Source organism: Microtus pennsylvanicus (assembly GCF_037038515.1).
Source record: "Microtus pennsylvanicus isolate mMicPen1 chromosome Y unlocalized genomic scaffold, mMicPen1.hap1 SUPER_Y_unloc_4, whole genome shotgun sequence".
Taxonomy (NCBI): Eukaryota; Metazoa; Chordata; class Mammalia; order Rodentia; family Cricetidae; genus Microtus; species Microtus pennsylvanicus.
In genome coordinates, this window is record NW_027460882.1 from 634,604 (window position 1) to 778,782 (window position 144,179).

Consider the following 144,179-nt stretch of genomic DNA (forward strand, 5'->3'; position numbering starts at 1 on the left):
CTTCAAGGACAGACAGGTATACAGAGTTATTCCAGGTCAAAGATACAGAGAACCTGTCTCAAAAGGCAAAAAATAAAAAGGAAAAATAAACAAAATAGAGGTTAAATTGAAGCGCACAAAGATGGAAAATTCACAGCGAATTTTGATATTGTATGCTATTATGCTCTTTTTGAATCATTTGAATTTTGAGGCAGTAGCAATAGCTGCTAAAAGATGTTTCTTTATAAAAGCTGCTGAAATAATCCAACAGAGATATTTTGAAAATGCCTTGACTTTGAAATTTGGATCTAAGGACATGATGCTTTGGAAAGGAGTTTCTATTTTGTTTTCACAGAGGGTGATAGTCTGTGGATGCCTCTATCCTAATATGGTAGGATGGACCACGCCCTACTTAAAGGTTGCTGTGAACACCTTTAAAAAATTGCTTCGCTCAACTGCCAACTGAGATAAATCAATAATGATGCCACCATTCAGCAGGAAGCATTTTGGAGAGAAGAAACTGCACCCACGTTCCCAAATATGGCTTATAAACGTTCTTTTACATTTAAAGTGGGATGTGATATAGATATGAATATTTGCATTAGTATAGATTTTGCTTTACTGATAGAGATTTTAGGTCAATTTTGTTATATGTATATGCATTTTTGATCTTCATTAAGGTATTTTGATTGTGTAGTTCATTTAAAAATATAATGTATATAGGTTATTAATGGATAATCATTAATAATAGTCAAGTTTGTAGTCATGTTAGTTAGATTTTCTAGCTACATAGATATATATATTTCAGTCAGATAGGCATTATTCATAACTCTCTAGTGATGTGGGAGTGATTTCTTATTAATAAAGAAACTGCCTAGACCCATTTGATAGGCCAACCCTTAGGTAGGCGGAGTAAACAGAATGGAATGCTGGGAGAAAGAAGCTGAGTCAAGGAGTCGCCATGGTTCTCCCACTCCAGACAGACGCAGGTTAAGATCATTCCTGGTAAGCCAGCTTGTGGGCTACACAGATTAATAGAAATGGGTTAGATCAATATGTAAAAGCTAGCCAATAAGAAACTGAAACTAATGGGTCAGGCAGTGTTTAAAAGAATACAGTTTCCGTGTAATTATTTCGGGTAAAGCTAGCCGTTCAGGCGGCCGGGTGTGGGGACTCAGCCCGCCGCTCTTACTACTACAGAGTGGCACCCAACGTGCTAATGAACTCCACGTAAAACCTGAGAGGGCTTAAAAAGGAGAGAGAGAGAGAGAGAGAGAGAGAGAGAGAGAGAGAGAGAGAATTTTAGACAGCTTTTTGCTGTTTGTGGGTTGCGCGCCACAAAGAAATTGTCCTGACTCAGCAGCAGGAAAAAACTGGCTGTTTTAAAATGCCGGCTTTCTGGGCTGTGCCGCCATTGTGATCTCTGTCTGGCCTCTGTGGGAGACAGAGCTTTTGAATGGAGCATTTGGAGTAAAGCTCTACGGCTTGGTTGATGGCAATGTGGACTGCTGTGTGCCTGGAACTGTGTGTGGCTCAGGGGCACCAAATGGCTCTAAGGCAGGAGCTGAGCAGCTCCGCCATGCTGAACTGTGCTGGTCTCAGGTAGGAACTACCGTAATTACCATAAAAACAGTGCAGTTAAGGTTTAGATTGGGCAGGAAACAGGCTGTACCTTATTACCGTATTACCTGTACATGGTGCAACTTAAGTTTTTAAGAACTGCTTAACATTTTAAGAAATGCTCCTGGATAGTAAAAAAAATGTTACAGATTCACAATAAAACAGATTCAGACATAAAAGACCATACTGTTGGATGAATGTACGTAGGCTTGAGAGAGAGAAGAAAAAGAATATAGAGAATAAAGTTAATGGTTTAAAAAAAAAAAAGGTAAAGTCTTTAAAGAGACAGAGTACAGATAGTTAAGAGATTAAAAGAAATAAAGAAAAATAAGCCACGTAAAAATGGAAAATTCACAGAAAGTCTGGATTATGTACATTGTGTTTTCTTTAAAATTTTTGACTGTGAAGGAGCTAAGTACAGAGAGACATTTCATTACATGGGCTGCCAAGCTAAACCAGAATGGATATAAGGGTATTACGATTTCAAAATTTGTGTCTAAGGATATGATGCTTCGGAAAGGGTCTTCTTTTGCTTTCACAGAGGACCAGACCCTGTGGATTTCTTCTATTCCAATTTGGTATGATAGACCACGCCCTCCTGAAAGGTTGCTGTAACACCCTCAAAAAATTACTTCACTCAACTGCCAACTGAGATGACCCTGGCACACAGGTTATACCATGAAAGACTTAATTAACGACGCCCCCATTCAGCAGGAAGCAGTTTGGAGAGAAAAAACTGCGCCCATATTCCCAAAAATTGTTTATAAATGTTCTTTTACATTTAAAGGGGGGTATGATATAGGTATGAATAATTTGCATTGGTATGGATTTTACAGTCAATTTTGTTATATGTATATGTATTTCTGATCTTGATTAAGGTATTGTGATTGTGTAGTTCATTAAAAAATGTAATGTATAATTAAGAAATATAGGTTAATGGATAATCATCAGTAATAGTCAAGCTTGTAGTCATATTAGTTAGATTTTCTAGATATATAGAGATACATTTCAGTTAGATAGACATTCTTCATATCTTTCAAAGACTGCAGAATATGGCATTTAATGTTTTAATAACTTAGGACTTTTCATGACAATGAGACACTCTGCTCCTGGTAGCACCAATCTACTTCAAGAAGAAGATGGGCATCGAAGAGGATCCTTATGGAGTTTGATAGCCATTTGGGCAAGAAACTGCTCTTGCCTGGACTGTTGCATAAAATGGACACAGAGAACCCGCAGAGAGAGGACTGCTGAACTTGCCTAAAGGTGAGACGGTCTTTTGGGGTTCATGACTCATGAAAGAGTCTGCGAGACATTCTGCAGGACACAGCAGATAGTGACTGAACTGTCTTTGAAATTGCCTGCTTCATGGAAATGTCTGCTGGATACTATGGGCCTGAAGGCTGAAGATGGATGCCCCAATGGTACAGAGGAACTTTGGGTGACTGTACAGGCAGCGAGATGTCTCTGTCATTTTCTTGTTTACTTAGGTAATATTATATCCTTCTGGAGTCTTTGATGGAGTTGAAGAATGTATAGGTAGTTATAGTTTTCCATTGTTATGATAAAAGATAAAATAGATATAAATATTGTAACTGTGATTCTTGCTTAATAACTGTTTTGCTATATGTAATTTTATTATGTTAAAGTTAAAGCCTTTCTTTTTTGTTTAAACAGAAAAAGGGGAAATGATGTGGGAGTGATTTCTTATTAATAAAGAAACTGCCTAGACCCATTTGATAGGCCAACCCTTAGGTAGGCGGAGTAAACAGAATGGAATGCTGGGAGAAAGAAGCTGAGTCAAGGAGTCGCCATGGTTCTCCCACTCCAGACAGACGCAGGTTAAGATCATTCCTGGTAAGCCAGCTTGTGGGCTACACAGATTAATAGAAATGGGTTAGATCAATATGTAAAAGCTAGCCAATAAGAAACTGAAACTAATGGGTCAGGCAGTGTTTAAAAGAATACAGTTTCCGTGTAATTATTTCGGGTAAAGCTAGCCGTTCAGGCGGCCGGGTGTGGGGACTCAGCCCGCCGCTCTTACTACTACACTCTAGACTACAAAATAGGCTATTTAATGTTTTAGTACCTTAGGGTTTTTCATGACAGTGAGACACTCTACTCTTGGCAGCACATATCTACTTCAGGAAGAAGATGGGCATCACAGAGGATCCTTATGGAGTTTGATAGCCATTTGGGGAAGAAACTGCTCTTGCCTGGATTGTTGCATAAACTGTACACAGAAAACACTCAGAGAGAGGACTACTGAACTTGCCTAAAGGTGAGATGATCTTTTCATGTTCCTGATTCAGGAAAGGGTCAGCAAAACATTCTTCCAGACAAGCAGATAGTGACTGCCTTTGAAATTTCCTGCTTCATGGAAATGTCTGCTGGAAACTATGGGCCTGTAGGCTGAGGATGGAAACAGCAACGGTACAGAGGAACTTTGGGTGACTGTCCAGGCAGCGAGATGTCTCTGTCATTTCTAGAGTTTGAAAATGGCTTACTTTTTGTTTGCTTAGGTAATACTGTATTATTCTGGAGTCTCTGATGGAGTTGAAGAATAGATAGATAGTTATAGTTTTCCATTGTTATGATAAAAGATAAAATAGATATAAATATTGTAACTGTAATTCTTGCTTGATAACTGTTTTGTTATATGTAATTTTGCTATGTTAAAGTTAAAGATTCCGTTCTTGTTTAAACAGAAATAGGAGTAATGATGGAGTATAGGTCATTGGTTAATTAAATAAAGAAACTGTTTGGCCTGAAAGGTTAGAACATAGGTGGGTGGAATAAACATAAGAGAATGCTGGGAGGAATAGGAATTGAGCTTAGAGATGCCATGCACCTCTGCCATGGGCAGAAATGGTAGCTCTGCACTCTGAGGCAGATGGCGATACAGCCAGCCACCAGGTCAGACATGCTAAATCTTTCCTTCTAAGCGCACCTCGTGCTGCAACATACATTATTAGACATGGGTTAAGAGGCTGAAAATAATGGGGCAGGCAGTGTTGAAATGAATAGTTTTGTGTTGTTATTTCGGAGCATAACCTTACAAGGCGGCCCCATGGGGATGCAGCCCTGCTGCTCAAATTTCTACAATCAAGGGGGAAATGGAAGAAGGGAAGAAAGAAGAGAGAGAGACAAGGAAGAATGGATGAATTCAATCATTCCTTGGAAAAATGAGTGAACCAATGAATGAGAAGACCTAGTAGGAAAAAATGTGCTGCATTCCCTCAGAGAGTCAGGTCAAATTAAGGATTGACAAGGTTTTCCACTAAGGAGGAGGCTTATTCCATTTTACCTTCTTTGTGCTCCAGGTCCACCCACACGAGTGATGATGAGGACAGGGAGAAGAAGAGGAGAGGGTGTACCAGAATTCCCTGGTACAATTTCTCACCCAAATTGTAGCCAAATCACCTGACCTGGGACAGCTGATCTACATGCTGGACCCTAACTCCCAGTTTGACAACTCTAACATTTTAACCAAGTTTGTGAAGATGAAGGAACCAAAAATAGCCCAGTTACAGGATGGCAGGTTCCTTACAGGATGGGAGTCAGACATCAGTACCATACTGGTATTTGGCGGTTTGATGGGTGTGTGGGGTCTTTGCCAGACTCCACCTAGCATCATGGATTCCCTACTTTACTGATATTATGGAGTTCGGTGCATTCATCATATGTGTGCATGTCACACAATTTTGGGCATCATATGTACATGTTTATCCTGTGTGTGGGTGAGTGTGTTCATGAGTTTTATAGCCCAAGTACTACAGAACATGATCAATGAAAGGGAACACTGTTTTCCAGATATGGCAGGGCAATTATTTAAATGAACTGACAAGGGTTGGATGGCATGGATAAGACCTATGAGAGTTCAAGGCATACCGAATCCAGGCATGACAAAGTAGGTGGCAGACAGAATTCTGGCAAAACTAAGTAGGTAGCTTGATGTCCAACTTACTGGAGAAGAGCAACTGAGCGGAGACACTTTTCACTAAGCAACATGCTCTAGTGGAGATCAAACATCCTTTGACTTACAGCCAGTACGAATTAAACCATTCATCAAATGAAACCTAATTTTCTCTGATTTTGAGTATACATTTGTGTCCCTTCCTGATTAATCTACTCTTTATCCTCTTAAGTCCCAATACCTCACGCTGATATCGGTCACATCTTTCCATTTGACATGGTTTTCCCTCAAGCTTCATACCGCCCCGAGATCATACAACTTTTTGTCCCCTCTCCACTGCTTCCTTGACAGCCATCTTGTCCTCTACCGCACCACGCATCCCCAGTCCTTTACTGTCCAAAAGGAAAAGACCATAAATCCTGCTTTGTTTTGAGGCATGTATTTCTGTGATGCCCCATCCACCAAACACAATCCATCATTGACCAAATAACACAACATGTTAACAAATTTTTATTCTTTGAGAAAGAATAATCCATTGGAAAAGATACCAGGATTCATAGAAGACCTGAGGTATCTCTGAAAAAACACATTCCCAAAGAGAGAATTAAGTCTGCCCCTCAAAATTTGAGAATTTCACTTTAACAGATCTTCACCAAATCATAGACATAGATATGGAAGTCATTATCAAACTTGATGAAATACACAGAAGGTTTGTTGGGAACTTGGCAAATAATTTTACCTATCTCTTGGGTTCCATCTTTTTTGTTGTACTGCACTCTTTTGCCCTCCAAGGAATCCCTGCCTAATTCCAAAGTCACCTCTACTGGAGGACATTCAGGCGTGATGTGGAGGTTGCCTTCAATGGAATCATCATGATGGTGGTAAAGGTACAGGACCGGATCATTCTCGTTGACAATGTAGAAACAGGTCGTTATGGTCTGCACCTCATCTGGGACCATGCCACTCCACTCTTCCTTAGAGCCTGGCATGATGTGGAGGTTGCCTTCCAGGTAGTCATCCAGGAGGTGGTAAATGTACAAGACCGGATCTTTCTTGTAGGTAATATAAAACCAGGTCTTCATGATTGGCACCTCTTCTAGGACCATCCCGTTCCAGTCATTCTTAGAGCCATTTGTGCCCATGAATGTATGTTTCACTGCTCTGCCAACTATGGTGTTTGAGAGATGAGTGTCTGTCACCTGAGGAAATGGCACATTATTAGGCAGGATCTTCAGGTTTAAAATCCTTTCGTCACTATGAAGCTCCAAGCCATAGACACAATCAATCCCATCATATTTCAACAAATAGAGAGAGGGATATGTTGGCAGTTGATCTAGAATGATGGCTTTCCAATGGGTGACTGGTTCATTGGCTTCCTTCCAGCCATGAGAAATTCTGCGGCCAACAATATTCTCCAGGGCCTCAAAAGGCTTACTAAGTTTTTGCTTCTGGAGCGATGGCCCATTCTTCTTCTGGAGATGTGGCATGCCACTCATACTAAGAGGCATCTTCATCATGGCGGGAGACTTTCTGAGATAGGCCACAGCACTCCTGTTCCACTGTCTCTTGGCTCTGTTTCTGTGCTTGGGCTTCATAGCTGCCAATCTCTGCATAGGAAGAACTCTTCAGTTTAAATCAGACACAAAGTGGTTTCCTCCACCATAAGTGCCTGCAAGGATAAGAAGGTGAGGATGTGAGGTCAAGGCTCTTTTTAGGAATAACTTTGGAGCAGGTGAAAAAGGCAGGGCTGAATAGATTTGGATACCTAAATGGAATATGTTCTTAAGAAATTAATAGGAAAATTATCAAACTCTTGTCTACAGCTCAGTATATGTGTATCAGAGACATATTCCTGCTGCAAAATGCAATTGACCTCTACTGAGAAACCTACTTCCTGACTTACTATATCAATGAGAGAGGAATCTATGCCTATACTTATAGCGAGAAAGAAATATCTGAACAGATGTCAAAGAATTCAAAGAACAGCCACTCCTCTCCTTACCACTCAAGCTACTGGTTAGTTGGCTGATCTATAACCACCTGCCCAAGGTCATGGCACTCCAGTCCACTGGCTCTCTCTGTTGTGTCTCCTGATCCAGATCCAGGTTGATTACATAAAGATATTCTGTATCTTCAATAGAGAAGTGAGTACTGTGTGTCAAACTGCCAAAAGTAAAAAACATTAATCTGTGCAACAGCACCTATTAGAAATAATTATCTTTTAAAACACATATGGACAAAGAGGATCTTTGCCATTTAAGTGGACAGAGGAATTGGACATTTTTAGCAAAGATAGAGTGGGGAGAATACCTGACATTAACCGTCCCCCAGCTATCAAATATAGGAGCTGTTAACGACATAAATTTTGGACCCAGAGCAGATTTGAAAGAAACCTTTCTTTGACTACAGAGGTCCTAGTTGCTTCCTAAACATATTTACCAAAAGAAAATATCTTGGCTCTCTAGATTCCAACTTCTGGAAATTCGGTTGAACAGTTGTGGATCCCAAGAGCTGAACTGACCTCCTCAGCCACCGTGAAGATAGTAAGCCCACCTTCACAGAAGACCAGTGCTTCATGTGGAACAGAGTTGCCACCCCCAACCAAAGCTTTGTGACATCATCAAGGCTCTACTTATGTCATAAAACTCCTCCTAGCCAGGTTTCTTCCCTACTAACCCCCAGAAATATCCAGCATACAGGTCCTAAAATGCTGCTCATACAGCCCCATGAAGACCCAAAATAAAAACCCCAATCTTCTTCCCAATTACTAGAGTCATATTTTCCAAGTAACTCAACCCCTTTATGTGTTTTTTATTTTTCTGTAAAATAATTTTTTGTCTGAATCAACAACTCACATGAATGTTTTTTTTTCCTAGCTCCAATGTCCTCATTGGTTATTTTCTATTGATTTTTCCATTACTTCATAATAATAATTATCAAACTTTCCACTTCTCTTCCTCCTCCCACATTCTTCTTGCTCCGCAAATAAACCTCTCCACTCAAACACCAGTCCAAATAGAGGGCAGGGTACTTTGAGCTGTGGGAAGTCCAAGCCCACCCTTCATCCATCCAGATTTAGCAAGGTATGCATCCACAAAAAATATGATCACAAAAAGCCAGTGTATGATATGCAGACAATTGCAAGTGCCATTATCTTTGGCTTCTCTGTCTGCCCCAATTGTCAGCCACATTCAGAGCTTCCAGTTTGATCCCATGTTCTTTCATTCCCAGGTCACTGGATTAGTTGAAATCCCCTTAGTTCAGGCACAGTGTCTCATAGTGTGGACCAAGCCCTTATATTCCTGACATCCTTGCTCTTTTTCTCCATCCATCTGCTCTTCCACTGGAGCTTGGAAGCTCCATCTAGTTTTCTGATTTGACCCTGACTTTATCTCCATCATTTGCCAAACAAAAGTTCCATGGTGGTTTTCAAGATAGTCAGTCATCAGTCTGACTATGGGACAAGGCACACATAGTTCCTAGGGACATGTCACAGTGTGGTCAACTTCTCCTCCCTGCTTAAGTACCTAGAGAGGGTCACCCTATGGCCTTCTGAGAACCACTCGAGAGATATCGATCTTGACATCCCCAGAATGGCCCCATAAATTGAGATATCATCAGTGTATGTGAATTAACTTGTGTGTGTTTGTGTGTGTGTATTTAAATCACAATAACAAATGGATTGTAATATTGAAGTTTCTTCTCATCTTGAGAAGAATATTTGCTACAGAAACACTCTCACAGTAATAGTGAGAGTATAAACTATCTAAGAAAGGAGAAATAACTGGAGGAATCCCCCAGGAGTTAGGCTCAGTGTCCCAGGAATTACGCCCAAGGAAAGTCAATGAACTCAGTGATGGAAGATGAAACCCAGCCTAAATAAAACGCTAAATCATTTAGGTGGAACATGAGATACTCTTACAACAGTTACAAGAGGTCTAAAATGCCTGGACTGGAACATAAGAAGAACACAATGACGTGGAGCTGAGAGTGCATGTCAAAACTGATTGGATCTGGAAAAAATTATGTAAGCATACCAAGGAAACCACCAGTGGGACAAAACCCTAAGAAATCTCTATGACAACATATCATGTTGAACATAATGAGATTTATAGACAAAGGAAAGATCTCAATTATGTCACTGTCACACAGGTGATGATGAACCAGTTCCATCGTAGAGTGACTCCCTGCTGTGTTTAAGATAACTTGTCAATTCTGTCTAGTCAGTTACAAGGAAATTTGCATTAATTGCACAGATTAACTATCAGCATCATTTACTGCACAATCAAAGGCAAGGCAAAGAAATCATAGACATGTTGTTGAATGCTGATGATGTTATTTGGAGTTTTGATGGGTTTTTTTCTTAAAGGGAAATCATCGGTGACTCTCATGCATGAAGCAGATCCTTTCTCTGTGATGTTTCCTGAATAGCCACTGAGATACCAGCCCATTGAGTTGTGGTCTCTCTCTCTTTTACAAAGCAACTTCTACCTTCAGCTTGATCTCTTGCTTGAGCTTCCCTTCCGGCTACTAGGCTTTTTTTCTGATCCTGCAGAGGGCTTTTGTAAGGGATTGTGATCTCTAAGTTTTTCCCCTTTCAAGAACTAATCATTCTATTAATCACAATTCTAAACTGCTGTGGGAGTTTGTTTGTGACTTATGCCTTCACATGTGATACAAGCGACCTGTGTGTATAGGGTCTTCTCTCTGTTCATGTGGGGAAGGCATGGCAGCAGGAGTAGATGGCTGCTCATTCTCTGTAAGGAAATCAGTAAACAGTGGGCACCAAGTACAAGGATGTCCTGAAATATTAAGTCTTGTCCTTTCAAGGCCCCAAAGCCTCCAGCTAGGTTCAGGGTCACGACAATCTCCAAAACCCAACGAGCATGAAGTATTCAGAACCAGAAGCCTGTGTGTGCCATATCACATAAATTCATCGTGAGTACACCAATCTGTTTTTTTTTCAATTCTAAATTATTTTGTCCCATCAGAACGATCTATATTACCAATTAACCAAATTTGCTGCATCTTTGGTGTCCTAGAATTGCTTTAAATTGTTGCTGGGACAGTCTTACAAACCTTCCTGTGCTGTTATGAGACCTTAAGGGGACAGCACTTATTTCAGAAATCAAAGGCAGTTGGGTTCAATCCTATGGTTAGCTGTTAGCTAGACACTGGAAGGATGGATTTGACTAAGAAAGGGAGACAGTATACATGGAGGCAGGTAACCTTTCCTTTGCAAAATGACCCATTTTGAGGCCTTACTTCAGGCTCTTCTCTTCTCCTAATCTTGTTTTTTTTTATTAGTTTAGGAGAAGAATTAAAACTCCTTTTACAGTATCTGTGAACCTGAATGAGTTAAGTATATGTGACCAACTTGATGTCTGCCTGTCTGTCAACAGGGCCAGAGTTCAGGGGCATCTGATGCATAGCACAGGAATGTCAGCCATCAATCTCTGGTCCACCTAACTCTACAGCATTAGAGTTGTCATGGTTGCTCATCTGATCTTCCTCATATGATCTCCATCCACAGAGATGTCAGAAAAATCCTCCACTGAGAGTGCAAGTTCTTTACAAATGAAAGATTATACAACAGAAGACACATGGAGGATTTATATGGGCAAGCTGTTGAAAGGATAAAGTGACAGAAGAAGTTTATTGATTAATTAAAGAAAGAATCTGCTTCAGCTGATAGGTTAGAACATAGGTAGGTGGAGTAAACAAAATAGAATGCCGGGAGGAAGAGGTAGTGAGCTCAGAGAAGCCATGCTCCCCTCTCCCCGGCAGATGCCATAGCTCTGCTCTCTGAGGCAGATGTCGATGCAGCCAGCCACTATGTCAGACATGCTGAATTTTTCCTGGTAAGTGCACCTCATTATACTACACTGATTATTAGAAATGGGTTAAAATGCTGAGTCTAGTGGGCCAGCAGTGTTTAAAAGAATACAGTTTTTGTGTATTTATTTCAGGCATAACCTTCATGCGGTCGTGGTGCTGGGGACACAGCCTCGCTGCTCAAATAACTACAGAATGGCTTGCAGCCTTGTGGACAACTGAATCCACTGAAAGCCTGAGAATGCTTGGGAAAGTGTAAAGCATGTTTTCTTGGTAGCAGCGATTTCTCGGTCTGCTCTGCTTGCTAGAAGAAAGCAAGGGCTCTCATCTAAAAGAGGCTTGCTGACTCAGCTTCAGCTGCAAAACCCTGCAGCCCTTAAGGGGTCCTGCCACAAAACATTTAAATGGTGTTGATAAAAGCCAACTGAATGCTTGTATGTTTTCAGCAGTAGCAGGAAAAAAAACTGTGTTGTTTTAAAATGCCGGCTTTCTGGGCCATCCTGCCTGGGCAAAATCTGACTGTTTGAGGAAGGAGGGCCAGCTACAGAAAGAGGGCTTGAGTGTTGTCTGTTGCAGCCTCTTTGATGGCAAGGACCTTGAAACACTGTAGACTTGTGGCACTGAATGCGGCTCTGTTCGGTACCTCAGCCACAACGTTGGAATGGCAGAAAGCTAAGGAATGGGCTACATCTGGCCAGCAAAGCCACGGCTTTAGTCCTACTGAGATTGCTTTGTAAATGAAAGATTCATGTGGTCAGAAAAACAGAGAGAGAAATAGAGTAAAGAGAGATTCAAAGACAAAGAAAATTTTTAAATGATTTACAGTGTGTTAAAAATATGTGCAGGCTAAAATTTGAAGTTCTTAAAGTTAAAAAAAGGAAGAGAGTTGTTTGGTGTGGTAGTACACACCTGTAAACCCAACACATGGGAGCCAGAGGGAGATTGACCTCTGTACCTTCAGGGTGTGGTAGCACACGCCTTTAATCCCAGTGCCTTGAAGGCAGAGACAAACAGATCTTTGTGAGTTCAATGTGTAGTAGCATACACCTTTAATCCCAATGCCTGAAAGGCAGAGAGAGGCAGATCTCTGAGACTTCAAGGACAGACAGGTATACAGAGTTATTCCAGGTCAAAGATACAGAGAACCTGTCTGAAAAGGCAAAAAATAAAAAGGAAAAACAAACAAAATAGAGGTTAAATTGAAGCACACAAAGATGGAAAATTCACAGCGAATTTTGATATTGTATGCTATTATGCTCTTTTTGAATCATTTGAATTTTGAGGCAGTAGCAATAGCTGCTAAAAGATGTTTCTTTATAAAAGCTGCTGAAATAATCCAACATAGATATTTTGAAAATGCCTTGTCATTGAAATTTGGATCTAAGGACATGATGCTTTGGAAAGGAGTTTCTATTTTGTTTTCACAGAGGGTGATAGTCTGTGGATGCCTCTATCCTAATATGGTAGGATGGACCACGCCCTACTTAAAGGTTGCTGTGAACACCTTTAAAAAATTGCTTCGCTCAACTGCCAACTGAGATAAATCAATAATGATGCCACCATTCAGCAGGAAGCATTTTGGAGAGAAGAAACTGCACCCACGTTCCCAAATATGGCTTATAAACGTTCTTTTACATTTAAAGTGGGATGTGATATAGATATGAATATTTGCATTAGTATAGATTTTGCTTTACTGATAGAGATTTTAGGTCAATTTTGTTATATGTATATGCATTTTTGATCTTCATTAAGGTATTTTGATTGTGTAGTTCATTTAAAAATATAATGTATATAGGTTATTAATGGATAATCATTAATAATAGTCAAGTTTGTAGTCATGTTAGTTAGATTTTCTAGCTACATAGATATATATATTTCAGTCAGATAGGCATTATTCATAACTCTCTAGTGATGTGGGAGTGATTTCTTATTAATAAAGAAACTGCCTAGACCCATTTGATAGGCCAACCCTTAGGTAGGCGGAGTAAACAGAATGGAATGCTGGGAGAAAGAAGCTGAGTCAAGGAGTCGCCATGGTTCTCCCACTCCAGACAGACGCAGGTTAAGATCATTCCTGGTAAGCCAGCTTGTGGGCTACACAGATTAATAGAAATGGGTTAGATCAATATGTAAAAGCTAGCCAATAAGAAACTGAAACTAATGGGTCAGGCAGTGTTTAAAAGAATACAGTTTCCGTGTAATTATTTCGGGTAAAGCTAGCCGTTCAGGCGGCCGGGTGTGGGGACTCAGCCCGCCGCTCTTACTACTACAGAGTGGCACCCAACGTGCTAATGAACTCCACGTAAAACCTGAGAGGGCTTAAAAAGGAGAGAGAGAGAGAGAGAGAGAGAGAGAGAGAGAGAGAGAGAGAGAGAGAATTTTAGACAGCTTTTTGCTGTTTGTGGGTTGCGCGCCACAAAGAAATTGTCCTGACTCAGCAGCAGGAAAAAACTGGCTGTTTTAAAATGCCGGCTTTCTGGGCTGTGCCGCCATTGTGATCTCTGTCTGGCCTCTGTGGGAGACAGAGCTTTTGAATGGAGCATTTGGAGTAAAGCTCTACGGCTTGGTTGATGGCAATGTGGACTGCTGTGTGCCTGGAACTGTGTGTGGCTCAGGGGCACCAAATGGCTCTAAGGCAGGAGCTGAGCAGCTCCGCCATGCTGAACTGTGCTGGTCTCAGGTAGGAACTACCGTAATTACCATAAAAACAGTGCAGTTAAGGTTTAGATTGGGCAGGAAACAGGCTGTACCTTATTACCGTATTACCTGTACATGGTGCAACTTAAGTTTTTAAGAACTGCTTAACATTTTAAGAAATGCTCCTGGATAGTAAAAAAAATGTTACAGATTCACAATAAAACAGATTCAGACATAAAAGACCATACTGTTGGATGAATGTACGTAGGCTTGTGAGAGAGAAGAAAAAGAATATAGAGAATAAAGTTAATGGTTTAAAAAAAAAAAAGGTAAAGTCTTTAAAGAGACAGAGTACAGATAGTTAAGAGATTAAAAGAAATAAAGAAAAATAAGCCACGTAAAAATGGAAAATTCACAGAAAGTCTGGATTATGTACATTGTGTTTTCTTTAAAATTTTTGACTGTGAAGGAGCTAAGTACAGAGAGACATTTCATTACATGGGCTGCCAAGCTAAACCAGAATGGATATAAGGGTATTACGATTTCAAAATTTGGGTCTAAGGATATGATGCTTCGGAAAGGGTCTTCTTTTGCTTTCACAGAGGACCAGACCCTGTGGATTTCTTCTATTCCAATTTGGTATGATAGACCACGCCCTCCTGAAAGGTTGCTGTAACACCCTCAAAAAATTACTTCACTCAACTGCCAACTGAGATGACCCTGGCACACAGGTTATACCATGAAAGACTTAATTAACGACGCCCCCATTCAGCAGGAAGCAGTTTGGAGAGAAAAAACTGCGCCCATATTCCCAAAAATTGTTTATAAATGTTCTTTTACATTTAAAGGGGGGTATGATATAGGTATGAATAATTTGCATTGGTATGGATTTTACAGTCAATTTTGTTATATGTATATGTATTTCTGATCTTGATTAAGGTATTGTGATTGTGTAGTTCATTAAAAAATGTAATGTATAATTAAGAAATATAGGTTAATGGATAATCATCAGTAATAGTCAAGCTTGTAGTCATATTAGTTAGATTTTCTAGATATATAGAGATACATTTCAGTTAGATAGACATTCTTCATATCTTTCAAAGACTGCAGAATATGGCATTTAATGTTTTAATAACTTAGGACTTTTCATGACAATGAGACACTCTGCTCCTGGTAGCACCAATCTACTTCAAGAAGAAGATGGGCATCGAAGAGGATCCTTATGGAGTTTGATAGCCATTTGGGCAAGAAACTGCTCTTGCCTGGACTGTTGCATAAAATGGACACAGAGAACCCGCAGAGAGAGGACTGCTGAACTTGCCTAAAGGTGAGACGGTCTTTTGGGGTTAATGACTCATGAAAGAGTCTGCGAGACATTCTGCAGGACACAGCAGATAGTGACTGAACTGTCTTTGAAATTGCCTGCTTCATGGAAATGTCTGCTGGATACTATGGGCCTGAAGGCTGAAGATGGATGCCCCAATGGTACAGAGGAACTTTGGGTGACTGTACAGGCAGCGAGATGTCTCTGTCATTTTCTTGTTTACTTAGGTAATATTATATCCTTCTGGAGTCTTTGATGGAGTTGAAGAATGTATAGGTAGTTATAGTTTTCCATTGTTATGATAAAAGATAAAATAGATATAAATATTGTAACTGTGATTCTTGCTTAATAACTGTTTTGCTATATGTAATTTTATTATGTTAAAGTTAAAGCCTTTCTTTTTTGTTTAAACAGAAAAAGGGGAAATGATGTGGGAGTGATTTCTTATTAATAAAGAAACTGCCTAGACCCATTTGATAGGCCAACCCTTAGGTAGGCGGAGTAAACAGAATGGAATGCTGGGAGAAAGAAGCTGAGTCAAGGAGTCGCCATGGTTCTCCCACTCCAGACAGACGCAGGTTAAGATCATTCCTGGTAAGCCAGCTTGTGGGCTACACAGATTAATAGAAATGGGTTAGATCAATATGTAAAAGCTAGCCAATAAGAAACTGAAACTAATGGGTCAGGCAGTGTTTAAAAGAATACAGTTTCCGTGTAATTATTTCGGGTAAAGCTAGCCGTTCAGGCGGCCGGGTGTGGGGACTCAGCCCGCCGCTCTTACTACTACACTCTAGACTACAAAATAGGCTATTTAATGTTTTAGTACCTTAGGGTTTTTCATGACAGTGAGACACTCTACTCTTGGCAGCACATATCTACTTCAGGAAGAAGATGGGCATCACAGAGGATCCTTATGGAGTTTGATAGCCATTTGGGGAAGAAACTGCTCTTGCCTGGATTGTTGCATAAACTGTACACAGAAAACACTCAGAGAGAGGACTACTGAACTTGCCTAAAGGTGAGATGATCTTTTCATGTTCCTGATTCAGGAAAGGGTCAGCAAAACATTCTTCCAGACAAGCAGATAGTGACTGCCTTTGAAATTTCCTGCTTCATGGAAATGTCTGCTGGAAACTATGGGCCTGTAGGCTGAGGATGGAAACAGCAACGGTACAGAGGAACTTTGGGTGACTGTCCAGGCAGCGAGATGTCTCTGTCATTTCTAGAGTTTGAAAATGGCTTACTTTTTGTTTGCTTAGGTAATACTGTATTATTCTGGAGTCTCTGATGGAGTTGAAGAATAGATAGATAGTTATAGTTTTCCATTGTTATGATAAAAGATAAAATAGATATAAATATTGTAACTGTAATTCTTGCTTGATAACTGTTTTGTTATATGTAATTTTGCTATGTTAAAGTTAAAGATTCCGTTCTTGTTTAAACAGAAATAGGAGTATTGATGGAGTATAGGTCATTGGTTAATTAAATAAAGAAACTGTTTGGCCTGCAAGGTTAGAACATAGGTGGGTGGAATAAACATAAGAGAATGCTGGGAGGAATAGGAATTGAGCTTAGAGATGCCATGCACCTCTGCCATGGGCAGAAATGGTAGCTCTGCACTCTGAGGCAGATGGCGATACAGCCAGCCACCAGGTCAGACATGCTAAATCTTTCCTTCTAAGCGCACCTCGTGCTGCAACATACATTATTAGACATGGGTTAAGAGGCTGAAAATAATGGGGCAGGCAGTGTTGAAATGAATAGTTTTGTGTTGTTATTTCGGAGCATAACCTTACAAGGCGGCCCCATGGGGATGCAGCCCTGCTGCTCAAATTTCTACAATCAAGGGGGAAATGGAAGAAGGGAAGAAAGAAGAGAGAGAGACAAGGAAGAATGGATGAATTCAATCATTCCTTGGAAAAATGAGTGAACCAATGAATGAGGAGACCTAGTAGGAAAAAATGTGCTGCATTCCCTCAGAGAGTCAGGTCAAATTAAGGATTGACAAGGTTTTCCACTAAGGAGGAGGCTTATTCCATTTTACCTTCTTTGTGCTCCAGGCCCACCCACAAGAGTGATGATGAGGACAGGGAGAAGAAGAGGAGAGGGTGTACCAGAATTCCCTGGTACAATTTCTCACCCAAATTGTAGCCAAATCACCTGACCTGGGACAGCTGATCTACATGCTGGACCCTAACTCCCAGTTTGACAACTCTAACATTTTAACCAAGTTTGTGAAGATGAAGGAACCAAAAATAGCCCAGTTACAGGATGGCAGGTTCCTTCCAGGATGGGAGTCAGACATCAGTACCATACTGGTATTTGGCGGTTTGATGGGTGTGTGGGGTCTTTGCCGGACTCCTCCTAGCATCATGGATTCCCTACTTTACTGATATTATGGAGTTCGGTGCATTCATCATATGTGTGCATGTCACACACTAGTGGGCATCATATGTACATGCTTATCCTGTGTGTGGGTGAGTGTGTTCATGTGTTTTATAGCCCAAGTACTACAGAACATGATCAATGAAAGGGAACACTGTTTTCCAGGTATGGCAGGGCAATTATTTAAATGAACTGACAAGGGTTGGATGGCATGGATAAGACCTATGAGAGTTCAAGGCATACCGAATCCAGGCATGACAAAGTAGGTGGCAGACAGAATTCTGGCAAAACTAAGTAGGTAGCTTGATGTCCAACTTACTGGAGAAGAGCAACTGAGCGGAGACACTTTTCACTAAGCAACATGCTCTAGTGGAGATCAAACATCCTTTGACTTACAGCCAGTACGAATTAAACCATTCATCAAATGAAACCTAATTTTCTCTGATTTTGAGTATATATTTGTGTCCCTTCCTGATTAATCTACTCTTTATCCTCTTAAGTCCCAATACCTCACGCTGATATCGGTCACATCTTTCCATTTGACATGGTTTTCCCTCAAGGTTCGTACCGCCCCGAGATCATACAAATTTTTGTCCCCTCTCCACTGCTTCCTTGACAGCCATCTTGTCCTTTACCACACCACGCATCCCCAGTCCTTTACTCTCCAAGGGGAAAAGACCATAAATCCTGCTTTGTTTGGAGGCATGTATTTCTGTGATGCCCCATCCACCAAACACAATCCATCATTGACCAAATAACACAACATGTTAACAAATTTTTATTCTTTGAGAAAGAATAATCCATTGGAAAAGATACCAGGATTCATAGAAGACCTGAGGTATCTCTGAAAAAAACACATTCCCAAAGAGAGAATTAAGTCTGCCCCTCAAAATTTGAGAATTTCACTTTAACAGATCTTCACCAAATCATAGACATAGATATGGAAGTCATTATCAAATTTGATGAAATACACAGAAGGTTTGTTGGGAACTTGGCAAATAATTTTACCTATCTCTTGGGTTCCATCTTTTTTGTTGTACTGCACTCTTTTGCCCTCCAAGGAATCCCTGCCTAATTCCAAAGTCACCTCTACTGGAGGACATTCAGGCGTGATGTGGAGGTTGCCTTCAATGGAATCATCATGATGGTGGTAAAGGTACAGGACCGGATCATTCTCGTTGACAATGTAGAAACAGGTCGTTATTGTCTGCACCTCACCTGGGACCACGCCACTCCACTCTTCCTTAGAGCCTGGCATGATGTGGAGGTTGCCTTCCAGGTAGTCATCCAGGAGGTGGTAAATGTTCAAGACCGGATCTTTCTTGTAGGTAATATAAAACCAGGTCTTCATGATTGGCACCTCTTCTAGGACCATCCCGTTCCAGTCTTTCTTAGAGCCATTTGTGCCCATGAATGTATGTTTCACTGCTCTGCCAACTATGGTGTTTGAGAGATGAGTGTCTGTCACCTGAGGAAATGGCACATTATTAGGCAGGATCTTCAGGTTTAAAATCCTTTCATCACTATGAAGCTCCAAGCCATAGACACAATCAATCCCATCATATTTCAACAAATAGAGAGAGGGATATGTTGGCAGTTGATCTAGAATGATGGCTTTCCAATGGGTGACTGGTTCATTGGCTTCCTTCCAGCCATGAGAAATTCTGCGGCCAACAATATTCTCCAGGGCCTCAAAAGGCTTACTAAGTTTTTGCTTCTGGAGCGATGGCCCATTCTTCTTCTGGAGATGTGGCATGCAACTCATACTAAGAGGCATCTTCATCATGGCGGGAGACTTTCTGAGATAGGCCACAGCACTCCTGTTCCACTGTCTCTTGGCTCTGTTTCTGTGCTTGGGCTTCATAGCTGCCAATCTCTGCATAGGAAGAACTCTTCAGTTTAAATCAGACACAAAGTGGTTTCCTCCACCATAAGTGCCTGCAAGGATAAGAAGGTGAGCATGTGAGGTCAAGGCTCTTTTTAGGAATAACTTTGGAGCAGGTGAAAATGGCAGGGCTGAATAGATTTGGATACCTAAATGGAATATGTTCTTAAGAAATTAATAGGAAAAGTATCAAACTCTTGTCTACAGCTCAGTATATGTGTATCAGAGACATATTCCTGCTGCAAAATGCAATTGACCTCTACTGAGAAACCTACTTCCTGACTTACTATATCAATGAGAGAGGAAGCTATGCCTATACCTAAAGTGAGAAAGAAATATCTGAACAGATGTCAAAGAATTCAAAGAACAGCCACTCCTCTCCTTACCACTCAAGCTACTGGTTAGTTGGCTGATCTATAACCACCTGCCCAAGGTCATGGCACTCCAGTCCACTGGCTCTCTCTATTGTGTCTCCTGATCCAGATCCAGGTTGATTACATAAAGATATTCTGTATCTTCATTAGAGAAGTGAGTACTGTGAGTCAAACTGCCAAAAGAAAGAAACATTAATCTGTGCAACAGCACCTATTAGAAATAATTATCTTTTAAAACACATATGGACAAAGAGGATCTTTGCCATTTAAGTGGACAGAGGAATTGGACATTTTTTAGCAAAGATAGACTGGGGAGAATAACTGACATTAACTGTCCCCCAGCTATCAAATATAGGAGCTGTTAACGACATAAATTTTGGACCCAGAGCAGATTTGAAAGAAACCTTTCTTTGACTACAGAGGTCCTAGTTGCTTCCTAAACATATTTACCAAAAGAAAATATCTTGGCTCTCTAGATTCCAACTTCTGGAAATTCGGTTGAACAGTTGTGGAGCCCAAGAGCTGAACTGACCTCCTCAGCAACCGTGAAGATAGTAAGCCCACCTTCATAGACGACTAGTGCTTCATGTGGAACAGAGTTGCCACCCCCAACCAAAGCTTTGTGACATCATCAAGGCTCTACTTATGTCATAAAACTCCTCCTAGCCAGGTTTCTTCCCTACTAACCCCCAGAAATATCCAGCATACAGGTCCTAAAATGCTGCTCATACAGCCCCATGAAGACCCAAAATAAAAACCCCAATCTTCTTCCCAATTACTTGAGTCATATTTTCCAAGTAACTCAACCCCTTTATGTGTTTTGTTTTTTTTTTCTGTAAAATAATTTTTGGTCTGAGTCAACAACTCACATGAATGTTTTTTTTCCTAGCTCCAATGTCCTCATTGGTTATTTTCTATTGATTTTTCCATTACTTCATAATAATAATTATCAAACTTTCCACTTCTCTTCCTCCTCCCACATTCTTCTTGCTCCTTAAATAAACCTCTCCACTCAAACACCAGTCCAAATAGAGGGCAGGGTACTTTGAGCTGTGGGAAGTCCAAGCCCACCCTTCATCCATCCAGATTTAGCAAGGTATGCATCCACAAAAATTATGATCACAAAAAGCCAGTGTATGATATGCAGACAATTGCAAGTGCCATTATCTTTGGCTTCTCCGTCTGCCCCAATTGTCAGCCACATTCAGAGCTTCCAGTTTGATCCCATGTTCTTTCATTCCCAGGTCACTGGATTAGTTGAAATCCCCTTAGTTCAGGCACAGTGTCTCATAGTGTGGACCAAGCCCTTATATTCCTGACATCCTTGCTCTTTTTCTCCATCCATCTGCTCTTCCACTGGAGCTTGGAAGCTCCATCTAGGTTTCTGATTTTGACCCTGACTTGATCTCCATCATTTGCAAAACAAAAGTTCCATGGTGGTTTTCAAGATAGTCAGTCATCAGTCTGACTATGGGACAAGGCACACATAGTTCCTAGGGACATGTCACAGTGCGGTCAACTTCTCCTCCCTGCTTAAGTACCTAGAGAGGGTCACCCTATGGCCTTCTGAGAACCACTCGAGAGATATCGCTCATGACATCCCCAGAATGGCCCCATAAATTGAGATATCATCAGTGTATGTGCATTAACTTGTGTGTGTTTGTGTGTGTGTATTTAAATCACAATAACAAATGGATTGTAATATTGAAGTTTCTTCTCATCTTGAGAAGAATATTTGCTACAGAAACACTCTCACAGTAATAGTGTGCGTGTAAACTATCTAAGAAAGGAGAAATAACTGGAGGAATCCCCCAGGAGTTAGGCTCAGTGTCCCAGGAATTACGCCCAAGGAATGTCAATGAACACAGTGATGGAAGATAAAACCCAGCCTAAATAAAACCCTAAATCATTTAGGTGGAACATGAGATACTCTTACAACAGTTACAAGAGGTCTAAAATGCCTGGACTGGAACATAAGGGGAACACAATGACGTGGAGCTGAGAGTGCATGGCAAAACTGATTGGATCTGGCAAAAATTATGTAAACATACCAAGGAAACCACCAGTGGGACAAAACCCTAAGAAATCTGTATGACAACATATCATGTTGAACATAATGAGATTTATAGACAAAGGAAAGATCTTAATTATGTCACTGTCACACAGGTGATGATGAACCAGTTCCATCGTAGAGTGACTCCCTGCTGTGTTTAAGATAACCTGTCAATTCTGTCTAGTCAGTTACAAGGAAATTTGCATTAATTGCAAAGATTAACTATCAGCATCATTTACTGCACAATCAAAGGCAAGGCAAAGAAATCATAGACATGTTGTTGAATGCTGATGATGTTATTGGGAGTTTTGATGGGTGTTTTTCTTAAAGGGAAATCATCGGTGACTCTCATGCATGAAGCAGATCCTTTCCCTGTGATGTTTCCTGAATAGCCACTGAGATACCAGCCCATTGAGTTGTGGTCTCTCTCTCTTTTAAAAAGCAACTTCTACCTTCAGCTTGATCTCTTGCTTGAGCTTCCCTTCCGGCTACTAGGCTCCTTTTCTGATCCTCAGAGGGCTTTTGTAAGGGATTGTGATCTCTAAGTTTTTTCCCATTTCAAGAACTAATCATTCTATTAACCACAATTCTAAACTGCTGTGGGAGTTTGTTTGTGACTTATGCCTTCACATGTGATACAAGCGACCTGTGTGTATAGGGTCTTCTCTCTGTTCATGTGGGGAAGTCATGGCAGCAGGAGTAGATGGCTGCTCATTCTCTAATAGGAAATCAGTAAACAGTGGGCACCAAGTAAAAGGATGTCCTGAAATATTAAGTCTTGTCCTTTCAAGGCCCCAAACCTCCAGCTAGTTTCAGGGTCATGACATTCTCCAAAACCCACCGAGCATGAAGTATTCAGAACCAGAAGCCTTTGTGTGCCATATCACATAAATTCATCGTGAGTACACCAATCTGTTTTTTTTTTTAATTCTAAATTATTTTGTCCGATCAGAACAATCTATATTACCAATTAACCAAATTTGTTGCATCTTTGGTGTCCTAGAATTGCTTTAAATTGTTGCTGGGACAGTCTTACAAACCTTCCTGTGCTGTTATGAAACCTTAAGTGGACAGCACTTATTTCAGAAATCAGAGGCAGTTGGGTTCAATCCTATGGTTAGCTGTTAGCTAGACACTGGAAGGATGGATTTGACTAAGAAAGGGAGACAGCATACATGGAGGCAGGTAACTTTTCCTTTGCAAAATGACCCATTTTGAGGCCTTACTTCAGGCTCTTCTCTTCTCCTAATCTTGGTTTTTTTATTAGTTTAGGAGAAGAATTAAAACTCCATTTACAGTATCTGTGAACCTGAATGAGTTAAGTATGTGTAATCAACTTGATGTCTGCCTGTCTGTCAACAGGGCCAGAGTTCAGGGGCATCTGATGCATAGCACAGGAATGTCAGCCATCAATCTCTGGTCCAACTAACTCTACAGCATTAGAGTTGTCATGGTTGCTCATCTGATCTTCCTCATATGATCTCCATCCACAGAGATGTCAGAAAAATCCTCCCCTGAGAGTGCAAGCTCTTTACAAATGAAAGATTATACAACAGAAGACACATGGGAGATTTATATGTGCAAGCTGTTGAAAGGATAAAGTGACAGAAGAAGTTTATTGATTAATTAAAGAAAGAATCCACTTCAGCTGATAGGTTTGAACATAGGTAGGTGGAGTAAACAAAATAGAATGCCGGGAGGAAGAGGTAGTGAGCTCAGAGAAGCCATGCTCCCCTCTCCCCGGCAGATGCCAAGGCTCTGCTCTCTGAGGCAGATGTCGATGCAGCCAGCCACAATGTCAGACATGCTGAATTTTTCCTGGTAAGTGCACCTCGTTATACTACACTGATTATTAGAAATGGGTTAAAATGCTGAATCTAATGGGCCAGCAGTGTTTAAAAGAATACAGTTTTTGTGTATTTATTTCAGGCATAACCTTCATGCGGCCGTGGTGCTGGGGACACAGCCTCGCTGCTCAAATAACTACAGAATGGCTTGCAGCCTTGTGGACAACTGAATCCACTGAAAGCCTCAGAAAGCTTGGGAAAGTGTAAAGCATGTTTTCTTGGTAGCGGCGATTTCTCGGTCTTCTCTGCTTGCTAGAAGAAAGCAAGGGCTCTCATCTAAAAGAGGCTTGCTGACTCAGCTTCAGCTGCAAAACCCTGCAGCACTTAAGAGGTCCTGCCACAAAACATTTAAATGGTGTTGATTAAAGCCAAATGAATGCTTGTATGTTTTCAGCAGTAGCAGGAAAAAAAACTGTGTTGTTTTAAAATGCCGGCTTTCTGGGCCATCCTGCCTGGGCAAACTCTGACTGTTTGAGGAAGGAGGGCCAGCTACAGAAAGATTGCTTGAGTGTTGTCTGTTGCAGCCTCTTGATGGCAAGGACCTTGAAACACTGTAGACTTGTGGCACTGAATGCGGCTCTGTTCGGTACCTCAGCCACAAGGTTGGAATGGCAGAAAGCTAAGGAATGGGCTACATCTGGCCAGCAAAGCCACGGCTTTAGTCCTACTGAGATTGCTTGGTAAATGAAAGACTCATGTGGTCAGAAAAACAGAGAGAGAAATAGAGTAAAGAGAGTTTCAAAGGCAAAGAATATTTTTAAATGATTTACAGTGTGTTAAAAATATGTGCAGGCTAAAATTTGAAGTTCTTAAAGTTAAAAAAAAGGAAGAGAGTTGTTGTGTGTGGTAGTACACACCTGTAAACCCAACACATGGGAGGCAGAGGGAGATTGACCTCTGTACCTTCAAGGTGAGGTAGCACACGCCTTTAATCCCAGTGCCTTGAAGGCAGAGACAAACAGATCTCTGTGAGTTCAATGTGTAGTAGCATACACCTTTAATCCCAATGCCTGAAAGGCAGAGAGACGCAGATCTCTGAGACTTCAAGGACAGACAGGTATACAGAGTTATTCCAGGTCAAAGATACAGAGAACCTGTCTCAAAAGGCAAAAAATAAAAAGGAAAAATAAAAAAATAGAGGTTAAATTGAAGCGCACAAAGATGGAAAATTCACAGCGAATTTTGATATTGTATGCTATTATGCTCTTTTTGAATCATTTGAATTTTGAGGCAGTAGCAATAGCTACTAAAAGATGTTTCTTTATTAAAGCTGCTGAAATAATCCAACATAGATATTTTGAAAATGCCTTGACTTTGAAATTTGGATCTAAGGACATGATGCTTTGGAAAGGAGTTTCTATTTTGTTTTCACAGAGGGTGATAGTCTGTGGATGCCTCTATCCTAATATGGTAGGATGGACCACGCCCTACTTAAAGGTTGCTGTGAACACCTTTAAAAAATTGCTTCGCTCAACTGCCAATTGAGATAAATCAATAATGATGCCACCATTCAGCAGGAAGCATTTTGGAGAGAAAAAAACTGCAATCACATTCCCAAATATGGCTTATAAACGTTCTTTTACATTTAAAGTGGGATGTGATATAGATATGAATATTTGCATTAGTATAGATTTTGCTTTACTGATAGAGATTTTAGGTCAATTTTGTTATATGTATATGCATTTTTGATCTTAATTAAGGTATTGTGATTGTGTAGTTCATTTAAAAATATAATGTATATAGGTTATTAATGGATAATCATTAATAATAGTCAAGTTTGTAGTCATGTTAGTTAGAGTTTCTAGCTACATAGATATATATATTCAGTTAGATAGGCATTATTCATATCTCTCTAGACTACAAAATAGGCTATTTAATGTTTTAGTACCTTATGGTTTTTCATGACAGTGAGACACTCTACTCTTGGCAGCACATATCTACTTCAGGAAGAAGATGGGCATCAAAGAGGATCCTTATGGAGTTTGATAGCCATTTGGGGAAGAAACTGCTCTTGCCTGGATTGTTGCATAAACGGTACACAGAAAACACTCAGAGAGAGGACTACTGAACTTGCCTAAAGGTGAGATGATCTTTTCGTGTTCCTGATTCAGGAAAGAGTCAGCAAAACATTCTTCAAGACAAGCAGATAGTGACTGCCTTTGAAATTTCCTGCTTCATGGAAATGTCTGCTGGAAACTATGGGCCTGTAGGCTGAGGATGGAAACACCAATGGTACAGAGGAACTTTGGGTGACTGTCCAGGCAGCGAGATGTCTCTGTCATTTCTAGAGTTTGAAAATGGCTTACATTTCGTTTGCTTAGGTAATACTGTATTATTCTGGAGTCTCTGATGGAGTTGAAGAATAGATAGATAGTTATAGTTTTCCATTGTTATGATAAAAGATAAAATAGATATAAATATTGTAACTGTAATTCTTGCTTGATAACTGTTTTGTTATATGTAATTTTGCTATGTTAAAGTTAAAGATTCCGTTCTTGTTTAAACAGAAATAGGAGTAATGATGGAGTATAGGTCATTGGTTAATTAAATAAAGAAACTGTTTGGCCCGAAAGGTTAGAACATAGGTGGGTGGAATAAACATAAGAGAATGCTGGGAGGAATAGGAATTGAGCTTAGAGATGCCATGCACCTCTCTCATGGGCAGAAATGGTAGCTCTGCACTCTGAGGCAGATGGCGATACAGCCAGCCACCAGGTCAGACATGCTAAATCTTTCCTTCTAAGCGCACCTCGTGCTGCAACATACATTATTAGACATGGGTTAAGAGGCTGAAAATAATGGGGCAGGCAGTGTTGAAATGAATAGTTTTGTGTTGTTATTTCGGAGCATAACCTTACAAGGCGGCCCCTTGGGGATGCAGCCCTGCTGCTCAAATTTCTACAATCAAGGGGGAAATGGAAGAAGGGAAGAAAGAAGAGAGAGAGACAAGGAAGAATGGATGAATTCAATCATTCATTGGAAAAATGTGTGAACCAATGATTGAGGAGACCTAGTAGGAAAAAATGTGCTGCATTCCCTCAGAGAGTCAGGTCAAATTAAGGATTGACAAGGTTTTCCACTAAGGAGGAGGCTTATTCCATTTTACCTTCTTTGTGCTCCAGGCCCACCCACAAGAGTGATGATGAGGACAGGGAGAAGAAGAGGAGAGGGTGTCCCAGAATTTCCTGGTACAAAACTCACCCAAATTGTAGCCAAATCACCTGACCTGGGACAGCTGATCTACATGCTGGACCCTAACTCCCAGTTGGACAACTCTAACATTTTAACCCAGTTTGTGAAGATGAAGGAACCAAAAATAGCCCAGTTACAGGATTTTAGGTTCCTTACAGGATGGGAGTCAGACATCAGTACCATACTGGTATTTGGCGGTTTGATGGGTTTGTGGGGTCTTTGCCAGACTCCACCTAGCATCATGGATTCCCTACTTTACTGATATTATGGAGTTCTGTGCATTCATCATATGTGTGCATGTCACACACTAGTGGGCATCATATGTACATGTTTATCCTGTGTGTGGGTGAGTGTGTTCATGAGTTTTATTGCGCAAGTACTACAGAACATGATCAATGAAAGGGAACACTGTTTTCCAGATATGGCAGGGCAATTATTTAAATGAACTGACAAGGGTTGGATGGCATGGATAAGACCTATGAGAGTTCAAGGCATACCGAATCCAGGCATGACAAAGTAGGTGGCAGACAGAATTCTGGCAAAACTAAGTAGGTAGCTTGATTTCCAACTTGCTGGAGAAGAGCAACTGAGCGGAGACACTTTTCACTAAGCAACATGCTCTCGTGGAGATCAAACATCCTTTGACTTACAGCCAGTACGAATTAAACCATTCATCAAATGAAACCTAATTTTCTCTGATTTTGAGTATACATTTGTGTCCCTTCCTGATTAATCTACTCTTTATCCTCTTAAGTCCCAATACCTCACGCTGATATCGGTCACATCTTTCCATTTGACATGGTTTTCCCTCAAGCTTCATACCGCCCCGAGATCATACAACTTTTTGTCTCCTCTCCACTGCTTCCTTGACAGCCATCTTGTCCTTTACCACACCACGCATCCCCAGTCCTGTACTCTCCAAGGGGAAAAGACCATAAATCCTGCTTTGTTTTGAGGCATGTATTTCTGTGATGCCCCATCCACCAAACACAATCCATCATTGACCAAATAACACAACATGTTAACAAATTTTTATTCTTTGAGAAAGAATAATCCATTGGAAAAGATACCAGGATTCATAGAAGACCTGAGGTATCTCTGAAAAAACACATTCCCAAAGAGAGCATTAAGTCTGCCCCTCAAAATTTGAGAATTTCACTTTAACAGATCTTCACCAAATCATAGACATAGATATGGAAATCATTATCAAACTTGATGAAATACACAGAAGGTTTGTTGGGAACTTGGCAAATAATTTTACCTATCTCTTGGGTTCCATCTTTTTTGTTGTACTGCACTCTTTTGTCCTCCAAGGAATCCCTGCCTAATTCCAAAGTCACCTCTACTGGAGGACATTCAGGCGTGAGGTGGAGGTTGCCTTCAATGGAATCATCATGATGGTGGTAAAGGTACAGGACCGGATCATTCTCGTTGACAATGTAGAAACAGGTCGTTATGGTCTGCACCTCATCTGGGACCACGCCACTCCACTCTTCCTTAGAGCCTGGCATGATGTGGAGGTTGCCTTCCAAGTAGTCATCCAGGAGGTGGTAAATGTACAAGACTGGATCTTTCTTGTAGGTAATATACAACCAGGTCTTCATGATTGGTACCTCTTCTAAAACCATCCCGTTCCAGTCATTCTTAGAGCCATTTGTGTCGATGAATGTATGTTTCACTGCTCTGCCAACTATGGTGTTTGAGAGATGAGTGTCTGTCACCTGAGGAAATGGCACATTATTAGGCAGGATCTTCAAGTTTAAAATCCTTTCATCACTATGAAGCTCCAAGCCATAGACACAATCAATCCCATCATATTTCAACAAATAGAGAGAGGGATATGTTGGCAGTTGATCTAGAATGATGGCTTTCCAATGGGTGACTGGTTCATTGGCTTCCTTCCAGCCATGAGAAATTCGGCGGCCAACAATATTCTCCAGGGCCTCAAAAGGCTTACTAAGTTTTTGCTTCTGGAGCGATGGCCCATTCTTCTTCTGGAGATGTGGCATGCAACTCATACTAAGAGGCATCTTCTTCATGGCGGGAGACTTTCTGAGATAGGCCACAGCACTCTTGTTCCACTGTCTCTTGGCTCTGTTTCTGTGCTTGGGCTTCATAGCTGCCAATCTCTGCATAGGAAGAACTCTTCAGTTTAAATCAGACACAAAGTGGTTTCCTCCACCATAAGTGCCTGCAAGGATAAGAAGGTGAGCATGTGAGGTCAAGGCTGTTTTTAGGAATAACTTTGGAGCAGGTGAAAAAGGCAGGGCTGAATAGATTTGGATACCTAAATGGAATATGTTCTTAAGAAATTAATAGGAAAATTATCAAACTCTTGTCTACAGCTCAGTATATGTGTATCAGAGACATATTCCTGCTGCAAAATGCAATTGACCTCTACTGAGAAACCTACTTCCTGACTTACTATATCAATGAGAGAGGAAGCTATGCCTATACCTAAAGTGAGAAAGAAATATCTGAACAGATGGCAAAGAATTCAAAGAGCAGCCACTCCTCTCCTTACCACTCAAGCTACTGGTTAGTTGGCTGATCTATAACCACCTGCCCAAGGTCATGGCACTCCAGTCCACTGGCTCCTCTATTGTGTCTCCTGATCCAGATCCAGGTTGATTACATAAAGATATTCTGTATCTTCATTAGAGAAGTGAGTACTGTGAGTCAAACTGCCAAAAGAAAGAAACATTAATCTGTGCAACAGCACCTATTAGAAATAATTATCTTTTAAAACACATATGGACAAAGAGGATTTTTGCCATTTAAGTGGACTGAGAAATTGGACATTTTTAACAAAGATAGAGTGACGAGAATACCTGACATTAACCGTCCCCCAGCTATCAAATATAGGAGCTGTTAACGACATAAATTTTGGACCCAGAGCAGATTTGAAAGAAACCTTTCTTTGACTACAGAGGTCCTAGTTGCTTCCTAAACATATTTACCAAAAGAAAATATCTTGGCTCTCTAGATTCCAACTTCTGGAAATTCGGTTGAACAGTTGAGGAGCCCAAGAGCTGAACTGACCTCCTCAGCCAGCGTGAAGATAGTAAGCCCACCTTCACAGAAGACTAGTGCTTCATGTGTAACAGAGTTGCCACCCCCAACCAAAGCTTTGTGACATCATCAAGGCTCTACTTATGTCATAAAACTCCTCCTAGCCAGGTTTCTTCCCTACTAACCCCCAGAAATATCCAGCATACAGGTCCTAAAATGCTGCTCATACAGCCCCATGAAGACCCAAAATAAAAACTCCAATCTTCTTCCCAATTACTTGAGTCATATTTTCCAAGTAACTCAACCCCTTTATGTGTTTTTTTTTCTGTAAAATAATTTTTGGTCTGAGTCAACAACTCACATGAATGTTTATTTTTTCCTAGCTCCAATGTCCTCATTGGTTATTTTCTATTGATTTTTCCATTACTTCATAATAATAATTATCAAACTCTCCACTTCTCTTCCTCCTCCCACATTCTTCTTGCTCCTTAAATAAACCTCTCCACTCAAACACCAGTCCAAATAGAGGGCAGGGTACTTTGAGCTGTGGGAAGTCCAAGCCCACCCTTCATCCATCCAGATTTAGCAAGGTATGCATCCACAAAAAATATGATCACAAAAAGCCAGTGTATGATATGCAGACAATTGCAAGTGCCATTATCTTTGGCTTCTCCGTCTGCCCCAATTGTCAGCCACATTCAGAGCTTCCAGTTTGATCCCATGTTCTTTCATTCCCAGGTCACTGGATTAGTTGAAATCCTCTTAGTTCAGGCACAGTGTCTCATAGTGTGGACCAAGCCCTTATATTCCTGACATCCTTGCTCTTTTTCTCCATCCATCTGCTCTTCCACTGGAGCTTGGAAGTTCCAACTAGGTTTCTGATTTTGACCCTGACTTGATCTCCATCATTTGCCAAACAAAAGTTCCATGGTGGTTTTCAAGATAGTCAGTCATCAGTCTGACTATGGGACAAGGCACACATAGTTCCTAGCGACATGTCACACTGCGGTCAACTTCTCCTCCATGCTTAAGGACCTAGAGAGGGTCACCCTATGGCCTTCTGAGAACCACTCGAGAGATATCGATCTTGACATCCAGAGAATGGCCCCATAAATTGAGATATCATCAGAGTATGTGCATTAACTTGTGTGTGTTTGTGTGTGTGTATTTAAATCACAATAACAAATGGATTGTAACATTGAAGTTTCTTCTCATCTTGAGAAGAATATTTGCTACAGAAACACTCTCACAGTAATAGTGAGAGTGTGAACTATCTAAGAAAAGAGAAATAACTGGAGGAATCCCCCAGAAGTTAGGCTCAGTGTCCCAGGAATTACGCCCAAGGAAAGTCAATGAACTCAGTGATGGAAGATAAAACCCAGCCTAAATAAAACCCTAAATCATTTAGGTGGAACATGAGATACTCTTACAACAGTTACAAGAGGTCTAAAATGCCTGGACTGGAACATAAGTGGAACACAATGATGTGGAGCTGAGAGTGCATGGCAAAACTGATTGGATCTGGCAAAAATTATGTAAGCATACCAAGGAAACCACCAGTGGGACAAAACCCTAAGAAATCTGTATGACAACATATCATGTTGAACATAATGAGATTTATAGACAAAGGAAAGATCTCAATTATGTCACTGTCACACAGGTGATGATGAACCAGGTCCATCGTAGAGTGACTCCCTGTTGTCTTTAAGATAACCTGTCAATTCTGTCTAGTCAGTTACAAGGAAATTTGCATTAATTGCACGGATTAACTATCAGCATCATTTACTGCACAATCAAAGGCAAGGCAAAGAAATCATAGACATGTTGTTGAATGCTGATGATGTTATTGGGAGTTTTGATGGTTTTTTTTTTCTTAAAGGGAAATCATCGGTGACTCTCATGCATGAAGCAGATCCTTTCTCTGTGATGTTTCCTGAATAGCCACTGAGATACCAGCCGATTGAGTTGTGGTCTCTCTCTCTTTTACAAAGCAACTTCTACCTTCAGCTTGATCTCTTGCTTGAGCTTCCCTTCCGGCTACTAGGCTCCTTTTCTGATCCTGCAGAGGGCTTTTGTAAGGGATTGTGATCTCTAAGTTTTTCCCCTTTCAAGAACTAATCATTCTATTAATCACAATTCTAAACTGCTGTGGGAGTTTGTTTGTGACTTATGCCTTCACATGTGATACAAGCGACCTGTGTGTATAGGGTCTTCTCTCTGTTCATGTGGGGAAGGCATGGCAGCAGGAGTAGATGGCTGCTCATTCTCTGTAAGGAAATCAGTAAACAGTGGGGACCAAGTACAAGGATGTCCTGAAATATTAAGTCTTGTCCTTTCAAGGCCCCAAAGCCTCCAGCTAGGTTGAGGGTCACGACAATCTCCAAAACACACCGAGCATGAAGTATTCAGAACCAGAAGCCTGTGTGTGCCATATCACATAAATTCATCGTGAGTACACCAATCTGTTTTTTTTTAATTCTAAATTATTTTGTCCCATCGGAACGATCTATATTACCAATTAACCAAATTTGCTGCATCTTTGGTGTCCTAGAATTGCTTTCAATTGTTGCTGGGACAGTCTTACAAACCTTCCTGTGCTGTTATGAGACCTTAAGGGGACAGCACTTATTTCAGAAATCAAAGGCAGTTGGGTTCAATCCTATGGTTAGCTGTTAGCTAGACACTGGAAGGATGGATTTGACTAAGAAAGGGAGACAGCATACATGGAGGCAGGTAACCTTTCCTCTGCAAAATGACCCATTTTGAGGCCTTACTTCAGGCTCTTCTCTTCTCTTAATCTTGGTTTTTTTATTAGTTTAAGAGAAGAATTAAAACTCCATTTACAGTATCTGTGAACCTGAATGAGTTAAGTATGTGTGACCAACTTGATGTCTGCCTGTCTGTCAACAGGGCCAGAGTTCAGGGGCATCTGATGTATAGCACAGGAATGTCAGCCATCAATCTCTGGTCCACCTAACTCTACAGCATTAGAGTTGTCATGGTTGCTCATCTGATCTTCCTCATATGATCTCCATCCACAGAGATGTCAGAAAAATCCTCCCCTGAGAGTGCAAGTTCTTTACAAATGAAAGATTATACAACAGAAGACACATGGGAGATTTATATGGGCAAGCTGTTGAAAGGATAAAGTGACAGAAGAATTTTATTGATTAATTAAAGAAAGAATCCGCTTCAGCTGATAGGTTAGAACATAGGTAGGTGGAGTAAACAAAATAGAATGCCGGGAGGAAGAGGTAGTGAGCTCAGAGAAGCCATGCTCCCCTCTCCCCGGCAGATGCCATAGCTCTGCTCTCTGAGGCAGATGTCGATGCAGCCAGCCCCCATGTCAGACATGCTGAATTTTTCCTGGTAAGCGCACCTCATAATACTACACTGATTATTAGAAATGGGTTAAAATGCTGAATCTAATGGGCCAGCAGTGTTTAAAAGAATACAGTTTTTGTGTATTTTCAGGCATAACCTTCATGCGGCCGTGGTGCTGGGGACACAGCCTCGCTGCTCAAATAACTACAGAATGGCTTGCAGCCTTGTGGACAACTGAATCCACTGAAACCCTGAGAAAGCTTGGGAAAGAGTAAAGCATGTTTTCTTGGTAGCAGCGATTTCTCGGTCTGCTCTGCTTGCTAGAAGAAAGCAAGGGCTCTCATCTAAAAGAGGCTTGCTGACTCAGCTTCAGCTGCAAAACCCTGCAGCACTTAAGAGGTCCTGCCACAAAACAGTTAAATGGTGTTGATAAAAGCCAACTGAATGCTTGTAGGTTTTCAGCAGTAGCAGGAAAAAAAAACTGTGTTGTTTTAAAATGCCGGCTTTCTGGGCCATCCTGCCTGGGCAAACTCCGACTGTTTGAGGAAGGACGGCCAGCTACAGAAAGAGGGCTTGAGTGTTGTCTGTTGCAGCCTCTTTGATGGCAAGGACCTTGAAACACTGTAGACTTGTGGCACTGAATGCGGCTCTGTTCGGTACCTCAGCCACAAGGTTGGAATGGCAGAAAGCTAAGGAATGGGCTACATCTGGCCAGCAAAGCCACGGCTTTAGTCATACTGAGATTGCTTGGTAAATGAAAGACTCATGTGGTCAGAAAAACAGAGAGAGAAATAGAGTAAAGAGGGATTCAAAGACAAAGGAAATTTTTAAATGATTTACAGTGTGTTAAAAATATGTGCAGGCTAAAATTTGAAGTTCTTAAAGTTAAAAAAAGGAAGAGGTTTGTTGGGTGTGGTAGTACACACCTGTAAACCCAACACATGGGAGGCAGAGGGAGATTGACCTCTGTACCTTCAGGGTAAGGTAGCACACGCCTTTAATCCCAGTGCCTTGAAGGCAGAGACAAACAGATCTTTGTGAGTTCAATGTGTAGTAGCATACACCTTTAATCCCAATGCCTGAAAGGCAGAGAGACGCAGATCTCTGAGACTTCAAGGACAGACAGGTATACAGAGTTATTCCAGGTCAAAGATACAGAGAACCTGTCTCAAAAGGCAAAAAATACAAAGGAAAAATAAACAAAATAGAGGTTAAATTGAAGCGCACAAAGATGGAAAAATCACAGCGAATTTTGATATTGTATGCTATTATGCTCTTTTGAATCATTTGAATTTTGAGGCAGTAGCAATAGCTGCTAAAAGATGTTTCTTTATAAAAGCTGCTGAAATAATCCAACATAGATATTTTGAAAATGCCTTGACTTTGAAATTTGGATCTAAGGACATGATGCTTTGGAAAGGATTTTCTATTTTGTTTTCACAGAGGGTGATAGTCTGTGGATGCCTCTATCCTAATATGGTAGGATGGACCACGCCCTACTTAAAGGTTGCTGTGAACACCTTTAAAAAATTGCTTCGCTCAACTGCCAACTGAGATAAATCAATAATGATGCCACCATTCAGCAGGAAGCATTTTGGAGAGAAAAAACTGCACCCACGTTCCCAAATATGGCTTATAAACGTTCTTTTACATTTAAAGTGGGATGTGATATAGATATGAATATTTGCATTAGTATAGATTTTGCTTTACTGATAGAGATTTTAGGTCAATTTTGTTATATGTACATGCATTTTTGATCTAATTAAGGTATTGTGATTGTGTAGTTCATTTAAAAATAAAATGTATATAGGTTAATAATGGATAATCATTAATAATAGTCAAGTTTGTAGTCATGTTAGTTAGAGTTTCTAGCTACATAGATATATATATTTCTGTTAGATAGGCATTATTCATATCTCTCTAGACTACAAAATAGGGTATTTAATATTTTAGTACCTTAGGGTTTTTCATGACAGTGAGACACTCTACTCTTGGCAGCACATATCTACTTCAGGAAGAAGATGGGCATCACAGAGGATCCTTATGGAGTTTGATAGCCATTTGGGGAAGAAACTGCTCTTGCCTGGATTGTTGCATAAACTGTACACAGAAAACACTCAGAGAGAGGTCTACTGAACTTGCCTAAAGGTGAGATGATCTTTTCGTGTTCCTGATTCAGGAAAGGGTCAGCAAAACATTCTTCAAGACAAGCAGATAGTGACTGCCTTTGAAATTTCCTGCTTCATGGAAATGTCTGCTGGAAACTATGGGCCTGTAGGCTGAGGATGGAAACACAAACGGTACAGAGGAACTTTGGGTGACTGTCCAGGCAGCGAGATGTCTCTGTCATTTCTAGAGTTTGAAAATGGCTTACTTTTTGTTTGCTTAGGTAATACTGTATTATTCTGGAGTCTCTGATGGAGTTGAAGAATTGATAGATAGTTATAGTTTTCCATTGTTATGATAAAAGATAAAATAGATATAAATACTGTAACTGTAATTCTTGCTTGATAACTGTTTTGTTATATGTAATTTTGCTATGTTAAAGTTAAAGATTCCATTCTTGTTTAAACAGAAATAGGAGTAATGATGGAGTATAGGTCATTGGTTAATTAAAAAAGAAACTGTTTGGCCTGAAAGGTTATAACATAGGTGGGTGGAATAAACATAAGAGAATGCTGGGAGGAATAGGAATTGAGCTTAGAGATGCCATGCACCTCTCCCATGGGCAGAAATGGTAGCTCTGCACTCTGAGGCAGATGGCGATACAGCCAGCCACCAGGTCAGACATGCTAAATCTTTCCTTATAAGCGCACCTCGTGCTGCATCATACATTATTAGACATGGGTTAAGAGGCTGAAAATAATGGGGCAGGCAGTGTTGAAATGAATAATTTTGTGTTGTTATTTCGGAGCATAACCTTACAAGGCGGCCCCATGGGGATGCAGCCCTGCTGCTCAAATTTCTACAATCAAGGTGGAAATGGAAGAAGGGAAGAAAGAAGAGAGAGAGACAAGGAAGAATGGAAGAATTCAATCATTCCTTGGAAAAATGAGTGAACCAATGAATGAGGAGACCTAGTAGGAAAAAATGTGCTGCATTCCCTCAGAGAGTCAGGTCAAATTAAGGATTGACAAGGTTTTCCACTAAGGAGGAGGCTTATTCCATTTTACCTTCTTTGTGCTCCAGGCCCACCTACAAGAGTGATGATGAGGACAGGGAGAAGAAGAGGAGAGGGTGTACCAGAATTCCCTGGTACAATTTCTCACCCAAATTGTAGCCAAATCACCTGACCTGGGACAGCTGATCTACATGCTGGACCCTAACTCCCAGTTTGACAACTCTAACATTTTAACCAAGTTTGTGAAGATGAAGGAACCAAAAATAGCCCAGTTACAGGATGGCAGGTTCCTTCCAGGATGGGAGTCAGACATCAGTACCATACTGGTGTTTGGCAGTTTGATGGGTGTGTGGGGTCTTTGCCAGACTCCACCTAGCATCATGGATTCCCTACTTTACTGATATTATGGAGTTCGGTGCATTCATCATATGTGTGCATGTCACACACTAGTGGGCATCATATGTACATGTTTATCCTGTGTGTGGGTGTGTGTGTTCATGTGTTTTATAGCCCAAGTACTACAGAACATGATCAATGAAAGAGAACACTGTTTTCCAGATATGGCAGGGCAATTATTTAAATGAACTGACAAGGGTTGGATGGCATGGATAAGACCTATGTGAGTTCAAGGCATAACAAATCCAGGCATGACAAAGTAGGTGGCAGACAGAATTCTGGCAAAACTAAGTAGGTAGCTTGATGTCCAACTTACTGGAGAAGAGCAACTGAGCGGAGACACTTTTCACTAAGCAACATGCTCTAGTGGAGATCAAACATCCTTTGACTTACAGCCAGTACGAATTAAACCATTCATCAAATGAAACCTAATTTTCTCTGATTTTGAGTAGACATTTGTGTCCCTTCCTGATTAATCTACTCTTTATCCTCTTAAGTCCCAATACCTCACGCTGATATCGGTCACATCTTTCTATTTGACATGGTTTTCCCTCAAGCTTCATACCGCCCCGAGGTCATACAAATTTTTGTCCCCTCTCCACTGCTTCCTTGACAGCCATCTTGTCCTTTACCACACCACGCATCCCCAGTCCTTTACTCTCCAAGGGGAAAAGACCATAAATCCTGCTTTGTTTGGAGGCATGTATTTCTGTGATGCCCCATCCACCAAACACAATCCATCATTGACCAAATAACACAACATGTTAACAAATTTTTATTCTTTGAGAAAGAATAATCCATTGGAAAAGATACCAGGATTCATAGAAGACCTGAGGTATCTCTGAAAAAACACATTCCCAAAGAGAGCATTAAGTCTGCCCCTCAAAATTTGAGAATTTCACTTTAACAGATCTTCACCAAATCATAGACATAGATATGGAAGTCATTATCAAACTTGATGAAATACACAGAAGGTTTGTTGGGAACTTGGCAAATAATTTTACCTATCTCTTGGGTTCCATCTTTTTTGTTGTACTGCACTCTTTTGCCCTCCAAGGAATCCCTGCCTAATTCCAAAGTCACCTCTACTGGAGGACATTCAGGCGTGATGTGGAGGTTGCCTTCAATGGAATCATCATGATGGTGGTAAAGGTACAGGACCGGATCATTCTCGTTGACAATGTAGAAACAGGTCGTTATGGTCTGCACCTCATCTGGGACCACGCCACTCCACTCTTCCTTAGAGCCTGGCATGATGTGGAGGTTGCCTTCCAGGTAGTCATCCAGGAGGTGGTAAATGTACAAGACCGGATCTTTCTTGTAGGTAATATAAAACCAGGTCTTCATGATTGGCACCTCTTCTAGGACCATCCCGTTCCAGTCATTCTTAGAGCCATTTGTGCCCATGAATGTATGTTTCACTGCTCTGCCAACTATGGTGTTTGAGAGATGAGTGTCTGTCACCTGAGGAAATGGCACATTATTAGGCAGGATCTTCAGGTTTACAATCCTTTCATCATTATGAAGCTCCAAGCCATAGACACAATCAATCCCATCATATTTCAACAAATAGAGAGAGGGATATGTTGGCAGTTGATCTAGAATGATGGCTTTCCAATGGGTGACTGGTTCATTGGCTTCCTTCCAGCCATGAGAAATTCTGCGGCCAACAATATTCTCCAGGGCCTCAAAAGGCTTACTAAGTTTTTGCTTCTGGAGCGATGGCCCATTCTTCTTCTGGAGAGGTGGCATGCAACTCATACTAAGAGGCATCTTCATCATGGCGGGAGACTTTCTGAGATAGGCCACAGCACTCCTGTTCCACTGTCTCTTGGCTCTGTTTCTGTGCTTGGGCTTCATAGCAGCCTATCTCTGCATAGGAAGAACTCTTCAGTTTAAATCAAACACAAAGTGGTTTCCTCCACCATAAGTGCCTGCAAGGATAAGAAGGTGAGGATGTGAGGTCAAGGCTGTTTTTAGGAATAAGTTTGGAGCAGGTGAAAAAGGCAGGGCTGAATAGATTTGGATACCTAAATGGAATATGTTCTTAAGAAATTAATAGGAAAATTATCAAACTCTTGTCTACAGCTCAGTATATGTGTATCAGAGACATATTCCTGCTGCAAAATGCAATTGACCTCTACTGAGAAACCTACTTCCTGACTTACTATATCAATGAGAGAGGAAGCTATGCCTATACCTAAAGTGAGAAAGAAATATCTGAACAGATGGCAAAGAATTCAAAGAGCAGCCACTCCTCTCCTTACCACTCAAGCTACTGGTTAGTTGGCTGATCTATAACCACCTGCCCAAGGTCATGGCACTCCAGTCCACTGGCTCTCTCTATTGTGTCTCCTGATCCAGATCCAGGTTGATTACATAAAGATATTCTGTATCTTCATTAGAGAAGTGAGTACTGTGAGTCAAACTGCCAAAAGAAAGAAACATTAATCTGTGCAACAGCACCTATTAGAAATAATTATCTTTTAAAACACATATGGACAAAGAGGATTTTTGCCATTTAAGTGGACTGAGAAATTGGACATTTTTAACAAAGATAGAGTGACGAGAATACCTGACATTAACCGTCCCACAGCTATCAAATATAGGAGCTGTTAACGACATAAATTTTGGACCCAGAGCAGATTTGAAAGAAACCTTTCTTTGACTACAGAGGTCCTAGTTGCTTCCTAAACATATTTACCAAAAGAAAATATCTTGGCTCTCTAGATTCCAACTTCTGGAAATTCGGTTGAACAGTTGAGGAGCCCAAGAGCTGAACTGACCTCCTCAGCCAGCGTGAAGATAGTAAGCCCACCATCACAGAAGACTAGTGCTTCATGTGTAACAGAGTTGCCACCCCCAACCAAAGCTTTGTGACATCATCAAGGCTCTACTTATGTCATAAAACTCCTCCTAGCCAGGTTTCTTCCCTACTAACCCCCAGAAATATCCAGCATACAGGTCCTAAAATGCTGCTCATACAGCCCCATGAAGACCCAAAATAAAAACTCCAATCTTCTTCCCAATTACTTGAGTCATATTTTCCAAGTAACTCAACCCCTTTATGTGTTTTTTTTTCTGTAAAATAATTTTTGGTCTGAGTCAACAACTCACATGAATGTTTATTTTTTCCTAGCTCCAATGTCCTCATTGGTTATTTTCTATTGATTTTTCCATTACTTCATAATAATAATTATCAAACTTTCCACTTCTCTTCCTCCTCCCACATTCTTCTTGCTCCTTAAATAAACCTCTCCACTCAAACACCAGTCCAAATAGAGGGCAGGGTACTTTGAGCTGTGGGAAGTCCAAGCCCACCCTTCATCCATCCAGATTTAGCAAGGTATGCATCCACAAAAAATATGATCACAAAAAGCCAGTGTATGATATGCAGACAATTGCAAGTGCCATTATCTTTGGCTTCTCCGTCTGCCCCAATTGTCAGCCACATTCAGAGCTTCCAGTTTGATCCCATGTTCTTTCATTCCCAGGTCACTGGATTAGTTGAAATCCCCTTAGTTCAGGCACAGTGTCTCATAGTGTGGACCAAGCCCTTATATTCCTGACATCCTTGCTCTTTTTCTCCATCCATCTGCTCTTCCACTGGAGCTTGGAAGTTCCATCTAGGTTTCTGATTTTGACCCTGACTTGATCTCCATCATTTGCCAAACAAAAGTTCCATGGTGGTTTTCAAGATAGTCAGTCATCAGTCTGACTATGGGACAAGGCACACATAGTTCCTAGCGACATGTCACAGTGCGGTCAACTTCTCCTCCATGCTTAAGGACCTAGAGAGGGTCACCCTATGGCCTTCTGAGAACCACTCGAGAGATATCGATCTTGACATCCAGAGAATGGCCCCATAAATTGAGATATCATCAGAGTATGTGCATTAACTTGTGTGTGTTTGTGTGTGTGTATTTAAATCACAATAACAAATGGATTGTAACATTGAAGTTTCTTCTCATCTTGAGAAGAATATTTGCTACAGAAACACTCTCACAGTAATAGTGAGAGTGTGAACTATCTAAGAAAAGAGAAATAACTGGAGGAATCCCCCAGAAGTTAGGCTCAGTGTCCCAGGAATTACGCCCAAGGAAAGTCAATGAACTCAGTGATGGAAGATAAAACCCAGCCTAAATAAAACCCTAAATCATTTAGGTGGAACATGAGATACTCTTACAACAGTTACAAGAGGTCTAAAATGCCTGGACTGGAACATAAGTGGAACACAATGATGTGGAGCTGAGAGTGCATGGCAAAACTGATTGGATCTGGCAAAAATTATGTAAGCATACCAAGGAAACCACCAGTGGGACAAAACCCTAAGAAATCTGTATGACAACATATCATGTTGAACATAATGAGATTTATAGACAAAGGAAAGATCTCAATTATGTCACTGTCACACAGGTGATGATGAACCAGTTCCATCGTAGAGTGACTCCCTGCTGTCTTTAAGATAACCTGTCAATTCTGTCTAGTCAGTTACAAGGAAATTTGCATTAATTGCACGGATTAACTATCAGCATCATTTACTGCACAATCAAAGGCAAGGCAAAGAAATCATAGACATGTTGTTGAATGCTGATGATGTTATTGGGAGTTTTGATGGTTTTTTTTTTCTTAAAGGGAAATCATCGGTGACTCTCATGCATGAAGCAGATCCTTTCTCTGTGATGTTTCCTGAATAGCCACTGAGATACCAGCCCATTGAGTTGTGGTCTCTCTCTCTTTTACAAAGCAACTTCTACCTTCAGCTTGATCTCTTGCTTGAGCTTCCCTTCCGGCTACTAGGCTCCTTTTCTGATCCTGCAGAGGGCTTTTGTAAGGGATTGTGATCTCTAAGTTTTTCCCCTTTCAAGAACTAATCATTCTATTAATCACAATTCTAAACTGCTGTGGGAGTTTCTTTGTGACTTATGCCTTCACATGTGATACAAGCGACCTGTGTGTATAGGGTCTTCTCTCTGTTCATGTGGGGAAGGCATGGCAGCAGGAGTAGATGGCTGCTCATTCTCTGTAAGGAAATCAGTAAACAGTGGGGACCAAGTACAAGGATGTCCTGAAATATTAAGTCTTGTCCTTTCAAGGCCCCAAAGCCTCCAGCTAGGTTGAGGGTCACGACAATCTCCAAAACACACCGAGCATGAAGTATTCAGAACCAGAAGCCTGTGTGTGCCATATCACATAAATTCATCGTGAGTACACCAATCTGTTTTTTTTTTAATTCTAAATTATTTTGTCCCATCGGAACGATCTATATTACCAATTAACCAAATTTGCTGCATCTTTGGTGTCCTAGAATTGCTTTCAATTGTTGCTGGGACAGTCTTACAAACCTTCCTGTGCTGTTATGAGACCTTAAGGGGACAGCACTTATTTCAGAAATCAAAGGCAGTTGGGTTCAATCCTATGGTTAGCTGTTAGCTAGACACTGGAAGGATGGATTTGACTAAGAAAGGGAGACAGCATACATGGAGGCAGGTAACCTTTCCTCTGCAAAATGACCCATTTTGAGGCCTTACTTCAGGCTCTTCTCTTCTCTTAATCTTGGTTTTTTTATTAGTTTAAGAGAAGAATTAAAACTCCATTTACAGTATCTGTGAACCTGAATGAGTTAAGTATGTGTGACCAACTTGATGTCTGCCTGTCTGTCAACAGGGCCAGAGTTCAGGGGCATCTGATGTATAGCACAGGAATGTCAGCCATCAATCTCTGGTCCACCTAACTCTACAGCATTAGAGTTGTCATGGTTGCTCATCTGATCTTCCTCATATGATCTCCATCCACAGAGATGTCAGAAAAATCCTCCCCTGAGAGTGCAAGTTCTTTACAAATGAAAGATTATACAACAGAAGACACATGGGAGATTTATATGGGCAAGCTGTTGAAAGGATAAAGTGACAGAAGAAGTTTATTGATTAATTAAAGAAAGAATCCGCTTCAGCTGATAGGTTAGAACATAGGTAGGTGGAGTAAACAAAATAGAATGCCGGGAGGAAGAGGTAGTGAGCTCAGAGAAGCCATGCTCCCCACTCCCCGGCAGATGCCATAGCTCTGCTCTCTGAGGCAGATGTCGATGCAGCCAGCCCCCATGTCAGACATGCTGAATTTTTCCTGGTAAGCGCACCTCATAATACTACACTGATTATTAGAAATGGGTTAAAATGCTGAATCTAATGGGCCAGCAGTGTTTAAAAGAATACAGTTTTTGTGTATTTTCAGGCATAACCTTCATGCGGCCGTGGTGCTGGGGACACAGCCTCGCTGCTCAAATAACTACAGAATGGCTTGCAGCCTTGTGGACAACTGAATCCACTGAAACCCTGAGAAAGCTTGGGAAAGAGTAAAGCATGTTTTCTTGGTAGCAGCGATTTCTCGGTCTGCTCTGCTTGCTAGAAGAAAGCAAGGGCTCTCATCTAAAAGAGGCTTGCTGACTCAGCTTCAGCTGCAAAACCCTGCAGCACTTAAGAGGTCCTGCCACAAAACAGTTAAATGGTGTTGATAAAAGCCAACTGAATGCTTGTAGGTTTTCAGCAGTAGCAGGAAAAAAAAACTGTGTTGTTTTAAAATGCCGGCTTTCTGGGCCATCCTGCCTGGGCAAACTCCGACTGTTTGAGGAAGGACGGCCAGCTACAGAAAGAGGGCTTGAGTGTTGTCTGTTGCAGCCTCTTTGATGGCAAGGACCTTGAAACACTGTAGACTTGTGGCACTGAATGCGGCTCTGTTCGGTACCTCAGCCACAAGGTTGGAATGGCAGAAAGCTAAGGAATGGGCTACATCTGGCCAGCAAAGCCACGGCTTTAGTCATACTGAGATTGCTTGGTAAATGAAAGACTCATGTGGTCAGAAAAACAGAGAGAGAAATAGAGTAAAGAGGGATTCAAAGACAAAGGAAATTTTTAAATGATTTACAGTGTGTTAAAAATATGTGCAGGCTAAAATTTGAAGTTCTTAAAGTTAAAAAAAGGAAGAGGTTTGTTGGGTGTGGTAGTACACACCTGTAAACCCAACACATGGGAGGCAGAGGGAGATTGACCTCTGTACCTTCAGGGTAAGGTAGCACACGCCTTTAATCCCAGTGCCTTGAAGGCAGAGACAAACAGATCTTTGTGAGTTCAATGTGTAGTAGCATACACCTTTAATCCCAATGCCTGAAAGGCAGAGAGACGCAGATCTCTGAGACTTCAAGGACAGACAGGTATACAGAGTTATTCCAGGTCAAAGATACAGAGAACCTGTCTCAAAAGGCAAAAAATACAAAGGAAAAATAAACAAAATAGAGGTTAAATTGAAGCGCACAAAGATGGAAAAATCACAGCGAATTTTGATATTGTATGCTATTATGCTCTTTTGAATCATTTGAATTTTGAGGCAGTAGCAATAGCTGCTAAAAGATGTTTCTTTATAAAAGCTGCTGAAATAATCCAACATAGATATTTTGAAAATGCCTTGACTTTGAAATTTGGATCTAAGGACATGATGCTTTGGAAAGGATTTTCTATTTTGTTTTCACAGAGGGTGATAGTCTGTGGATGCCTCTATCCTAATATGGTAGGATGGACCACGCCCTACTTAAAGGTTGCTGTGAACACCTTTAAAAAATTGCTTCGCTCAACTGCCAACTGAGATAAATCAATAATGATGCCACCATTCAGCAGGAAGCATTTTGGAGAGAAAAAACTGCACCCACGTTCCCAAATATGGCTTATAAACGTTCTTTTACATTTAAAGTGGGATGTGATATAGATATGAATATTTGCATTAGTATAGATTTTGCTTTACTGATAGAGATTTTAGGTCAATTTTGTTATATGTACATGCATTTTTGATCTAATTAAGGTATTGTGATTGTGTAGTTCATTTAAAAATAAAATGTATATAGGTTAATAATGGATAATCATTAATAATAGTCAAGTTTGTAGTCATGTTAGTTAGAGTTTCTAGCTACATAGATATATATATTTCTGTTAGATAGGCATTATTCATATCTCTCTAGACTACAAAATAGGCTATTTAATGTTTTAGTACCTTAGGGTTTTTCATGACAGTGAGACACTCTACTCTTGGCAGCACATATCTACTTCAGGAAGAAGATGGGCATCACAGAGGATCCTTATGGAGTTTGATAGCCATTTGGGGAAGAAACTGCTCTTGCCTGGATTGTTGCATAAACTGTACACAGAAAACACTCAGAGAGAGGTCTACTGAACTTGCCTAAAGGTGAGATGATCTTTTCGTGTTCCTGATTCAGGAAAGGGTCAGCAAAACATTCTTCAAGACAAGCAGATAGTGACTGCCTTTGAAATTTCCTGCTTCATGGAAATGTCTGCTGGAAACTATGGGCCTGTAGGCTGAGGATGGAAACACAAACGGTACAGAGGAACTTTGGGTGACTGTCCAGGCAGCGAGATGTCTCTGTCATTTCTAGAGTTTGAAAATGGCTTACTTTTTGTTTGCTTAGGTAATACTGTATTATTCTGGAGTCTCTGATGGAGTTGAAGAATTGATAGATAGTTATAGTTTTCCATTGTTATGATAAAAGATAAAATAGATATAAATACTGTAACTGTAATTCTTGCTTGATAACTGTTTTGTTATATGTAATTTTGCTATGTTAAAGTTAAAGATTCCATTCTTGTTTAAACAGAAATAGGAGTAATGATGGAGTATAGGTCATTGGTTAATTAAAAAAGAAACTGTTTGGCCTGAAAGGTTATAACATAGGTGGGTGGAATAAACATAAGAGAATGCTGGGAGGAATAGGAATTGAGCTTAGAGATGCCATGCACCTCTCCCATGGGCAGAAATGGTAGCTCTGCACTCTGAGGCAGATGGCGATACAGCCAGCCACCAGGTCAGACATGCTAAATCTTTCCTTCTAAGCGCACCTCGTGCTGCATCATACATTATTAGACATGGGTTAAGAGGCTGAAAATAATGGGGCAGGCAGTGTTGAAATGAATAATTTTGTGTTGTTATTTCGGAGCATAACCTTACAAGGCGGCCCCATGGGGATGCAGCCCTGCTGCTCAAATTTCTACAATCAAGGTGGAAATGGAAGAAGGGAAGAAAGAAGAGAGAGAGACAAGGAAGAATGGAAGAATTCAATCATTCCTTGGAAAAATGAGTGAACCAATGAATGAGGAGACCTAGTAGGAAAAAATGTGCTGCATTCCCTCAGAGAGTCAGGTCAAATTAAGGATTGACAAGGTTTTCCACTAAGGAGGAGGCTTATTCCATTTTACCTTCTTTGTGCTCCAGGCCCACCTACAAGAGTGATGATGAGGACAGGGAGAAGAAGAGGAGAGGGTGTACCAGAATTCCCTGGTACAATTTCTCACCCAAATTGTAGCCAAATCACCTGACCTGGGACAGCTGATCTACATGCTGGACCCTAACTCCCAGTTTGACAACTCTAACATTTTAACCAAGTTTGTGAAGATGAAGGAACCAAAAATAGCCCAGTTACAGGATGGCAGGTTCCTTCCAGGATGGGAGTCAGACATCAGTACCATACTGGTGTTTGGCAGTTTGATGGGTGTGTGGGGTCTTTGCCAGACTCCACCTAGCATCATGGATTCCCTACTTTACTGATATTATGGAGTTCGGTGCATTCATCATATGTGTGCATGTCACACACTAGTGGGCATCATATGTACATGTTTATCCTGTGTGTGGGTGTGTGTGTTCATGTGTTTTATAGCCCAAGTACTACAGAACATGATCAATGAAAGAGAACACTGTTTTCCAGATATGGCAGGGCAATTATTTAAATGAACTGACAAGGGTTGGATGGCATGGATAAGACCTATGTGAGTTCAAGGCATAACAAATCCAGGCATGACAAAGTAGGTGGCAGACAGAATTCTGGCAAAACTAAGTAGGTAGCTTGATGTCCAACTTACTGGAGAAGAGCAACTGAGCGGAGACACTTTTCACTAAGCAACATGCTCTAGTGGAGATCAAACATCCTTTGACTTACAGCCAGTACGAATTAAACCATTCATCAAATGAAACCTAATTTTCTCTGATTTTGAGTAGACATTTGTGTCCCTTCCTGATTAATCTACTCTTTATCCTCTTAAGTCCCAATACCTCACGCTGATATCGGTCACATCTTTCTATTTGACATGGTTTTCCCTCAAGCTTCATACCGCCCCGAGGTCATACAAATTTTTGTCCCCTCTCCACTGCTTCCTTGACAGCCATCTTGTCCTTTACCACACCACGCATCCCCAGTCCTTTACTCTCCAAGGGGAAAAGACCATAAATCCTGCTTTGTTTGGAGGCATGTATTTCTGTGATGCCCCATCCACCAAACACAATCCATCATTGACCAAATAACACAACATGTTAACAAATTTTTATTCTTTGAGAAAGAATAATCCATTGGAAAAGATACCAGGATTCATAGAAGACCTGAGGTATCTCTGAAAAAACACATTCCCAAAGAGAGCATTAAGTCTGCCCCTCAAAATTTGAGAATTTCACTTTAACAGATCTTCACCAAATCATAGACATAGATATGGAAGTCATTATCAAACTTGATGAAATACACAGAAGGTTTGTTGGGAACTTGGCAAATAATTTTACCTATCTCTTGGGTTCCATCTTTTTTGTTGTACTGCACTCTTTTGCCCTCCAAGGAATCCCTGCCTAATTCCAAAGTCACCTCTACTGGAGGACATTCAGGCGTGATGTGGAGGTTGCCTTCAATGGAATCATCATGATGGTGGTAAAGGTACAGGACCGGATCATTCTCGTTGACAATGTAGAAACAGGTCGTTATGGTCTGCACCTCATCTGGGACCACGCCACTCCACTCTTCCTTAGAGCCTGGCATGATGTGGAGGTTGCCTTCCAGGTAGTCATCCAGGAGGTGGTAAATGTACAAGACCGGATCTTTCTTGTAGGTAATATAAAACCAGGTCTTCATGATTGGCACCTCTTCTAGGACCATCCCGTTCCAGTCATTCTTAGAGCCATTTGTGCCCATGAATGTATGTTTCACTGCTCTGCCAACTATGGTGTTTGAGAGATGAGTGTCTGTCACCTGAGGAAATGGCACATTATTAGGCAGGATCTTCAGGTTTACAATCCTTTCATCATTATGAAGCTCCAAGCCATAGACACAATCAATCCCATCATATTTCAACAAATAGAGAGAGGGATATGTTGGCAGTTGATCTAGAATGATGGCTTTCCAATGGGTGACTGGTTCATTGGCTTCCTTCCAGCCATGAGAAATTCTGCGGCCAACAATATTCTCCAGGGCCTCAAAAGGCTTACTAAGTTTTTGCTTCTGGAGCGATGGCCCATTCTTCTTCTGGAGAGGTGGCATGCAACTCATACTAAGAGGCATCTTCATCATGGCGGGAGACTTTCTGAGATAGGCCACAGCACTCCTGTTCCACTGTCTCTTGGCTCTGTTTCTGTGCTTGGGCTTCATAGCAGCCTATCTCTGCATAGGAAGAACTCTTCAGTTTAAATCAAACACAAAGTGGTTTCCTCCACCATAAGTGCCTGCAAGGATAAGAAGGTGAGGATGTGAGGTCAAGGCTGTTTTTAGGAATAAGTTTGGAGCAGGTGAAAAAGGCAGGGCTGAATAGATTTGGATACCTAAATGGAATATGTTCTTAAGAAATTAATAGGAAAATTATCAAACTCTTGTCTACAGCTCAGTATATGTGTATCAGAGACATATTCCTGCTGCAAAATGCAATTGACCTCTACTGAGAAACCTACTTCCTGACTTACTATATCAATGAGAGAGGAAGCTATGCCTATACCTAAAGTGAGAAAGAAATATCTGAACAGATGGCAAAGAATTCAAAGAGCAGCCACTCCTCTCCTTACCACTCAAGCTACTGGTTAGTTGGCTGATCTATAACCACCTGCCCAAGGTCATGGCACTCCAGTCCACTGGCTCTCTCTATTGTGTCTCCTGATCCAGATCCAGGTTGATTACATAAAGATATTCTGTATCTTCATTAGAGAAGTGAGTACTGTGAGTCAAACTGCCAAAAGAAAGAAACATTAATCTGTGCAACAGCACCTATTAGAAATAATTATCTTTTAAAACACATATGGACAAAGAGGATTTTTGCCATTTAAGTGGACTGAGAAATTGGACATTTTTAACAAAGATAGAGTGACGAGAATACCTGACATTAACCGTCCCACAGCTATCAAATATAGGAGCTGTTAACGACATAAATTTTGGACCCAGAGCAGATTTGAAAGAAACCTTTCTTTGACTACAGAGGTCCTAGTTGCTTCCTAAACATATTTACCAAAAGAAAATATCTTGGCTCTCTAGATTCCAACTTCTGGAAATTCGGTTGAACAGTTGAGGAGCCCAAGAGCTGAACTGACCTCCTCAGCCAGCGTGAAGATAGTAAGCCCACCTTCACAGAAGACTAGTGCTTCATGTGTAACAGAGTTGCCACCCCCAACCAAAGCTTTGTGACATCATCAAGGCTCTACTTATGTCATAAAACTCCTCCTAGCCAGGTTTCTTCCCTACTAACCCCCAGAAATATCCAGCATACAGGTCCTAAAATGCTGCTCATACAGCCCCATGAAGACCCAAAATAAAAACTCCAATCTTCTTCCCAATTACTTGAGTCATATTTTCCAAGTAACTCAACCCCTTTATGTGTTTTTTTTTCTGTAAAATAATTTTTGGTCTGAGTCAACAACTCACATGAATGTTTATTTTTTCCTAGCTCCAATGTCCTCATTGGTTATTTTCTATTGATTTTTCCATTACTTCATAATAATAATTATCAAACTTTCCACTTCTCTTCCTCCTCCCACATTCTTCTTGCTCCTTAAATAAACCTCTCCACTCAAACACCAGTCCAAATAGAGGGCAGGGTACTTTGAGCTGTGGGAAGTCCAAGCCCACCCTTCATCCATCCAGATTTAGCAAGGTATGCATCCACAAAAAATATGATCACAAAAAGCCAGTGTATGATATGCAGACAATTGCAAGTGCCATTATCTTTGGCTTCTCCGTCTGCCCCAATTGTCAGCCACATTCAGAGCTTCCAGTTTGATCCCATGTTCTTTCATTCCCAGGTCACTGGATTAGTTGAAATCCCCTTAGTTCAGGCACAGTGTCTCATAGTGTGGACCAAGCCCTTATATTCCTGACATCCTTGCTCTTTTTCTCCATCCATCTGCTCTTCCACTGGAGCTTGGAAGTTCCATCTAGGTTTCTGATTTTGACCCTGACTTGATCTCCATCATTTGCCAAACAAAAGTTCCATGGTGGTTTTCAAGATAGTCAGTCATCAGTCTGACTATGGGACAAGGCACACATAGTTCCTAGCGACATGTCACAGTGCGGTCAACTTCTCCTCCATGCTTAAGGACCTAGAGAGGGTCACCCTATGGCCTTCTGAGAACCACTCGAGAGATATCGATCTTGACATCCAGAGAATGGCCCCATAAATTGAGATATCATCAGAGTATGTGCATTAACTTGTGTGTGTTTGTGTGTGTGTATTTAAATCACAATAACAAATGGATTGTAACATTGAAGTTTCTTCTCATCTTGAGAAGAATATTTGCTACAGAAACACTCTCACAGTAATAGTGAGAGTGTGAACTATCTAAGAAAAGAGAAATAACTGGAGGAATCCCCCAGAAGTTAGGCTCAGTGTCCCAGGAATTACGCCCAAGGAAAGTCAATGAACTCAGTGATGGAAGATAAAACCCAGCCTAAATAAAACCCTAAATCATTTAGGTGGAACATGAGATACTCTTACAACAGTTACAAGAGGTCTAAAATGCCTGGACTGGAACATAAGTGGAACACAATGATGTGGAGCTGAGAGTGCATGGCAAAACTGATTGGATCTGGCAAAAATTATGTAAGCATACCAAGGAAACCACCAGTGGGACAAAACCCTAAGAAATCTGTATGACAACATATCATGTTGAACATAATGAGATTTATAGACAAAGGAAAGATCTCAATTATGTCACTGTCACACAGGTGATGATGAACCAGTTCCATCGTAGAGTGACTCCCTGCTGTCTTTAAGATAACCTGTCAATTCTGTCTAGTCAGTTACAAGGAAATTTGCATTAATTGCACGGATTAACTATCAGCATCATTTACTGCACAATCAAAGGCAAGGCAAAGAAATCATAGACATGTTGTTGAATGCTGATGATGTTATTGGGAGTTTTGATGGTTTTTTTTTTCTTAAAGGGAAATCATCGGTGACTCTCATGCATGAAGCAGATCCTTTCTCTGTGATGTTTCCTGAATAGCCACTGAGATACCAGCCCATTGAGTTGTGGTCTCTCTCTCTTTTACAAAGCAACTTCTACCTTCAGCTTGATCTCTTGCTTGAGCTTCCCTTCCGGCTACTAGGCTCCTTTTCTGATCCTGCAGAGGGCTTTTGTAAGGGATTGTGATCTCTAAGTTTTTCCCCTTTCAAGAACTAATCATTCTATTAATCACAATTCTAAACTGCTGTGGGAGTTTCTTTGTGACTTATGCCTTCACATGTGATACAAGCGACCTGTGTGTATAGGGTCTTCTCTCTGTTCATGTGGGGAAGGCATGGCAGCAGGAGTAGATGGCTGCTCATTCTCTGTAAGGAAATCAGTAAACAGTGGGGACCAAGTACAAGGATGTCCTGAAATATTAAGTCTTGTCCTTTCAAGGCCCCAAAGCCTCCAGCTAGGTTGAGGGTCACGACAATCTCCAAAACACACCGAGCATGAAGTATTCAGAACCAGAAGCCTGTGTGTGCCATATCACATAAATTCATCGTGAGTACACCAATCTGTTTTTTTTTTAATTCTAAATTATTTTGTCCCATCGGAACGATCTATATTACCAATTAACCAAATTTGCTGCATCTTTGGTGTCCTAGAATTGCTTTCAATTGTTGCTGGGACAGTCTTACAAACCTTCCTGTGCTGTTATGAGACCTTAAGGGGACAGCACTTATTTCAGAAATCAAAGGCAGTTGGGTTCAATCCTATGGTTAGCTGTTAGCTAGACACTGGAAGGATGGATTTGACTAAGAAAGGGAGACAGCATACATGGAGGCAGGTAACCTTTCCTCTGCAAAATGACCCATTTTGAGGCCTTACTTCAGGCTCTTCTCTTCTCTTAATCTTGGTTTTTTTATTAGTTTAAGAGAAGAATTAAAACTCCATTTACAGTATCTGTGAAGCTGAATGAGTTAAGTATGTGTGACCAACTTGATGTCTGCCTGTCTGTCAACAGGGCCAGAGTTCAGGGGCATCTGATGTATAGCACAGGAATGTCAGCCATCAATCTCTGGTCCACCTAACTCTACAGCATTAGAGTTGTCATGGTTGCTCATCTGATCTTCCTCATATGATCTCCATCCACAGAGATGTCAGAAAAATCCTCCCCTGAGAGTGCAAGTTCTTTACAAATGAAAGATTATACAACAGAAGACACATGGGAGATTTATATGGGCAAGCTGTTGAAAGGATAAAGTGACAGAAGAAGTTTATTGATTAATTAAAGAAAGAATCCGCTTCAGCTGATAGGTTAGAACATAGGTAGGTGGAGTAAACAAAATAGAATGCCGGGAGGAAGAGGTAGTGAGCTCAGAGAAGCCATGCTCCCCTCTCCCCGGCAGATGCCATAGCTCTGCTCTCTGAGGCAGATGTCGATGCAGCCAGCCCCCATGTCAGACATGCTGAATTTTTCCTGGTAAGCGCACCTCATAATACTACACTGATTATTAGAAATGGGTTAAAATGCTGAATCTAATGGGCCAGCAGTGTTTAAAAGAATACAGTTTTTGTGTATTTTCAGGCATAACCTTCATGCGGCCGTGGTGCTGGGGACACAGCCTCGCTGCTCAAATAACTACAGAATGGCTTGCAGCCTTGTGGACAACTGAATCCACTGAAACCCTGAGAAAGCTTGGGAAAGAGTAAAGCATGTTTTCTTGGTAGCAGCGATTTCTCGGTCTGCTCTGCTTGCTAGAAGAAAGCAAGGGCTCTCATCTAAAAGAGGCTTGCTGACTCAGCTTCAGCTGCAAAACCCTGCAGCACTTAAGAGGTCCTGCCACAAAACAGTTAAATGGTGTTGATAAAAGCCAACTGAATGCTTGTAGGTTTTCAGCAGTAGCAGGAAAAAAAAACTGTGTTGTTTTAAAATGCCGGCTTTCTGGGCCATCCTGCCTGGGCAAACTCCGACTGTTTGAGGAAGGACGGCCAGCTACAGAAAGAGGGCTTGAGTGTTGTCTGTTGCAGCCTCTTTGATGGCAAGGACCTTGAAACACTGTAGACTTGTGGCACTGAATGCGGCTCTGTTCGGTACCTCAGCCACAAGGTTGGAATGGCAGAAAGCTAAGGAATGGGCTACATCTGGCCAGCAAAGCCACGGCTTTAGTCATACTGAGATTGCTTGGTAAATGAAAGACTCATGTGGTCAGAAAAACAGAGAGAGAAATAGAGTAAAGAGGGATTCAAAGACAAAGGAAATTTTTAAATGATTTACAGTGTGTTAAAAATATGTGCAGGCTAAAATTTGAAGTTCTTAAAGTTAAAAAAAGGAAGAGGTTTGTTGGGTGTGGTAGTACACACCTGTAAACCCAACACATGGGAGGCAGAGGGAGATTGACCTCTGTACCTTCAGGGTAAGGTAGCACACGCCTTTAATCCCAGTGCCTTGAAGGCAGAGACAAACAGATCTTTGTGAGTTCAATGTGTAGTAGCATACACCTTTAATCCCAATGCCTGAAAGGCAGAGAGACGCAGATCTCTGAGACTTCAAGGACAGACAGGTATACAGAGTTATTCCAGGTCAAAGATACAGAGAACCTGTCTCAAAAGGCAAAAAATACAAAGGAAAAATAAACAAAATAGAGGTTAAATTGAAGCGCACAAAGATGGAAAAATCACAGCGAATTTTGATATTGTATGCTATTATGCTCTTTTGAATCATTTGAATTTTGAGGCAGTAGCAATAGCTGCTAAAAGATGTTTCTTTATAAAAGCTGCTGAAATAATCCAACATAGATATTTTGAAAATGCCTTGACTTTGAAATTTGGATCTAAGGACATGATGCTTTGGAAAGGATTTTCTATTTTGTTTTCACAGAGGGTGATAGTCTGTGGATGCCTCTATCCTAATATGGTAGGATGGACCACGCCCTACTTAAAGGTTGCTGTGAACACCTTTAAAAAATTGCTTCGCTCAACTGCCAACTGAGATAAATCAATAATGATGCCACCATTCAGCAGGAAGCATTTTGGAGAGAAAAAACTGCACCCACGTTCCCAAATATGGCTTATAAACGTTCTTTTACATTTAAAGTGGGATGTGATATAGATATGAATATTTGCATTAGTATAGATTTTGCTTTACTGATAGAGATTTTAGGTCAATTTTGTTATATGTACATGCATTTTTGATCTAATTAAGGTATTGTGATTGTGTAGTTCATTTAAAAATAAAATGTATATAGGTTAATAATGGATAATCATTAATAATAGTCAAGTTTGTAGTCATGTTAGTTAGAGTTTCTAGCTACATAGATATATATATTTCTGTTAGATAGGCATTATTCATATCTCTCTAGACTACAAAATAGGGTATTTAATATTTTAGTACCTTAGGGTTTTTCATGACAGTGAGACACTCTACTCTTGGCAGCACATATCTACTTCAGGAAGAAGATGGGCATCACAGAGGATCCTTATGGAGTTTGATAGCCATTTGGGGAAGAAACTGCTCTTGCCTGGATTGTTGCATAAACTGTACACAGAAAACACTCAGAGAGAGGTCTACTGAACTTGCCTAAAGGTGAGATGATCTTTTCGTGTTCCTGATTCAGGAAAGGGTCAGCAAAACATTCTTCAAGACAAGCAGATAGTGACTGCCTTTGAAATTTCCTGCTTCATGGAAATGTCTGCTGGAAACTATGGGCCTGTAGGCTGAGGATGGAAACACAAACGGTACAGAGGAACTTTGGGTGACTGTCCAGGCAGCGAGATGTCTCTGTCATTTCTAGAGTTTGAAAATGGCTTACTTTTTGTTTGCTTAGGTAATACTGTATTATTCTGGAGTCTCTGATGGAGTTGAAGAATTGATAGATAGTTATAGTTTTCCATTGTTATGATAAAAGATAAAATAGATATAAATACTGTAACTGTAATTCTTGCTTGATAACTGTTTTGTTATATGTAATTTTGCTATGTTAAAGTTAAAGATTCCATTCTTGTTTAAACAGAAATAGGAGTAATGATGGAGTATAGGTCATTGGTTAATTAAAAAAGAAACTGTTTGGCCTGAAAGGTTATAACATAGGTGGGTGGAATAAACATAAGAGAATGCTGGGAGGAATAGGAATTGAGCTTAGAGATGCCATGCACCTCTCCCATGGGCAGAAATGGTAGCTCTGCACTCTGAGGCAGATGGCGATACAGCCAGCCACCAGGTCAGACATGCTAAATCTTTCCTTCTAAGCGCAGCTCGTGCTGCATCATACATTATTAGACATGGGTTAAGAGGCTGAAAATAATGGGGCAGGCAGTGTTGAAATGAATAATTTTGTGTTGTTATTTCGGAGCATAACCTTACAAGGCGGCCCCATGGGGATGCAGCCCTGCTGCTCAAATTTCTACAATCAAGGTGGAAATGGAAGAAGGGAAGAAAGAAGAGAGAGAGACAAGGAAGAATGGAAGAATTCAATCATTCCTTGGAAAAATGAGTGAACCAATGAATGAGGAGACCTAGTAGGAAAAAATGTGCTGCATTCCCTCAGAGAGTCAGGTCAAATTAAGGATTGACAAGGTTTTCCACTAAGGAGGAGGCTTATTCCATTTTACCTTCTTTGTGCTCCAGGCCCACCTACAAGAGTGATGATGAGGACAGGGAGAAGAAGAGGAGAGGGTGTACCAGAATTCCCTGGTACAATTTCTCACCCAAATTGTAGCCAAATCACCTGACCTGGGACAGCTGATCTACATGCTGGACCCTAACTCCCAGTTTGACAACTCTAACATTTTAACCAAGTTTGTGAAGATGAAGGAACCAAAAATAGCCCAGTTACAGGATGGCAGGTTCCTTCCAGGATGGGAGTCAGACATCAGTACCATACTGGTGTTTGGCAGTTTGATGGGTGTGTGGGGTCTTTGCCAGACTCCACCTAGCATCATGGATTCCCTACTTTACTGATATTATGGAGTTCGGTGCATTCATCATATGTGTGCATGTCACACACTAGTGGGCATCATATGTACATGTTTATCCTGTGTGTGGGTGTGTGTGTTCATGTGTTTTATAGCCCAAGTACTACAGAACATGATCAATGAAAGAGAACACTGTTTTCCAGATATGGCAGGGCAATTATTTAAATGAACTGACAAGGGTTGGATGGCATGGATAAGACCTATGTGAGTTCAAGGCATAACAAATCCAGGCATGACAAAGTAGGTGGCAGACAGAATTCTGGCAAAACTAAGTAGGTAGCTTGATGTCCAACTTACTGGAGAAGAGCAACTGAGCGGAGACACTTTTCACTAAGCAACATGCTCTAGTGGAGATCAAACATCCTTTGACTTACAGCCAGTACGAATTAAACCATTCATCAAATGAAACCTAATTTTCTCTGATTTTGAGTAGACATTTGTGTCCCTTCCTGATTAATCTACTCTTTATCCTCTTAAGTCCCAATACCTCACGCTGATATCGGTCACATCTTTCTATTTGACATGGTTTTCCCTCAAGCTTCATACCGCCCCGAGGTCATACAAATTTTTGTCCCCTCTCCACTGCTTCCTTGACAGCCATCTTGTCCTTTACCACACCACGCATCCCCAGTCCTTTACTCTCCAAGGGGAAAAGACCATAAATCCTGCTTTGTTTGGAGGCATGTATTTCTGTGATGCCCCATCCACCAAACACAATCCATCATTGACCAAATAACACAACATGTTAACAAATTTTTATTCTTTGAGAAAGAATAATCCATTGGAAAAGATACCAGGATTCATAGAAGACCTGAGGTATCTCTGAAAAAACACATTCCCAAAGAGAGCATTAAGTCTGCCCCTCAAAATTTGAGAATTTCACTTTAACAGATCTTCACCAAATCATAGACATAGATATGGAAGTCATTATCAAACTTGATGAAATACACAGAAGGTTTGTTGGGAACTTGGCAAATAATTTTACCTATCTCTTGGGTTCCATCTTTTTTGTTGTACTGCACTCTTTTGCCCTCCAAGGAATCCCTGCCTAATTCCAAAGTCACCTCTACTGGAGGACATTCAGGCGTGATGTGGAGGTTGCCTTCAATGGAATCATCATGATGGTGGTAAAGGTACAGGACCGGATCATTCTCGTTGACAATGTAGAAACAGGTCGTTATGGTCTGCACCTCATCTGGGACCACGCCACTCCACTCTTCCTTAGAGCCTGGCATGATGTGGAGGTTGCCTTCCAGGTAGTCATCCAGGAGGTGGTAAATGTACAAGACCGGATCTTTCTTGTAGGTAATATAAAACCAGGTCTTCATGATTGGCACCTCTTCTAGGACCATCCCGTTCCAGTCATTCTTAGAGCCATTTGTGCCCATGAATGTATGTTTCACTGCTCTGCCAACTATGGTGTTTGAGAGATGAGTGTCTGTCACCTGAGGAAATGGCACATTATTAGGCAGGATCTTCAGGTTTACAATCCTTTCATCATTATGAAGCTCCAAGCCATAGACACAATCAATCCCATCATATTTCAACAAATAGAGAGAGGGATATGTTGGCAGTTGATCTAGAATGATGGCTTTCCAATGGGTGACTGGTTCATTGGCTTCCTTCCAGCCATGAGAAATTCTGCGGCCAACAATATTCTCCAGGGCCTCAAAAGGCTTACTAAGTTTTTGCTTCTGGAGCGATGGCCCATTCTTCTTCTGGAGAGGTGGCATGCAACTCATACTAAGAGGCATCTTCATCATGGCGGGAGACTTTCTGAGATAGGCCACAGCACTCCTGTTCCACTGTCTCTTGGCTCTGTTTCTGTGCTTGGGCTTCATAGCAGCCTATCTCTGCATAGGAAGAACTCTTCAGTTTAAATCAAACACAAAGTGGTTTCCTCCACCATAAGTGCCTGCAAGGATAAGAAGGTGAGGATGTGAGGTCAAGGCTGTTTTTAGGAATAAGTTTGGAGCAGGTGAAAAAGGCAGGGCTGAATAGATTTGGATACCTAAATGGAATATGTTCTTAAGAAATTAATAGGAAAATTATCAAACTCTTGTCTACAGCTCAGTATATGTGTATCAGAGACATATTCCTGCTGCAAAATGCAATTGACCTCTACTGAGAAACCTACTTCCTGACTTACTATATCAATGAGAGACGAAGCTATGCCTATACCTAAAGTGAGAAAGAAATATCTGAACAGATGGCAAAGAATTCAAAGAACAGCCACTCCTCTCCTTACCACTCAAGCTACTGGTTAGTTGGCTGATCTATAACCACCTGCCCAAGGTCATGGCACTCTAGTCCACTGGCTCTCTCTATTGTGTCTCCTGATCCAGATCCAGGTTGCTTACATAAAGATATTCTGTATCTTCATTAGAGAAGTGAGTACTGTGAGTCAAACTGCCAAAAGAAAGAAACATTAATCTGTGCAACAGCACCTCTTAGAAATAATTATCTTTTAAAACACATATGGACAAAGAGGATCTTTGCCATTTAAGTGGACTGAGGAATTGGACATTTTTAGCAAAGATAGAGTGGGTAGAAGACATGACATTAACCAACCCCCAGCTATCAAATATAGGAGCTGTTAACGACATAAATTTTGGACCCAGAGCAGATTTGAAAGAAACCTTTCTTTGCCTACAGAGGTCCTAGTTGCTTCCTAAAGATATTTACCAAAAGAAAATATCTTGGCTCTCTAGATTCCAACTTCTGGAAATACAGTTGAACAGTTGTGGAGCCCAAGAGCTGAACTGACCTCCTCAGCCACCGTGAAGATAGTAAGCCCACCTTCACAGAAGACCAGTGCTTCATGTGGAAGAGAGTTGCCACCCCCAACCAAAGCTTTGTGACATCATCAAGGCTCTACTTATGTCATAAAACTCCTCCTAGCCAGGTTTCTTCCCTACTAACCCCCAGAAATATCCAGCATACAGGTCCTAAAATGCTGCTCATACAGCCCCATGAAGACCCAAAATAAAAACCCCAATCTTCTTCCCAATTACTTGAGTCATATTTTCCAAGTAACTCAACCCCTTTATGTGTTTTTTTTTTTTTTCTGTAAAATAATTTTTGGTCTGAGTCAACAACTCACATGAATGTTTTTTTTCCCTAGCTCCAATGTCCTCATTGGTTATTTTCTATTGATTTTTCCATTACTTCATAATAATAATTATCAAACTTTCCACTTCTCTTCCTCCTCCCACATTCTTCTTGCTCCGCAAATAAACCTCTCCACTCAAACACCAGTCCAAATAGAGGGCAGGGTACTTTGAGCTGTGGGAAGTCCAAGCCCACCCTTCATCCATCCAGATTTAGCAAGGTATGCATCCACAAAATATATGATCACAAAAAGGCAGTGTATGATATGCAGACAATGCAAGTGCCATTATCTATGGCTTCTTCGTCTGCCCCAATTGTCAGCCACATTCAGAGCTTCCAGTTTGATCCCATGTTCTTTCATTCCCAGGTCACTGGATTAGTTGAAATCCCCTTAGTTCAGGCACAGTGTCTCATAGTGTGGACCAAGCCCTTATATTCCTGACATCCTTGCTCTTTTTCTCCATCCATCTGCTTTTCCTCTGGAGCTTGGAAGCTCCATCTAGGTTTCTGATTTTGACCCTGACTTGATCTCCATCATTTGCCAAACAAAAGTTCCATGGTGGTTTTCAAGATAGTCAGTCATCAGTCTGACTATGGGACAAGGCACACATAGTTCCTAGGGACATGTCACAGTGCGGTCAACTTCTCCTCCCTGCTTAAGTACCTAGAGACGTCACCCTATGGCCTTCTGAGAACCACTCGAGAGATATCGATCTCGACATCAACAGAATGGCCCCATAAATTGAGATATCATCAGTGTAAGTTCATTAACTTGTGTGTGTTTGTGTGTGTGTATTTAAATCACAATAACAAATGGATTGTAATATTGAAGTTTCTTCTCATCTTGAGAAGAATATTTGCTACAGAAACACTCTCACAGTAATAGTGAGAGTGTAAACTATCTAAGAAAGGAGAAACAACTGGAGGAATCCCCCAGGAGTTAGGCTCAGTGTCCCAGGAATTACGCCCAAGGAAAGTCAATGAACTCAGTGATGGAAGATAAAACACAGCCTAAATAAAACCCTAAATCATTTAGGTGGAACATGAGATACTCTTACAACAGTTACAAGAGGTCTAAAATGCCTGGACTGGAACATAAGGGGAACACAATGACGTGGAGCTGAGAGTGCATGGCAAAACTGATTGGATCTGGCAAAAATTATGTAAGCATACCAAGGAAACCACCAGTGGGACAAAACCCTAAGAAATCTGTATGACAACATATCATGTTGAACATAATGAGATTTATAGACAAAGGAAATATCTTAATTATGTCACTGTCACACAGGTGATGATGAACCAGTTCCATCGTAGAGTGACTCCCTGCTGTGTTTAAGATAACCTGTCAATTCTGTCTAGTCGGTTACAAGGAAATTTGCATTAATTGCACAGATTAACTATCAGCATCATTTACTGCACAATCAAAGGCAAGGCAAAGAAATCATAGACATGTTGTTGAATGCTGATGATGTTATTGGGAGTTTTGATGGGTTTTTTTCTTAAAGGGAAATCATCGGTGTCTCTCATGCATGAAGCAGATCCTTTCACTGTGATGTTTCCTGAATAGCCACTGAGATACCAGCCCATTGAGTTGTGGTCTCTCTCTCTTTTAAAAAGCAACTTCTACCTTCAGCTTGATCTCTTGCTTGAGCTTCCCTTCCGGCTACTAGGCTCCTTTTCTGATCCTGCAGAGGGCTTTTGTAAGGGATTGTGATCTCTAAGTTTTTCCCCTTTCAAGAACTAATCATTCTATTAATCACAATTCTAAACTGCTGTGGGAGTTTGTTTGTGACTTATGCCTTCACATGTGATACAAGCGACCTGTGTGTATAGGGTCTTCTCTCTGTTCATGTGGGGAAGGCATGGCAGCAGGAGTAGATGGCTGCTCATTCTCTGTAAGGAAATCAGTAAACAGTGGGGACCAAGTACAAGGATGTCCTGAAATATTAAGTCTTGTCCTTTCAAGGCCCCAAAGTCTGCAGCTAGGTTCAAGGTCACGACAATCTCCAAAACCCACCGAGCATGAAGTATTCAGAACCAGAAGCCTGTGTGTGCCATATCACATAAATTCATCGTGAGTACACCAATCTGTTTTTTTTTAATTCTAAATTATTTTGTCCCATCAGAACGATCTATATTACCAATTAACCAAATTTGCTGCATCTTTGGTGTCCTAGAATTGCTTTAAATTGTTGCTGGGACAGTCTTACAAACCTTCCTGTGCTGTTATGAGACCTTAAGGGGACAACACTTATTTCAGAAATCAAAGGCAGTTGGGTTCAATCCTATGGTTAGCTGTTAGCTAGACACTGGAAGGATGGATTTGACTAAGAAAGGGAGACAGCATACATGGAGGCAGGTAACCTTTCCTTTGCAAAATGACCCATTTTGAGGCCTTACTTCAGGCTCTTCTCTTCTCTTAATCTTGGTTTTTTTATTAGTTTAGGAGAAGAATTAAAACTCCATTTACAGTATCTGTGAACCTGAATGAGTTACGTATGTGTGACCAACTTGATGTCTGCCTGTCTGTCAACAGGGCCAGAGTTCAGGGGCATCTGATGCATAGCACAGGAATGTCAGCCATCAATCTCTGGTCCACCTAACTCTACAGCATTAGAGTTGTCATGTTTGCTCATCTGATCTTCCTCATATGATCTCCATCCACAGAGATGTCAGAAAAATCCTCCCCTGAGAGTGCAAGTTCTTTACAAATGAAAGATTATACAACAGAAGACACATGGGAGATTTATATGGGCAAGCTGTTGAAAGGATAAAGTGACAGAAGAAGTTTATTGATTAATTAAAGAAAGAATCCGCTTCAGCTGATAGGTTAGAACATAGGTAGGTGGAGTAAACAAAATAGAATGCCGGGAGGAAGAGGTAGTGAGCTCAGAGAAGCCATGCTCCCCTCTCCCCGGCAGATGCCATAGCTCTGCTCTCTGAGGCAGATGTCGATGCAGCCAGCCACCATGTCAGACATGCTGAATTTTTCCTGGTAAGTGCACCTCATTATACTACACTGATTATTAGAAATGGGTTAAAATGCTGAATCTAATGGGCCAGCAGTGTTTAAAAGAATACAGTTTTTGTGTATTTATTTCAGGCATAAACTTCATGCGGCCGTGGTGCTGGGGACACAGCCTCACTGCTCAAATAACTACAGAATGGCTTCCAGCCTTGTGGACAACTGAATCCACTGAAAGCCTCAGAAAGCTTGGGAAAGAGTAAAGCATGTTTTCTTGGTAGCAGCGATTTCTCGGTCTGCTCTGCTTGCTAGAAGAAAGCAAGGGCTCTCATCTAAAAGAGGCTTGCTGACTCAGCTTCAGCTGCAAAACCCTGCAGCCCTTAAGAGGTCCTGCCACAAAACAATTAAATGGTGTTGATAAAAGCCAACTGAATGCTTGTATGTTTTCAGCAGTAGCAGGGAAAAAAACTGTGTTGTTTTAAAATGCCAGATTTCTGGGCCATCCTGCCTGGGCAAACTCTGACAGTTTGATGAAGGAGGGCCAGCTACAGAAAGAGGGCTTGAGTGTTGTCTGTTGCAGCCTCTTTGATGGCAAGGAACCAGAAACACTGTAAACTTGTGGCAATGAATGCGGCTCTGTTCGGTACCTCAGCCACAAGGTTGGAATGGCAGAAAGCTAAGGAAAGGGCTACATCTGGCCAGCAAAGCCACGGCTTTAGTCCTACTGAGATTGCTTGGTAAATGAAAGACTCATGTGGTCAGAAAAACAGAGAGAGAAATAGAGTAAAGAGAGATTCAAAGACAAAGAAAATTTTTAAATGATTTACAGTGTGTTAAAAATATGTGCAGGCTAAAATTTGAAGTTCTTAAAGTTAAAAAAGGAAGAGGGTTGTTGGGTGTGGTAGTACACACCTGTAAACCCAACACATGGGAGGCAGAGGGAGATTGACCTCTGTACCTTCAGGGTGAGGTAGCACATGCCTTTAATCCCAATGCCTTGAAGGCAGAGACAAACAGATTTTTGTGAGTTCAATGTGTAGTAGCATACACCTTTATTCCCAATGCCTGAAAGGCAGAGAGAGGCAAATCTCTGAGACTTCAAGGACAGACAGGTATACAGAGTTATTCCAGGTCAAAGATACAGAGAACCTGTCTCAAAAGGCAAAAAATAAAAAGGAAAAATAAACAAAATAGAGGTTAAATTGAAGCGCACAAAGATGGAAAATTCACAGCGAATTTTGATATTGTATGCTATTATGCTCTTTTTGAATCATTTGAATTTTGAGGCAGTAGCAATAGCTGCTAAAAGATGTTTCTTTATAAAAGCTGCTGAAATAATCCAACATAGATATTTTGAAAATGCCTTGACTTTGAAATTTGGATCTAAGGACATGATGCTTTGGAAAGGAGTTTCTATTTTGTTTTCACAGAGGGTGATAGTCTGTGGATGCCTCTATCCTAATATGGTAGGATGGACCACGCCCTACTTAAAGGTTGCTGTGAACACCTTTAAAAAATTGCTTCACTCAACAGCCAACTAAGATAAATCAATAATGATGCCACCATTCAGCAGGAAGCATTTTGGAGAGAAAAAACTGCACCCACGTTCCCAAATATGGCTTATAAACGTTCTTTTACAATTAAAGTGGGATGTGATATAGACATGAATATTTGCATTAGTATAGATTTTGCTTTACTGATAGAGATTTTAGGTCAATTGTGTTATATGTTTATGCACTTTTGATCTTATTTAAGGTATTGTGATTGTGTAGTTCATTTAAAAATATAATGTATATAGGTTATTAATGTCTAATTATTAGTAATAGTCAAGTTTGTAGTCATGTTAGTTAGATTTTCTATCTACATAGATATATATATTTCAGTTAGATAGGCATTATTCATATCTCTCTAGACTACAAAATAGGCTATTTAATGTTTTAGTACCTTAGGGTTTTTCATGACAGTGAGACACTCTACACTTGGCAGCACATATCTACTTCAGGAGGAAGATGGGCATCACAGAGGATCCTTATGGAGTTTGATAGCCATTTGAGGAAGAAACTGCTCTTGCCTGGATTGTTGCATAAACTGTACACAGAAATCACTCAGAGAGAGGACTACTGAACTTGCTTAAAGGTGAGATGATCTTTTCGTGTTCCTGATTCAGGAAAGGGTCAGCAAAACATTCTTCAAGACAAGCAGATAGTGACTGCCTTTGAAATTTCCTGCTTCATGGAAATGTCTGCTGGAAACTATGGGCCTGTAGGCTGAGGATGGTAACACCAACGGTACAGAGGAACTTTGGGTGACTGTCCAGGCAGCGAGATGTCTCTGTCATTTCTAGAGTTTGAAAATGGCTTACTTTTTGTTTGCTTAGGTAACACTGTATTATTCTGGAGTCTCTGATGGAGTTGAAGAATAGATAGACAGTTATAGTTTTACATTGTTATGATAGAAGATAAAGTAGATATAAATATTGTAACTGTAATTCTTGCTTGTAAACTGTTTTGTTATATGAAATTTTGCTATGTTAAAGTTAAAGATTCCGTTCTTGTTTAAACAGAAATAGGAGTAATGATGGAGTATAGGTCATTGGTTAATTGAATAAAGAAACTGTTTGGCCTGCAAGGTTAGAACATAGGTGGGTGGAATAAACATAAGAGAATGCTGGGAGGAATAGGATTTGAGCTTAGAGATGCCATGCACCTCTCCCATGGGCAGAAATGGTAGCTCTGCACTCTGAGGCAGATGGCGATACACCCAGCCACCAGGTCAGACATGCTAAATCTTTCCTTCTAAGCGCACCTCGTGCTGCAACATACATTATTAGACATGGGTTAAGAGGCTGAAAATAATGGGGCAGGCAGTGTTTAAATGAATAGTTTTGTGTTGTTATTTCAGAGCATAACCTTACAAGGCGGCCCCATGGGGATGCAGCCCTGCTGCTCAAATTTCTACAATCAAGGGAGAAATGGAAGAAGGGAAGAAAGAAGAGAGAGAGACAGGGAAGAATGGATGAATTCAATCATTCCTTGGAAAAATAGTGAACCAATGATTGAGGAGACCTAGTAGGAAAAAATGTGCTGCATTCCCTCAGAGAGTCAGGTCAAATTAAGGATTGACAAGGTTTTCCACTAAGGAGGAGGCTTATTCCATTTTACCTTCTTTGTGCTCCAGGCCCACCCACAAGAGTGATGATGAGGACAGGGTGAAGAAGAGGAGAGGGTGTACCAGAATTCCCTGGTACAACTTCTCACCCAAATTGTAGCCAAATCACCTGACCTGGGAATGCTGATCTACATGCTGGACCCTACCTCCCAGTTTGACCACTCTAACATTTTAACCAAGTTTGTGAAGATGAAGGAACCAAAAATAGCCCAGTTACAGGATGGCAGGTTCCTTACAGGATGGGAGTCAGACATCAGTACCATACTGGTATTTGGCAGTTTGAGGGGTGTGTGGGGTCTTTGCCAGACTCCACCTAGCATCATGGATTCCCTACTTTACTGATATTATGGAGTTGGGTGCATTCATCATATGTGTGCATGTCACACACTAGTGGGCATCATATGTACATGTTTATCCTGTGTGAGGGTGAGTGTGTCCATGAGTTTTATAGCCCAAGTACTACAGAACATGATCAATGAAAGGGAACACTGTTTTCCAGATATGGCAGGGCAATTATTTAAATGAACTGACAAGGGTTGGATGGCATGGATAAGACCTATGAGAGTTCAAGGCATACCGAATCCAGGCATGACAAAGTAGGTGGCAGACGGAATTCTGGCAAAACTAAGTAGGTAGCTTGATGTCCATCTTACTGGAGAAGAGCAACTGAGCGGAGACACTTTTCACTAAGCAACATGCTCTAGTGGAGATCAAACATCCTTTGACTTACAGCCAGTACGAATTAAACCATTCATCAAATGAAACCTAATTTTCTCTGATTTTGAGTATACATTTGTGTCCCTTCCTGATTAATCTACTCTTTATCCTCTTAAGTCCCAATACCTCACGCTGATATCGGTCACATCTTTCCATTTGACATGGTTTACCCTCAAGCTTCATACCACCCCGAGATCATACAACTTTTTGTCCCCTCTCCACTGCTTCCTTGACAGCCATCTTGTCCTTTACCACACCACGCATCCCCAGTCCTTTACTCTCCAAGGGGAAAAGACCATAAATCCTGCTTTGTTTGGAGGCATGTATTTCTGTGATGCCCCATCCACCAAACACAATCCATCATTGACCAAATAACACAACATGTTAACAAATTTTTATTCTTTGAGAAAGAATAATCCATTGGAAAAGATACCAGGATTCATAGAAGACCTGAGGTATCTCTGAAAATAACACGTTCCCAAAGAGAGAATTAAGTCTGCCCCTCAAAATTTGAGAATTTCACTTTAACAGATCTTCACCAAATCATAGACATAGATATGGAAGTCATTATCAAACTTGATGAAATACACAGAAGGTTTGTTGGGAACTTGGCAAATAATTTTACCTATCTCTTGGGTTCCATCTTTTTTGTTGTACTGCACTCTTTTGCCCTCCAAGGAATCCCTGCCTAATTCCAAAGTCACCTCTACTGGAGGACATTCAGGCGTGATGTGGAGGTTGCCTTCAATGGAATCATCATGATGGTGGTAAAGGTACAGGACCGGATCATTCTCGTTGACAATGTAGAAACACGTCGTTATGGCCTGCACCTCACCTGGGACAACGCCACTCCACTCTTCCATAGAGCCTGGCATGATGTGGAGGTTGCCTTCCAGGTAGTCATCCAGGAGGTGGTAAATGTACAAGACCGGATCTTTCTTGTAGGTAATATAAAACCAGGTCTTCATGATTGGCCCCACTTCTAGGACCATCCCGTTCCAGTCTTTCTTAGAGCCATTTGTGCCCATGAATGTATGTTTCACTGCTCTGCCAACTATGGTGTTTGAGAGATGAGTGTCTGTCACCTGAGGAAATGGCACATTATTAGGCAGGATCTTCAGGTTTAAAATCCTTTCATCACTATGAAGCTCCAAGCCATAGACACAATCAATCCCATCATATTTCAACAAATAGAGAGAGGGATATGTTGGCAGTTGATCTAGAATGATGGCTTTCCAATGGGTGACTGGTTCATTGGCTTCCTTCCAGCCATGAAAAATTCTGCGGCCAACAATATTCTCCAGGGCCTCAAAAGGCTTACTAAGTTTTTGCTTCTGGAGCGATGGCCCATTCTTCTTCTGGAGATGTGGCATGCAACTCATACTAAGAGGCATCTTCATCATGGCGGGAGACTTTCTGAGATAGGCCACAGCACTCCTGTTCCACTGTCTCTTGGCTCTGTTTCTGTGCTTGGGCTTCATGCTGCCAATCTCTGCATAGGAAGAACTCTTCAGTTTAAATCAGACACAAAGTGGTTTCCTCCACCATAAGTGCCTGCAAGGATAAGAAGGTGAGGATGTGAGGTCAAGGCTCTTTTTAGGAATAACTTTGGAGCAAAGTGAAAAAGGCAGGGCTGAATAGATTTGGATACCTAAATGGAATATGTTCTTAAGAAATTAATAGGAAAATTATCAAACTCTTGTCTACATCTCAGTATTTGTGTATCAGTGACATATTCCTGCTGCAAAATGCAATTGACCTCTACTGAGAAACCTACTTCCTGACTTACTATATCAATGAGAGACGAAGCTATGCCTATACCTAAAGTGAGAAAGAAATATCTGAACAGATGGCAAACAATTCAAAGAACAGCCACCCCTCTCCTTACCACTCAAGCTACTGGTTAGTTGGCTGATCTATAAGCACCTGCCCAAGATCATGGCACTCCAGTCCACTGGCTCTCTCTATTGTGTCTCCTGATCCAGATCCAGGTTGATTACATAAAGATATTCTGTATCTTCATTAGAGAAGTGAGTACTGTGAGTCAAACTGCCAAAAGAAAGAAACATTAATCTGTGCAACAGCACCTCTTAGAAATAATTATCTTTTAAAACACATATGGACAAATAGGATCTTTGCCATTTAAGTGGACTGAGGAATTGGACATTTTTAGCAAAGATAGACTGGGGAGAATACCTGACATTAACCGTCCCCCAGCTATCAAATATAGGAGCTGTTAACGACATAAATTTTGGACCCAGAGCAGATTTGAAAGAAACCTTTCTTTGCCTACAGAGGTCCTAGTTGCTTCCTAAACATATTTACCAAAAGAAAATATCTTGGCTCTCTAGATTCCAACTTCTGGAAATTCGGTTGAACAGTTGTGGAGCCCAAGAGCTGAACTGACCTCCTCAGCCACCGTGAAGATAGTAAGCCCACCTTCACAGAAGACTAGTGCTTCATGTGGGACAGAGTTGCCACCCCAACCAAAGCTTTGTGACATCATCAAGGCTCTACTTATGTTATAAAACTCCTCCTAGCCAGGTTTCTTCCCTACTAACCCCCAGAAATATCCAGCATACAGGTCCTAAAATGCTGCTCATACAGCCCCATGAAGACCCAAAATAAAAACCCCAATCTTCTTCCCAATTACTTGAGTTATATTTTCCAAGTAACTCAACCTTTTTATGTGTGTTTTTTTTCTTCGGTATAATAATTTTTGGTCTGAGTCAACAACTCACATGAATGTTTTTTTTTCCTAGCTCCAATGTCCTCAGTGATTATTTTCTATTGATTTTTCCATTACTTCATAATAATAATTATCAAACTTTCCACTTCTCTTCCTCCTCCCACATTCTTCTTGCTCCGCAAATAAACCTCTCCACTCAAACACCAGTCCAAATAGAGGGCAGGGTACTTTGAGCTGTGGGAAGTCCAAGCCCACCCTTCATCCATCCAGATTTAGCAAGGTATGCATCCACAAAAAATATGATCACAAAAAGCCAGTGTATGATATGCAGACAATTGCAAGTGCCATTATCTTTGGCTTCTCCGTCTGCCCCAATTGTCAGCCACATTCAGAGCTTCCAGTTTGATCCCATGTTCTTTCATTCCCAGGTCACTGGATTAGTTGAAATCCCCTTAGTTCAGGCACAGTGTCTCATAGTGTGGACCAAGCCCTTATATTCCTGACATCCTTGCTCTTTTTCTCCATCCATCTGCTCTTCCACTGGAGCTTGGAAGCTCCATCTAGTTTTCTGATTTTGACCCTGACTTGATCTCATTCATTTGCCAAACAAAAGTTCCATGGTGGTTTTCAAGATAGTCAGTAATCAGTCTGACTATGGGACAAGGCACACATAGTTCCTAGGGACATGTCACAGTGCGGTCAACTTCTCCTCCCTGCTTAAGTACCTAGAGAGGGTCACCCTATGGCCTTCTGAGAACCACTCGAGAGATATCGATCTTGACATCCCCAGAATGGCCCCATAAATTGAGATATCATCAGTGTAAGTGCATTAACTTGTGTGTGTTTGTGTGTGTGTATTTAAATCACAATAACAAATGGATTGTAATATTGAAGTTTCTTCTCATCTTGAGAAGAATATTTGCTACAGAAACACTCTCACAGTAATAGTGAGAGTGTAAACTATCTAAGAAAGGAGAAATAACTGGAGGAATCCCCCAGGAGTTAGGCTCAGTGTCCCAGGAATTACACCCAAGGAAAGTCAATGAACTCAGTGATGGAAGATAAAACACAGCCTAAATAAAACCCTAAATCATTTAGGTGGAACATGAGATACTCTTACAACAGTTACAAGAGGTCTAAAATGCCTGGACTGGAACATAAGGGGAACACAATGACGTGGAGCTGAGAGTGCATGGCAAAACTGATTGGATCTGGCAAAAATTATGTAAGCATACCAAGGAAACCACCAGTGGGACAAAACCCTAAGAAATCTGTATGACAACATATCATGTTGAACAAAATGAGATTTAAAGACAAAGGAAAGATCTTAATTATGTCACTGTCACACAGTTGATGATGAACCAGTTCCATCGTAGAGTGACTCCCTGCTGTGTTTAAGATAACCTGTCAATTCTGTCTAGTCAGTTACAAGGAAATTTGCATTAATTGCACAGATTAACTATCATCATCATTTACTGCACCATCAAAGGCAAGGCAAAGAAATCATAGACATGTTGTTGAATGCTGATGATGTTATTGGGAGTTTTGATGGGTTTTTTTCTTAAAGGGAAATCATCGGAGACTCTCATGCATGAAGCAGATCCTTTCTCTGTGATGTTTCCTGAATAGCCACTGAGATACTAGCCCAATGAGTTGTGGTCTCTCTCTCTTTTAAAAAGCAACTTCTACCTTCAGCTTGATCCCTTGCTTGAGCTTCCCTTCCGGCTACTAGGCTCCTTTTCTGATCCTGCAGAGGGCTTTTGTAAGGGATTGTGATCTCTAAGTTTTTCCCCTTTCAAGAACTAATCATTCTATTAATCACAATTCTAAACTGCTGTGGGAGTTTGTTTGTGACTTATGCCTTCACATGTGATACAAGCGACCTGTGTGTATAGGGTCTTCTCTCTGTTCATGTGGGGAAGGCATGGCAGCAGGAGTAGATGGCTGCTCATTCTCTGTAAGGAAATCTATAAACAGTGGGGACCAAGTACAAGGATGTCCTGATATATTAAGTCTTGTCCTTTCAAGGCCCCAAAGCCTCAAGCTAGGTTCAAGGTCACGACAATCTCCAAAACACACCGAGCATGAAGTATTCAGAACCAGAAGCCTGTGTGTGCCATATCACATAAATTCATCGTGAGTACACCAATCTGTTTTTTTTTTAATTCTAAATTATTTTGTCCCATCAGAACGATCTATATTACCAATTAACCAAATTTGCTGCATCTTTGGTGTCCTAGAATTGCTTTAAATTGTTGCTGGGACAGTCTTACAAACCTTCCTGTGCTGTTATGAGACCTTAAGGGGACAGCACTTATTTCAGAAATCAAAGGCAGTTGGGTTCAATCCTATGGTTAGCTGTTAGCTAGACACTGGAAGGATGGATTTGACTAAGAAAGGGAGACAGCATACATGGAGGCAGGTAACCTTTCCTTTGCAAAATGACCCATTTTGAGGCCTTACTTCAGGCTCTTCTCTTCTCCTAATGTTGGTTTTTTTATTAGTTTAGGAGAAGAATTAAAACTCCATTTACAGTATCTGTGAACCTGAATGAGTTAAGTATGTGTGACCAACTTGATGTCTGCCTGTCTGTCAACAGGGCCAGAGTTCAGGGGCATCTGATGCATAGCACAGGAATGTCAGCCATCAATCTCTGGTCCACCTAACTCTACAGCATTAGAGTTGTCATGGTTGCTCATCTGACCTTCCTCATATGATCTCCATCCACAGAGATGTCAGAAAAATCCTCCCCTGAGAGTGCAAGTTCTTTACAAATGAAAGAGTATACAACAGAAGACACATGGGAGATTTATATGGGCAAGCTTTTGAAAAGATAAAGTGACAGAAGAAGTTTATTGATTAATAAAAGAAAGAATCCACTTCAGCTGATAGGTTAGAACATAGGTAGGTGGAGTAAACAAAATAGAATGCCGGGAGGAAGAGGTAGTGAGCTCAGAGAAGCCATGCTGCCCTCTCCCCGGCAGATGCCATAGCTCTGCTCTCTGAGGCAGATGTCGATGCAGCCAGCCACCATTTAGACATGCTGAATTTTTCCTGGTAAGTGCACCTCGTTATACTACACTGATTATTAGAAATGGGTTAAAATGCTGAATCTAATGGGCCAGCAGTGTTTAAAAGAATACAGTTTTTGTGTATTTATTTCAGGCATAACCTTCATGCGGCCGTGGTGCTGGGGACACAGTCTCGCTGCTCAAATAACTACAGAATGGCTTGCAGCCTTTTGGACAATTGAATCCACTGAAAGCCTGAGAAAGCCTGAGTAAAGCATGTTTTCTTGGTAGCAGCGATTTCTCGGTCTGTTCTGCTTGCTAGAAGAAAGCAAGGGCTCTCATCTAAAAGAGGCTTGCTGACTCAGCTTCAGCTGCAAAACCCTGCAGCCCTTAAGAGTTCCTGCCTCAAAACATTTAAATGGTGTTGATAAAAGCCAACTGAATGCTTGTATGTTTTCAGCAGTAGCAGGAAAAAAAAAACTGTGTTGTTTTAAAATGCCGGCTTTCTGGGCCATTCTGCCTGGGCAAACTCTGACTGTTTGAGGAAGGAGGGCCAGCTACAGAAAGAGGGCTTGAGTGTTGTCTGTTGCAGCCTCTTTGATGGCAAGGACCTTGAAACACTGTAGACTTGTGGCACTGGATGCGGCTCTGTTCGGTACCTCAGCCACAAGGTTGGAATGGCAGAAAGCTAAGGAATGGGCTACATCTGGCCAGCAAAGCCACGGCTTTAGTCCTACTGAGATTGCTTGGTAAATGAAAGACTCATGTGGTCAGAAAAACAGAGAGAGAAATAGAGTAAAGAGAGATTCAAGAAAAAGAAAATTTTTAAATGATTTACAGTGTGTTAAAAATATGTGCAGGCTAAAATTTGAAGTTCTTAAAGTTAAAAAAAGGAAGAGAGTTGTTGGGTGTGGTAGTACACACCTGTAAACCCAACACATGGGAGGCAGAGGGAGATTGACCTCTGTACCTTCAAGGTGAGGTAGCACACACCTTTAATCCCAGTGCCTTGAAGGCAGAGACAAACAGATCTTTGTGAGTTCAATGTGTAGTCCATACACCTTTAATACCAATGCCTGAAAGGCAGAGAAAGGCAGATCTCTGAGACTTCAAGGACAGACAGGTATACAGAGTAATTCCAGGTCAAAGATACAGAGAACCTGTCTCAAAAAGCAAAAAATAAAAAGGAAAAATAAACAAAATAGAGGTTAAATTGAAGCGCACAAAGATGGAAAATTCACAGCGAATTTTGATATTGTATGCTATTATGCTCTTTTTGAATCATTTGAATTTTGAGGCAGTAGCAATAGCTGCTAAAAGATGTTTCTTTATAAAAGCTGCTGAAATAATCCAACATAGATATTTTGAAAATGCCTTGACTTTGAAATTTGGATCTGAGGACATGATGCTTTGGAAAGGAGTTTCTGTTTTGTTTTCACGGAGGGTGATAGTCTGTGGATGCCTCTATCCTAATATGGTAGGATGGACCACGGCCTACTTAAAGGTTGCTGTGAACACCTTTAAAAAATTGCTTCGCTCAACTGCCAACTGAGATAAATCAATAATGATGCCACCATACAGCAGGAAGCATTTTGGAGAGAAAAAACTGCACCCACGTTCCCAAATATGGCTTATAAACGTTCTTTTACATGTAAAGACGGATGTGATATAGATATGAATATTTGCATTAGTATAGATTTTGCTTTACTGATAGAGATTTTAGGTCAATTTTGTTATACGTATATGCATTTTTGATCTAATTAAGGTATTGTGATTGTGTAGTTCATTTAAAAATATAATGTATATAGGTTATTAATGGATAATCATTAATAATCGTCAAGTTTGTAGTCATGTTAGTTAGATTTTCTAGCTACATAGATATATATATTTCAGTCAGATAGGCATTATTCATATCTCTCTAGACTACAATATAGGCTATTTAATGTTTTAAACCTTAGGGTTTTTCATGACAGTGAGACACTCTTCTCTTGGCAGCACATATCTACTTCCGGAAGAAGATGGGCATCAAAGAGGATCCTTATGGAGTTTGATAGCCATTTGGGGAAGAAACTACTCTTGCCTGGATTGTTGCATAAATTGTAAACAGAAAACACTCAGAGAGAGGACTACTGAACTTGCTTAAAGGTGAGATGATCTTTTCGTGTTCCCGATTCAGGAAAGGGTCAGCAAAACATTCTTCAAGACAAGCAGATAGTGACTGCCTTTGAAATTTCCTGCTTCATGGAAATGTCTGCTGGAAAATATGGGCCTGTAGGCTGAGGATGGAAACACCAATGGTACAGAGGAACTTTGGGTGACTGTCCAGGCAGCGAGATGTCTCTGTCATTTCTAGAGTTTGAAAATGGCTTACTTTTTGTTTGCTTAGGTAATACTGTATTATTCTGGAGTCTCTGATGGAGTTGAAGAATAGATAGACAGTTATAGTTTTCCATTGTTATGATAAAAGATAAAATAGATATAAATATTGTAACTGTAATTCTTGCTTGATAACTGTTTTGTTATATGTAATTTTGCTATGTTAAAGTTAAAGATTCCGTTCTTGTTTAAACAGAAATAGGAGTAATGATGGAGTATAGGTCATTGGTTAATTAAAGAAAGAAACTGTTTGGCCTGAAAGGTTAGAACATAGGTGGGTGGAATAAACATAAGAGAATGCTGGGAGGAATAGGAATTGAGCTTAGAGATGCCATGCACCTCTCCCATGGGCAGAAATGGTAGCTCTGCACTCTGAGGCAGATGGTGATACAGCCAGCCACCAGGTCAGACATGCTTAATCTTTCCTTCTAAGTGCACCTCTTGCTGCAACATACATTATTAGACATGGGTTAAGAGGCTGAAAATAATGGGGCAGGCAGTGTTGAAATGAATAGTTTTGTGTTGTTATTTCGGAGCATAACCTTACAAGGCGGCCCCATGGGGATGCAGCCCTGCTGCTCAAATTTCTACAATCAAGGGGGAAATGGAAGAAGGGAAGAAAGAAGAGAGAGAGACAAGAAAGAATGGATGGATTCAATCATTCCTTGGAAAAATGAGTGAACCAATGAATGAGGAGACCTAGTAGGAAAAAATGTGCTGCATTCCCTCAGAGAGTCAGGTCAAATTAAGGATTGACAAGGTTTTCCACTATGGAGGAGGCTTATTCCATTTTACCTTCTTTGTGCTCCAGGCCCACCCACAAGAGTGATGATGAGGACAGGGAGAAGAAGAGGAGAGGGTGTACCAGAATTCCCTGGTACAATTTCTCACCCAAATTGTAGCCAAATCACCTGACCTGGGACAGCTGGTCTACATGCTGGACCCTAACTCCCAGTTTGACAACTCTAACATTTTAACCAAGTTTGTGAAGATGAAGGAACCAAAAATAGCCCAGTTACAGGATGGCAGGTTCCTTCCAGGATGGGAGTCAGACATCAGTACCATACTGGTATTTGGCGGTTTGATGGGTGTGTGGAGTTTTGCCAGACTCCACCTAGCATCATGGATTCCCTACTTTACTGATATTATGGAGTTCGGTGCATTCATCATATGTGTGCATGTCACACACTAGTGGGCATCATATGTACATGTTTATCCTGTGTGTGGGTGAGTGTGTTCATGAGTTTTATAGCCCAAGTACTATAGAACATGATCAATGAAAGGGAACACTGTTTTCCAGATATGGCAGGGCAATTATTTAAATGAACTGACAAGGGTTGGATGGCATGGATAAGACCTATGAGAGTTCAAGGCATACCGAATCCAGGCATGACAAAGTAGGAGGCAGACAGAATTCTGGCAAAACTAAGTAGGTAAATTGATGTCCAACTTACTGGAGAAGAGCAACTGAGCGGAGACACTTTTCACTAAGCAACATGTTCTAGTGGAGATCAAACATCCTTTGACTTACAGCCAGTACGAATTAAACCATTCATCAAATGAAACCTAATTTTCTCTGATTTTGAGTATATATTTGTGTCCCTTCCTGATTAATCTACTCTTTATCCTCTTAAGTCCCAATACCTCACGCTGATATCGGTCACATCTTTCTATTTGACATGGTTTTCCCTCAAGCTTCATACCGCCCCGAGATCATACAACTTTTTGTCCCCTCTCCACTGCTTCCTTGACAGCCATCTTGTCCTTTACCACACCACGCATCCCCAGTCCTTTACTCTCCAAGGGGAAAAGACCATAAATCCTGCTTTGTTTGGAGGCATGTATTTCTGTGATGCCCCATCCACCAAACACAATCCATCATTGACCAAATAACACAACATGTTAACAAATTTTTATTCTTTGAGAAAGAATAATCCATTGGAAAAGATACCAGCATTCATAGAAGATCTGAGCTATCTCTGAAAAAACACATTCCCACAGAGAGAATTAAGTCTGCCCCTCAAAATTTGAGAATTTCACTTTAACAGATCTTCACCAAATCATAGACATAGATATGGAAGTCATTATCAAACTTGATGAAATACACAGAAGGTTTGTTGGGAACTTGGCAAATAATTTTACCTATCTCTTGGGTTCCATCTTTTTTGTTGTACTGCACTCTTTTGCCCTCCAAGGAATCCCTGCCTAATTCCAAAGTCACCTCTATTGGAGGACATTCAGGCGTGATGTGGAGGTTGCCTTCAATGGAATCATCATGATGGTGGTAAAGGTACAGGACCGGATCATTCTCGTTGACAATGTTGAAACAGGTCGTTATGGTCTGCACCTCATCTGGGACCACGCCACTCCACTCTTCCTTAGAGCCTGGCATGATGTGGAGGTTGCCTTCCAGGTAGTCATCCAGGAGGTGGTAAATATACAAGACCGGATCTTTCTTGTAGGTAATATAAAACCAGGTCTTCATGATTGGCACCTCTTCTAGGACCATCCCGTTCCAGTCATTCTTAGAGCCATTTGTGCCCATGAATGTATGTTTCACTGCTCTGCCAACTATGGTGTTTGAGAGATGAGTGTCTGTCACCTGAGGAAATGGCACATTATTAGGCAGGATCTTCAGGTTTAAAATCCTTTCATCATTATGAAGATCCAAGCCATAGACACAATCAATCCCATCATATTTCAACAAATAGAGAGAGGGATATGTTGGCAGTTGATCTAGAATGATGGCTTTCCAATGGGTGACTGGTTCATTGGCTTCCTTCCAGCCATGAGAAATTCGGCGGCCAACAATATTCTCCAGGGCCTCAAAAGGCTTACTAAGTTTTTGCTTCTGGAGCGATGGCCCATTCTTCTTCTGGAGATGTGGCATGCAACTCATACTAAGAGGCATCTTCATCATGGCGGGAGACTTTCTGAGATAGGCCACAGCACTCCTGTTCCACTGTCTCTTGGCTCTGTTTCTGTGCTTGGGCTTCATAGCTGCCAATCTCTGCATAGGAAGAACTCTTCAGTTTAAATCAGACACAAAGTGGTTTCCTCCACCATAAGTGCCTGCAAGGATAAGAAGGTGAGCATGTGAGGTCAAGGCTCTTTTTAGGAATAACTTTGGAGCAGGTGAAAAAGGCAGGGCTGAATAGATTTGGATACCTAAATGTAATATGTTCTTAAGAAATTAATAGGAAAATTATCAAACTCTTGTCTACAGCTCAGTATATGTGTATCAGAGACATATTCCTGCTGCAAAACGCAATTGACCTCTACAGAGAAACCTACTTCCTGACTTACTATATCAATGAGAGAGGAAGCTATGCCTATACCTAAAGTGAGAAAGAAATATCTGAACAGATGGCAAAGAATTCAAAGAACAGCCACTCCTCTCCTTACCACTCAAGCTACTGGTTAGTTGGCTGATCTATAACCACCTGCCCAAGGTCATGGCACTCCAGTCCACTGGCTCTCTCTATTGTGTCTCCTGATCCAGATCCAGGTTGATTACATAAAGATATTCTGTATCTTCATTAGAGAAGTGAGTACTGTGAGTCAAACTGCCAAAAGAAAGAAACATTAATCTGTGCAACAGCACCTATTAGAAATAATTATCTTTTAAAACACATATGGACAAAGAGGATCTTTGCCATTTAAGTGGACTGAGGAATTGGACATTTTTAGCAAAGATAGAGTGGGGAGAAGACCTGACATTAACAGTCCCCCAGCTATCAAATATAGGAGCTGTTAACGACATAAATTTTGGACCCAGAGCAGATTTGAAAGAAACCTTTCTTTGACTACAGAGGTCCTAGTTGCTTCCTAAACATATTTACCAAAAGAAAATATCTTGGCTCTCTAGATTCCAACTTCTGGAAATTCGGATGAACAGTTGTGGAGCCCAAGATCTGAACTGACCTCCTCAGCCACCGTGAAGATAGTAAGCCCACCTTCACAGAAGACTAGTGCTTCATGTGGAACAGAGTTGCCACCCCAAACCAAAGCTTTGTGACATCATCAAGGCTCTACTTATGTCATAAAACTCCTCCTAGCCAGGTTTCTTCCCTACTAACCCCCAGAAATATGTAGCATTCAGGTCCTAAAATGCTGCTCATACAGCCCCATGAAGACCCAAAATAAAAACCCCAATCTTCTTCCCAATTACTTGAGTCATATTTTCCAAGTAACTCTACCCCTTTATGTGTTTTTTTTTCCGTAAAATAATTTTTGGTCTGAGTCAACAACTCACATGAATGTTTTTTTTTCCTAGCTCCAATGTCCTCATTTGTAATTTTCTATTGATTTTTCCATTACTTCATAATAATAATTATCAAACTTTCCACTTCTCTTCCTCCTCCCACATTCTTCTTGCTGCGCAAGTAAACCTCTCCACTAAACAACAGTCCAAATAGAGGGCAGGGTACTTTGAGCTGTGGGAAGTCCAAGCCCACCCTTCATCCATCCAGATTTAGCAAGGTATGCATCCACAAAATTTATGATCACAAAAAGCCAGTGTATGATATGCAGACAATTGCAAGTGCCATTATCTTTGGCTTCTCCGTCTGCCCCAATTGTCAGCCACATTCAGAGCTTCCAGTTTGATCCCATGTTCTTTCATTCCCAGGTCACTGGATTAGTTGAAATCCCCTTAGTTCAGGCACAGTGTCTCATAGTGTGGACCAAGCCCTTATATTCCTGACATCCTTGCTCTTTTTCTCCATCCATCTGCTCTTCCACTGGAGCTTGGAAGCTCCATCTAGTTTTCTGATTTTGACCCTGACTTGATCTCCATCATTTGACAAACAAAAGTTCCATGGTGGTTTTCAAGATAGTCAGTCATCAGTCTGACTATGGGACAAGGCACACATAGTTCCTAGGGACATGTCACAGGGCGGTCAACTTCTCCCCCCTGCTTAAGTACCTAGAGAGAGTCACCCTATGGCCTTCTGAGAACCACTCGAGAGATATCGATCTTGACATCCCCAGAATGGCCCCATTAATTGGGATATCATCAGTGTATTGCATTAACTTGTGTGTGTTTGTGTGTGTGTATTTAAATCACCATAACAAATGGATTGTAATATTGAAGTTTCTTCTCATCTTGAGAAGAATATTTGCTACAGAAACACTCTCACAGTAATAGTGAGAGTGTAAACTATCTAAGAAAGGAGAAATAACTGGAGGAATCCCCCAGGAGTTAGGCTCAGTGTCCCAGGAATTACGCCCAAGGAAAGTCAATGAACTCAGTGATGGAAGATAAAACCCAGCCTAAATAAAACCCTAAATCATTTAGGTGGAACATGAGATACTCTTACAACAGTTACAAGAGGTCTAAAATGCCTGGACTGGAACATAAGGGGAACACAATGACGTGGAGCTGAGAGTGCATGGCAAAACTGATTGGATCTGGCAAAAATTATGTAAGCATACCAAGGAAACCACCAGTGGGACAAAACCCTAAGAAATCTGTATGACAACATATCATGTTGAACATAATGAGATTTATAGACAAAGGAAAGATCTCAATTATGTCACTGTCACACAGGTGATGATGAACCAGTTCCATCGTAGAGTGACTCCCTGCTGTGTTTAAGATAACCTGTCTATTCTGTCTAGTCGGTTACAAGGAAATTTGCATTAATTGCACAGATTAACTATCAGCATCATTTACTGCACAATCAAAGGCAAGGCAAAGAAATCATAGACATGTTGTTGAATGCTGATGATGTTATTGGGAGTTTTGATGGGTTTTTTTCTTAAAGGGAAATCATCGGTGACTCTCATGCATGAAGCAGATCCTTTCTCTGTGATGTTTCCTGAATAGCCACTGAGATAACAGCCCATTGAGTTGTGGTGTCTCTCTCTTTTACAAAGCAACTTCTACCTTCAGCTTGATCTCTTGCTTGAGCTTCCCTTCCGGCTACTAGGCTCCTTTTCTGATCCTGCAGAGGGCTTTTGTAAGGGATTGTGATCTCTAAGTTTTTCCCCTTTCAAGAACTAATCATTCTATTAATCACAATTCTAAACTGCTGTGGGAGTTTGTTTGTGACTTATGCCTTCACATGTGATACAAGCGACCTGTGTGTATAGGGTCTTCTCTCTGTTCATGTGGGGAAGGCCTGGCAGCAGGAGTAGATGGCTGCTCATTCTCTGTAAGGAAATCAGTAAACAGTGGGTACGAAGTAGAAGGATGTCCTGAAATATTAAGTCTTGTCCTTTCAAGGCCCCAAAGCCTCCAGCTAGGTTGAGGGTCACGACAATCTCCAAAACCCACCGAGCATGAAGTATTCAGAACCAGATACCTGTGTGTACTACATCACATAAATTCATCGTGAGTTCACCAATCTTTTTTTTTTAATTCTAAACTATTTTGTCCCATCAGAACGATCTATATTACCAATTAACCAAATTTGTTGCATCTTTGGTGTCCTAGAATTGCTTTAAATTGTTGCTGGGACAGTCTTACAAACCTTCCTGTGCTGTTATGAGACCTTAAGGGGACAGCACTTATTTCAGAAATCAAAGGCAGTTGGGTTCAATCCTATGGTTAGCTCTTAGCTAGACACTGGAAGGATGGATTTGACTAAGAAAGGGAGACAGCATACATGGAGGCAGGTAACCATTCCTTTGCAAAATGACCCATTTTGAGGCCTTACTCAGGTTCTTCTCTTCTCCTAATCTTGGTTTTTTTATTAGTTTAGGAGAAGAATTAAAACTCCATTTACAGTATCTGTGAACCTGAATGAGTTAAGTATGTGTGACCAACTTGATGTCTGCCTGTCTGTCAACAGGGCCAGAGTTCAGGGGCATCTGATGCATAGCACAGGAATGTCAGCCATCAATCTCTGGTCCACCTAACTCTACAGCATTAGAGTTGTCATGGTTGCTCATCTGATCTTCCTCATATGATCTCCATCCACAGAGATGTCAGAAAAATCCTCCCCTGAGAGTGCAAGTTCTTTACAAATGAAAGATTGTACAACAGAAGACACATGGGAGATTTATATGGGCAAGCTGTTGAAAGGATAAAGTGACAGAAGAAGTTTATTGATTAATTAAAGAAAGAATCCGCTTCAGCTGATAGGTTAGAACATAGGTAGGTGGAGTAAACAAAATAGAATGCCGGGAGGAAGAGGTAGTGAGCTCAGAGAAGCCATGCTCCCCTCTCCCCGGCAGATGCCATAGCTCTGCTCTCTGAGGCAGATGTCGATGCAGCCAGCCACCATGTCAGACATGCTGAATTTTTCCTGGTAAGTGCACCTCGTTATACTACACTGATTATTAGAAATGGGTTAAAATGCTGAATCTAATGGGCCAGCAGTGTTTAAAAGAATACAGTTTTTGTGTATTTATTTCAGGCATAACCTTCATGCAGCCATGGTGCTGGGGACACAGCCTCACTGCTCAAATAACTACAGAATGGCTTGCAACCTTGTAAACAACAGAATCCACTGAGAGCCTGAGAAAGCTTGGGAAAGAGTAAAGCATGTTTTCTTGGTAGCAGCGATTTCTCGGTCTGCTCTGCTTGCTAGAAGAAAGCAAGGGCTCTCATCTAAAAGAGGCTTGCTGACTCAGCTTCAGCTGCAAAACCCTGCAGCCCTTAAGAGGTCCTGCCACAAAACAGTTAAATGGTGTTGATAAAAGCCAACTGAATGCTTGTATGTTTTCAGCAGTAGCAGGAAAACAAACTGTGTTGTTTTAAAATGCCGGCTTTCTGGGCCATCCTGCCTGGGCAAACTCTGACTGTTTGAGGAAGGAGGGCCAGCTACAGAAAGAGGGCTTGAGTGTTGTCTGTTGCAGCCTCTTTGATGGCAAGGACCTTGAAACACTGTAGACTTGTGGCACTGAATCGGCTCTGTTCGGTACCTCAGCCACAAGGTTGGAATGGCAGAAAGCTAAGGAATGGGCTACATCTGGCCAGCAAAGCCACGGCTTTAGTCCTACTGAGATTGCTTGGTAAATGAAAAACTCATGTGGTCAGAAAAACAGAGAGAGAAATAGAGTAAAGAGAGATTCAAAGACAAAGAAAAATTTGAAATGATTTACAGTGTGTTAAAAATATGTGCAGGCTAAAATTTGAAGTTCTTAAAGTTAAAAAAAGGAAGAGAGTTGTTGGGTGTGGTAGTACACAGCTGTAAACCCAACACATGGGAGCCAGAGGGAGATTGACCTCTGTACCTTCAAGGTGAGGTAGCACACGCCTTTAATCCCAGTGCCTTGAAGGCAGAGACAAACAGATCTTTGTGAGTTCAATGTGTAGTAGCATACACCTTTAATCCCAATGCCTGAAAGGCAGAGAGAGGCAGATCTCTGAGACTTCAAGGACAGACAGGTATACAGAGTTATTCCAGGTCAAAGATACAGAGAACCTGTCTCAAAAGGCAAAAAATAAAAAGGAAAAATAAACAAAATAGAGGTTAAATTGAAGCGCACAAAGATGGAAAATTCACAGCGAATTTTGATAATGTATGCTATTATGCTCTTTTTGAATCATTTGAATTTTGAGGCAGTAGCAATAGCTGCTCAAAGATGTTTCTTTATAAAAGCTGCTGAAATAATCCAACATAGATATTTTGAAAATGCCTTGACTTTGAAATTTGGATCTAAGGACATGATGCTTTGGAAAGGAGTTTCTATTTTGTTTTCACAGAGTGTGATAGTCTGTGGATGCCTCTATCCTAATACGGTAGGATGGACCACGCCCTACTTAAAGGTTGCTGTGAACACCTTTAAAAAATTGCTTCGCTCAACTGCCAACTGAGATAAATCAATAATGATGCCACCATTCAGCAGGAAGCATTTTGGAGAGAAAAAAACTGCACCCACATTCCCATTATGGCTTATAAACGTTCTTTTACATTTAAAGTGGGATGTGATATAGATATGAATATTTGCATTAGTATAGATTTTGCTTTACTGATAGAGATTTTAGGTCAATTTTGTTATATGTATATGCATTTTTGATCTCAATTAAGGTATTGTGATTGTGTAGTTCATTTAAAAATATAATGTATATAGGTTATTAATGGATAATCATTAATAATAGTCAAGTTTGTAGTCATGTTAGTTAGATTTTCTATCTACATAGATATATATATTTCAGTTAGGTAGGCATTATTCATATCTCTCTAGACTACAAAATAGGCTATTTAATGTTTTACTACCTTAGGGTTTTTCATGACAGTGAGACACTCTACTCTTGGCATCAAATGTCTACTTCAGGAAGAAGATGGGCATCAAAGAGGATCCTTATGTAGTTTGATAGCCATTTGGGGAAGAAACTGCTCTTGCCTGGATTGTTGCATAAACTGTACACAGAAAACACTCAGAGAGAGGACTACTGAACTTGCCTAAAGTGAGATGATCTTTTCGTGTTCCCGATTCAGGAAAGGGTCAGCAAAACATTCTTCAAGACAAGCAGATAGTGACTGCCTTTGATATTTCCTGCTTCATGGAAATGTCTGCTGGAAACTATGGGCCTGTAGGCTGAGGATGGAAACACCAATGGTACAGAGGAACTTTGGGTGACTGTCCAGGCAGCGAGATGTCTCTGTCATTTCTAGAGTTTGAAAATGGCTTATTTTTGTTTGCTTAGGTAACACTGTATTATTCTGGAGTCTCTGATGGAGTTGATACTTATAGTTTTCAATTGTTATGATAAAAGATAAAATAGATATAAATATTGTAACTGTAATTCTTGCTTGATAACTGTTTTGTTATATGTAATTTTGCTTTGTTAAAGTTAAAGATTCCGTTCTTGTTTAAACAGAAATAGGAGTAATGATGGAGTATAGGTCATTGGTTAATTAAATAAAGAAACTGTTTGTCCTAAAGTTTAGAACATAGGTGGGTCGAATAAACATAAGAGAATGCTGGGAGGAATAGGAATTGAGCTTAGAGATGCCATGCACCTCTCCCATGGGCAGAAATGGTAGCTCTGCACTCTGAGGCAGATGGTGATACAGCCAGCCACCAGGTCAGACATGCTAAATCTTTCCTTCTAAGCGCAACTCGTGCTGCAACATACATTATTAGACATGGGTTAAGAGGCTGAAAATAATGGGGCAGGCAGTGTTGAAATGAATAATTTTGTGTTGTTATTTCGGAGCATAACCTTACAAGGCGGCCCCATGGGGATGCAGCCCTGCTGCTCAAATTTCTACAATCAAGGGGGAAATGGAAGAAGGGAAGAAAGAAGAGAGAGAGACAAGGAAGAATGGAAGAATTCAATCATTCCTTGGAAAAATGAGTGAACCAATGAATTAGGAGACCTAGTAGGAAAAAATGTGCTGCATTCCCTCAGAGAGTCAGGTCAAATTAAGGATTGACAAGGTTTTCCACTAAGGAGGAGGCTTATTCCATTTTACCTTCTTTGTGCTCCAGGCCCACCTACAAGAGTGATGATGAGGACAGGGAGAAGAAGAGGAGAGTGTGTACCAGAATTCCCTGGTACAATTTCTCACCCAAATTGTAGCCAAATCACCTGACCTGGGACAGCTGATCTACATGCTGGACCCTAACTCCCAGTTTGACAACTCTAACATTTTAACCAAGTTTGTGAAGATGAAGGAACCAAAAATAGCCCAGTTACAGGATGGCAGGTTCCTTACAGGATGGGAGTCAGACATCAGTACCATCCTGGTGTTTGGCGGTTTGATGGGTGTGTGTGGTCTTTGCCAGACTCCACCTAGCATCATGGATTCCCTACTTTACTGATATTATGGAGTTGGGTGCATTCATCATATGTGTGCATGTCACACACTAGTGGGCATCATATGTACATGTTTATCCTGTGTGTGGGTGTGTGTGTTCATGTGTTTTATAGCCCAAGTACTACAGAACATGATCAATGAAAGGGAACACTGTTTTCCAGATATGGCAGGGCAATTATTTAAATGAACTGACAAGGGTTGGATGGCATGGATAAGACCTATGAGAGTTCAAGGCATACCGAATCCAGGCATGACAAAGTAGGTGGCAGACAGAATTCTGGCAAAACTAAGTAGGTAGCTTGATGTCCAACTTACTGGAGAAGAGCAACTGAGCGGAGACACTTTTCACTAAGCAACATGCTCTAGTGGAGATCAAACATCCTTTGACTTACAGCCAGTACGAATTAAACCATTCATCAAATGAAACCTAATTTTCTCTGATTTTGAGTAGACATTTGTGTCCCTTCGTGATTAATCTACTCTTTATCCTCTTAAGTCCCAATACCTCACGCTGATATCGGTCACATCTTTCTATTTGACATGGTTTTCCCTCAAGCTTCATACCGCCCCGAGATCATACAACTTTTTGTCCCCTCTCCACTGCTTCCTTGACAGCCATCTTGTCCTTTACCACACCACGCATCCCCAGTCCTTTACTCACCAAGGGGAAAAGACCATAAATCCTGCTTTGTTTGGAGGCATGTATTTCTGTGATGCCCCATCCACCAAACACAATCCATCATTGACCAAATAACACAACATGTTAACAAATTTTTATTCTTTGAGAAAGAATAATCCATTGGAAAAGATACCAGGATTCATAGAAGACCTGAGGTATATCTAAAAAAACACATTCCCAAAGAGAGAATTAAGTCTGCCCCTCAAAATTTGAGAATTTCACTTTAACAGATCTTCACCAAATCATAGACATAGATATGGAAGTCATTATCAAACTTGATGAAATACACAGAAGGTTTGTTGGGAACTTGGCAAATAATTTTACCTATCTCTTGGGTTCCATCTTTTTTGTTGTACTGCACTCTTTTGCCCTCCAAGGAATCCCTGCCTAATTCCAAAGTCACCTCTACTGGAGGACATTCAGGCGTGATGTGGAGGTTGCCTTCAATGGAATCATCATGATGGTGGTAAAGGTACAGGACCGGATCATTCTCGTTGACAATGTAGAAACAGGTCGTTATGGTCTGCACCTCATCTGGGACCACGCCACTCCACTCTTCCTTAGAGCCTGGCATGATGTGGAGGTTGCCTTCCAGGTAGTCATCCAGGAGGTGGTAAATGTACAAGACCGGATCTTTCTTGTAGGTAATATAAAACCAGGCCTTCATGATTGGCACCTCTTCTAGGACCATCCCGTTCCAGTCATTCTTAGAGCCATTTGTGTCCATGAATGTATGTTTCACTGCTCTGCCAACTATGGTGTTTGAGAGATGAGTGTCTGTCACCTGAGGAAATGGCACATTATTAGGCAGGATCTTCAGGTTTAAAATCCTTTCATCATTATGAAGCTCCAAGCCATAGACACAATCAATCCCATCATATTTCAACAAATAGAGAGAGGGATATGTTGGCAGTTGATCTAGAATGATGGCTTTCCAATGGGTGACTGGTTCATTGGCTTCCTTCCAGCCATGAGAAATTCTGCGGCCAACAATATTCTCCAGGGCCTCAAAAGGCTTACTAAGTTTTTGCTTCTGGAGCGATGGCCCATTCTTCTTCTGGAGAGGTGGCATGCAACTCATACTAAGAGGCATCTTCATCATGGCGGGAGACTTTCTGAGATAGGCCACAGCACTCCTGTTCCACTGTCTCTTGGCTCTGTTTCTGTGCTTGGGCTTCATAGCAGCCTATCTCTGCATAGGAAGAACTCTTCAGTTTAAATCAGACACAAAGTGGTTTCCTCCACCATAAGTGCCTGCAAGGATAAGAAGGTGAGGATGTGAGGTCAAGGCTCTTTTTAGGAATAACTTTGGAGCAGGTGAAAAAGGCAGGGCTGAATAGATTTGGATACCTAAATGGAATATGTTCTTAAGAAATTAATAGGAAAATTATCAAACTCTTGTCTACAGCTCAGTATATGTGTATCAGAGACATATTCCTGCTGCAAAATGCAATTGACCTCTACTGAGAAACCTACTTCCTGACTTACTATATAAATGAGAGAGGAAGCTATGCCTATACCTAAAGTGAGAAAGAAATATCTGAACAGATGGCAAAGAATTCAAAGAACAGCCACTCCTCTCCTTACCACTCAAGCTACTGGTTAGTTGGCTGATCTATAACCACCTGCCCAAGGTCATGGCACTCTAGTCCACTGGCTCTCTCTATTGTGTCTCCTGATCCAGATCCAGGTTGATTACATAAAGGTATTCTGTATCTTCATTAGAGAAGTGAGTACTGTGAGTCAAACTGCCAAAAGAAAGAAACATTAATCTGTGCAACAGCACCTATTAGAAATAATTATCTTTTAAAACACATATGGACAAAGAGGATCTTTGCCATTTAAGTGGACTGAGGAATTGGACATTTTTAGCAAAGATAGAGTGGGTAGAAGACATGACATTAACCGTCCCCCAGCTATCAAATATAGGAGCTGTTAACGACATAAATTTTGGACCCAGAGCAGATTTGAAAGAAACCTTTCTTTGACTACAGAGGTCCTAGTTGCTTCCTAAACATATTTACCAAAAGAAAATATCTTGGCTCTCTAGATTCCAACTTCTGGAAATTCGGTTGAACAGTTGTGGAGCCCAAGAGCTGAACTGACCTCCTCAGCCACCGTGAAGATAGTAAGCCCACCTTCACAGAAGACCAGTGCTTCATGTGGAAGAGAGTTGCCACCCCCAACCAAAGCTTTGTGACATCATCAAGGCTCTACTTATGTCATAAAACTCCTCCTAGCCAGGTTTCTTCCCTACTAACCCCCAGAAATATCCAGAATACAGGTCCTAAAATGCTGCTCATACAGCCCCATGAAGACCCAAAATAAAAACCCCAATCTTCTTCCCAATTACATAAGTCATATTTTCCAAGTAACTCAACCCCTTTATGTGTTTTTTTTTTCTGTAAAATAATTTTTGGTCTGAGTCAACAATTCACATGAATGTTTTTTTCCCTAGCTCCAATGTCCTCATTGGTTATTTTCTATTGATTTTTCCATTACTTCATAATAATAATTATCAAACTTTCCACTTCTCTTCCTCCTCCCACATTCTTCTTGCTCCGCAAATAAACCTCTCCACTCAAACACCAGTCCAAATAGAGGGCAGGGTACTTTGAGCTGTGGGAAGTCCAAGCCCACCCTTCATCCATCCAGATTTAGCAAGGTATGCATCCACAAAAATATGATCACAAAAAGGCAGTGTATGATATGCAGACAATTGCAAGTGCCATTGTCTATGGCTTCTTCGTCTGCCCCAATTGTCAGCCACATTCAGAGCTTCCAGTTTGATCCCATGTTCTTTCATTCCCAGGTCACTGGATTAGTTGAAATCCCTTTAGTTCAGGCACAGTGTCTCATAGTGTGGACCAAGCCCTTATATTCCTGACATCCTTGCTCTTTTTCTCCATCCATCTGCTTTTCCACTGGAACTTGGAAGCTCCATCTAGGTTTCTGATTTTGACCCTGACTTGATCTCCATCATTTGCCAAACAAAAGTTGCATGGTGGTTTTCAAGATAGTCAGTCATCAGTCTGACTATGGGACAAGGCACACATAGTTCCTAGGGACATGTCACAGTGCGGTCAACTTCTCCTCCCTGCTTAAGTACCTAGAGAGGGTCACCCTATGGCCTTCTGAGAACCACTCGAGAGATATCGATCTCGAAATCCCCAGAATGGCCCCATAAATTGAGATATCATCAGTGTATGTGCATTAACTTGTGTGTGTTTGTGTGTGTGTATTTAAATCACAATAACAAATGGATTGTAATATTGAAGTTTCTTCTCATCTTGAGAAGAATATTTGCTACAGAAACACTCTCACAGTAATAGTGAGAGTGTAAACTATCTAAGAAAGGAGAAATAACTGGAGGAATCCCCCAGGAGTTAGGCTCAGTGTCCCAGGAATTACGCCCAAGGAAAGTCAATGAACTCAGTGATGGAAGATAAAACCCAGCCTAAATCAAACGCTAAATCATTTAGGTGGAACATGAGATACTCTTACAACAGTTACAAGAGGTCTAAAATGCCTGGACTGGAACATAAGGGGAACACAATGACGTGGAGCTGAGAGTGCATGGCAAAACTGATTGGATCTGGCAAAAATTATGTAAGCATACCAAGGAAACCACCAGTGGGACAAAACCCTAAGAAATCTGTATGACAACATATCATGTTGAACATAATGAGATTTATAGACAAAGGAAAGATCTTAATTATGTCATTGTCACACAGGTAATGATGAACCAGTTCCATCGTAGAGTGACTCCCTGCTGTGTTTAAGATAACCTGTCAATTCTGTCTAGTCACTTACAAGGAAATTTGAATTAATTGCACAGATTAACTATCAGCATCATTTACTGCACAATCAAAGGCAAGGCAAAGAAATCATAGACATGTTGTTGAATGCTGATGATGTTATTGGGAGTTTTGATGGGTTTTTTTCTTAAAGGGAAATCATCGGTGACTCTCATGCATGAAGCAGATCCTTTCTCTGTGATGTTTGCTGAATAGCCAATGAGATACCAGCCCATTGAGTTGTGGTCTCTCTCTCTTTTAAAAAGCAACTTCTACCTTCAGCTTGATCTCTTGCTTGAGCTTCCCTTCCGGCTACTAGGCTCCTTTTCTGATCCTGCAGAGGGCTTTTGTAAGGGATTGTGATCTCTAAGTTTTTCCCCTTTCAAGAACTAATCATTCTATTAATCACAATTCTAAACTGCTGTGGGAGTTTCTTTGTGACTTATGCCTTCACATGTGATACAAGCGACCTGTGTGTATAGGGTCTTCTCTCTGTTCATGTGGGGAAGGCATGGCAGCAGGAGTAGATGGCTGCTCATTCTCTGTAAGGAAATCAGTAAACAGTGGGGACCAAGTACAAGGATGTCCTGAAATATTAAGTCTTGTCCTTTCAAGGCCCCAAAGTCTGCAGCTAGGTTCAAGGTCACGACAATCTCCAAAACCCACCGAGCATGAAGTATTCAGAACCAGAAGAATGTGTGTGCCATATCACATAAATTCATCGTGAGTATACCAATCTGTTTTTTTTTTTTTAATTCTAAATTATTTTGTCCCATCAGAACGATCTATATTACCAATTAACCAAATTTGCTGCATCTTTGGTGTCCTAGAATTGCTTTAAATTGTTGCTGGGACAGTCTTACAAACCTTCCTGTGCTGTTATGAGAGCTTAAGGGGACAACACTTATTTCAGAAATCAAAGGCAGTTGGGTTCAATCCTATGGTTAGCTGTTAGCGAGACACTGGAAGGATGGATTTGACTAAGAAAGGGAGACAGCATACATGGAGGCAGGTAACCTTTCCTTTGCAAAATAACCCATTTTGAGGCCTTACTTCAGGCTCTTCTCTTCTCCTAATCTTGGTTTTTTATTAGTTTAGGAGAAGAATTAAAACTCCATTTACAGTATCTGTGAACCTGAATGAGTTACGTATGTGTGACCAACTTGATGTCTTCCTGTCTGTCAACAGGGCCAGAGTTCAGGGGCATCTGATGCATAGCACAGGAATGTCAGCCATCAATCTCTGGTCCACCTAACTCTACAGCATTAGAGTTGTCATGGTTGCTCATCTGATCTTCCTCATATGATCTCCATCCACAGAGATGTCAGAAAAATCCTCCCCTGAGAGTGCAAGTTCTTTACAAATGAAAGAGTATACAACAGAAGACACATGGGAGATTTATATGTGCAAGCTGTTGAAAGGATAAAGTGACAGAAGAAGTTTATTGATTAATTATGAAAGAATCTGCTTCAGCTGATAGGTTAGAACATAGGTAGGTGGAGTAAACAAAATAGAATGCCGGGAGGAAGAGGTAGTGAGCTCAGAGAAGCCATGCTCTCCTCTCCCCGGCAGATGCCATAGCTCTGCTCTCTGAGGCAGATGTCGATGCAGCCAGCCACCATGTCAGACATGCTGAATTTTTCCTGGTAAGTGCACCTCGTTATACTACACTGATTATTAGAAATGGGTTAAAATGCTGAATCAAATGGGCCAGCAGTGTTTAAAAGAATACAATTTTTCTGTATTTATTTCAGGCATAACCTTCATGCGGCCGTGGTGCTGGGGACACAGCCTCGCTGCTCAAATAACTACAGAATGGCTTGCAGCCTTGTGGACAACTGAATCCACTGAAAGCCTGAGAAAGCTTGGGAAAGAGTAAAGCATGTTTTCTTGGTAGCAGCGATTTCTCGGTCTGCTCTGCTTGCTAGAAGAAAGAAAGGGCTCTCATCTAAAAGAGGCTTGCTGACTCAGCTTCAGCTGCAAAACCCTGCAGCACATAAGAGGTCCTGCCACAAAACATTTAAATGGTGTTGATTAAAGCCAACTGAATGCTTGTATGTTTTCAGCAGTAGCAGGAAAACAAACTGTGTTGTTTTAAAATGCCGGGTTTCTGGGCCATCCTGCCTGGGCAAACTCTGACTGTTTGAGGAAGGGGGGCCAGCTACAGAAAGAGGTCTTGAGTGTTGTCTGTTGCAGCCTCTTTGATGGCAAGGACCTTGAAACACTGTAGACTTGTGGCACTGAATGCGGCTCTGTTCGGTACCTCAGCCACAAGGTTGGAATGGCAGAAAGCTAAGGAATGGGCTACATCTGGCCAGCAAAGCCACGGCCTTAGGCCTACTGAGATTGCTTGGTAAATGAAAGACTCATGTGGTCAGATAAACAGAGAGAGAAATAGAGTAAAGAGAGATTCAAGAAAAAGAAAATTTTTAAATGATTTACAGTGTGTTAAAAATATGTGCAGGCTAAAATTTGAAGTTCTTAAGGTTAAAAAAAGGAAGAGAGTTGTTGGGTGTGGTAGTACACACCTGTAAACCCAACACATGGGAGGCAGAGGGAGATTGACCTCTGTACCTTCAAGGTGAGGTAGCACACGCCTTTAATCCCAGTGCCTTGAAGGCAGAGACAAACAGATCTTTGTGAGTTCAATGTGTAGTAGCATACATCTTTAATCCCAATGCCTGAAAGGCAGAGAGAGGCAGATCTCTGAGACTTCAAGGACAGACAGGTATACAGAGTTATTCCAGGTCAAAGATACAGAGAACCTGTCTCAAAAGGCAAAAAATAAAAAGGAAAAATAAACAAAATAGAGGTTAAATTGAAGCGCACAAAGATGGAAAATTCACAGCGAATTTTGATATTGTATGCTATTATGCTCTTTTTGAATCATTTGAATTTTGAGGCAGTAGCAATAGCTGCTAAAAGATGTTTCTTTATAAAAGCTGCTGAAATAATCCAACATAGATATTTTGAAAATGCCTTGACTTTGAAATTTGGATCTAAGGACATGATGCTTTGGAAAGGAGTTTCTATTTTGTTTTCACAGAGGGTGATAGTCTGTTGATGCCTCTTTCCTAATATGTTAGGATGGACCACGCCCTACTTAAAGGTTGCTGTGAACACCTTTAAAAATTTGCTTCGCTCAACTGCCAACTGAGATAACTCAATAATGATGCCACCATTCAGCAGGAAGCATTTTGGAGAGAAGAAACTGCACCCACGTTCCCAAATATGGCTTATAAACATTCTTTTACATTAAAAGTGGGTAGTGATATAGATATGAATATTTGCATTAGTATAGATTTTGCTTTACTGATAGAGATTTTAGGTCAATTTTGTTATATGTATATGCATTTTTGATCTCAATTAAGGTATTGTGATTGTGTAGTTCATTTAAAAATATAATGTATATAGGTTATTAATGGATAATCATTAATAATAGTCAAGTTTGTAGTCATGTTAATTAGATTTTCTAGCTACATAGATATATATATTTCAGTTAGATAGGCATTATTCATATCTCTCTAGACTAAAAATTAGGCTATTTAATGTTTTAGCACCTTAGGGTTTTTCATGACAGTGAGACACTCTACTCTTGGCAGCACATATCTACTTCAGGAAGAAGATGGGCATCAAAGAGGTTCCTTATGGAGTTTGATAGCCATTTGGGGAAGAAACTGCTCTTGCCTGGATTGTTGCATAAACTGTACACAGAAAACACTCAGAGAGAGGACTACTGAACTTGCCTAAAGGTGAGATGATCTTTTCGTGTTCCTGATTCAGGAAAGGGTCAGCAAAACATTCTTCAAGACAAGCAGATAGTGACTGCCTTTGAAATTTCCTGCTTCATGGAAATGTCTGCTGGAAACTATGGGCCTGTAGACTGAGGATGGAAACACCAACGGTACAGAGGAACTTTGGGTGACTGTCCAGGCAGCGAGATGTCTCTGTCATTTCTAGAGTTTGAAAATGGCTTACTTTTTGTTTGCTTAGGTAATACTGTATTATTTTGGAGTCTCTGATGGAGTTGAAGAAGAGATAGATAGTTATAGTTTTCCATTGTTATGATAAAAGATAAAATAGATATAAATATTTTAACTGTAATTCTTGATTGATAACTGTTTTGTTATATGTAATTTTGCTATGTTAAAGTTAAAGATTCCGTTCTTGTTTAAACAGAAATAGGAGTAATGATGGAGTATAGGTCATTGGTTAATTAAATAAAGAAACTGTTTGGCCTGAAAGGTTAGAACATAGGTGGGTGGAATAAACATAAGGGAATGCTGGGAGGAATAGGAATTGAGCTTAGAGATGCCATGCACCTCTCCCATGGGCAGAAATGGTAGCTCTGCACTCTGAGGCAGATGGCGATACAGCCAGCCACCAGGTCAGACATGCTAAAGCTTTCCTTCTAATAGCAACTCGTGCTGCAACATACATTATTAGACATGGGTTAAGAGGCTGAAAATAATGGGGCAGGCAGTGTTGAAATGAATAGTTTTGTGTTGTTATTTCGGAGCATAACCTTACAAGGCGGCCCCATGGGGATGCAGCCCTGCTGCTCAAATTTCTACAATCAAGGGAGAAATGGAAGAAGGGAAGAAAGAAGAGAGAGAAACAGGGAAGAATGGATGAATTCAATCATTCCTTGGAAAAATAGTGAACCAATGAATGAGGAGACCTAGTAGGAAAAAATGTGCTGCATTCCCTCAGAGAGTCAGGTCAAATTAAGGATTGACAAGGTTTTCCACTAAGGAGGAGGCTTATTCCATTTTACCTTCTTTGTGCTCCAGGCCCACCCACAAGAGTGATGATGAGGACAGGGAGAAGAAGAGGAGAGGGTGTACCAGAATTCCCTGGTACAATTTCTCACCCAAATTGTAGCCAAATCACCTGACCTGGGACAGCTGATCTACATGCTGGACCCTAACTCCCAGTTTGACAACTCTAACATTTTAACCAAGTTTGTGAAGATGAAGGAACCAAAAATAGCCCAGTTACAGGATGGCAGGTTCCTTCCAGGATGGGAGTCAGACATCAGTACCATAGTGGTATTTGGCGGTTTGATGGGTGTGTGGGGTCTTTGCCAGACTCCACCTAGCATCATGGATTCCCTACTTTACTGATATTATGGAGTTCGGTGCATTCATCATATGTGTGCATGTCACACACTAGTGGGCATCATATGTACATGTTTATCCTGTGTGTGGGTGAGTGTGTTCATGAGTTTTATAGCCCAAGTACTACAGAACATGATCAATGAAAGGGAACACTGTTTTCCAGATATGGCAGGGCAATTATTTAAATGAACTGACAAGGGTTGGATGGCATGGATAAGACCTATGAGAGTTCAAGGCATACCGAATCCAGGCATGACAAAGTAGGTGGCAGACAGAATTCTGGCAAAACTAAGTAGGTAGCTTGATGTCCAACTTGCTGGAGAAGAGCAACTGAGCGGAGACACTTTTCACTAAGCAACATGCTCTAGTGCAGATCAAACATCCTTTGACTTACAGCCAGTACGAATTAAACCATTCATCAAATGAAACCTAATTTTCTCTGATTTTGAGTATACATTTGTGTCCCTTCCTGATTAATCTACTCTTTATCCTCTTAAGTCCCAATTCCTCACGCTGATATCGGTCACACCTTTCCATTTGACATGGTTTTCCCTCAAGCTTCATACCGCCCCGAGATCATACAACTTTTTGTCCCCTCTCCACTGCTTCCTTGACAGCCATCTTGTCCTTTACCACACCACGCATCCCCAGTCCTGTACTCTCCAAGGGGAAAAGACCATAAATCCTGCTTTGTTTTGAGGCATGTATTTCTGTGATGCCCCATCCACCAAACACAATCCATCATTGACCAAATAACAAAACATGTTAACAAATTTTTATTCTTTGAGAAAGAATAATCCATTGGAAAAGATACCAGGATTCATAGAAGACCTGAGGTATCTCTGAAAAAACACATTCCCAAAGAGAGAATTAAGTCTGCCCCTCAAAATTTGAGAATTTCACTTTAACAGATCTTCACCAAATCATAGACATAGATATGGAAGTCATTATTAAACTTGATGAAATACACAGAAGGTTTGTTGGGAACTTGGCAAATAATTTTACCTATCTCTTGGGTTCCATCTTTTTTGTTGTACTGCACTCTTTTGCCCTCCAAGGAATCCCTGCCTAATTCCAAAGTCACCTCTACTGGAGGACATTCAGGCGTGATGTGGAGGTTGCCTTCAATGGAATCATCATGATGGTGGTAAAGGTACAGGACCGGATCATTCTCGTTGACAATGTAGAAACAGGTCGTTATGGTCTGCACCTCATTTGGGACCACGCCACTCCACTCTTCCTTAGAGCCTGGCATGATGTGGAGGTTGCCTTCCAGGTAGTCATCCAGGAGGTGGTAAATGTACAAGACCGGATCTTTCTTGTAGGTAATATAAAACCAGGTCTTCATGATTGGCACCTCTTCTAGGACCATCCCATTCCAGTCATTCTTAGAGCCATTTGTGTCCATGAATGTATGTTTCACTGCTCTGCCAACTATGGTGTTTGAGAGATGAGTGTCTGTCACCTGAGGAAATGGCACATTATTAGGCAGGATCTTCAGGTTTAAAATCCTTTCATCACTATGAAGCTCCAAGCCATAGACACAATCAATCCCATCATATTTCAACAAATAGAGAGAGGGATATGTTGGCAGTTGATCTAGAATGATGGCTTTCCAATGGGTGACTGGTTCATTGGCTTCCTTCCAGCCATGAGAAATTCTGCGGCCAACAATATTCTCCAGGGCCTCAAAAGGCTTACTAAGTTTTTGCTTCTGGAGCGATGGCCCATTCTTCTTCTGGAGATGTGGCATGCAACTCATACTAAGAGGCATCTTCATCATGGCGGGAGACTTTCTGAGATAGGCCACAGCACTCCTGTTCCACTGTCTCTTGGCTCTGTTTCTGTGCTTGGGCTTCATAGCTGCCAATCTCTGCATAGGAAGAACTCTTCAGTTTAAATCAGACACAAAGTGGTTTCCTCCACCATAAGTGCGTGCAAGGATAAGAAGGTGAGGATGTGAGGTCAAGGCTCTTTTTAGGAATAACTTTGGAGCAGGTGAAAAAGGCAGGGCTGAATAGATTTGGATACCTAAATGGAATATGTTCTTAAGAAATTAATAGGAAAATTATCAAACTCTTGTCTACATCTCAGTATTTGTGTATCAGAGACATATTCCTGCTGCAAAATGCAATTGACCTCTACTGAGAAACCTACTTCCTGACTTACTATATCAATGAGAGAGGAAGCTATGCCTATACCTAAAGTGAGAAAGAAATATCTGAACAGATGGCAAAGAATTCAAAGAACAGCCACTCCTCTCCTTACCACTCAAGCTACTGGTTAGTTGGCTGATCTATAACCACCTGCCCAAGGTCATGGCACTCCAGTCCACTGGCTCTCTCTATTGTGTCTCCTGATCCAGATCCAGGTTGATTACATTAAGATATTCTGTATCTTCATTAGAGAAGTGAGTACTGTGAGTCAAACTGCCAAAAGAAAGAAACATTAATCTGTGCAACAGCACCTCTTAGAAATAATTATCTTTTAAAACACATATGGACAAATAGGATCTTTGCCATTTAAGTGGACTGAGGAATTGGACATTTTTAGCAAAGATAGAGTGGGGAGAATACCTGACATTAACCGTCCCCCAGCTATCAAATATAGGAGCTGTTAACGACATAAATTTTGGACCCAGAGCAGATTTGAAAGAAACCTTTCTTTGACTACAGAGGTCCTAGTTGCTTCCTAAACATATTTACCAAAAGAAAATATCTTGGCTCTCTAGATTCCAACTTCTGGAAATTCGGTTGAACAGTTGTGGAGCCCAAGAGCTGAACTGACCTCCTCAGCCACCGTGAAGATAGTAAGCCCACCTTCACAGAAGACTAGTGCTTCATGTGGAACAGAGTTGCCACCCCAACCAAAGCTTTGTGACATCATCAAGGCCCTACTTATGTCATAAAACTCCTCCTAGCCAGGTTTCTTCCCTACTAACCCCCAGAAATATCCAGCATACAGGTCCTAAAATGCTGCTCATAAAGCCCCAAGAAGACCCAAAATAAAAACCCCAATCTTCTTCCCAATTACTTGAGTTATATTTTCCAAGTAACTCAACCTTTTTATGTGTGTTTTTTTTTTTTCTGTATAATAATTTTTGGTCTGAGTCAACAACTCACATGAATGTTTTTTTTTTCCTAGCTCCAATGTCCTCAGTGGTTATTTTCTATTGATTTTTCCATTACTTCATAATAATAATTATCAAACTTTCCACTTCTCTTCCTCCTCCCACATTCTATTTGCTCCGCAAATAAACCTCTCCACTCAAACACCAGTCCAAATAGAGGGCAGGGTACTTTGAGCTGTGGGAAGTCCAAGCCCACCCTTCATCCATCCAGATTTAGCAAGGTATGCATCCACAAAAAATATGATCACATAAAGCCAGTGTATGATATGCAGACAATTGCAAGTGCCATTATCTTTGGCTTCTCCGTCTGCCCCAATTGTCAGCCACATTCAGAGCTTCCAGTTTGATCCCATGTTCTTTCATTCCCAGGTCACTGGATTAGTTGAAATCCCCTTAGTTCAGGCACAGTGTCTCATAGTGTGGACCAAGCCCTTATATTCCTGACATCCTTGCTCTTTTTCTCCATCCATCTGCTCTTCCACTGGAGCTTGGAAGCTCCATCTAGGTTTCTGATTTTGACCCTGACTTGATCTCCATCATTTGCCAAACAAAAGTTCCATGGTGGTTTTCAAGATAGTCAGTCATCAGTCTGACTATGAGACAAGGCACACATAGTTCCTAGGGACATGTCACAGTGCGGTCAACTTCTCTTCCCTGCTTAAGTACCTAGAGAGGGTCACCCAATGGCCTTCTGAAAACCACTCGAGAGATATCGATCTTGACATCCCCAGAATGGCCCCATAAATTGAGATATCATCAGTGTATGTGCATTAACTTGTGTGTGTTTGTGTGTGTGTATTTAAATCACAATAACAAATGGATTGTAATATTGAAGTTTCTTCTCATCTTGAGAAGAATATTTGCTACAGAAACACTCTCACAGTAATAGTGAGAGGGTAAACTATCTAAGAAAGGAGAAATAACTGGAGGAATCCCCCAGGAGTTAGGCTCAGTGTCCCAGGAATTACGCCCAAGGAAAGTCAATGAACTCAGTGATGGAAGATAAAACCCAGCCTAAATAAAACCCTAAATCATTTAGGTGGAACATGAGATACTCTTACAACAGTTACAAGAGGTCTAAAATGCCTGGACTGGAACATAAGGGGAACACAATGACGTGGAGCTGAGAGTGCATGGCAAAACTGATTGGATCTGGCAAAAATTATGTAAGCATACCAAGGAAACCACCAGTGGGACAAAACCCTAAGAAATCTGTATGACAACATATCATGTTGAACATAATGAGATTTATAGACAAAGGAAAGATCTTAATTATGTCACTGTCACACAGGTGATGATGAACCACTTCCATCATAGAGTGACTCCCTGCTGTGTTTAAGATAACCTGTCAATTCTGTCTAGTCAGTTACAAGGAAATTTGCATTAATTGCACAGATTAACTATCAGCATCATTTACTGCACAATCAAAGGCAAGGCAAAGAAATCATAGACATGTTGTTGAATGCTGATGATGTTATTGGGAGTTTTGATGGGTTGTTTTCTTAAAGGGAAATCATCGGTGACTCTCATGCATGAAGCAGATCCTTTCTCTGTGATGTTTCCTGAATAGTCACTGAGATACCAGCCCATTGAGTTGTGGTCTCTCTCTCTTTTAAAAAGCAACTTCTACCTTCAGCTTGATCTCTTGCTTGAGCTTCCCTTCCGGCTACTAGGCTCCTTTTCTGATCCTGCAGAGGGCTTTTGTCAGGGATTGTGATCTCTAAGTTTTTCCCCTTTCAAGAACTTATCATTATATTAATCACAATTCTAAACTGCTGTGGGAGTTTGTTTGTGACTTATGCATTCACATGTGATACAAGCGACCTGTGTGTATAGGGTCTTCTCTCTGTTCATGTGGGGAAGGCATGGCAGCAGGAGTAGATGGCTGCTCATTCTCTGTAAGGAAATCTATAAACAGTGGGCACCAAGTACAAGGATGTCCTGAAATATTAAGTCTTGTCCTTTCAAGGCCCCAAAGCCTCAAGCTGGGTTCAGGGTCACGACAATCTCCAAAACCCACCGAGCATGAAGTATTCAGAACCAGAAGCCTGTGTGTGCCATATCACATAAATTCATCGTGAGTACACCAATCTGTTTTTTTTTTAATTCTAAATTATTTTGTCCCATCAGAACGATCTATATTACCAATTAACCAAATTTGCTGCATATTTGGTGTCCTAGAATTGCTTTAAATTGTTGCTGGGACAGTCTTCCAAACCTTCCTGTGCTGTTATGAGACCTTAAGGGGACAGCACTTATTTCAGAAATAAAAGGCAGTTGGGTTCAATCCTATGGTTAGCTGTTAGCTAGACACTGGAAGGATGGATTTGACTAAGAAAGGGAGACAGCATACATGGAGGCAGGTAACCTTTCCTTTGCAAAATGACCCATTTTGAGGCCTTACTCAGGCTCTTCTCTTCTCCTAATCTTGGTTTTTTTATTAGTTTAGGAGAAGAATTAAAACTCCATTTACAGTATCTGTGAAGCTGAATGAGTTAAGTATGTGTGACCAACTTGATGTCTGCCAGTCTGTCAACAGGGCCAGAGTTCAGGGGCATCTGATGCATAGCACAGGAATGTCAGCCATCAATCTCTGGTCCACCTAACTCTACAGCATTAGAGTTGTCATGGTTGCTCATCTGATCTTCCTCATATGATCTCCATCCACAGAGATGTCAGAAAAATCCTCCCCTGAGAGTGCAAGTTCTTTACAAATGAAAGATTATACAACAGAAGACACATGGGAGATTTATATGGGCAAGCTGTTGAAAAGATAAAGTGACAGAAGAAGTTTATTGATTAATAAAAGAAAGATTCCACTTCAGCTGATAGGTTAGAACATAGGTAGGTGGAGTAAACAAAATAGAATGCCGGGAGGAAGAGGTAGTGAGCTCAGAGAAGCCATGCTCCCCTCTCCCCGGCAGATGCCATAGCTCTGCTCTCTGAGGCAGATGTCGATGCAGCCAGCCACCATTTAGACATGCTGAATTTTTCCTGGTAAGTGCACCTCGTTATACTACACTGATTATTAGAAATGGGTTAAAATGCTGAATCTAATGGGCCAGCAGTGTTTAAAAGAATACAGTTTTTGTGTATTTATTTCAGGCATAACCTTCATGCGGCCGTTGTGCTGGGGACACAGTCTCGCTTCTCAAATAACTACAGAATGGCTTGCAGCCTTTTGGACAATTGAATCCACTGAAAGCCTGAGAAAGCCTGAGTAAAGCATGTTTTCTTGGTAGCAGCGATTTCTCGGTCTGTTCTGCTTGCTAGAAGAAAGCAAGGGCTCTCATCTAAAAGAGGCTTGCTGACTCAGCTTCAGCTGCAAAACCCTGCAGCCCTTAAGATGTCCTGCCTAAAACATTTAAATGGTGTTGATAAAAGCCAACTGAATGCTTGTATATTTTCAGCAGTAGCAGGAAAAAAAACTGTGTTGTTTTAAAATGCCGGGTTTCTGGGCCATCTTGCCTGGGCAAACACTGACTGTTTGATGAAGGAGGGCCAACTACAGAAAGAGGGCTTGAGTGTTGTCTGTTGCAGCCTCTTTGATGGCAAGGACCTTGAAACACTGTAGACTTGTGGCACTGAATGCGGCTCTGTTCGGTACCTCAGCCACAAGGTTGGAATGGCAGAAAGCTAAGGAATGGGCTACATCTGGCCAGCAAAGCCACGGCCTTAGTCCTACTGAGATTGCTTGGTAAATGAAAGACTCATGTGGTCAGAAAAACAGAGAGAGAAATAGAGTAAAGAGAGATTCAAAGACAAAGGAAATTTTTAAATGATTTACAGTGTGTTAAAAATATGTGCAGGCTAAAATTTGAAGTTCTTAAAGTTAAAAAAAGGAAGAGAGTTGTTGGGTGTGGTAGTACACAGCTGTAAACCCAACACATGGGAGCCAGAGGGAGATTGACCTCTGTACCTTCAAGGTGAGGTAGCACACGCCTTTAATCCCAGTGCCTTGAAGGCAGAGACAAACAGATCTTTGTGAGTTCAATGTGTAGTAGCATACACCTTTAATCCCAATGCCTGAAAGGCAGAGAGAGGCAGATCTCTGAGACTTCAAGGACAGACAGGTATACAGAGTTATTCCAGGTCAAAGATACAGAGAACCTGTCTCAAAAGGCAAAAAATAAAAAGGAAAAATTAACAAAATAGAGGTTAAATTGAAGCGCACAAAGATGGAAAATTCACAGCGAATTTTGATATTGTATGCTATTATGCTCTTTTTGAATCATTTGAATTTTGAGGCAGTAGCAATAGCTGCTAAAAGATGTTTCTTTATAAAAGCTGCTGAAATAATCCAACATAGATATTTTGAAAATGCCTTGACTTTGAAATTTGGATCTAAGGACATGATGCTTTGGAAAGGAGTTTCTATTTTGTTTTCACAGAGGGTGATAGTCTGTTGATGCCTCTACCCTAATATGGTAGGATGGACCACGCCCTACATAAAGGTTGCTGTGAACACCTTTAAAAAATTGCTTCGCTCAACTGCCAACTGAGATAAATCAATAATGATGCCACCATTCAGCAGGAAGCATTTTGGAGAGAAAAAACTGCACCCACGTTCCCAAATATGGCTTATAAACGTTCTTTTACATTTAAAGAGGGATGTGATATAGATATGAATATTTGCATTAGTATAGATTTTGCTTTACTGATAGAGATTTTAGGTCAATTTTGTTATATGTATATGCATTTTTGATCTTCATTAAGGTATTGTGATTGTGTAGTTCATTTAAAAATATAATGTATATAGGTTATTAATGGATAATCATTAATAATAGTCAAGTTTGTAGTTATGTTAGTTAGATTTTCTAGCTACATAGATATATATATTTCAGTTAGATAGGCATTATTCATATCTCTCTAGACTACAAAATAGGCTATTTAATGTTTTAGTACCTTAGGGTTTTTCATGACAGTGAGACACTCTTCTCTTGGCAGCACATCTACTTCAGGAAGAAGATAGACATCAAAGAGGATCCTTATGGAGTTTGATAGCCATTTGGGGAAGAAACTGCTCTTGCCTGGATTGTTGCATAAACTGTACACAGAAAACACTCAGAGAGAGGACTACTGAACTTGCCTAAAGGTGAGATGATCTTTTCATGTTCCTGATTCAGGAAAGGGTCAGCAAAACATTCTTCAAGACAAGCAGATAGTGACTGCCTTTGAAATTTCCTGCTTCATGGAAATGTCTGCTGGAAACTATGGGCCTGTAGGCTGAGGATGGAAACACCAACGGTACAGAGGAACTTTGGGTGACTGTCCAGGCAGCGAGATGTCTCTGTCATTTCTAGAGTTTGAAAATGGCTTACTTTTTGTTTGCTTAGGTAATACTGTATTATTCTGGAGTCTCTGATGGAGTTGAAGAAGAGATAGACAGTTATAGTTTTCCATTGTTATGATAAAAGATAAAATAGATATAAATATTGTAACTGTAATTCTTGCTTGATAACTGTTTTGTTATATGTAATTTTGCTATGTTAAAATTAAAGATTCTGTTCTTGTTTAAACAGAAATAGGAGTAATGGTGGAGTATAGGTCATTGGTTAATTAAATAAAGAAACTGTTTGGCCTGAAAGGTTAGAACATATGTAGGTGGAATAAGCATAAGAGAATGCTGGGAGGAATAGGAATTGAGCTTAGAGATGCCATGCACCTCTCCCATGGGCAGAAATGGTAGCTCTGCACTCTGAGGCAGATGGCGATACAGCCAGCCACCAGGTCAGACATGCTAAATCTTTCCTTCTAAGCGCACCTCGTGCTGCAACATACATTATTAGACATGTGTTAAGAGGCCTAAAATAATGGGGCAGGCAGTGTTGAAATGAATAGTTTTGTGTTGTTATTTCGGAGCATAACCTTACAAGGCGGCCCCATGGGGATGCAGCCCTGCTGCTCAAATTTCTACAATCAAGGGGGAAATGGAAGAAGGGAAGAAAGAAGAGAGAGAGACAAGGAAGAATGGATGAATTCAATCATTCCTTGGAAAAATGAGTGAACCAATGAATGAGGAGACCTAGTAGGAAAAAATGTGCTGCATTCCCTCAGAGAGTCAGGTCAAATTAAGGATTGACAAGGTTTTCCACTAAGGAGGAGGCTTATTCCATTTTACCTTCTTTGTGCTCCAGGCCCACCCACAAGAGTGATGATGAGGACAGGGTGAAGAAGAGGAGAGGGTGTACCAGAATTCCCTGGTACAATTTCTCACCCAAATTGTAGCCAAATCACCTGACCTGGGACAGCTGATCTACATGCTGGACCCTAACTCCCAGTTTGACAACTCTAACATTTTAACCAAGTTTGTGAAGATGAAGGAACCAAAAATAGCCCAGTTACAGGATGGCAGGTTCCTTACAGGATGGGAGTCAGACATCAGTACCATACTGGTATTTGGCGGTTTGATGGGTGTGTGGGGTCTTTGCCGGACTCCTCCTAGCATCATGGATTCCCTACTTTACTGATATTATGGAGTTCGGTGCATTCATCATATGTGTGCATGTCACACACTAGTGGGCATCATATGTACATGATTATCCTGTGTGTGGGTGAGTGTGTTCATGAGTTTTATAGCCCAAGTACTACAGAACATGATCAATGAAAGGGAACACTGTTTTCCAGGTATGGCAGGGCAATTATTTAAATGAACTGACAAGGGTTGGATGGCATGGATAAGACCTATGAGAGTTCAAGGCATACCGAATCCAGGCATGACAAAGTAGGTGGCAGACAGAATTCTGGCAAAACTAAGTAGGTAGCTTGATGTCCAACTTACTGGAGAAGAGCAACTGAGCGGAGACACTTTTCACTAAGCAACATGCTCTCGTGGAGATCAAACATCCTTTGACTTACAGCCAGTACGAATTAAACCATTCATCAAATGAAACCTAATTTTCTCTGATTTTGAGTATACATTTGTGTCCCTTCCTGATTAATCTACTCTTTATCCTCTTAAGTCCCAATACCTCACGCTGATATCGGTCACATCTTTCCATTTGACATGGTTTTCCCTCAAGCTTCGTACCGCCCCGAGATCATACAACTTTTTGTCCCCTCTCCACTGCTTCCTTGACAGCCATCTTGTCCTTTACCACACCACGCATGCCCAGTCCTTTACTCTCCAAGGGGAAAAGACCATAAATCCTGCTTTGTTTTGAGGCATGTATTTCTGTGATGCCCCATCCACCAAACACAATCCATCATTGACCAAATAACACAACATGTTAACAAATTTTTATTCTTTGAGAAAGAATAATCCATTGGAAAAGATACCAGGATTCATAGAAGACCTGATGTATCTCTGAAAATAACACATTCCCAAAGAGAGAATTAAGTCTGCCCCTCAAAATTTGAGAATTTCACTTTAACAGATCTTCACCAAATCATAGACATAGATATGGAAGTCATTATCAAACTTGATGAAATACACAGAAGGTTTGTTGGGAACTTGGCAAATAATTTTACCTATCTCTTGGGTTCCATCTTTTTTGTTGTACTGCACTCTTTTGCCCTCCAAGGAATCCCTGCCTAATTCCAAAGTCACCTCTACTGGAGGACATTCAGGCGTGATGTGGAGGTTGCCTTCAATGGAATCATCATGATGGTGGTAAAGGTACAGGACCGGATCATTCTCATTGACAATGTAGAAACAGGTCGTTATTGTCTGCACCTCACCCCGGACCACGCCACTCCACTCTTCCTTAGAGCCTGGCATGATGTGGAGGTTGCCTTCCAGGTAGTCATCCAGGAGGTGGTAAATGTACAAGACCGGATCTTTCTTGTAGGTAATATAAAACCAGGTCTTCATGATTGGCACCTCTTCTAGGACCATCCCGTTCCAGTCATTCTTAGAGCCATTTGTGCCCATGAATGTATGTTTCACTGCTCTGCCAACTATGGTGTTTGAGAGATGAGTGTCTGTCACCTGAGGAAATGGCACATTATTAGGCAGGATCTTCAGGTTTAAAATCCTTTCATCACTATGAAGCTCCAAGCCATAGACACAATCAATCCCATCATATTTCAACAAATAGAGAGAGGGATATGTTGGCAGTTGATATAGAATGATGGCTTTCCAATGGGTGACTGGTTCATTGGCTTCCTTCCAGCCATGAGAAATTCTGCGGCCAACAATATTCTCCAGGGCCTCAAAAGGCTTACTAAGTTTTTGCTTCTGGAGCGATGGCCCATTCTTCTTCTGGAGATGTGGCATGCCACACATACTAAGAGGCATCTTCATCAAGGCGGGAGACTTTCTGAGATAGGCCACAGCACTCCTGTTCCACTGTCTCTTGGCTCTGTTTCTGTGCTTGGGCTTCATAGCTGCCAATCTCTGCATAGGAAGAACTCTTCAGTTTAAATCAGACACAAAGTGGTTTCCTCCACCATAAGTGCCTGCAAGGATAAGAAGGTGAGGATGTGAGGTCAAGGCTCTTTTTAGGAATAACTTTGGAGCAGGTGAAAAAGGCAGGGCTGAATAGATTTGGATACCTAAATGGAATATGTTCTTAAGAAATTAATAGGAAAAGTATCAAACTCTTGTCTACAGCTCAGTATTTGTGTATCAGAGACATATTCCTGCTGCAAAATGCAATTGACCTCTACTGAGAAACCTACTTCCTGACTTACTATATCAATGAGAGAGGAAGCTATGCCTATACCTAAAGTGAGAAGGAAATATCTGAACAGATGGCAAAGAATTCAAAGAACAGCCACTCCTCTCCTTACCACTCAAGCTACTGGTTAGTTGGCTGATCTATAACCACCTGCCCAGGTCATGGCACTCCAGTCCACTGGCTCTCTCTATTGTGTCTCCTGATCCAGATCCAGGTTGATTACATAAAGATATTCTGTATCTTCATTAGAGAAGTGAGTACTGTGAGTCAAACTGCCAAAAGAAAGAAACATTAATCTGTGCAACAGCACCTATTAGAAATAATTATCTTTTAAAACACATATGGACAAAGAGGATCTTTGCCATTTAAGTGGACTGAGGAATTGGACATTTTTAGCAAAGATAGACTGGGGAGAATACCTGACATTAACCGTCCCCCAGCTATCAAATATAGGAGCTGTTAACGACATAAATTTTGGACCCAGAGCAGATTTGAAAGAAACCTTTCTTTGACTACAGAGGTCCTAGTTGCTTCCTAAACATATTTACCAAAAGAAAATATCTTGGCTCTCTAGATTCCAACTTCTGGAAATTCGGTTGAACAGTTGAGGAGCCCAAGAGCTGAACTGACCTCCTCAGCCATCGTGAAGATAGTAAGCACACCTTCACAGAAGACTAGTGCTTCATGTGGAACAGAGTTGCCACCCCCAAACAAAGCTTTGTGACATCATCAAGGCCCTACTTATGTCTAAAAACTCCTCCTAGCCAGGTTTCTTCCCTACTAACCCCCAGAAATATCCAGCATACAGGTCCTAAAATGCTGCTCATACAGCCCCATGAAGACCCAAAATAAAAACCCCAATCTTCTTCCCAATTACTTGAGTCATATTTTCCAAGTAACTCAACCTTTTTATGTGTTTTTTTTTTCTGTATAATAATTTTTGGTCTGAGTCAACAACTCAATGTATGTTTTTTTTCCTAACTCCAATGTCCTCATTGGTTATTTTCTATTGATTTTTCCATTACTTCATAGTAATAATTATCAAACTTTCCACTTCTCTTCCTCCTCCCACATTCTTCTTGCTCCGCAAATAAACCTCTCCACTCAAACACCAGTCCAAATAGAGGGCAGGGTACTTTGAGCTGTGGGAAGTCCAAGCCCACCCTTCATCCATCCAGATTTAGCAAGGTATGCATCCACAAAAAATATGATCACAAAAAGCCAGTGTATGATATGCAGACAATTGCAAGTGCCATTATCTTTGGCTTCTCCGTCTGCCCCAATTGTCAGCCACATTCAGAGCTTCCAGTTTGATCACATGTTCTTTCATTCCCAGGTCACTGGATTAGTTGAAATCCTCTTAGTTCAGGCACAGTGTCTCATAGTGTGGACCAAGCCCTTATATTCCGGACATCCTTGCTCTTTTTCTCCATCCATCTGCTCTTCCACTGGAGCTTGGAAGCTCCATCTAGTTTTCTGATTTTGACCCTGACTTGATCTCCATCATTTGCCAAACAAAAGTTCCATGGTGGTTTTCAAGACAGTCAGTCATCAGTCTGACTATGGGACAAGGCACACATAGTTCCTAGGGACATGTCACAGTGCGGTCAACTTCTCCTCCCTGCTTAAGTACCTAGAGAGGGTCACCCTATGACCTTCGGAGAACCACTCGAGAGATATCGATCTTGACATCCCCAGAATGGCCCCATAAATTGAGATATCATCAGTGTATGTGCACTAACTTGTGTGTGTTTGTGTGTGTGTATTTAAATCACAATAACAAATGGATTGTAATATTGAAGTTTCTTCTCATCTTGAGAAGAATATTTGCTACAGAAACACTCTCACAGTAATAGTGAGAGTGTAAACTATCTAAGAAAGGAGAAATAACTGGAGGTTCCCCCAGGAGTTAGGCTCAGTGTCCCAGGAATTACGCCCAAGGAAAGTCAATGAACTCAGTGATGGAAGATAAAACCCAGCCTAAATAAAACCCTAAATCATTTAGGTGGAACATGAGATACTCTTACAACAGTTACAAGAGGTCTAAAATGCCTGGACTGGAACATAAGGGGAACACAATGACGTGGAGATGAGAGTGCATGGCAAAACTGATTGGATCTGGCAAAAATTATGTAAGCATACCAAGGAAACCACCAGTGGGACAAAACCCTAACAAATCTGTATGACAACATATCATGTTGAACATTATGAGATTTATAGACAGAGGAAAGATCTCAATTATGTCACTGTCACACAGGTGATGATGAACAAGTTCCATCGTAGAGTGACTCCCTGCTGTGTTTAAGATAACCTGTCAATTCTGTCTAGTCAGTTACAAGGAAATTTGCATTAATTGCACAGATTAACTATCATCATCATTTACTGCACCATCAAAGGCAAGGCAAAGAAATCATAGACATGTTGTTGAATGCTGATGATGTTATTGGGAGTTTTGATGGGTTTTTTTCTTAAAGGGAAATCATCGGTGTCTTTCATGCATGAAGCAGATCCTTTCTCTGTGATGTTTCCTGAATAGTCACTGAGATACCAGCCCATTGAGTTGTGGTCTCTCTCTCTTTTACAAAGCAACTTCTACCTTCAGCTTGATCTCTTGCTTGAGCTTCCCTTCCGGCTACTAGGCTCCTTTTCTGATCCTGCAGAGGGCTTTTGTAAGGGATTGTGATCTCTAAGTTTTTCCCCTTTCAAGAACTAATCATTCTATTAATCACAATTCTAAACTGCTGTGGGAGTTTCTTTGTGACTTATGCCTTCACATGTGATACAAGCGACCTGTGTGTATAGGGTCTTCTCTCTGTTCATGTGGGGAAGGCATGGCAGCAGGAGTAGATGGCTGCTCATTCTCTGTAAGGAAATCAGTAAACAGTGGGGACCAAGTACAAGGATGTCCTGAAATATTAAGTCTTGTCCTTTCAAGGCCCCAAAGCCTCCATCTAGGTTCAGGGTCACGACAATCTCCAAAACCCACCGAGCATGAAGTATTCAAAACCAGAAGCCTGTGTGTGCCATATCACATAAATTCATCGTGAGTACACCAATCTGTTTTTTTTTTTTAATGCTACATTATTTTGTCCCATCAGAACGATCTATATTACCAATTACCCAAATTTGCTGCATCTTTGGTGTCCTAGAATTGCTTTAAATTGTTGCTGGGACAGTCTTACAAACCCTCCTGTGCTGTTATGAGACCTTTAGGGGACAGCACTTATTTCAGAAATCAAAGGCAGTTGGGTTCAATCCTATGGTTAGCTGTTAGCTAGACACTGGAAGGATGGATTTGACTAAGAAGGGGAGACAGCATACATGGAGGCAGGTAACCTTTCCTTTGCAAAATGACCCATTTTGAGGCCTTACTTCAGGCTCTTCTCTTCTCCTAATCTTGGTTTTTTATTAGTTTAGGAGAAGAATTAAAACTCCATTTACAGTATCTGTGAACCTGAATGAGTTAAATATGTGTGACCAACTTGATGTCTGCCTGTCTGTCAACAGGGCCAGAGTTCAGGGGCATCTGATGTATAGCACAGGAATGTCAGCCATCAATCTCTGGTCCACCTAACTCTACAGCATTAGAGTTGTCATGGTTGCTCATCTGATCTTCCTCATATGATCTCCATCCACAGAGATGTCAGAAAAATCCTCCCCTGAGAGTGCAAGTTCTTTACAAATGAAAGATTATACAACAGAAGACACATGGGAGATTTATATGGGCAAGCTGTTGAAAGGATAAAGTGACAGAAGAAGTTTATTGATTAATTAAAGAAAGAATCCGCTTCAGCTGATAGGTTAGAACATTGGTAGGTGGAGTAAACAAAATAGAATGCCGGGAGGAAGAGGTAGTGAGCTCAGAGAAGCCATGCTCTCCTCTCCCCGGCAGATGCCATAGCTCTGCTCTCTGAGGCAGATGTCGATGCAGCCAGCCACCATGTCAGACATGCTGAATTTTTCCTGGTAAGTGCACCTCGTTATACGACACTGATTATTAGAAATGGGTTAAAATGCTGAATCTAATGGGCCAGCAGTGTTTAAAAGAATACAGTTTTTGTGTATTTATTTCAGGCATAACCTTCATGCGGCCGTGGTGCTGGGGACACAGCCTCGCTGCTCAAATAACTACAGAATGGCTTGCAGCCTTGTGGACAACTGAATCCACTGAAACCCTGAGAAAGCTTGGGAAAGAGTAAAGCATGTTTTCTTGGTAGCAGCGATTTCTCGGTCTGCTCTGCTTGCTAGAAGAAAGCAAGGGCTCTCATCTAAAAGAGGCTTGCTGACTCAGCTTCAGCTGCAAAACCCTGCAGCCCTTAAGAGGTCCTGCCACACAACATTTAAATGGTGTTGATAAAAGCCAACTGAATGCTTGTATGTTTTCAGAAGTAGCAGGAAAAAAAAACTGTGTTGTTTTAAAATGCCTGCTTTCTGGGCCATCCTGCCTGGGCAAACTCTGACTGTTTGAGGAAGGAGGGCCAGCTACAGAAAGAGGGCTTGAGTGTTGTCTGTTGCAGCCTCTTTGATGGCAAGGACCTTGAAACACTGTAGACTTGTGGCACTGAATGCGGCTCTGTTCGGTACCTCAGCCACAAGGTTGGAATGGCAGAAAGCTAAGGAATGGGCTACATCTGGCCAGCAAAGCCACGGCTTTAGTCCTACTGAGATTGCTTGGTAAATGAAAGACTCATGTGGTCAGAAAAACAGAGAGAGAAATAGAGTAAAGAGAGATTCAAAGACAAAGAAAATTTTTAAATGATTTACAGTGTGTTAAAAATATGTGCAGGCTAAAATTTGAAGTTCTTAAAGTTAAAAAAAGGAAGGGAGTTGTTGGGTGTGGTAGTACACACCTGTAAACCCAACACATGGGAGGCAGAGGGAGATTGACCTCTGTACCTTCAGGGTGAGGTAGCACACGCCTTTAATCCCAGTGCCTTGAAGGCAGAGACAAACAGATCTTTGTGAGTTCAATGTGTAGTAGCATACACCTTTAATCCCAATGCCTGAAAGGCAGAGAGAGGCAGATCTCTGAGACTTCAAGGACAGACAGGTATACAGAGTTATTCCAGGTCAAAGATACAGAGAACCTGTCTCAAAAGGCAAAAAATAAAAAGGAAAAATAAACAAAATAGAGGTTAAATTGAAGCGCACAAAGATGGAAAATTCACAGCGAATTTTGATATTGTATGCTATTATGCTCTTTTTGAATCATTTGAATTTTGAGGCAGTAGCAATAGCTGCTAAAAGATGTTTCTTTATAAAAGCTGCTGAAATAATCCAACATAGATATTTTGAAAATGCCTTGACTTTGAAATTTGGATCTAAGGACATGATGCTTTGGAAAGGAGTTTCTATTTTGTTTTCACAGAGGGTGATAGTCTGTGGATGCCTCTATCCTAATATGGTAGGATGGCCACTCCCTACTTAAAGGTTGCTGTGAACACCTTTAAAAAATTGCTTCACTCAACTGCCAACTGAGATAAATCAATAATGATGCCACCATTCAGCAGGAAGCATTTTGGAGAGAAGAAACTGCACCCATGTTCCCAAATATGGCTTATAAACGTTCTTTTACATTTAAAGTGGGATGTGATATAGATATGAATATTTGCATTAGTATAGATTTTGCTTTACTGATAGAGATTTTAGGTCAATTTTGTTATATGTATATGCATTTTTGATCTTAATTAAGGTATTGTGATTGTGTAGTTCATTTAAAAATATAATGTATATAGGTTATTAATGGATAATCATTAATAATAGTCAAGTTTGTAGTCATGTTAGTTAGATTTTCTAGCTACATAGATATATATATATATATTTCAGTCAGATAGGCATTATTCATAACTCTCTAGGCTACAAAATAGGCTATTTAATGTTTTAGTACCTTAGGATTTTTCATGACAGTGAGACACTCTACTCTTGGCAGCACATATCTACTTCAGGAAGAAGATGGGCATCACAGAGGATCCTTATGGAGTTTGATAGCCATTTGGGGAAGAAACTGCTCTTGCCTGGATTGTTGCATAAACTGTACACAGAAAACACTCAGAGAGAGGACTACTGAACTTGCCTAAAGGTGAGATGATCTTTTCGTGTTCCCGATTCAGGAAAGGGTCAGCAAAACATTCTTCAAGACAAGCAGATAGTGACTGCCTTTGAAATTTCCTGCTTCATGTAAATGTCTGCTGGAAACTATGTGCCTGTATGCTGAGGATGGAAACACCAACGGTACAGAGGAACTTTGGGTGACTGTCCAGGCAGCGAGATGTCTCTGTCATTTCTAGAGTTTGAAAATGGCTTACTTTTTGTTTGCTTAGGTAATACTGTATTATTCTGGAGTCTCTGATGGAGTTGAAGAATAGATAGATAGTTATAGTTTTCAATTGTTATGATAAAAGATAAAATAGATATAAATATTGTAACTGTAATTCTTGCTTGATAACTGTTTTGTTATATGTAATTTTGCTATGTTAAAGTTAAAGATTCCGTTCTTGTTTAAACAGAAATAGGAGTAATGATGGAGTATAGGTCATTGGTTAATTAAATAAAGAAACTGTTTGGCCTGAAAGGTTAGAACATAGGTGGGTGGAATAAACATAAGAGAATGCTGGGAGGAATAGGAATTGAGCTTAGAGATGCCATGCACCTCTCCCATGGGCAGAAATTGTAGCTCTGCATTCTGAGGCAGATGGCGATACAGCCAGCCACCAGGTCAGACATGCTAAATCTTTCCTTCTAAGCGCACCTCGTGCTGCAACATACATTATTAGACATGGGTTAAGAGGCTGAAAAGAATGGGGCAGGCAGTGTTGAAATGAATAGTTTTGTGTTGTTATTTCGGAGCATGACCTTACACGGCGGCCCCATGGGGATGCAGCCCTGCTGCTCAAATTTCTACAATCAAGGGGGAAATGGAAGAAGGGAAGAAAGAGGAGAGAGAGACAAGGAAGAATGGATGAATTCAATCATTCCTTGGAAAAATGAGTGAACCAATGAATGAGGAGACCTAGTAGGAAAAAAATGTGCTGCATTCCCTCAGAGAGTCAGGTAAATTAAGGATTGACAAGGTTTTCCAATAAGGAGGAGGCTTATTCCATTTTACCTTCTTTGTGCTCCAGGCCCACCCACAAGAGTGATGATGAGGACAGGGAGAAGAAGAGGAGAGTGTGTACCAGAATTCCTTGTTACAATTTCTCACCCAAATTGTAGCCAAATCACCTGACCTGCGACAGCTGATCTACATGCTGGACCCTAACTCCCAGTTTGACAACTCTAACATTTTAACCAAGTTTGTGAAGATGAAGGAACCAAAAATAGCCCAGTTACAGGATGGCAGGTTCCTTCCAGGATGGGAGTCAGACATCAGTACCATAGTGGTATTTGGTGGTTTGATGGGTGTGTGGGGTCTTTGCCAGACTCCACCTAGCATCATGGATTCCCTACTTTACTGATATTATGGAGTTCTGTGCATTCATCATATGTGTGCATGTCACACACTAGTGGGCATCATATGTACATGCTTATCCTGTGTGTGGGTGAGTGTGTTCATGAGTTTTATAGCCCAAGTGAAGGGGTTAAATCAGCTCCCTTTAGAGGGCGGGGTTTGCCTCAGGCGAATCCCTGCCAATAAAGGGTGCGCGGAGAGGCGGCTCTCCCCTTTTTTGTTCCTCGCTACCTGTGCTACGCTGGAACTTTTGTTCAGTAAGTTTAACAATAAACTGGTACATATTCTTTGATATCTGCATTGCCTTTATTTTGTGCGGGAACATCTGGCGCCTGCCTTGTGGGGCTTTGCTGAGAACCGGCCCCGAATCGGAGTCTCTTGCACCCCTGGTCGCTGCGGCGGTCTCTCTGGGCGCGCGCGGAAGAAGTTGAGATTCTGAGCAGTCTCTCTGGGCGCTCGCTGAAACAGCTGAGATTCTGAGCGACTCGATTTTCCCTGCTGCTTGTTAGAGTATCAAGCAGTGAGTTTGATATCGACAGAGCCTTTTTAACAGCGCCTAAGCCTCTGTTCCGAGCCGCCCCGGCCAGATTTCCCGTGCCCGCCCGCCGGCGCGCGCGCTGCCTGTGTCTGCTTCTCCCCCTCCCACCGCCGCCAGCGCTCAGGTCACGTGACAGCGGCCTGAGAGCCCCGGCAAAAAATACTTATCAGCCTGGTGTCTGTTTCAATTTTGTTTTTGAGTCGTTTTATTTCAGATTTAGGACACGTGGATTCAACTGGACTCTTTCGCCACCACTGGCAGGAACCAGTTATTACAGGTAAGAGAACTTTTTCTTTTCTAAATAATGTCTGAGAACGTGACCGCAGCCTATTTCAATAGTTCTTTTGAGTGCACCATTTGGGAGATCTTACAAGAGGTGTCTACCACACCACATATATGGATATTCCTGGGATTCTTAATTTTCCTTAGCACTATTTGGTTTGATAATAGGAAAATGATCAAATCTCTTAAGGCAGAGGTTGAACGTTTGAAAACTATTGAGAGCGACAACAATCTTCTCAAGAATCAGTTTGAAGTTCTCCAGGAAGAAAACAAATCTTTGTTTAACATGACTTGGTTAACTGAGCAAAATCTAGAAAAAGTACAGGTTGATGATAAGGAGAAATTCATTACTATGGAAGAAGGAACAGCTGAATTAGATCGTAAGTTTCAGCAGTCCCTTTCTGATGTTAAGGAGAAATTCATTACTATGGAAGAAGGAACAGCTGAATTAGATCGTAAGTTTCAGCAGTCCCTTCCTGATGTTAAGGAGAAATTCATTACTATGGAAGAAGGAACAGCTGAATTAGATCGTAAGTTTCAGCAGTCCCTTTCTGTAGGAACTGAAACGTTAACTGAGAGAATCAAAACTGCTGAATGTGACAATCGAATTTTGTCTAAAGCTTATGACAGATTGGCGGAAAGATTGTCAATACAAGAAGGCACGGTTTATGCCATAAAAATTATGTCCAAAGATGACAAGTTATCTCTACTGGACAAATTTCATACTCTAGAATCCTCAATGAAGGCGTTAGAACATAATTCTGGGCAGGAGATTCAGACATTACAAAAAGCAATGGTGAATAGAATTGAAAAGATTGAGGAATTTCTAAATTCTGATGAAGAAGAGCAAAGGGTAGAAAGGCAAATTTTAACTACATCTGTGGATAAATCCCTCCGGGAAAATTTTCACAAAGCTCTACCTACAGCTCTACATGCCTTTCCTGTAATAACAACAGAAAAGGTGGTTGGTTCCAGAAACCCTAGGGTCATCAAGGAAGATACATGGGAGCCTGTCTGTATGAATGATCTCAAAGAAATTAAACAGGCCATCATGTCTTTTGGGATGCACTCCCCTTTTGTTAAAGAGATGCTAAAATCGTGGGCCACAACAAGCAAAGCAACCCCCTTGGACTGGCTCCAGCTGAGCTCCGCGGTCCTTGAGAGTGGACCGCAATTAAAATGGAAATGCTTATTCAGGCAAGAGGCTAGACTTTTAGAACAGCAGGAAAAGGCGAAGGGAATTGACGTTTCCCTAGATAAAATTCTAGGTGAAGGGCTCTTTTCAGACCCTCAGGAACAAGCTAATTTGGATGAAAACATACTCTCCATGTGTACTACAGCAGCCTTAAGGGCTTGGGACAGAGTACAAGACCCAGGACAGAGAATGGAATCATTTGTCACAGTTAAACAGGGTCAGAGAGAACCCTTTAGTGACTTTTTACAAGGATTAACTAAGGCTGTACAAATGGGGATACCTGACCCAGAAGCAAGACGTATAATAATTGAGTCTTTGGCTTACGAAAATGCTAATGTGGAATGCAAAAGGATCTTGAGGCCTTTAATGTTCAGATCAGCGTCCTTGGAAGAATGGGTCTTGCATACACTAGATGTTGACACATTTGACTATGGCACTGAAGCATGGGTAGAAGAAGCAATTTCCAATGGTAAAACGAGACACCAGAATACCAAATGTTTTAATTGTGGCAAAATGGGTCATATGAAAAGGAATTGTAAACAAGGGGTTTTCAGAAATAATAATAATGCGTCTTCTAGAAATAACAGGAATAGAAGGAATCAGCCTTCAGGTTTATGTAGAAGATGTGGGAAGGGCAGACACTGGACGAATGAATGCAGGTCTACAAGAGATAGACAAGGCAACCTGATACAGATGGGAAACGTGAGAGGGGGGGCCTCTCAGGCCCCCATGGCAAACATGGTTCAGACATTCCCAGTTTCTGCAGAGAACATGCCTCGTCAGGACAATTAGAAAGCCACATGCCTACTGTTACAAGCAATAGTAATCAGAAAGATGAGTTACGTGTGTTTTGGCAAACTTCTATAAATCATCAAAGACCTAAGCTGAGAGTGTGTGTAAATGGCATTTTTATTACTGGCCTACTGGACACAGGTGCTGATGTAAGTATCATTACCCCCAGAATCTTGGCATCCATATTGGCCTCTTCAGAATGTAAATGTTCAGCTCCTGGGAATTGGAACCCTATCTCGAGTAAGGCAGAGCACGAGATGGGTTGAATGTATAGGGCCTGAGGGACAAATAGGAAAATTAAGGCCTTATGTAGCCAATATTGCAATGAATTTATGGGGTCGTGACCTATTACAACAATGGAATATTCAAATTAACATTCCTGCTACTTCTAAAGCCCATATTTCTGAAAGGAATATTAAAAGTTATTACAAAAGGACAAAACCGGCCATTAGGGCTGTGCAGGAACAAGCAATTGATGTCCCTTCAGAAATACCAACAGCCTTGCCTCTAAAATGGTTGACTGAGAAACCAATATGGACAAAGCAATGGCCTTTAGCTGAGGAAAAGCTACAGGCTTTAGAACAGCTGGTACAAGAGCAACTAGATGCTGGACATATAGAAGAATCTACCAGCCCTTGGAATTCTCCTGTATTTGTGGTTAAGAAAAAATCAGGTAAATGGAGAATGGTGACAGATCTCAGGGCCATCAACAAGGTTATTCAACCTATGGGCCCTCTGCAATCTGGAATTCCGTTGCCCTCTTTATTACCAAAAGGATGGCCTCTCATAGTTATTGATTTAAAGGATTGTTTTTTCACTATACCTTTGCAAAAAGAAGATAGAGAAAAATTTGCCTTCACAGTGCCTACTTATAACAATTCTCAACCTTCGAGGAGGTACCACTGGACCGTCCTCCCCCAGGGTATGTTAAATAGCCCCTCCCTGTGCCAATATTTTGTGAACCAACCATTGCAAATAATACGCAAGAAATTTCCCAAATCTATTGTATACCATTACATGGATGACATATTGTTATCTGATTCAAACATAGATACCTTGAACAGACTGTTTGAAGAAATACAGATACTGTTACCTAAATGGGGATTGCAAATTGCTCCTGAAAAGATTCAGAAGGGAGATTCTGTTAATTATTTAGGTTATAGAATAGGTTTGCAAAAAATTAAGACACAGAAGGCACAAATTTGGAGAGATCGCTTACGGACTCTTAATGACTTTCAAAGACTGTTAGGAGACATTTCCAGTTTACGACCAACTATTGGGATAACACCTGATCTAATAATTCATTTGAACAAGACCTTGGATGGTGATAAAGATTTAAACAGTCCCAGAGAATTAACAGCTGAAGCAGAAAAGGAACTGACAAAATAAAGGCAATGCAGATATCAAAGAATATTTACCAGTTTATTGTTAAACTTACTGAACCAAAGTTCCAGCGTAGCACAGGTAGCGAGGAACAAAAAAGCCGCGGACCCTTTATTGGCAGGGATTCGCCTGAGGCAAACCCCGCCCTCTAAAGGGAGCTGATTTAACCCCTTCATCTCCCCCTTTTGTCTAAATAAGACACAACTAAACCAAATATAACTATAACAATAATAACAAATGATAAATATAACAAACAATATTGAGAGCAAAAGTTTTGCTAAAGAGTAACTACAATTAAATAATCTTCAACTCCATCAAAGATCTGAGAAGGGAGTAAATATTACTTAACAAAAAAGAGATATCCAAAATGTGCAACAAATGACAGAGACAACTGACTGCCTGGGCAATCACCCAAAATCTCGTTTGCAATGTTGAGTCAACCAACTTTGGCTAAGGCCTAACATAACTGACATACCATTCTCAAATGCAAGGAACTTTCTTAGGATTATCCTACCCTGTCTTGGCAAGATAAGACAATCCTGTTTATATCTTAGTCAGTAGTTGAGGTATGGGTTTTTCTTAACCCAAAGGCCAGTTCTGCCAGGAAGACAAGCTCCCAGTGGAGTGTCTTTGGTGCTCAACGTTCTCTCGGGAGTGGAGTGGTGTTGCCAGGAGTAAATTGTGTCTCGATGGCACAGAATTCTAGGTTAGATAAAGGCCATTTTCTACAGCTCTTCAAAGAGGCTGAAGATTATACTATCTATACTGAAAATAATCTCTATGTATCTAAAAGACCTGATTAACCTAAAAATAATATGACAAACATGTAATTCTCAATACCTATCTAATTTGAAAACTAAGGGAATAAACAATTGTGCAATGTATGAAGACAATGATCTTCACCTGTAAACAATGTCATTACTTATCAAATGTAAACAATGTTATTACATAAATAGTACCAGAGGTAGAAATGTACATTGTGATATGATAGATGTATCCATACAATATAAGCATACTCTTATACCAAAATAGAGGTAGGAACACTCACATTCAATATTCAATATATCAATATACAAGAAACAGTACCAACATAATTTTCTAAAAACAGTAAGTCACAAATACCAATCATCCCATCAACCCAGTTAATCCCCCTCTTTATATATTTATATATATATATATATATATATATAATTCCATACAATATCTCCCCATCCCCTCACCCCTAAACCAACCACTAAAAGATGTCCCTAACCCTGTGGGCAAACTCTGTTGGGAGAGGGGACGTCGTCCTCTTAGATTGCTTCTAGCTGACATGGGGGCGACGTTCTTCTTAGGGGCCCCTGTGAAAGCAAACGATGGTAAAATTCCCAAATTAACCTTTGACTTAAGAAAATTATAACTAGTCTCTGTGTGTTTCGAGAAGGTCCGGCCAGAGCGTTGTCAAAAATGTGCATCATATGAAATTGTCTCTTGCAGTTGGTACCAAAAAACAGGTCTAAAATTAGAGCTTAAAAAAAAATTCATGACGTTATAAAAACCAGATTGAATTGATGTTGTGGGGCCCCATCTTCATCCTGGAAACTTCAAAAATTACTGTAGGAAAATATGTTGCTTGTTATGGGAAATTTAAACATTAACAACAAGGACTTATACTGACATATAAAGAAAGACACAGATGTGAGGGAAGGCAAAGAAAGTTTATCAAGTATAAAATTATTCTTATTCTGTCCCATTTCATGGCTCCTGACCTGAGACAGAAACTTTGAAATACCTCTTATCAACAGGCTTGGAATTGAAGAAGGACTGAGCCATAGTCCAACTCCAAAACCAGCTCTACACATTTATAAAGAAATGTTCAATAAAACATATAAATATATATATATATATAAAATCAATACTTACGATATGTATAGAATTTTATTGTTGATGTTTAATGGGTCGTATCTATTTTCCATCCATCAGTAATTAAATATTCAGGGTCCCTCAAATTCTTTGGAGATGAATATTTTCCTGTGGAGATAAGAAAAGAACCCTGCCCCCATCCTATTAGTAATCCTTACCATCTGTACGTCGGTCATCCTTGTGAATGAATTGTTATTTATCTTTTCAAAGTGACTTCCCTTCCTCAAACCGAACCTTTATTAATTTTGACGGTATCCATAATTTTTCCTCACCTGTGGAGATAAGAGCAAAACCCCTTCCCCAACGCAGCACATCTCCTGGCTTCCATTGTGAGGTCAGTACATCCTTGAAATAAACTGGTTGATTTAGTTCAGCAGACTTTTCCATTATCCAATGTCTTTCTGCAGCCGTCGTTCCCTTCTCGTTAGCGTTGAGAAAATTCAAGGTTAACAAAGCATTATGTAACCTATTTCTAGGGGTGTTTTCCACTCCTTTCTGTTTGTTCAACATATCCTTTATAGTTCGATTTGATCTTTCTATGACTGCTTGACCTGTAGGATTGTATGGTATACCTGTAACATGCTTGATATTGTAATGATCAAAAAACCGTTTCATCTTCCTAGAGACATAAGCAGGACCATTATCTGTCTTTATTTGTGTAGGTATACCCATGATAGCCATGACTTCTAATAAATGAGTGATTACTGAATCAGCTTTTTCTGAACTTAAAGCAGTTGCCCAGTGAAAGCCTGAATAAGTGTCGATGGTGTGATGAACATACTTCAATTTGCCAAATTCTGCAAAGTGGAACACATCCATCTGCCAGATTTCATTTCTATGAGAGCCTTTTGGATTAACTCCTGCTGGCAGTGGCGTTTGGTTATAGAAAGAGCAGGTAGGGCATTTCTTCACAATCTCCTTAGCTTGTTGCCATGTAATAGAAAACTCTTTCTTCAAAACTTTGCTATTAACATGATGTTTTTTATGAAATTCAGAGGCTTGAAGCACACTACCAATCAATAATTGATCAATTTCTGCATTACCTTGTGCTAGAGGACCTGGCAGACCCTTATGGGATCGGATGTGTGTTATGTACATAGGGCAAAGCCGGTTCCTTACAGGATGGGAGTCAGACATCAGTACCATACTGGTATTTGGCGGTTTGATGGGTGTGTGGGGTCTTTGCCAGACTCCACCTAGCATCATGGATTCCCTACTTTACTGATATTATGGAGTTGGGTGCATTCATCATATGTGTGCATGTCACACACTAGTGGGCATCATATGTACATGTTTATCCTGTGTGTGGGTGAGTGTGTTCATGAGTTTTATAGCCCAAGTACTACAGAACATGATCAATGAAAGGGAACACTGTTTTCCAGATATGGCAGGACAATTATTTAAATGAACTGACAAGGGTTGGATGGCATGGATAAGACCTATGAGAGTTCAAGGCATACCAAATCCAGGCATGACAAAGTAGGTGGCAGACAGAATTCTGGCAAAACTAAGTAGGTAGCTTGATGTCCAACTTACTGGAGAAGAGCAACTGAGCGGAGACACTTTTCACTAAGCAACATGCTCTAGTGGAGATCAAACATCCTTTGACTTACAGCCAGTACGAATTAACCCTTTCATCAAATGAAACCTAATTTTCTCTGATTTTGAGTATACATTTGTGTCCCTTCCTGATTAATCTACTCTTTATCCTCTTAAGTCCCAATACCTCACGCTGATATCGGTCACATCTTTCCATTTGACATGGTTTTCCCTCAAGCTTCATACCGCCCCGAGATCATACAACTTTTTGTCCCCTCTCCACTGCTTCCTTGACAGCCATCTTGTCCTTTACCACACCACGCATCCCCAGTCCTTTACTCTCCAAGGGGAAAAGACCATAAATCCTGCTTTGTTTTGAGGCATGTATTTCTGTGATGCCCCATCCACCAAACACAATCCATCATTGACCAAATAACACAACATGTTAACAAATTTTTATTCTTTGAGAAAGAATAATCCATTGGAAAAGATACCAGGATTCATAGAAGACCTGAGGTATCTCAGAAAAAACACATTCCCACGGAGAGAATTAAGTCTGCCCCTCAAAATTTGAGAATTTCACTTTAACAGATCTTCACCAAATCATAGACATAGATATGGAAGTCATTATCAAACTTGATGAAATACACAGAAGGTTTGTTGGGAACTTGGCAAATAATTTTACCTATCTCTTGGGTTCCATCTTTTTTGTTGTACTGCACTCTTTTGCCCTCCAAGGAATCCCTGCCTAATTCCAAAGTCACCTCTACTGGAGGACATTCAGGCGTGATGTGGAGGTTGCCTTCAATGGAATCATCATGATGGTGGTAAAGGTACAGGACCGGATCATTCTCGTTGACAATGTAGAAACAGGTCGTTATGGTCTGCACCTCATCTGGGACCACGCCACTCCACTCTTCCTTAGAGCCTGGCATGATGTGGAGGTTGCCTTCCAGGTAGTCATCCAGGAGGTGGTAAATGTACAAGACTGGATCTTTCTTGTAGGTAATATAAAACCAGGTCTTCATTATTGGCACCTCTTCTAGGACCATCCCGTTCCAGTCATTCTTAGAGCCATTTGTGTCCATGAATGTATGTTTCACTGCTCTGCCAACTATGGTGTTTGAGAGATGAGTGTCTGTCACCTGAGGAAATGGCACATTATTAGGCAGGATCTTCAGGTTTAAAATCCTTTCATCACTATGAAGCTCCAAGCCATAGACACAATCAATCCCATCATATTTCAACAAATAGAGAGAGGGATATGTTGGCAGTTGATCTAGAATGATGGCTTTCCAATGGGTGACTGGTTCATTGGCTTCCTTCCAGCCATGAGAAATTCTGCGGCCAACAATATTCTCCAGGGCCTCAAAAGGCTTACTAAGTTTTTGCTTCTGGAGCGATGGCCCATTCTTCTTCTGGAGATGTGGCATGCAACTCATACTAAGAGGCATCTTCTTCATGGCGGGAGACTTTCTGAGATAGGCCACAGCACTCCTGTTCCACTGTCTCTTGGCTCTGTTTCTGTGCTTGGGCTTCATAGCTGCCAATCTCTGTATAGGAAGAACTCTTCAGTTTAAATCAGACACAAAGTGGTTTCCTCCACCATAAGTGCCTGCAAGGATAAGAAGGTGAGGATGTGAGGTCAAGGCTCTTTTTAGGAATAACTTTGGAGCAGGTGAAAAAGGCAGGGCTGAATAGATTTGGATACCTAAATGGAATATGTTCTTAAGAAATTAATAGGAAAATTATCAAACTCTTGTCTACAGCTCAGTATATGTGTATCAGAGACATATTCCTGCTGCAAAATGCAATTGACCTCTACTGAGAAACCTACTTCCTGACTTAATATATCAATGAGAGAGGAAGCTATGCCTATACTCATAGCGAGAAAGAAATCTGAACAGATGGCAAAGAATTCAAAGAACAGCCACTCCTCTCCTTATCACTCAAGCTACTGGTTAGTTGGCTGATCTATAACCACCTGCCCAAGGTCATGGCACTCCAGTCCACTGGCTCTCTCTATTGTGTCTCCTGATCCAGATCCAGGTTGATTACATAAAGATATTCTGTATCTTCATTAGAGAAGTGAGTACTGTGAGTCAAACTGCCAAAAGAAAGAAACATTAATCTGTGCAACAGCACCTATTAGAAATAATTATCTTTAAAAACACATATGGACAAAGAGGATCTTTGCCATTTAAGTGGACTGAGGAATTGGACATTTTTAGCAAAGATAGAGTGGGGAGAATACCCGACATTAACCGTCCCCCAGCTACCAAAAATAGGAGCTGTTAACGACATAAATTTTGGACCCAGAGCAGATTTGAAAGAAACCTTTCTTTGACTACAGAGGTCCTAGTTGCTTCCTAAACATATTTATCGAAAGAAAATATCTTGGCTCTCTAAATTCTCACTTCTGGAAATTCGATTGAACAGTTGTGGAGCCCAAGAGCTGAACTGACCTCCTCAGCCACCGTGAAGATAGTAAGCCCACCTTCACAGAAGACCAGTGCTTCATGAGGAACAGAGTTGCCACCCCCAACCAAAGCTTTGTGACATCATCAAGGCTCTACTTATGTCATAAAAATCCTCCTAGCCAGGTTTCTTCCCTACTAACCCCCAGAAATATGTAGCATACAGGTCCTAAAATGCTGCTCATACAGCCCCATGAAGACCCAAAATAAAAACCCCAATCTTCTTCCCAATTACTTGAGTCATATTTTCCAAGTAACTCAACCCCTTTATGTGTTTTTTTTTTCTGTAAAATAATTTTTGGTCTGAGTCAACAACTCACATGAATGTTTTTTTCCCTAGCTCCAATGTCCTCATTGGTTATTTTCTATTGATTTTTCCATTACTTCATAATAATAATTATCAAACTTTCCACTTCTCTTCCTCCTCCCACATTCTTCTTGCTCCGCAAATAAACCTCTCCACTCAAACACCAGTCCAAATAGAGGGCAGGGTACTTTGAGCTGTGGGAAGTCCAAGCCCACCCTTCATCCATCCAGATTTAGCAAGGTATGCATCCACAAAAAATATGATCACAAAAAGCCAGTGTATGATATGCAGATAATTGCAAGTGCCATTATCTTTGGCTTCTTCGTCTGCCCCAATTGTCAGCCACATTCAGAGCTTCCAGTTTGATCCAATGTTCTTTCATGCCCAGGTCACTGGATTAGTTGAAATCCCCTTAGTTCAGGCACAGTGTCTCATAGTGTGGACCAAGCCCTTATATTCCTGACATCCTTGCTCTTTTCCATCCATCTGCTCTTCCACTGGAGCTTGGAAGATCCATCTAGTTTTCTGATTTTGACCCTGACTTGATCTCCATCATTTGCCAAACAAAAGTTCCATGGTGGTTTTCAAGATAGTCAGTCATCAGACTGACTATGGGACAAGGCACACATAGTTCCTAGGGACATGTCACAGTGCGGTCAACTTCTCCTCCCTGCTTAAGTACCTAGAGAGGGTCACCCTATGGCCTTCTGAGAACCACTCGAGAGATATCGATCTTGACATCCCCAGAATGGCCCCATAAATTGAGATATCATCAGTGTATGTGCATTAACTTGTGTGTGTTTGTGTGTGTGTATTTAAATCACAATAACAAATGGATTGTAATATTGAAGTTTCTTCTCATCTTGAGAAGAATATTTGCTACAGAAACACTCTCACAGTAATAGTGAGAGTGTAAACTATCTAAGAAAGGAGAAATAACTGGAGGAATCCCCCAGGAGTTAGGCTCAGTGTCCCAGGAATTACGTCCAAGGAAAATCAATGAACTCAGTGATGGAAGATAAATCCCAGCCTAAATAAAACCCTAAATCATTTAGGTGGAACATGAGATACTCTTACAACAGTTACAAGAGTTCTAAAATGCCTGGACTGGAACATAAGGGGAACACAATGGAGCTGAGAGTGCATGTCAAAACTGATTGGATCTGGAAAAAATTATGTAAGCATACCAAGGAAACCACCAGTGGGACAAAACCCTAAGAAATCTGTATGACAACATATCATGTTGAACATAATGAGATTTATAGACAAAGGAAAGATCTCAATTATGTCACTGTCACACAGGTGATGATGAACCAGTTCCATCGTAGAGTGACTCCCTGCTGTGTTTAAGATAACCTGTCAATTCTGTCTAGTCAGTTACAAGGAAATTTGCATTAATTGCACAGATTAACTATCAGCATCATTTACTGCACAATCAAAGGCAAGGCAAAGAAATCATAGACATGTTGTTGAATGCTGATGATGTTATTGGGAGTTTTGATGGGTTGTTTTCTTAAAGGGAAATCATCGGTGACTCTCATGCATGAAGCAGATCCTTTCTCTGTGATGTTTCCTGAATAGCCACTGAGATACCAGCCCATTGAGTTGTGGTCTCTCTCTCTTTTAAAAAGCAACTTCTACCTTCAGCTTGATCTCTTGCTTGAGCTTCCCTTCCGGCTACTAGGCTCCTTTTCTGATCCTGCAGAGGGCTTTTGTAAGGGATTGTGATCTCTAAGTTTTTCCCCTTTCAAGAACTAATCATTCTATTAATCACAATTCTAAAGTGCTGTGGGAGTTTGTTTGTGACTCATGCCTTCACATGTGATACAAGCGACCTGTGTGTATAGGGTCTTCTCTCTGTTCATGTGGGGAAGGCATGGCAGCAGGAGTAGATGGATGCTCATTCTCTGTAAGGAAATCAGTAAACAGTGGGGACCAAGTACAAGGATGTCCTGAAATATTAAGTCTTGTCCTTTCAAGGCCCCAAAGCCTCCAGCTAGGATCAGGGTCACGACAATCTCCAAAACCCACCGAGCATGAAGTATTCAGAACCAGAAGCCTGTGTGTGCCATATCACGTAAATTCATCGTGAGTACAGCAATCTGTTTTTTTTTCAATTCTAAATTATTTTGTCCCATCAGAACGATCTATATTACCAATTAACCAAATTTGCTGCATCTTTGGTGTCCTAGAATTGCTTTAAATTGTTGCTGGGACAGTCTTACAAACCTTCCTGTGCTGTTATGAGAGCTTAAGGGGACAGCACTTATTTCAGAAATCAAAGGCAGTTGGGTTCAATCCTATGGTTAGCTGTGAGCTAGACACTGTAAGGATGGATTTGACTAAGAAAGGGAGACAGCATACATGGAGGCAGGTAACCTTTCCTTTGCAAAATGACCCATTTTGAGGCCTTACTTCAGGCTCTTCTCTTCTCCTAATCTTGGTTTTTTTTATTAGTTTAGGAGAAGAATTAAAACTCCATTTACAGTATCTGTGAAACCGAATGAGTTAAGTATATGTGACCAACTTGATGTCTGCCTGTCTGTCAACAGGGCCAGAGTTCAGGGGCATCTGATGCATAGCACAGGAATGTCAGCCATCAATCTCTGGTCCACCTAACTCTACAGCATTAGAGTTGTCATGGTTGCTCATCTGATCTTCCTCCTATGATCTCCATCCACAGAGATGTCAGAAAAATCCTCCCCTGAGAGAGCAAGTTCTTTACAAATGAAAGATTATACAACAGAAGACACATGGGAGATTTATATGGGCAAGCTGTTGAAAGGATAAAGTGACAGAAGAAGTTTATTGATTAATTAAAGAAAGAATCCGCTTCAGCTGATAGGTTAGAACATAGGTAGGAGGAGTAAACAAAATAGAATGCCGGGAGGAAGAGGTAGTGAGCTCAGAGAAGCCATGCTCCCCTCTCCCCGGCAGATGCCATAGCTCTGCTCTCTGAGGCAGATGTCGATGCAGCCAGCCACCATGTCAGACATGCTGAATTTTTCCTGGTAAGTGCACCTCGTTATACTACACTGATTATTAGAAATGGGTTAAAATGCTGAATCTAATGGGCCAGCAGTGTTTAAAAGAATACAGATTTTGTGTATTTCTTTCAGGCATAACCTTCATGCGGCCGTGGTGCTGGGGACACAGTCTCGCTGCTCAAATAACTACAGAATGGCTTGCAGCCTTGTGGACAACTGAATCCACTGAAAGCCTGAGAAAGCTTGGGAAAGAGTAAAGCATGTTTTCTTGGTAGCAGCGATTTCTCGGTCTGCTCTGCTTGCTAGAAGAAAGCAAGGGCTCTCATCTAAAAGAGACTTGCTGAATCAGCTTCAGCTGCAAAACCCTGCAGCCCTTAAGAGGTCCTGCCACAAAACATTTAAATGCTGTTGATAAAAGCCAACTGAATGCTTGTATGTTTTCAGCAGTAGCAGGAAAACAAACTGTGTTGTTTTAAAATGCCGGCTTTCTGGGCCATCCTGCCTGGGCAAACTCTGACTGTTTGAGGAAGGAGGGCCAGCTACAGAAAGAGGGCTTGAGTGTTGTCTGTTGCAGCCTCTTTGATGGCAAGGACCTTGAAACACTGTAGACTTGTGGCACTGAATGCGGCTCTGTTCGGTACCTCAGCCACAAGGTTGGAATGGCAGAAAGCTAAGGAATGGGCTACATCTGGCCAGCAAAGCCACGGCTTTAGTCCTACTGAGATTGCTTGGTAAATGAAAGACTCATGTGGTCAGAAAAACAGAGAGAGAAATAGAGTAAAGAGAGATTCAAAGACAAAGAAAATTTTTAAATGATTTACAGTGTGTTAAAAATATGTGCAGGCTAAAATTTGAAGTTCTTAAGGTTAAAAAAAGGAAGAGAGTGGTTGGGTGTGGTAGTACACACCTGTAAACCCAACACATGGGAGGCAGAGGGAGATTGACCTCTGTACCTTCAAGGTGAGGTAGCACACGGCTTTATTCCCAGTGCCTTGAAGGCAGAGACAAACAGATCTTTGTGAGTTCAATGTGTATTCCATACACCTTTAATACCAATGCCTGAAAGGCAGAGAGAGGCAGATCTCTGAGACTTCAAGGACAGACAGGTATACAGAGTTATTCCAGGTCAAAGATACAGAGAACCTGTCTCAAAAGGCAAAAAAATAAAAAGGAAAAATAAACAAAATAGAGGTTAAATTGAAGTGCACAAAGATGGAAAATTCACAGCGAATTTTGATATTGTATGCTATTATGCTCTTTTTGAATCATTTGAATTTTGAGGCAGTAGCAATAGCTGCTAAAAGATGTTTCTTTATAAAAGCTGCTGAAATAATCCAACATAGATATTTTGAAAATGCCTTGACTTTGAAATTTGGATCTAAGGACATGATGCTTTGGAAAGCAGTTTCTATTTTGTTTTCACAGAGGGTGATAGTCTGTGGGTGCCTCTATCCTAATACGGTAGGATGGACCACGCCCTACTTAAAGGTTGCTGTGAACACCTTTAAAAAATTGCTTCGCTCAACTGCCAAGTGAGATAAATCAATATTGATGCCACCATTCAGCAGGAAGCATTTTGGAGAGAAAAAACTGCACCCACGTTCCCAAATATGGCTTATAAACGTTCTTTTACATGTAAAGACGGATGTGATATAGATATGAATATTTGCATTAGTATAGATTTTGCTTTACTGATAGAGATTTTAGGTCAATTTTGTTATATGTATATGCATTTTTGATCTAATTAAGGTATTGTGATTGTGTAGTTCATTTAAAAATATAATGTATATAGGTTATTAATGGATAATCATTAATAATCGTCAAGTTTGTAGTCATGTTAGTTAGATTTTCTAGCTACATAGATATATATATATTTCAGTCAGATAGGCATTATTCATATCTCTCTAGACTACAAAATAGGCTATTTAATGTTTTAGTACCTTAGGGTTTTTCATGACAGTGAGACACTCTACTCTTGGCAGCACATATCTACTTCAGGAAGAAGATGGGCATCAAAGAGGATCCTTATGGAGTTTGATAGCCATTTGGGGAAGAAACTGCTCTTGCCTGGATTGTTGCATAAACTGTACACAGAAAACACTCAGAGAGAGGACTACTGAACTTGCCTAAAGGCGAGATGATCTTTTCGTGTTCCCGATTCAGGAAAGGGTCAGCAAAACATTCTTCAAGACAAGCAGATAGTGACTGCCTTTGAAATTTCCTGCTTCATGGAAATGTCTGCTGGAAACTATGGGCCTGTAGGCTGAGGATGGAAACACCAATGGTACAGAGGAACTTTGGGTGACTGTCCAGGCAGCGAGATGTCTCTGTCATTTCTAGAGTTTGAAAATGGCTTACTTTTTGTTTGCTTAGGTAATACTGTATTATTCTGGAGTCTCTGATGGAGTTGAAGAATAGATAGATAGTTATAGTTTTCCATTGTTATGATAGAAGATAAAATAGATATAAATATTGTAACTGTAATTCTTGCTTGATAACTGTTTTGTTATATGTAATTTTGCTATGTTAAAGTTAAAGATTCCGTTCTTGTTTAAACAGAAATAGGAGTAATGATGGAGTATAGGTCATTGGTTAATTAAAGAAAGAAACTGTTTGGCCTGAAAGGTTAGAACATAGGTGGGTGGAATAAACATAAGAGAATGCTGGGAGGCATAGGAATTGAGCTTAGAGATGCCATGCACCTCTCCCATGGGCAGAAATGGTAGCTCTGCACTCTGAGGCAGATGGCGATACAGCCAGCCACCAGGTCAGACATGCTAAATCTTTCCTTCTATGTGCACCTCGTGCTGCAACATACATTATTAGACATGGGTTAAGAGGCTGAAAATAATGGGGCAGGCAGTGTTGAAATGAATAGTTTTGTGTTGTTATTTCGGAGCATAACCTTACAAGGCGGCCCCATGGGGATGCAGCCCTGCTGCTCAAATTTCTACAATCAAGGGGGAAATGGAAGAAGGGAAGAAAGAAGAGAGAGAGACAAGGAAGAATGGATGAATTCAATCATTCCTTGGAAAAATGAGTGAACCAATGAATGAGGAGACCTAGTAGGAAAAAATGTGCTGCATTCCCTCAGAGAGTCAGGTCAAATTAAGGATTGACAAGGTTTTCCACTAAGGAGGAGGCTTATTCCATTTTACCTTCTTTGTGCTCCAGGCCCACCCACAAGAGTGATGATGAGGACAGGGAGAAGCAGAGGAGAGGGTGTACCAGAATTCCCTGGTACAATTTCTCACCCAAATTGTAGCCAAATCACCTGACCTGGGACAGCTGATCTACATGCTGGACCCTAACTCCCAGTTTGACAACTCTAACATTTTAACCAAGTTTGTGAAGATGAAGGAACCAAAAATAGCCCAGTTACAGGATGGCAGGTTCCTTACAGGATGGGAGTCAGACATCAGTACCATACTGGTATTTGGCGGTTTGATGGGTGTGTGGGTTCTTTGCCAGACTCCACCTAGCATCATGGATTCCCTACTTTACTGATATTATGGAGTTCGGTGCATTCATCATATGTGTGCATGTCACACACTAGTGGGCATCATATGTACACATTTATCCTGTGTGTGGGTGAGTGTGTTCATGAGTTTTATAGCCCAAGTACTACAGAACATGATCAATGAAAGGGAACACTGTTTTCCAGATATGGCAGGGCAATTATTTAAATGAACTGACAAGGGTTGGATGGCATGGATAAGACCTATGAGAGTTCAAGGCATAACGAATCCAGGCATGACAAAGTAGGTGGCAGACAGAATTCTGGCAAAACTAAGTAGGTAGCTTGATGTCCAACTTACTGGAGAACAGCAACTGAGCGGAGACACTTTTCACTAAGCAACATGCTCTAGTGGAGATCAAACATCCTTTGACTTACAGCCAGTATGAATTAAACCATTCATCTAATGAAACCTAATTTTCTCTGATTTTGATTATACATTTGTGTCCCTTCCTGATTAATCTACTCTTTATCCTCTTAAGTCCCAATACCTCACGCTGATATTGGTCACATCTTTCCATTTGACATGGTTTTCCCTCAAGCTTCATACAGCCCCAAGAACATACAACTTTTTGTCCCCTCTCCACTGCTTCCTTGACAGCCATCTTGTCCTTTACCACACCATGCATCCCTAGTCCTTACTCTCCAAGGGGAAAAGACCATAAATCCTGCTTTGTTTGGAGGCATGTATTTCTGTGATGCCCCATCCACCAAACACAATCCATCATTGACCAAATAACACAACATGTTAACAAATTTTTATTCTTTGAGAAAGAATAATCCATTGGAAAAGATACCAGGATTCATAGAAGACCTGAGGTATCTCTGAAAAAACACATTCCCAAAGAGAGCATTAAGTCTGCCCCTCAAAATTTGAGAATTTCACTTTAACAGATCTTCACCAAATCATAGACATAGATATGGAAGTCATTATCAAACTTGATGAAATACACAGAAGGTTTGTTGGGAACTTGGCAAATAATTTTACCTATCTCTTGGGTTCCATCTTTTTTGTTGTACTGCACTCTTTTGCCCTCCAAGGAATCCCTGCCTATTTCCAAAGTCACCTCTACTGGAGGACATTCAGGCGTGATGTGGAGGTTGCCTTCAATGGAATCATCATGATGGTGGTAAAGGTACAGGACCGGATCATTCTCGTTGACAATGTAGAAACAGGTCGTTATGGCCTGCACCTCATCTGGGACCACGCCACTCCACTCTTCCTTAGAGCCTGGCATGATGTGGAGGTTGCCTTCCAGGTAGTCATCCAGGAGGTGGTAAATGTACAAGACCGGATCTTTCTTGTAGGTAATATAAAACCAGGTCTTCATGATTGGCACCTCTTCTAGGACCATCCCGTTCCAGTCTTTCTTAGAGCCATTTGTGCCCATGAATGTATGTTTCACTGCTCTGCCAACTATGGTGTTTGAGAGATGAGTGTCTGTCACCTGAGGAAATGGCACATTATTAGGCAGGATCTTCAGGTTTAAAATCCTTTCATCACTATGAAGCTCCAAGCCATAGACACAATCAATCCCATCATATTTCAACAAATAGAGAGAGGGATATGTTGGCAGTTGATCTAGAATGATGGCTTTCCAATGGGTGACTGGTTCATTGGCTTCCTTCCAGCCATGAGAAATTCTGCAGCCAACAATATTCTCCAGGGCCTCAAAAGGCTTACTAAGTTTTTGCTTCTGGAGCGATGGCCCATTCTTCTTCTGGAGATGTGGCATGCAACTCATACTGAGAGGCATCTTCATCATGGCGGGAGACTTTCTGAGATAGGCCACAGCACTCCTGTTCCACTGTCTCTTGGCTCTGTTTCTGTGCTTCGGCTTCATAGCTGCCAATCTCTGCATAGGAAGAACTCTTCAGTTTAAATCAGACACAAAGTGGTTTCCTCCACCATAAGTGCCTGCAAGGATAAGAAGTTGAGGATGTGAGGTCAAGGCTCTTTTTAGGAATAACTTTGGAGCAGGTGAAAAAGGCAGGGCTGAATAGATTTGGATACCTAAATGGAATATGTTCTTAAGAAATTAATCGGAAAATTATCAAACTCTTGTCTACAGCTCAGTATATGAGTATAAGAGACATATTCCTGCTGCAAAATGCAATTGACCTCTACTGAGAAACCTACTTCCTGACTTACTATATCAATGAGAGAGGAAGCTATGCCCATATCTAAAGTGAGAAAGAAATATCTGAACAGATGGCAAAGAATTCAAAGAACAGCCACTCCTCTCCTTACCACTCAAGCTACTGGTTAGTTGGCTGATCTATAACCACCTGCCAAGGTCATGGCACTCCAACCACTGGCTCTCTCTATTGTGTCTCCTGATCCAGATCCAGGTTGATTACATAAAGATATTCTGTATCTTCATTAGAGAAGTGAGTACTGTGAGTCAAACTGCCAAAAGAAAGAAACATTAATCTGTGCAACAGCACCTATTAGAAATAATTATCTTTTAAAACACATATGGACAAAGAGGATCTTTGCCATTTACGTAGACTGAGGAATTGGACATGTTTAGCAAAGATAGAGTGGGGAGAATACCCGACATTAACCGTCCCCCAGCTATCAAATATAGGAGCTGTTAACGACATAAATTTTGGACCCAGAGCAGATTTGAAAGAAACCTTTCTTTGACTACAGAGGTCCTAGTTGCTTCCTAAACATATTTACCAAAAGAAAATATCTTGGCTCTCTAGATTCCAACTTCTGGAAATTCGGTTGAACAGTTGTGGAGCCCAAGAGCTGAACTGACCTCCTCAGCCACCGTGAAGATAGTAAGCCCACCTTCACAGAAGACTAGTGCTTCATGTGGAACAGAGTTGCCACCCCCAACCAAAGCTTTGTGACATCATCAAGGCTCTACTTATGTCATAAAACTCCTCCTAGCCAGGTTTCTTCCCTACTAACCCCCAGAAATATCCAGCATACAGGTCCTAAAATGCTGCTCATACAGCCCCATGAAGACCCAAAATAAAAACCCCAATCTTCTTCCCAATTACTTGAGTCATATTTTCCAAGTAACTCAACCCCTTTATGTGTTTTTTTTTTTCTGTAAAATAATTTTTGGTCTGAATCAACAACTCACATGAATGTTTTTTTTCCCTAGCTCCAATGTCCTCATTGGTTATTTTCTATTGATTTTTCCATTACTTCATAATAATAATTATCAAACTTTCCACTTCTCTTCCTCCTCCCACATTCTTCTTGCTCCGCAAATAAACCTCTCCACTCAAACACCAGTCCAAATAGAGGGCAGGGTACTTTGAGCTGTGGGAAGTCCAAGCCCACCCTTCATCCATCCAGATTTAGCAAGGTATGCATCCACAAAAAATATGATCACAAAAAGCCAGTGTATGATATGCAGACAATTGCAAGTGCCATTAGCTTTGGCTTCTCCGTCTGCCACAATTGTCAGCCACATTCAGAGCTTCCAGTTTGATCCCATGTTCTTTCATTCCCAGGTCACTGGATTAGTTGAAATCCCCTTAGTTCAGGCACAGTGTCTCATAGTGTGGACCAAGCCCTTATATTCCTGACATCCTTGCTCTTTTTCTCCATCCATCTGCTCTTCCACTGGAGCTTGGAAGCTCCATCTAGTTTTCTGATTTTGACCCTGACTTGATCTCCATCATTTGCCAAACAAAAGTTCCATGGTGGTTTTCAAGATAGTCAGTCATCAGTCTGACTATGGGACAAGGCACACATAGTTCCTAGGGACATGTCACAGTGAGGTCAACTTCTCCTCCCTGCTTAAGTACCTAGAGAGGGTCACCCTATGGCCTTCTGAGAACCACTCGAGAGATATCGATCTTGACATCCCCAGAATGGCCCCATAAATTGAGATATCATCAGTGTATGTGCATTAACTTGTGTGTGTTTGTGTGTGTGTATTTAAATCACAATAACAAATGGATTGTAATATTGAAGTTTCTTCTCATCTTGAGAAGAATATTTGCTACAGAAACACTCTCACAGTAATAGTGAGAGTGTAAACTATCTAAGAAAGGAGAAATAACTGGAGGAATCCCCCAGGAGTTAGGCTCAGTGTCCCAGGAATTACACCCAAGGAAAGTCAATGAACTCAGTGATGGAAGATAAAACCCAGCCTAAATAAAACCCTAAATCATTTAGGTGGAACATGAGATACTCTTACAACAGTTACAAGAGGTCTAAAATGCCTGGACTGGAACATAAGGGGAACACAATGACTTGGAGCTGAGAGTGCATGGCAAACTGATTGGATCTGGCAAAAATTATGTAAGCATACCAAGGAATCCACCAGTGGGACAAAACCCTAAGAAATCTGTATGACAACATATCATGTTGAACATAATGAGATTTATAGACAAAGGAAAGATCTTAATTATGTCACTGTCACACAGGTGATGATGAACCAGTTCCATCGTAGAGTGACTCCCTGCTGTGTTTAAGATAACCTGTCAATTCTGTCTAGTCAGTTACAAGGAAATTTGCATTAATTGCACAGATTAACTATCAGCATCATTTACTGCACAATCAAAGGCAAGGCAAAGAAATCATAGACATGTTGTTGAATGCTGATTATGTTATTGGGAGTTTTGATGGGTTTTTTTCTTAAAGGGAAATCATCGGTTACTCTCATGCATGAAGCAGATCCTTTCTCTGTGATGTTACCTGAATAGCCACTGAGATACCAGCCCATTGAGTTGTGGTCTCTCTCTCTTTTAAAAAGCACCTTCTACCTTCAGCTTGATCTCTTGCTTGAGCTTCCCTTCCGGCTACTAGGCTCCTTTTCTGATGCTGCAGAGGGCTTTTGTCAGGGATTGTGATCTCTAAGTTTTTCCCCTTTCAAGAACTTATCATTCTATTAATCACAATTCTAAACTGCTGTGGGAGTTTGTTTGTGACTTATGCCTTCACATGTGATACAAGCGACCTGTGTGTATAGGGTCTTCTCTCTGTTCATGTGGGGAAGGCATGGCAGCAGGAGTAGATGGCTGCTCATTCTCTGTAAGGAAATCTATAAACTGTGGGCACCAAGTACAAGGATGTCCTGAAATATAAGTCTTGTCCTTTCATGGCCCCAAAGCCTCCAGCTAGGTTCAGGGTCACGACAATCTCCAAAACCCACCGAGCATGAAGTATTCAGAACCAGAAGCCTGTGTGTGCCATATCACATAAATTCATCGTGAGTACACCAATCTGTTTTTTTTAATTCTAAATTATTTTGTCCCATCAGACCGATCTATATTACCAATTAACCAAATTTGCTGCATCTTTGGTGTCCTAGAATTGCTTTAAATTGTTGCTGGGACCGTCTTACAAACCTTCCTGTGCTGTTATGAGACCTTAAGGGGACAGCACTTATTTCAGAAATCAAAGGCAGTTGGGTTCAATCCTATGGTTAGCTGTTAGCTAGACACTGGAAGGATGGATTTGACTAAGAAAGGGAGACAGCATACATGGAGGCAGGTAACCTTTCCTTTGCAAAATGACCCATTTTGAGGCCTTACTTCAGGCTCTTCTCTTCTCCTAATCTTGGTTTTTTTATTAGTTTAAGAGAAGAATTAAAACTCCATTTACAGTATCTGTGAACCCGAATGAGTTAAGTATGTGTGACCAACTTGATGTCTGCCTGTCTGTCAACAGGGCCAGAGTTCAGGGGCATCTGATACATAGCACAGGAATGTCAGCCATCAATCTCTGGTCCACCTAACTCTACAGCATTAGAGTTGTCATGGTTGCTCATCTGATCTTCCTCATATGATCTCCATCCACAGAGATGTCAGAAAAATCCTCCCCTGAGAGTGCAAGTTTTTACAAATGAAAGATTATACAACAGAAGACACATGGGAGATTTATATGTGCAAGCTGTTGAAAGGATAAAGTGACAGAAGAAGTTTATTGATTAATTAAAGAAAGAATCCGCTTCAGCTGATAGGTTAGAACATAGGTAGGTGGAGTAAAAAAAATAGAATGCGGGGAGGAAGAGGTAGTGAGCTCAGAGAAGCCATGCTCCCCTCTCCCCGGCAGATGCCATAGCTCTGCTCTCTGAGGCAGATGTCGATGCAGCCAGCCACCATGTCAGACATGCTGAATTTTTCCTGGTAAGTGCACCTCGTTATACTACACTGATTATTAGAAATGGGTTAAAATGCTGAATCTAATGGGCCAGCAGTGTTTAAAAGAATACAGATTTTGTGTATTTCTTTCAGGCATAACCTTCATGCGGCCGTGGTGCTGGGGACACAGTCTCGCTGCTCAAATAACTACAGAATGGCTTGCAGCCTTGTGGACAACTGAATCCACTGAAAGCCTGAGAAAGCTTGGGAAAGAGTAAAGCATGTTTTCTTGGTAGCAGCGATTTCTCGGTCTGCTCTGCTTGCTAGAAGAAAGCAAGGGCTCTCATCTAAAAGAGACTTGCTGAATCAGCTTCAGCTGCAAAACCCTGCAGCCCTTAAGAGGTCCTGCCACAAAACATTTAAATGGTGTTGATAAAAGCCAACTGAACGCTTGTATGTTTTCAGCAGTAGCAGGAAAAAAAACTGTGTTGTTTTAAAATGCCGGCTTTCTGGGCCATCCTGCCTGGGCAAACTCTGACTGTTTGAGGAAGGAGGGCCAGCTACAGAAAGAGGGCTTGAGTGTTGTCTGTTGCAGCCTCTTTGATGGCAAGGACCTTGAAACACTGTAGACTTGTGGCACTGAATGCGGCTCTGTTCGGTACCTCAGCCACAAGGTTGGAATAGCAGATAGCTAAGGAATGGGCTACATCTGGCCAGCAAAGCCACGGCTTTAGTCCTACTGAGATTGCTTGGTAAATGAAAGACTCATGTGGTCAGAAAAAACAGAGAGAGAAATAGAGTAAAGAGAGATTCAAAGACAAAGAAATTTTTTAAATTATTTACAGTGTGTTAAAACTATGTGCAGGCTAAAATTTGAAGTTCTTAAATAAAAAAAGGAAGTGAGTTGTTGGGTGTGGTAGTACACACCTGTAAACACAACACATGGGAGGCAGAGGGAGATTGACCTCTGTACCTTCAAGGTGAGGTAGCACACGCCTTTAATCCCAGTGCCTTGAAGACAGAGACAAACAGATCTTTGTGAGTTCAATGTGTAGTAGCATACACCTTTAATCCCAATGCCTGAAAGGCAGAGAGAGGCAGATCTCTGAGACTTCAAGGACAGACAGGTATACAGAGTTATCCCAGGTCAAAGATACAGAGAACCTGTCTCAAAAGGCAAAAAATAAAAAGGAAAAATAAACAAAATAGAGGTTAAATTGAAGCGCACAATGATGGAAAACTCACAGCGAATTTTGATATTGTATGCTATTATGCTCTTTTTGAATCATTTGAATTTTGAGGCAGTAGCAATAGCTGCTAAAAGATGTTTCTTTATAAAATTGCTGAAATAATCCAACATAGATATTTTGAAAATGCCTTGACTTTGAAATTTGGATCTAAGGACATGATGCTTTGGAAAGCAGTTTCTATTTTGTTTTCACAGAGGGTGAAAGTCTGTGGATGCCTCTATCCTAATATGGTAGGATGGACCACGCCCTACTTTAAGGTTGCTGTGAACACCTTTAAAAAATTGCTTCGCTCAACTGCCAACTGAGATAAATCAATAATGATGCCACCATTCAGCAGGAACCATTTTGGAGAGAAAAAACTGCACCCACGTTCCCAAATATGGCTTATAAACGTTCTTTTACATGTAAAGACGGATGTGATATAGATATGAATATTTGCATTAGTATAGATTTTGCTTTACTGATAGAGATTTTAGGTCAATTTTGTTATACGTATATGCATTTTTGATCTAATTAAGGTATTGTGATTGTGTAGTTCATTTAAAAATATAATGTATATAGGTTATTAATGGATAATCATTAATAATAGTCAAGTTTGTAGTCATGTTAGTTAGATTTTCAAGCTACATAGAGATATATATATTTCAGTTAGATAGGCATCATTCATATCTCTCTAGATTACAAAACAGGCTATTTAATGTTTTAGTACCTTAGGGTTTTTCATGACAGTGAGACACTCTACTCTTGGCAGCACATATCTACTTCAGGAAGAAGATGGGCATCAAAGAGGATCCTTATGGAGTTTGATAGCCATTTGGGGGAGAAACTGCTCTTGCCTGGATTGTTGCATAAACTGTACACAGAAAACACTCAGAGAGAGGACTACTGAACTTGCCTAAAGGTGAGATGATCTTTTCGTGTTCCTGATTCAGGAAAGGGTCAGCAAAACATTCTTCAAGACAAGCAGATAGTGACTGCCTTTGAAATTTCCTGCTTCATGGAAATGTCTGCTGGAAACTATGGGCCTGTAGGCTGAGGATGGAAACACCAACGGTACAGAGGAACTTTGGGTGACTGTCCAGGCAGCGAGATGTCTCTGTCATTTCTAGAGTTTGAAAATGGCTTACTTTTTGTTTGCTTAGGTAATACTGTATTATTCTGGAGTCTCTGATGGAGTTGAAGAATAGATAGATAGTTATAGTTTTCCATTGTTATGATAAAAGATAAAATAGATATAAATATTGTAACTGTAATTCTTGCTTGATAACTGTTTTGTTATATGTAATTTTGCTATGTTAAAGTTAAAGATTCCGTTCTTGTTTAAACAGAAATAGGAGTAATGATGGAGTATAGGTCATTGGTTAATTAAATAAAGAAACTGTTTGGCCTGAAAGGTTAGAACATAGGTGGGTGGAATAAACATAAGAGAATGCTGGGAGGAATAGGAATTGAGCTTAGAGATGCCATGATCCTCTCCCATGGGCAGAAATGGTAGCTCTGCACTCTGAGGCAGATGGCGATACAGCCAGCCACCAGGTCAGACATGCTAAATCTTTCCTTCTAAGCACACCTCGTGCTGCAACATACATTATTAGACATGGGTTAAGAGGCTGAAAATAATGGGGCAGGCAGTGTTTAAATGAATAGTTTTGTGTTGTTATTTCGGAGCATAACCTTACAAGGCGGCCCCATGGGGATGCAGTCCTGCTGCCCAAATTTCTACAATCAATTGGGAAATGGAAGAAGGGAAGAAAGAGGAGAGAGAGACAAGGAAGAATGGATGAATTCAATCATTCATTGGAAAAATGAGTGAACCAATGAATGAGGAGACCTAGTAGGAAAAAATGTGCTGCATTCCCTCAGAGAGTCAGGTCAAATTAAGGATTGACAAGGTTTTCCACTAAGGAAGAGGCTTATTCCATTTTACCTTCTTTGTGCTCCAGGCCCACCCACAAGAGTGATGATGAGGACAGGGAGAAGAAGAGGAGAGGGTGTACCAGAATTCCCTGGTACAATTTCTCACCCAAATTGTAGCCAAATCACCTGACCTGGGACAGCTGATCTACATGCTGGACCCTAACTCCCAGTTTGACAACTCTAACATTTTAACCAAGTTTGTAAAGATGAAGGAACCAAAAATAGCCCAGTTACAGGTTGGCAGGTTCCTTACAGGATGGGAGTCAGACATCAGTACCATACTGGTATTTGGCGGTTTGATGGGTGTGTGGGGTCTTTACCAGACACCAGCTAGCATCATGGATTCCCTACATTACTGATATTATGGAGTTCGGTTCATTCATCATATGTGTGTATGTCAAACACTAGTGGGCATCATATGTACATGTTTATCCTGTGTGTGGTTGAGTGTGTTCATGAGTTTTATAGCCCAAGTACTACAGAACATGATCAATGAAAGGGAACACTGTTTTCCAGATATGGCAGGGCAATTATTTAAATGAACTGACAAGGGTTGGATGGCATGGATAAGACCTATGAGAGTTCAAGGCATACCGAATCCAGGCATGACAAAGTAGATGGCAGACAGAATTCTGGCAAAACTAAGTAGGTAGCTTGATGTCCAACTTACTGGAGAAGAGCAACTGAGCGGAGACACTTTTCACTATGCAACATGCTCTAGTGGAGATCAAACATCCTTTGACTTACAGCCAGTACGAATTAAACCATTCATCAAATGAAACCTAATTTTCTCTGATTTTGAGTATACATTTGTGTCCCTTCCTGATTAATCTACTCTTTATCCTCTTAAGTCCCAATACCTCACGCTGATATCGGTCACATCTTTCCATTTGACATGGTTTTCCCTCAAGCTTCATACCGCCCCGAGATCATACAACTTTTTGTCCCCTCTCCACTGCTTCCTTGACAGCCATCTTGTCCTTTACCACACCACGCATCCCCAGTCCTTTACTCTCCAAGTGGAAAAGACCATAAATCCTGCTTTGTTTTGAGGCATGTATTTCTGTGATGCCCCATCCACCAAACACAATCCATCATTGACCAAATAACACAACATGTTAACAAATTTTTATTCTTTGAGAAAGAATAATCCATTGGAAAAGATACCAGGATTCATAGAAGACCTGAGGTATCTCTGAAAAAACACATTCCCACAGAGAGAATTAAGTCTGCCCCTCAAAATTTGAGAATTTCACTTTACCAGATCTTCACCAAATCATAGACATAGATGTCGAAGTCATTATCAAACTTGATGAAATACACAGAAGGTTTGTTGGGAACTTGGCAAATAATTTTACCTATCTCTTGGGTTCCATCTTTTTTGTTGTACTGCACTCTTTTGCCCTCCAAGGAATCCCTGCCTAATTCCAAAGTCACCTCTACTGGAGGACATTCAGGTGTGATGTGGAGGTTGCCTTCAATGGAATCATCATGATGGTGGTAAAGGTACAGGACCGGATCATTCTCGTTGACAATGTAGACACAGGTCGTTATGGTCTGCACCTCATCTGGGACCACGCCACTCCACTCTTCCTTAGAGCCTGGCATGATGTGGAGGTTGCCTTCCAGGTAGTCATCCAGGAGGTGGTAAATGTACAAGACCGGATCTTTCCTGTAGGTAATATAAAACCAGGTCTTCATGATTGGCACCTCTTCTAGGACCATCCCGTTCCAGTCATTCTTAGAGCCATTTGTGCCCATGAATGTATGTTTCACTGCTCTGCCAACTATGGTGTTTGAGAGATGAGTGTCTGTCACCTGAGGAAATGGCACATTATTAGGCAGGATCTTCAGGTTTAAAATCCTTTCATCACTATGAAGCTCCAAGCCATAGACACAATCAATCCCATCATATTTCAACAAATAGAGAGAGGGATATGTTGGCAGTTGATCTAGAATGATGGCTTTCCAATGGGTGACTGGTTCATTGGCTTCCTTCCAGCCATGAGAAATTCTGCGGCCAACAATATTCTCCAGGGCCTCAAAAGGCTTACTAAGTTTTTGCTTCAGGAGCGATGGCCCATTCTTCTTCTGGAGATGTGGCATGCAACTCATACTAAGAGGCATCTTCATCATGGCGGGAAACTTTCTGAGATAGGCCACAGCACTCCTGTTCCACTGTCTCTTGGCTCTGTTTCTGTGCTTGGGCTTCATAGCTGCCAATCTCTGCATAGGAAGAACTCTTCAGTTTAAATCAGACACAAAGTGGTTTCTTCCACCATAAGTGCCTGCAAGGATAAGAAGGTGAGGATGTGAGGTCAAGGCTCTTTTTAGGAATAACTTTGGAGCAAGTGAAAAAGGCAGGGCTGAATAGATTTGGATACCTAAATGGAATATGTTCTTAAGAAATTAATAGGAAAAGTATCAAACTCTTGTCTACAGCTCAGTATCAGAGACATATTCCTGCTGCAAAATGCAATTGACCTCTACTGAGAAACCTACTTCCTGACTTACTATATCAATGAGAGAGGAAGCTATGCCTATACCTAAAGTGAGAAAGAAATATCTGAACAGATGGCAAAGAATTCAAAGAACAGCCACTCCTCTCCTTACCACTCAAGCTACTGGTTAGTTGGCTGATCTATAACCACCTGCCCAAGGTCATGGCACTCCAGTCCACTGGCTCTCTCTATTGTGTCTCCTGATCCAGATCCAGGTTGATTACATAAAGATATTCTGTATCTTCATTAGAGAAGTGAGTACTGTGAGTCAAACTGCCAAAAGAAAGAAACGTTAATCTGTGCAACAGCACCTATTAGAAATAATTATCTTTTAAAACACATATGGACAAAGAGGATCTTTGCCATTTAAGTGGACTGAGGAATTGGACATTTTTAGCAAAGATAGAGTGGGGAGAATACCCGACATCAACTGTCCCCCAGCTATCAAATATAGGAGCTGTTAACGACATAAAATTTGGACCCAGAGCAGTTTTGAAAGAAACCTTTCTTTGACTACAGAGGTCCTAGTTGCTTCCTAAACATATTTACCAAAAGAAAATATCTTGGCTCTCTAGATTCCAACTTCTGGAAATTCGGTTGAACAATTGTGGAACCCAAGAGCTGAACTGACCTCCTCAGCCACTGTGAAGATAGTAAGCCCACCTTCACAGAAGACTAGTGCTTCATGTGGAACAGATTTGCCCCCCCAACCAAAGCTTTGTGACATCATCAAGGCTCTACTTATGTCATAAAACTCCTCTTAGCCAGGTTTCTTCCCTACTAACCCCCAGATATATCCAGCATACAGGTCCTAAAATGCTGCTCATACATCCCCATGAAAACCCAAAATAAAAACCCCAATCTTCTTCCCAATTACTTGAGTCATATTTTCCAAGTAACTCAACCCCTTTATGTGTTTTTTTTTTTCTTCTGTAAAATAATTTTTGGTCTGAGTCAACAACTCAAATGAATGTTTTTTTTTTCCTAACTCCAATGTCCTCATTGGTTATTTTCTATTGATTTTTCCATTACTTCATAATAATAATTATCAAACTTTCCACTTCTCTTCCTCCTCCCACATTCTTCTTGCTCCGCAAATAAACCTCTCCACTCAAACACCAGTCCAAATAGAGGGCAGGGTACTTTGAGCTGTGGGAAGTCCAAGCCCACCCTTCATCCATCCTGATTTAGCAAGGTATGCATCCACAAAAAAATATGATCACAAAAGGCAGTGTATGATATGCAGACAATTGCATGTGCCATTATCTTTGGCTTCTCCGTCTGCCCCAATTGTCAGCCACATTCAGAGCTTCCAGTTTGATCCCATGTTCTTTCATTCCCAGGTCACTGGATTAGTTGAAATCCCCTTAGTTCAGGCACAGTGTCTCATAGTGTGGACCAAGCCCTTATATTCCTGACATCCTTGCTCTTTTTCTCCATCCATCTGCTCTTCCACTGGAGCTTGGAAGCTCCATCTAGTTTTCTGATTTTGACCCTGACTTGATCTCCATCATTTGCCAAACAAAAGTTCCATGGTGGTTTTCAAGATAGTCAGTCATCAGTCTGACTATGGGACAAGGCACACATAGTTCCTAGGGAAATGTCACAGGGCGGTCAACTTCTCCTCCCTGCGTAAGTACCTAGAGAGGGTCATCCTATGGCCTTCTGAGAACCACTCGAGAGATATCGTTCTTGACATCCCCAGAATGGCCCCATAAATTGAGATATCATCAGTGTATATGCATTAACTTGTGTGTGTTTGTGTGTGTGTATTTAAATCACAATAACAAATGGATTGTAATATTGAAGTTTCTTCTCATCTTGAGAAGAATATTTGCTACAGAAACACTCTCACAGTAATAGTGAGAGTG